General features: G+C 40.8%; 6 protein-coding genes across 17 annotated transcripts; all 6 read right to left on the bottom strand.

The window, feature by feature from the left end:
* Positions 1-6201: 6201 nt before the first annotated feature.
* Positions 6202-39208, bottom strand: nrg1 (neuregulin 1). Of its 5 annotated transcripts, none has more exons than XM_076163878.1 (8): positions 38720-39208; positions 37665-38553; positions 32569-32707; positions 29635-29702; positions 20526-20625; positions 18955-19081; positions 18360-18475; positions 6202-11406 (listed from the first exon to the last, which is right to left on the bottom strand). In XM_076163878.1, the coding sequence occupies exons 2-8, from the start codon at positions 38350-38352 to the stop codon at positions 10758-10760; spliced, it is 1887 nt and encodes a 628-aa protein (XP_076019993.1). In that variant the 5' UTR covers positions 38353-38553; positions 38720-39208; the 3' UTR covers positions 6202-10757. The 5 variants fall into 5 exon arrangements, with proteins under 5 accessions (XP_076019993.1, XP_076019994.1, XP_076019992.1 ...); XM_076163879.1 differs by lacking the exon at positions 29635-29702 and adding an exon at positions 27732-27790 and having other exon boundaries at positions 20526-20628; XM_076163877.1 differs by having other exon boundaries at positions 20526-20628; positions 37665-38611; positions 38720-39207.
* Positions 39209-42174: 2966 nt separating this feature from the next.
* Positions 42175-51933, bottom strand: slc38a9 (solute carrier family 38 member 9). The gene is made up of 15 exons (XM_076164172.1): positions 51702-51933; positions 50104-50259; positions 49225-49354; positions 48785-48900; positions 48620-48683; positions 48379-48472; positions 47396-47566; positions 47131-47190; positions 46271-46480; positions 45993-46100; positions 45488-45594; positions 45209-45322; positions 44601-44749; positions 43816-43905; positions 42175-43657 (listed from the first exon to the last, which is right to left on the bottom strand). The coding sequence occupies exons 2-15, from the start codon at positions 50199-50201 to the stop codon at positions 43492-43494; spliced, it is 1677 nt and encodes a 558-aa protein (XP_076020287.1). The 5' UTR covers positions 50202-50259; positions 51702-51933; the 3' UTR covers positions 42175-43491.
* A 9522-nt stretch (positions 51934-61455) lies between these two features.
* purg (purine-rich element binding protein G) lies at positions 61456-62743 on the bottom strand. Its single transcript, XM_076164159.1, has one exon. The coding sequence runs from the start codon at positions 62741-62743 to the stop codon at positions 61673-61675; it is 1071 nt and encodes a 356-aa protein (XP_076020274.1). The 3' UTR covers positions 61456-61672.
* A 2275-nt stretch (positions 62744-65018) lies between these two features.
* On the bottom strand, positions 65019-76677 carry il6st (interleukin 6 cytokine family signal transduce). Its single transcript, XM_076163784.1, has 16 exons — positions 76487-76677; positions 76144-76224; positions 74978-75277; positions 73306-73453; positions 73010-73170; positions 72418-72572; positions 71839-71995; positions 71300-71382; positions 70243-70489; positions 69069-69248; positions 68860-68961; positions 68082-68234; positions 67815-67955; positions 67529-67625; positions 67325-67406; positions 65019-66654 (listed from the first exon to the last, which is right to left on the bottom strand). Exons 2-16 carry the CDS (start codon positions 76214-76216, stop codon positions 66013-66015), a joined length of 2721 nt encoding a protein of 906 aa, XP_076019899.1. The 5' UTR covers positions 76217-76224; positions 76487-76677; the 3' UTR covers positions 65019-66012.
* A 2642-nt stretch (positions 76678-79319) lies between these two features.
* tpm2 (tropomyosin 2 (beta)) lies at positions 79320-95432 on the bottom strand. 6 transcript variants are annotated; one of them, XM_076164279.1, is made up of 9 exons: positions 95192-95430; positions 92432-92557; positions 88049-88182; positions 87723-87840; positions 87282-87352; positions 84490-84565; positions 84182-84244; positions 83924-83993; positions 79332-81096 (listed from the first exon to the last, which is right to left on the bottom strand). In XM_076164279.1, exons 1-9 carry the CDS (start codon positions 95303-95305, stop codon positions 81014-81016), a joined length of 855 nt encoding a protein of 284 aa, XP_076020394.1. In that variant the 5' UTR covers positions 95306-95430; the 3' UTR covers positions 79332-81013. The 6 variants fall into 6 exon arrangements, with proteins under 6 accessions (XP_076020399.1, XP_076020397.1, XP_076020396.1 ...); XM_076164278.1 differs by lacking the exon at positions 79332-81096 and adding an exon at positions 82469-82880 and having other exon boundaries at positions 95192-95432; XM_076164282.1 differs by lacking the exons at positions 84490-84565; positions 92432-92557; positions 95192-95430 and adding exons at positions 86528-86603; positions 89795-89926 and having other exon boundaries at positions 79321-81096.
* An 881-nt stretch (positions 95433-96313) lies between these two features.
* Positions 96314-143843, bottom strand: tln1 (talin 1). Of its 3 annotated transcripts, XM_076164275.1 has the most exons (58): positions 143697-143843; positions 132189-132241; positions 129600-129762; positions 127919-128016; positions 127171-127300; positions 126373-126525; positions 125684-125826; positions 125197-125324; positions 124800-124860; positions 124330-124434; positions 124034-124189; positions 123792-123893; positions 122835-122911; positions 122519-122699; positions 122177-122290; positions 121977-122085; positions 121653-121861; positions 121439-121537; positions 120868-120927; positions 120075-120242; positions 119684-119978; positions 119041-119207; positions 118712-118840; positions 118500-118613; positions 118306-118419; positions 117965-118099; positions 117543-117671; positions 117156-117258; positions 116789-116997; positions 116469-116588; positions 116148-116345; positions 115832-115971; positions 115488-115581; positions 115141-115230; positions 114831-114953; positions 114583-114726; positions 114299-114460; positions 114023-114163; positions 113269-113450; positions 112746-112878; positions 112501-112602; positions 112144-112314; positions 111533-111781; positions 111248-111367; positions 111008-111154; positions 110692-110858; positions 110365-110548; positions 109746-109871; positions 109502-109618; positions 108495-108680; positions 108153-108260; positions 103123-103228; positions 102020-102144; positions 101565-101690; positions 100574-100636; positions 100306-100488; positions 97898-98023; positions 96314-97794 (listed from the first exon to the last, which is right to left on the bottom strand). In XM_076164275.1, exons 3-58 carry the CDS (start codon positions 129727-129729, stop codon positions 97660-97662), a joined length of 7686 nt encoding a protein of 2561 aa, XP_076020390.1. In that variant the 5' UTR covers positions 129730-129762; positions 132189-132241; positions 143697-143843; the 3' UTR covers positions 96314-97659. The 3 variants fall into 3 exon arrangements, with proteins under 3 accessions (XP_076020390.1, XP_076020392.1, XP_076020391.1); XM_076164277.1 differs by lacking the exon at positions 120868-120927; XM_076164276.1 differs by lacking the exon at positions 132189-132241.
* Between the last annotated feature and the right edge of the window lie 336 nt (positions 143844-144179).

Below are 144179 nucleotides of genomic sequence, written 5' to 3'. Positions count from 1 at the left end.
GAAAGTTTGAATGTCATGGGATCCAATGGTGGCGTTTGTGGAAATTTTAATTATGGTCAAATTCTCCAAAAACGAGCAAATTGTTAACTCTTGTGAAAAGCCCATTTCCTGATCAAGGAAAGGGCTACAGCGCTAGAATTTCAAACATAGCATCTATATGGCACTGGGATCCAGTGGTGTAAGTTAAGGGAAAATTTAATTTTTGGTCTGATTTCCAAAAATGACAGTCTAACCATGGACCAAATTGTTCGTTTTTGTAAAAAGCCCATATCTTCAAAGATAATTTCAGTGTAAGAAAAGAACACATATCAACTGAAAAAGCTCAGTTGGGAGAGCATTAGAGTTAGATTTAAAGGCCCCTGGTTTGTTCCTGGGTTTCTGCAGAAATCACAACTGTCACAATAATGGCTGTGACCATGGTCCAAATTGTTTCTCTTTGTAAAAAGCACATATCTTGGACAAGGAAGGAGCTAGAGCGCTAGAATTTCAGACACAGCCTCTACAGTATATGGCACTGGGATCCAGTGGTGTAAGTTTGGGGAAAATTACATTTTTGGTCAGATTTCCCAAAATGACAGTGTACCCATTGCCCAAATGTTTGTCCAGATGGAGTGTTTTGTCACCGCGTGTGGACTGATTAAGAGATTTTCAATGTAAAAGCAAATTTGGGATTGTTCTGTTTAAATTTCTGGATTTTTTAAAAATTATGGACCAAATCGTTAATTTTTGTGAAAAGCCCATATCTTGGTTACTTTAAGAGCTAGAGGGCTAGAATTTCAAACACAGCATCTTTATGGCACTGGGATCCAGTGGTGTAAGTTTGGGGCAAATCTATTCCTGAATCTTTTCCTGAACGACAGTGTAACCATGAAAAATCGTTTTTAAAAAACCCATATCTTGGTCAATTTAAGGCATAGAGCTCTAAATTTTTCAAAATCCGCATCTACAGGACACGAGGATGGTTTTCTGCAAGTTTGGGGCAAATTTAATTTTTGGTCCAATTTTCCAAAGCCCACATCTTGGTCAATCTAAAAGCTAGAGATCTAGATTTTCAAAATCAGCATCTACAAGACACGAGGATCATTTTCTGTACGTTTGGGGCAAATTAAATTTTTGGTCCAATTTTCCCGAACGACAGTGTTACCATGGACCAAATCATTTGTTTTTAGAAAAAAGTCCAAATCTTGGTCAATTTAAGAGCAAGAGCTCTAAAATTTTTAAAATCAGCATCTACAGAACACGAGGATCTTTTTCTGTACGTTTGGGGCAAATTTAATTTTTGGTCCAATTTCCCAAAAACGACAGTGTATACATGGACCAAATCGTTTGTTTTTTTTCAAATGCCCATATTTTGGTGAATTCAAGAGCTAGAGCTCTAAAATTTTCAAAATCGGCATCTACAGGACACGGGGATCATTTTCTGTAAGTTTGGGGCAAATTTAATTTTTGGTCCAATTTTCCCGAACGACAGTGTAACCATGGACCAAATTGTTTTTTTTTTTTAAAAAAAGCCCAAATCTTGGTCAATTTAAGAGCAAGAGCTCTAAAAATTTTTAAATCAGCATCTACAGGACACGAGGATCATTGTCTGTAGGTTTGGGGCAAATTTAATTTTTGGTCCAATTTTCCCGAACGACAGTGTAACCATGGACCAAATCGTTTGTTTTTAAAAAAAAGCCCAAATCTTGATCAATTTAAGAGCAAGAGCTCTAAAATTTTTTAAATCGCATCTACAGGACACGAGGATAATTTTCTGTAGGTTTGGGGAAAAATTAAATTTTTGGTCCAATTTTCCCGAACGACAGTGTAACCATGGACCAAATCATTTGTTTTTAAAGAAAAGCCCATATCTTGGTCAATTTAAGAGCTAGGGCTCTAAAATTTTAAAATACAGCATCTACATGACCCCACTATTGCTTTCTGTAAGTTTGGGGCAAATTTAATTTTTGGTCCAATTTCCCAAAACGACAGTGTATACATGGACCAAATCGTTTGTTTTTTTTCAAATGCCCATATTTTGGTGAATTCAAGAGCTAGAGCTCTAAAATTTTCAAAATTGGCATCTACAGGACACGGAGATCATTTTCTGTAAGTTTGGGGCAAATTTAATTTTTGGTCCAATTTTCCCGAACGACAGTGTAACCATGGACCAAATTGTTTGTTTTTTTTAAAAAAAGCCCAAATCTTGGTCAATTTAAGAGCAAGAGCTCTAAAAAATTTTAAATCAGCATCTACAGGACACGAGGATCATTGTCTGTAGGTTTGGGGCAAATTTAATTTTTGGTCCAATTTTCCCCGAACGACAGTGTAACCATGGACCAAATCGTTTGTTTTTAAAAAAAAGCCCAAATCTTGATCAATTTAAGAGCAAGAGCTCTAAAATTTTTAAAATCGCATCTACAGGACACGAGGATCATTTTCTGTAGGTTTGGGGCAAATTTAATTTTTGGTCCAATTTTCCCGAACGACAGTGTAACCATGGACCAAATCATTTGTTTTTAAAGAAAAGCCCATATCTTGGTCAATTTAAGAGCTAGAGCTCTAAAATTTTAAAATACAGCATCTACATGACCCCACTATTGCTTTCTGTAAGTTTGGGGCAAATTTCATTTTTGGTCCAATTTCCCAAAACGACAGTGTATACATGGACCAAATCGTTTGTTTTTTTTCAAATGCCCATATTTTGGTGAATTCAAGAGCTAGAGCTCTAAAATTTTCAAAGGCGACATCTACATGACACGAGGATCATTTTCGGTGAGTTTGGGGCAAATTAAATTTTTGGTCCAATTTTCCTAAGCCCATATCTTGTCAATTTAAGAGCTAGAGCTCGAAAATTCAAAAATACAGCATCTACATGACCCCACTATTGCTTTCTGTGAGTTTGGGGCAAATTAAATTTTTGGTCCAATTTCCCAAAACGACAGTGTATACATGGACCAAATCGTTTGTTTTTTTTCAAATGCCCATATTTTGGTGAATTCAAGAGCTAGAGCTCTAACATTTTCAAAATCAGCATCTACAGGACACGAAGATCATTTTCTGTACGTTTGGGGCAAATTTAATTTTTGGTCCAATTTTCCCGAACGACAGTGTAACCATGGACCACATCGTTTGTTTTTAAAAAAAGCCCAAATCTTGGTCAATTTAATAGCAAGAGCTCTAAAATTTAAAAATCAGCATCTACAGGACACGAGGATAATTTTCTGTAGGTTTGGGGCAAATTTAATTTTTGATCCAATTTTCCCGAACGACAGTGTTACCATGGACCAAATGGTTTGTTTTTTAAAAAAAAGCCCATATCTTGGTCAAATTAAGAGCTAGAGCTCTAAAATTTTCAAAGGCGACATCTACATGACACGAGGATCATTTTCTGTGAGTTTGGGGCAAATTCAATTTTTGGTCCAATTTTCCAAAGCCCATATCTTGGTCAATTTAAGAGCTTGAGCTCTAAAATTTAAAAATACAGCATCTACACGACCCCACTATTGCTTTCTGTAAGTTTGGGGCAAATTTAATTTTTGGTCCAATTTCCCAAAACGACAGTGTATAGATGGACCAAATCGTTTCATTTTCTTGGATCATTTTCTGTGAGTTTGGGGCAAATTTAATTTTTGGTCCAATTTTCCGAAGCCCATATCTTGGTCAATTTCAGAGCTAGAGCTCTAAAATTGAAAAATACAGCATCTACATCACCCCACTATTGCTTTCCGTAAGTTTGGGGCAAATTTAATTTTTGGTCCAATTTTCCCAAAACGACAGTGTATACATGGACCAAATCGTTTGTTTTTTTCCAAATGCCCATATTTTGGTGAATTCAAGAGCTAGAGCTCTAAAATTTTCAAAATCAGCATCTACAGGACACGGAGATCATTTTCTGTAAGTTTGGGGCAAATTAAATTTTTGGTCCAATTTTCCCAAACGACAGTGTAACCATGGACCAAATCGTTTGGTTTTTTTAAAAAAAGCCCAAATCTTGGTCAATTAAGAGCAAGAGCTCTAAAATTTTTAAAATCAGCATCTACAGGACACGAGGATCATTTTCTGTGAGTTTGGGGCAAATTAAATGTTTGGTCCAATTTCCCAAAACGACAGTGTGACCATGGACCAAATCGTTTGTTTTTTTAAAAAGCCCATATCTTGGTCAATTTAAGAGCTAGAGCTCTAAAATTTTCAAAATCATCTAATCTACATGACACAAGGATCATTTTCTTTGGGGCAAATAAAATTTTCCCGAAGGACAGTGTAACCATGGACCAAATCGTTTCTATTTAATTTTTGGTCAGATTTCCCAAAATGACAGGGTCTCTCTGCTGACTTCCCTTAATCTGCTCTGGTGTTAATGGTTCGGCAAGTGTAGGTGAACCTGACGTGACCACCAAGGTCAGTGTGTCCATGTTAGATATCATTCGCCAGGCTGAGCATCTTTCAGGGCAGAGGAGCAGAAGCCAGAGAAGAGGACATTAGTCCAGTCTGGAAGTAACAAATGCATGAGCATTAGTTTCAGCCTCTGCCTTGTTAGAGAACAGTCTGATTCTGGTGATATTTCGAATATGGAAGTATGCAAACCTTGTAAGATTGTTAATGTGGCTGCTGAAGGATAGGCCCTCGCTGCATGTTACACCCAGATTCTTTGCGGTTGTGGAGCATCAGATTGGACCATCATCAAAGTTCAGGTCTGAGGTTTCCAGTTATCTGAAGCGGCTTAATTCTGACATTTGATATTTCTGCAAGAAACTCATCTCAGACTCACAGATCATCATAGACTTCTAGGTTTGGCGAGGTCTCGATTCATAATTTCAATTCTTCATAATTTCAATTCTAAATCTAAAGGGTTTTCTATCTTCATTTATAAAATAATTCATTCATTTGACTATTACTACAAATCTGTGGTACTTCTTATGAACATGGTGACAAAGAAAATTTACTGAAACGCCAGTTAAAACGTCAGTCCACCTCTCGTCTGATACCTCAAATTAATAATGAGACCAACTTTTACGGACCCTGTGGAAATAAATACCTCTTCCTCTTAAATTGATCTTCTCTTCTTTGGCCACTCGGTGCCGCCATTTCCTCCTGTCTAGTTTGATCTTTTCTGTTTCTCTTTTCATCTTCCCATTATACCAGTGGAAGCCTGTCCTGTAATGATGAAGACCCTGTCCTGCTTGAAACTAATCATTAGTCATACTTTTGTAAGACTATTATCGTTGTTGTTTCTGTGCCTCCCTGTGTGTCTGCCTCTCTGTCCTCTCTTTCTCTCTCAACCCAACGGTCAAGGCAGATGGCCATCCACAGATTTCTTCCCTACCTCTGTCGCCAAGTGCTTGCTCATGGGGGAATGTTGGCTCTCTTGAAATGCTGTGAATGAAAATGTATGAACTTTTAATACTCACTTAAGCATATTGGAAGGTTCATCCATTGTTTAGTGTCAAAATATTAACCTCACACTTCCAAGGGGGGTAAGAGTTGAATTCATTATTTGGTTAAATACATATGCTTGAGAATCCAACATGGTAGAAGAAGGAAATAATTTAAGGAGACGATTTATAACAGATGATTTTCAATGAACAAGATACATTAATGACACTGTAGACAAATCAAATCCAGCTTTATTTAAAGTGCATTCGACATAAAAGTCTCAGTACACTTTACAAAGAACACACACACACTTTATTATTATACCATTTGCAGCTGTGGTGTTAATCTTTGCTGTCATTATAGCTTTATATTCTTCCTACCCTTTGAATATTATACTGCATTTGCGCCTCTGACCTGAAATATGCGGGACATAACCGTTCCACCTTTCTCTGCTATAGGCTTGCAGACAATTGTTGCCACATTAAGAAAGCCTGTATTAATACAGTGTGTTGATTAGGGGTGACGTAATACCTATTAAGCCTGATTGCAGGTTTTCCGATTTTGTCAAGTCAGTTTATGCAAACAAGCTGTTGCTGCACATTGATGCTCCACCTATCAGTTGACATTCTGGTTTCTCGCTTCTGGAAGCATGTGACCACTAAAAGCCATCCCTCCATGTTCACACTGCCACAGCTGTAATCATTTGCCAATTCCCTCTGGGTATTAAGCCTTCACTTTCCAGTTTAACTTTGCCGGATTGCCAGTTATCCGCATGCATGCATGCCATTGCTCTGTGATATTCTATGTTGTTTTTTGACCTCTGCTTGGTTTTTGAGTACTGCCTAGTCCGTTTTTTATACTTTACTCAGAACCTATATTTGTTTATGGAAATATGATCACAGCCTCTTTTTTTTTGCCTGCCCTTGCCTGCTGACTATTGCTGCATGAAATTGCTTCTTGTTAAATCCTTTTCCCTGGATTGTTCATCTGCTTTTGAGTCCTCTGTCTAGTCTCTGATACACATGGTCATTACTGAAAACACAGGTAGCTGGTGGATCCCATATCCACCTCATTTTGATGACTATATTTATTGCATCAAAAAAGTTATTTTCCCACTGGATTTGCGTTTGTGACAAATAAGTGGATTCATGATAAGATCTGCCAGTGTACGCTCTGAGAGCTTATCACTTTCTGATGACTCTATTGATACTTAATGATCAGAAAGATAAGGTTTTCATAAATACAGGCTGTTGGTGATGAGTCATTCTGAAAATATATTCATCACATATTAATTAATTAAGTAGCATTCCATATATATGCTACTTTCAGAATAAACTGTATTCATACTGTGTATGTAGATATGTGCGCAGACCGAAAAACACGATTTAAAAAAAAAAAAACAAGGTCAAAGTCCGCGCTTTGTGCCCATGTGCCACTACCACATATGCCCCATAACTCCAAACATACTCCTAGCACCTAAACTCCATTAGGAGAAGAGGCTGCCTCTCTGATTGCTCACTGTTCATGTCTTTGCAATCACACAATGCCACTACAGCTCCAGTTGTATTACGGCGTGCAGCAGGGCTCAATACTTGGACCTCTGCTCTTCACCATCTGCCTTCTCCCTCTTGACTTGACTCCTTCCCCCGACCCAAGATAACACATTAACACTCATCGATGCCCTTTCACCTCCATAACTACTACTCATGGCTATAGGCAGCTAGAGGTCACCAAGGTCGAAACCTCTAATAATTTCTTTCTTTATAACTGTCATATGTAATATAATATATAAGTACGTACATCAGTCTACTTTGAGCCTCTGTCTGGCTGTGTGTGTGTGAGAGTAGTGAAGCATGCAGCGCACAGTCCATAGAATATTAACTTTACCACCCTAAACGGCAAAGACCTAGCAAAATAAACTTCAGTGTCTGGCTAATCTGGGACGGTCACCCTCCTGGCACACTCCACCTTCATTAGCCTGGCAAAAACTACCGCTGACAATGGATACCTCAATTATCAAAATAATATGGGAATAGGTTACATAGTAAGGTAGATATTTGTCTCTCCAAAACCAGCAAACCAGGACCGATCCTGCTGAACTAGTGAGCAGTGTTCAAAAGCAATGGAAAATGGAAAATGAACCACAACAAGGAATCTCAGGTGGTGGGATATGTGTGGCTACATATTTTGAAGATTAGTAATTAGTAAAATTAGTAAAAAGTTCCAATCAACACAGGTTCCTGTTAACACACAGAGAGCAAAATAAGAAAATAATGGGTTATTATAATAGATAATGGGTGTATGTGTAGTTTTAATGGGTTGTAAAGTTAATTGTTTGCAATGTACAGATTTATTTTGTACATTTTGTGTTATAAAAAACAAAACATCTTGATAAAGTCTAACTGGTTTTGGTTGCTGCTGCCATCATGACCACACCTGTCCTGTCCTGTACTCGGCTATTATTAGCCATAATGCCATTTGAAGCTGGTCTCAATATATAATCATTCAAAACAGAACACAAAATCTCTTCAACCTCACCTACACATAACCAATGGATAATTGTACAATGCAACATCACTTTTTGTAACCTTTCCGCCCTGTTTTATGCCCAACTTTCCTGTTGTCCAAATTGCTGTTAATTATTGTGTTTCCCTTTTATTTTTGTGGTACGTCCTACTTCTCCTGTGCACCAAATTTGTAAAAGTCCTTACGTTTTGTGACAGGCACATACAGTACCTACCAAATACATGTATCATAATTATCTATTATATTATTATCTATTATTATTGTTGATATTATTATTATTGCCTGTAATAATCAACAGCGTGGGAAACATTAACACTACATTACATTTAGTGTTGTAATTCTCTTCACTGTGAAGCACTCAATTTGTTAAGTACTTTTGTAATTCTCCACAACTATATAATAAACTGTCTTGATTACATGTCCACTGTATGAGCTTCATTTTTGAGGAAAATGGAATTCATCTGGCAAACGAGCTGAAAAATGCTTTGTTTGGGGCAAAAACACAACATTGATTTAATGTTAGAAACAAAAGAACCAAAGGTATTCATGGTGTATTTACAGACCTAAAAACAATGCATAGTGGGTTATGTTATATTAAGCACATATGGGATAGAATAGGTAATGTAACTGCTTTTTACTGTCATAACTGACATCCATGAGGCACACAGAGCTATATATAATTTACATTTTAAACTCCTGTTTGTTAAATTTTACCAAATGTATAAGACAGTAATTTTAGGTTTGTAGCAACAGTGAGATATACAAAGCAAAACACAATCTAAATGTTACATATGTTTCTATGTGGCCGTCATTAAAGCACTAATTCTGGGGCAACAAATCGTGTCATTATACTGACTGACGATTCTACGCACTCATTCTGAGAAACAACAAGATGTTTTTAGGGTTATTTGTTCGTTATGATATCGACTTCTTTTGAAGGTATTTGGCAAGTTTTCATAAACTGTCATTTAATTGATGTCAGTAAGTTTTTGGATATCAGACAAACTTGCTTGCATGTGAACTCAGGAAGTCATAGTTGACAAATTAATGGATACACACAAAACTTTAGATATACTAATAAGCTGAAGTTGGAAATGAAGAGATACTGAATTTAGTTATGACTCCAAAGACACAACTTAACAAATGAAAGCAGATAATGTTGCATTTATATACTGTATGGTGGCAATGGATGGTTCAGTCCCCAAAATGCATTATTCAGAATCACATGGAAGCCTTCATGATAGACAAAAATTAGCCACATATTACTTTCACTACAAACATTTGTAGGTTTTCCTCCATTTAAAGATGCAATCAGCAATATATTCCTGGTGCTAGAGTGTATAAATAACTTGATTGTTCAGCTGAAACCGACAGAGTTCATGCTCCTTCTGCAGCATCTTTGGTGGTACGTCAACTGAAGAGATGGATATGTACTAAAGCATGAATTAGGGCTGAAGGTTTTATTCTCACCTTTAACCTGTAACCCAAAATGCTGCGTGAGTCTGACTCGGCGCTATACAAACCATGTCTAAGAAATTCACAACTGATTCCAACCCGGGCTGACACACACAGCAGAGAGTTCTGTATTCAAACCTGACTGTACCTCGACAAAATCCTGTTGGACGGATCCAAACCTGGCCAACAGAAATTGGAGAACACTCAGCATTTGTACAACAGCGTCTGCTTCATTTATCAACAGTAAACAAAAATCAATATTTGGTCAGTGTGTTGTAGCAGCACTGATTTGCCTGTTCATTTCTCATCAGACTTCAATAGGTTCTTATAATGTTTGCACTGAACAAGCCCAGTAAGTAAGTAGTTTGCCGCATTGTATACTATGATGAACGCCTGCCATACATTCAATTTCACCATAAACTTGACTAATTTATTTATATATAGTTTGTATGATTTGAGTCGTTCCCTCACATCAATCACCTCCATTCTCTCACATGTCCGATGTGTAGACCATGATGCTTTTTCACGTAACTCATTTGTGAAATTTTGAACCCAACATGAACCCAATGTATATCTTAGAAATGTGCTGTTTCAGATATTTATTGGGTGATAGGAAATGTTTCTGTCAATTTTCAATTATGTTTTCTTTGCCCTGTAGTTCCCTACAGCTAATAGAGGACATCAATAAGCCATATGACTGATTGCACCTTCAACAAAGTATTATAATACTCAACTATCACCAGCAGGATAACTGGTTACATTCACCTATAATATTGTCCAGTGATGAATAAGACTTTTAAGCTCCGCGTCTCTTACCAGATGCAGGTCCAATCATTCACCGAGTCCCTTCAGTTCAGCTGTATGATCTGAAAAACTCAGTCAGTAAAGTAAAGTACAGAACAAAAGACACCTGATAGAGCTGTAAGGAGGCTGGAGAGAAAACCACGCAGACCATTCATTGTTTTCATCACAGCATTAAAGGTGATAACATGCACTTTGATATGATTTCATATCAAACAATGGTGTCAGTGTCATACTGGCCAGTTTAAACTGCAGAGCATTAAAGGCAGCCAGCACACGTTTCATGAAGATTGTTAACTGGAGCATTATGGTGGTGAATATATGGCCTTGTATGCAATGCTGCAGTTCCCTTAAGCATATCAAACAGAAAGGCACCATTGATATTTTTTCTGCACTGAAATATACTGTGAACCATTGCTACATACTAGTATATGGCACTTTACCTACATTACATCAACACATTTGTATGTATTTTAATTATAAAACTCTTTATTCACTACATCACTAAAATAAAAGTTTTGTTTTTCATCTATCTTTAAAAGTCTTTAACTGGCAAATAATTTATATAAAATAAAGGTTTAATCATGACTCATAAAGATTTCAAGCAATTTCATTTGACTTCACACAGCTAATGGGACTTGTTTGGTGGTGGCACTCGATGACCTGACTTGCAGATCGTCATCTGGTGATGCTGGGTTAGTCCTGCTGCTGTCTATTGCCCTGAGCAACAGGGCTGCAGAGCTATCTATAGACAGGAAGGGCACATCCTCCCGATGAGGCTCTTCTTCTTTTTCACTGTCACCCTTGGACTGCAGATTATGTGACACATGGCCATTGTTGACTCCTGATATTTTGGTGCGATAGTCATTGTTGTTGTTAGAATTGACAAGCTTCAGAGGAGAAGCCAAGACCACATAAGCATCAGCTGTGGTCATGTAGTCATGGTCCCCAGTCAGCTGATAGTCATCTTTCGCTTTAGTAAACTGTGGGCTAGGCGGTAAGCTGTGGACCTCAAGGCCGTGGTTGTAGTGTGCAGAGGTCCTCTTGTGGTCCTCCCGGCCTGATGACCTGTGTAGCTGACGCCTGACTGCCAAGAGCAGGGGACGCTCCTCTTCACCAGAGGGGCTTGCAACCACTGAAGGGACAGATATGGCCAGGCTGGACAGTGGGGCTGACATCTCTGATGGAGGAGACCCTGGGGTTGTGGCAGAAGCCCGAGATACTGGAGACAGCCGAGTTGGGGTCTTCAGAGGAGATACACACCTACACCTGGAAACACACAATGACTTTTAACACAGTGTGTTTGTGAGATCCATATTTACACGCAACACATTCTGTTTACCAGATGTGACAGTAATGGTGTTTATTATAGAGTTTCTTAACATGTGGATGCACAACAAGACTACAAAGTGGTATTGTGTATCCCATGGGTCTATATTGATTCATTCATTGTATTCTCCTGACCCTGACCTTTGTTAATGGTGACTGCGAAAACCAGCCTGACAAGGAACTGCTGCCTAATAAGGTCTAGGATCTCATGATCTCTGTTATAGTGCAGCTTCTTGCCAACAGTGACAGTCGCTGGAGGCAATTGTAGATATAGTTCAGGTTGCAACTCCGCACAAACGACAAACAACCACTAGCTCTTCAATGTTTTTTGCTGATCTGATGACTATTGATGATCAGAAAGAGAAGGTCTTCATAACCTTCAATATACTGTTTGTGGTTAGAGATACTGGTAAGAGTTACTCATCAATCTTTACTCTGTCTTTGTTGCATGAATGCCACATTCAGAATAAACTGCTTTCCTACTGTGTCAGCAAGCTCATTTTTAATAATTATAATGAAGCGTCTGAGGAAAAGAAAATCTTTCACCACATTTCACCGCTGAAAGGCTTCTTCAGTTCCAGTAGTCGAGAATGTACTTTTCCTTGGATACCAAGACCTGGATGACTGTGAAGCAATTCACTCTAAATCTAACTCTGCTTTCTCTCACATTTAAAGTTTGTGCCAAGACTAGAAACCAGCAAAATTCAAGCTCTTTCATAATATCTCTCTTCTCATAACAAATCACTCTTTGCTGATTTTTTGTGATAACTGGTCTCACACAGGGGTTTTGTCTAAGGGTTCGGTATCATCTATATTATTAATTATGCTACAAAAATCTCTTGTCTGCTCTTGCTGAGCCCACAGTAGTTTCAGATCTACTGCAAAAAACAACTGAAAGGTTATCCCATGGGACAATTTAACCCCCCTCCCTTCATTCCCTTTTAAATAAATCTGTTCGGCAAAGCAACTTGCAAATATTGGGGGAAGAAGAATATCCATTTTCAGCATGTCAGCTCCCCACAGTTGACCTTAAGCCAGTGTAAAGACGATCCTGCTAGAACCGTTGACTCTCCATTATGCCTCTGTAGAACGTGCTATCCCGCTGATTATGGCTGTGGCATTCAGTTGGTTTTGACTGACATCACTGTTGCAAGTAAAACAATGCTTCAGTGTAGAAGTACCTTTCATATTTTCAGTTGGGAGTCTTCTCAAGCTGTGCAGACTTGTCTTCCACCTGCTTAATGATTTTTAGCTGATTGATTTCTCTTCTACCGGATGCAGTTCTTACACTCCTAGCTGTGTTGATACTGTATATGTGTTTCAGGGGCACCTTTGGAATTTCTAAGTATCACACTAGATTCTGCACATCATTCCACAAGGTCACTCTTATATTTCTCACCATGGAACCCTTGGACATTCAGTTGAGCATCTGAACAATTCTGTATGAAGGCTGGGGAGCTGTAATTCTTTTTTTTATAATGACAAGACAGAAACATTGAAATGTCTGGATTTATGTTCTATGTTTCAGGGGTTAATTTCAAGGACTTTGGTTCACAGATAGATGGGGCAGCAAATTTCAGAATTTGCAGGATCACCTTGTCGACATCCCTGGCTACAGCTATGGAATGAAAATCAAAAGTGTATCCCAAAGCTCTACGTGGGAGAGGGTCGCTCCAATTCTCCTCTTATCATTTCACCACTGAGACGTTTGAATGTTACCAATTACAATTTCACTTTGCCTGCTGTTCATATCCCGGTTACTCCAACGTTATTGCTGCCTGTCATGCTTTCATTTTCAGGAGTTCTGACGCGTCTCTTCATTTGCCAGCAAGACTCCAGTTCTTTGTCCCCCAATGTCAGCTCTCATGCATTAAATCCCTCCTCATTACAGCCCCAGCATTTCATGAGGAAGGGTCTCACTGGTTCAACACTCAAAGCATCACTCTGCATGGTATCTGTTTTTGCATTTTTAGTTTTTCTCTTTTGCATGTATCGAATTTTCTTTTAATGGCTGTTCTTTAAAGCTCTCTTCTATTCACAAAATGGTGGCAGGCACTCAATTTCAGGTCAGGTGTCACGATCCAGATTACCTCAGTCATAGTGGCCATTGAAACTGTCTCAAAAAGACTTAGGGTACAGGAAAGAGGATGAGTCACCATGTCTGTGATCAAATTTAAGAATTCATTTAGGAATTTAGTGTAAGGAAAGGAAGAAAGGAACACAAGGAAAATTGTTTGCCAGCTTTTGAGGGTGCTGGGTTAAGAATTAATAGCTTGAAAGACGCGCCTGTGCTGTCGCATCTATTGGTGGCACGGTTGAAAGACGTGTTAAATATATATAATATATAATATAATCAGTTGACTTTCTACATGAACATAGTTTTTGTCAGGATTTAGAGCCCACCACAGCACAGAGACAGCAAAACCTCTTAAATGCATCAGACAAAGGACTCCTTTCTGTACATATCCTGTTAGATCTTAGTGCTACATTTGATACCACTGACCATCACATCCTATTCCAGAGACTGGAAAGTTTAATTGACATTATAGGAACTGCATTAAGCTGGTCCTATAATGTCCTATTTATCAGATTGATTTCAGTTTGCTCATGAATGATAAATCCTCCATGCACACGAGAGCTAGAAACAACTTTCTTCATGGCTCTGTGCTTGGACAAATACTATTCCCTTTTATCTGCTTCCTTTAGATAATATAATTCGGAAACACTCCATAGATTTTCATTGTTGTGCATTGGGCATTGTTATACCCAACAATATGGAGCTGGATGATTCCAGTCAGTTAAATAAATTCCAAGCATGCCTTAAAGACATGAAGACCTGGATAACCTATTATGTTCTTCTGCTTATATTAGACAAAACTGAAGTTATTGTGATTGGCCCCCAACACCTTAGAAATGCATTATCTAATGATGTAGCTATTGTGGATGACATTACCATGGCCTCCAGTGCCACCATAAGGATTGTAGGAGTTATCTGTGATCAGGACATGTCCTTTAATTCCCACAAAGGAAAAAGTTATTAAATAACTGCATATTTTCACCTACATAACATTGCAAATATCAGGTACCCCATGTCTCAAAATGGTGCAGAAAAACTAAACCACGCATTTGTTACCTCTTTACCTGATAATTGTAATTCATCATCACTAGGCTGCCCTAACAAGTCTCTAAAGACTCTCAAGCTGGTCCAGAATGTAGCTGCACATGTATTGACAAAAACTAGGAAAAGAGATCATATTACTCAGTTTAGCTTTGCTGCACCGGCTTCCTGTGAGATCCAGAATAGAATTTAAAATCCTTCTCTTCACGTTCAAAGCCCTTATGGTCATGCTCCATCATATCTTAAAGAGCTTGTAGTACTGTATTATCCTGTTAAAGGGGTGCATGAGTGCTTGCACATGGGGGAATGTTGGGTCTCTTTAAATGCTTTATGTGCAAAGTGCCTTGAGATAACATTTGTAGTGCTTTGGCACTATACAAATAAAGTTGAATTGAATTGAATTGAATCTAAGAAACAGTTTAAGACACACTCCTTTCCAAATCTCTAGCTATATCTTGTCCATGCTCTGCCTCTTGGCACCTACATCCTGTTCGTGGTCCTGGTCTCACCAGTACCCAATAGTAGGCTACCTAATTTTAAGCTCTTTTCATGCATCGACTCATAACAATCTATTGTCAGCCAGTCCTGACATCATTGGAGGCTTCCATTCCATCAAATGCTACATTTGGTGGTTGTTGGTTTGCAAGCAGTGCCTTTCCCCAGCTCTATCTATCCAGCAGGCCGACCTCCACTCTTCCCGTCTGCATTTTTTCATCTACACAATGTTAATCGTCTTCACTCATTGCTTGCACCTAACAGCACCGCCATTCCCGTTCACACCATCAACTACTGTAATGCTATCCTTTGGTCTTCCTCCCAAGCACCTTCATAAAATTAATTAAGTCCATAATTCAGCTGCCTGTATCATTACCAGAACTCCATCTATTCATCTATTACTGGCTCCCTGTAAAATTCTGCAATGATTTCAAGATTCGGCTTTTCAATTCTAGGACCCTGTATAAGGTTAATTTCCATTTCATTTAGACATATCCTTTACTAATGCTGAGTGCTCATATTGTTCATCACTGATTTTTTGTGTGCTACTTTTGAGTGTGTTCACAGCTTTAATTTGCACACTCCTGCATTACGTTGTGGGGTCTATGGTATTGTATTGTTTAATTATGCACTTTTAACTATTTGCCAGGTGTATTTAGTTTTGAATCAGTTGGTCTAACGACCTACATGCAATATAGCACAATGTAAATGACAAGAACGCTTATGTCATAATGTCATTACACAGATAACAGTTCTGGATACAAAATGTAAAATGTGATGTGACTTTTTTAGAGTTTTTAGTGTAGATGTTTAGTGTTGGAAGGCAGCAACAATTCGATCATGTTGAATATTTATTGTTAGTGTTATTGAGTAACTGTTTAAGGTTATTTCTGAGTATTTTCTGCTAATGCTACAGTACTGAATGTCTGCTTGTCTGCTGCTGGAGTTTTAATACGCTAACCTCCTAGTTAGTTTGTGACCCAAAATGAAAATAAATTAATCTAATCAATTACCTCTCATTTAAGTCCCTGTAGGAGTTTGGAGTGTCTCTGCAGTGTTCTTTGCGTGAGCACTTAGGTTTCTGGTGCCGCCAATGGCATTCAGACGACCCCGGCGACCCTGTGTGGCTGGCTGGCTACTCTCCGCCAATGACATCACCAAGACAGACTGACTGTCAGACAGTGCACTGTTGCTCCAGTCATTACTCCAGCTGCAGAGACAGGGATGGGTTTGTTTACATGGAGACAGGCAGGTTTCATACAGGTCACTAGACCATGACATTAATTTATTATTGCTCAGATTTGTGTGCAGTCTGTTGTTCTATTTGCTTTTGTACTTTTTAGTATTGATGGCATCGTCTTCTATCTGGATCTCCATCCATAAATGTTTATAATTTGTCAGAACCTTATTATTCTTCTGACTCAGCATCAGCTTAGCTACATGTTTCTGAACTGACTTGTTGATGAACATGGAAACCATTCTTGATCTGTATCCTGATCCAGATGTGACACAAAACTGAATAAATATTTCCTTGACCAAAGGCCTACCCATCTACAAAATCTCATCAAAATCTATCCATAAGTTCTTGAGATATTCTGCTGACACACACACAGTAAAAACAATTATATCCAGATCTTCCTAAAATCTAATGTCGGTCCAGAACAGATCAGTTTAACCCTGATGCTCACTGTCATCATATTTAGCTCAGTAAACATCACGTTTTAAGGGATAATATCAGGTCGCTTGAGCCTTGATGTCCTGATCAACCTTTCAGGATTTATTCCACAACAGTCATGTACTGGCAATAGGTTATCATTAATTTTGCAGCCAGTTAACAACATAATAAATACTTTAATAATACTCTGCATGATCAGTCTGTTGTCGAGTTCATTGGTCATTATAAAGAAAATTATTGATCGTGGAATTATTTTCCATACCTTAATCAGAATTACGCATCAAAAAGAGATGTGTAAGTAAATAATGTATGACCACAAATGTTCCATTAGCTATTTGTCTGTTCTGAGAAGACATTATGTTAAAGTCAATGGTACATAAAATACACAAAACATAAATAAGAGAGCCACAACTCACTAAAGTAAATGTGACAGTATATAAGTGACAGTTTGTCTCAATTTTAGAGATTTGTGAGCCTATTTTTTAATAAATGATATGAATGTTTTTAAGTTAATGTTTTATTTTTAAATGAATTTTAACTTAGCTACATTACTTGCCTATTCAGTTTTGGGTTGACATTAAGACGTTTACAGATTACTGTAACTTTGCATATGTTTCCACTTGATACACTTGTGGGTTCCTCCCAGATCTTGATTTGCAAAACACACATTTAATTAGGTATGGGCAGAGCATGTGATGTTGTGGTACTCAAGTAGCAGGACTTCACTCAAGTCAAAATCAGCCAGCATAATGCATGTACACATTCTATATCAGGCAGAGCTATAATGACATAGCAGGATGTCTTCCATCTCTCTCATGGAATAAGATGTCCTAGTATATGACCAACTAATCAGCTGTGTACCAAACAAAAACTCTTGTTGACTGAAACAGACGTAGGATCCAGGGTCAAACCATCCAGTAACTCTCATAAGCCCCTTGTTGCCCAGATGTGCAGATGATTGAAGCTGTACCATGTCCCTACATAATCAGCCCCTGTCCCGTTGTGACATTAAATTAAATTTCATGCTTTCACACAGTCTTCGGTCGGTGCAAACCAAATCCACTCATGCTCAGGTGTGCACAACACAACAATTTAACACAACAGACAGAATAAAAAGAAGCAGGTCAAAATCCACTTCAATGTAAACCCTGATGCAACCCTAACCTGAAACCCCTTACCCCCCCTTTTTTTTCTACAATGGTCCAGCCCAAAGTAATAACATTTAATCAATCAAAGGGAATATGTCATGGGATATGGGTACTGTAAACAGGAAATGTACAGTAGTTAATCTAACCACAATGAGCTGTGGGTGCACTTGAGGGACAAAGTGTCTGCTGTAAAATCCAGCTCAGACCAAACAGACTGTTCCGATCAATGATGGTTGGACTTATCTGATGAACACAAAAGCAGTTGTGGGTGTGGTCAGGGACACTGGTTTTGTTTTAAGGCTTAATAGTTACTTTAGGTAATGTTTCTTTTTCTTTTTCATATGGGGAATAACAGATAAAAAACACAGTCATTCCAACAGCACTGACAGTTCAACAGACTGAGTAAAATCAATGGAGAGTAAAATCAAAAGACTTTTGCTTTCGAGTATTTTCTTACCTTTGACTGGAGCTGTGATTGAGTGTTGTAGTATCGTGTGTAGATGAAGCATGTTTGCTTGTGGAGAGGGACGTTTCCTTCTCAGGTACACACTCCATACTCATTCCATTACACTGCTACAGAATAGAGAACAGACACAAACATCAAAGACATACATTTACTCAGGTTTGAAAAGTTTTTATGCCTCCTAAAACGTATCTTTTGACAAACACGATTAATCGCCTGATGGGGAAAGCAGCTTCCCTGATCTCATGTATAGTTCCTCTGACATGAAAAACATGTCACAACTGGAATTCATTTTAATTACGAAAAAGCTAACTTTTAAACCTTTACCAGCCATTTTCCAAACCTACAGGTAGAGGTAGAGGTACAGGTAAATAAAGGGTGCACACTCTAAGGGTGTTCCTCCAGGAGCACTCTTAAAGCAACAGGGGTGCTATTTGAAGTGTCAATATAAATAAAAAATGTAAACGTTTTGATTTATTGGAAACTGATTGAAAATTTGGCTGCAAAATTCAGGAAAACAGCAAAATGAGTTTTGATAGCAAAACATCCCCGCGGAAACTGTGATCGCACTAAGCTTGCTCAAACTTACATCAATAAGCTGTAAATCTTGAAGGGGAAGGTTAGAAATCTGAGGTGCAGCGGTCGCATTTGCAAGCTTCTTCCTCTTATTTCTCAGACTCTGCCTCAGACGATCATGGAGTTTCTGCCTTTGCTTCCTGTTTGTAAATAAACAAAACCGATTGTGAGGATGTCCACATCTCAAAGGCAATAAAGATCTAAGAGGAGAGATCCAAGAACTGGGATCTGTATCTGTAATAGGGACACTGATTTTACACATCAAATTCAGTTTAATGATCAGAGAGCTCTACTCAGCATGTGAAGACAACTGTAGAAAGGCTTTTGTAGCTGCAGAGGTCACTGTGCAAGGTCAGGGAAACTGACCCTAATGACATCACAAGGGTTACTTCTCGTTGGTTCTGAAGACCACACAACTAGACAACTCACTCCTACGATGTTGTGGGGTGGGGGTCGCCTTCGAAAACTGAGAATCTGATGCCCACACTTACATCTGGCAGTGATTGGTCAGATGTAGTGAGATGTGGAAGTAAGAAAGGTTTAAAATTGATTTCAAAAGCTTGTAACCCTGAACTACATCTTGGACACCTTTGAGAAGAAAAGTGAAAGTCAGTGTTACTTTTATTTATTTAAATGATTATCGAATTGAGATTACTTAGACACACACACCTATGAGTGTGGGAGGTAAAAACTTGGTTGGTTTGTGATGAAGCCTACGCAGGCTCTAGGGGTCAGTTTCCCTGATTTTACACATGGACTTATACAGCAACACAAGCTGTTATACAGTCGTTTTCACATGCTGGATAGTGCTCTACATGCGAGGCAGGATGAATGTTACAATGAATGTTCTTAATCCTGCACCCCTCCCCTGAAATTTGTCATATTTTGTCTCAGCATTTTATCAATTTGGTCCTGCTCCCGCCTACAAGGTATATGCTGCTAAAACAGAGAGTGACACGGGACATATTTCAATTGTTGAAATTGGTAATGCACAAGAAAGTTTTTTGTTTTGTTTTTTTATTCTATCCCTTAAGTGACATTGGTAAAAAAAAATCATATTCATTGAGTTTCTTCTTGTGGTTCACTTCAGAATAATATCACACAAGTAATAAACATTTTGGAAAATCTGCCATGTAAGGAGATTTGACTTTACAGGATTACATTAAACAATCCAGATGGACAGTGTTAATGGTCCAGCTGTTAACACCCTGTATACACCATTTTGTGTGTTTTTTATTTTGTAATGATTATTTACAAAATTAATAACTGTGATTGAAAGTTCGGTAGTTTGTCCAAAATGTGGGGCTTCCCTCAGATACCATAGCATCATACTGTCTGAGGGAATCTTATACAAATCATGGCCATTGTACATATAGTATCTTGTGCACCTCTCATTCCTAGACGCATGTGTCTCCCTGCACACTCCCGTATTCAACAATGAAAATTTGCCCCTCGCCGTCCTCTATTTCACAAAATCCTGTGGTAATGCAAGCCTATGCTCAACATGACCAATAACATGATTTGGATGTGTAGAATTGATACCTTTAAAATAACATAAAATTATAAAAATGTGACATGAATTACTTTGTTTTGCAGTAGGCAACCACACACATGATTCCAACCACTAGGAGTGCAATGCAGATTCCTGTTATTGTTAATACACGTTTCTGATACAGCTCCTCAGCTTCTGGAAAAGAGAACAGCCATTCATAAAACTTTATAACATACAGCTCTACAAGACACACACACACGCATACTAATTCCACTCCAGCCATAAACCCAAATGATAAGAAAATACTCACTAATGTGGAGAGATTTTATGTTAACAGAAATAGAATCAATATAATAAACTTTATATACTTTCATAGTTAAAATGTCTTACAGTTACTGTCTGATTCTAATCTTAATTTAACCTACTGAAGCATATACATGAGTGATAAATAGACATTGCAGATAAATTGCCCTGTTTACAGAGATTTGTCATGCACAATTCCCTTGACCTATCAATTCACGAAATTTAAAAAAGAATAACTTGTCTTGAGTCCAATTATGGGATTACATTTTATATACCAGATTAAACATCTACTGTTGTTACTGAAGTGAGTTCTGGGTTAACTCAAATTTCTTTCTGAATCAGCATTACCATTTTAAAGGAAACAAATCGCTGTGTAAACACTCCCATTGTTTACATCCAGCCTTGTGCCCTCTGCTGTGTATGAGTCCAAAGATGGTGTCCTTTAAGGGTGTGACCCATGAAAGGAGACGCAGCTTTAGACTCAACTTGGACTCCGGTCATAAATCTGCTGACTTGTGAGTCAATTTGACAGAAAGACTTACAACTTAATTTCCCAGTTATTTGTCATGTAACATTGACATGACCATGAGAAAGACTTGATACTGTACAAAGGTTGAAACACAAAGAAAAACACCCACATTACCCAAATTATTACACTGGTATTAAATTAGGTACAGAGCACACACAGTCTGTTACGACTGAAACTCAAAGTTTCAAACGTGTGACTTGAATTTGACTTGTCAGTTCTACCTTGTGATTTGTTTATCTTAAGATCTCATTTGGGACTTGCTAAGCCTTATTTGGGACTTACAAAACAATGCCTTGGTCCAACCTCTGCAAATAATTTAGTCTTTAATAAAGCTGTAAAATGAATCTCTGTGTTGTCACAGGTGCTTAAAACCACAGCTCAATCCAATGTATCTACCTGCAATCCAATAATTAAGATTTAAAAAATCCTCATTCCCCAGTATACTTGAAGGCAAACAGCACATTGCAAGGCTCAAGGCATTGTGGTTCAGTGTTCCTAATGCAAGGATAGCCTCTGTTGTTTCTACTTCTGCTACCTTGCTTTGATCATAATTGGTCCAAATATCACACAGCTGGTTTAGCCCACTGACTGACCCTCAACAGGTCCTGTGATATTTGCACCAATCACAGCCAGGGGGAGGTTCACTGCCCTGGCCCCATTTTGTCTCAGGTGTTTTAACGTACTGTACACCCTTAGTAGACCTAATGGTGAACATGACTATTATAACATGACAACTATTTTAGGACTTCTGACTTTGCTGCCTTGATGTGGAATTTAACTTAAGTATTGAGACTTAAGTGACAACAAAGGATGTTTGTTATTTTTGTCATCTACATGGTGTTGTGCTGATAGATGTTAACTCTTATGGTCTTGTTTAATGATTAAAGCCTTGTTCATCCTGTTCCAGAAAAAAAAAGTAAAATATGTGACAAAGAAAAACATTGTCCCTTTTGTGCCCCCGCCCCCACCCCAAAAACAAAAATCCTTGAAGCACAGACAACAGAGCTGAGCTGACATGAGGAAGATGCATTGTGAGTTGGAAACATACAGTACATATGGAGGAAGAGGAAACAGGAAGATAGATGGCAGGAGAATGGTGGAGTTAGTAGGGCAGTGACGCTGCTCTGTCTTAACATGCTGAGGAGAAGATGCAGGCAGGGGCCACTGAAGGGATCTGAACATACAGCGAAACTGCTCTACAGCCACTGTGTGCTCAGATAAATCAGCAGCTTTTGGAGGATTATATCAAAATGCATGTGACACTTTAGAGCAAAACCAATAGCTTGCAGATGCATCACAATTCTAATGTTATGTTTGTGTTGTTTTTTATTGCAATGTCTTATTTGTGCTGATTGCCAAAGCTCTTTGATTCCTTCATTTGACAATGGAATACTAGCTTTAGTAGAGGGTCAGGCTCAAGCTTATACATCTGCAAACTAGTAGGAAGGAACAATCCATACCCATATATTCAATCCCAAGATGTTCTGCCAGTGCAGAAAGGTGACAAAAAGAAAGAAAACATTTTTCAGACGGGTAATATTTAGAGCTATAGAATAAATGACATGTTTCTGAGAAAAAAATGAATGTGGTAACATTTTAGGTCATGGGCTAAAACCTATACACCTCCATATACGCAAGCCTTTACTGTTCATATATCAAATATTAAATCAAACTCCCTCTGTGTTTGTTTATGCAAATGTCTATCACAGCGGACCAACTGAGATTCTAACATTCAGTTTGTTCTTAAGTGTTTGTTTTAAATTAAACATTTAGCTGAATCATAACCTCATTTCCACTTTGCATTAAAATGTGATCTCTGTATCCAGTTACATTATCTGAATCATTCCATTTGTTAGACTTGAATTTATACCTTGCATCAAAAAGGTTCTTGTCATCTGGACTCTGCATTGGGATTAGATCTCAGAAGGTGGGTCTTGACGTAATTCTGGTCTGGTTTACTCCTTTGTGACTAATATTCAGTCACATTGTGAGAGAGGCCACATCTGAAGATGGTCTAGTCTGACAGCATAATGATCACAGTGTGTTCTGCACACACGCACACTTTGCATTACCGTGAAATATTTATCTGGATAGTGTATCTCGTAAGTGATCACAATTTAATGCAGGCTGTAAAAGGGCCATTATGATACATAATGTTAGTATGTATCCAACAGTGAAGCACGGCGACTGCAATGATCTGGCTTGATGCAGTGGCATGCACATCCTGCACATCACTGTGCTTTAGTTTCTTGATTAACAAGCGAAACAGTCTGTACACAGTTGGTCGACGGGATTAGGATACTACTCACTCAATGGTCAACACTGCAAAACATTAGCCCTCTAATATCATCATGCGCCCAGGATCATGCATCATTCTCAACACGTACTGTATCACATTATGTCTGTATCATTCAATAACTTTGTCAAACTTATCCCTTACTTTATAGTGTTTAGAAGAGTAAACATATTGTGTGTATGGTATTGTAAGATGCTGTCATACATATTGTCATTCTAAGCTGTGACTGTGCTCTATATACATTATAATGAGGATGGACTTGATACATTTTTTTTGATAAAGCAGAAAAACAAATCAGAGGCAAATCACTGCTCGCTCCAGTGAACAGCAATCATTAGGTGTGAATTATCCAGGTTGGTGCCCATTAAACACCAGGGAGATATCTAGGCAGCCAAATACATATGTTATATGGAAGAGGAGAGGTGAAACACAGTGTCAATACAAAGGACACATGGCCATGACTTAATAATGTGAGGGAATTGCAGAAATTTCGAAGCTGTTTCATAAATGTCCATGGTATTGAAGATGTCATTCCCTCACATTGATTACAATCAAACGTGATTGAAATGAAATTTCAGGCTTTATAATGCAGAACAATAAGAGGGACTCACATAATATAAGTGGTCTTTTAAGCATTTGTTCGAGAGCCCAGAACCACAAAATGGAAAATGTTTTGTTTTTCAGAGTGCTAACAGTCAAATACGACACTGTGTTAGCAATATGGAACAGGGATCGATTATGAGTGACAGAATAAAAAGACACAAACATCTACTGTCCAGTAAAATCCCGAAGAACAGCATAACAACACATCTCATTTCCTGGTTGTGCTATAGCAAGTCACTCCTCACCCATACTGGGACCGTCCACACTGCTACCACGACTACTCTACATGCTATTGGCCAGCAGCCAGGGGTTATAAGCATTATTATTTTCATTATAACAGGATGTCACCTCTCCTCCTCAGTACTTAACAGATCAAAACAACTTTTCATTATTTTCAGTCTGTTCAGCACATCAGTCATAGTGTGCGACTTTCAGAACCATGTCATGTGCTGCATTTCTGAGTTTGCTGATAAGTCATTCTTGTCATGTGCCATACTTCCTTAACAATCTGATTTTTCCCTGTTTTGTCACTTGCATTCTGCTCCCAACTCCTTGCCTGTGTTGCTGGCACGTTGAACCTATGGATTGTCTACTCTGAACTGCACTGTCGAGACTTTAGATCTGATAGAGATAGATACATATTTAACAGATCCTTTTTATAGCGCCCTTTAAGCACAAGGTGACATTTCTGGACATCACGAGCAACTGCTCACTGCATTAACCTTGAAGTGTGAAAAATCTGGCCACTCATTCATGCACCATGAGGGAAAGTCTACACAAGCTGGACTCGAGTGCTGCACCACACCGGAGACTTCCAGTTCCTGTGGCTGGCTTGACTTGGCTAAGATATGAAGTTGCAGCATGCGCTCGATTGAAAGGCGGGGCAGGCAGGGCGAGCGTAAGCACTAGCGCAGAGAAACAATTTGGCACACTGCTAGAAAAAGGTCAGGACACAGTAAACGCTTGTTCCAGAAAGTGCTCTCACGCACGGCAAGCATGTGGCTGAGACGTCTGCTCTATACTTTCTCCTTTTTAACCTCCACCTTGCACTTTGAGTTAAACACTTACATTACTCTTTTAACCCTGTGCTTCCAGCCTCCCTCCCCCTTTGTTCCAGGAAGAGGAGGTTGAGGCCAGTGTCCCATCTGTGCAAGCCGTTATCCGATGGTGCCAGTGTACTTTCAAGGGTTCAAGTTTCAATTGTCACTTGACAATTACGGCTAGTATGAAGGTGAGTGAAATTCTATAGCCCCATGCAGTTCTATCAGTGCTAAGTGTGGAGGGATGTAATGGCAGTAATGATTGCAAGCCACAATAGTCAGCACATTAGCATTAGATACTCCTGGTCACATACTCTTGTGACCGGGGTGCCTGGGGTCCTATGATATCCGCTTGGTGAGGCACAGCTTGGCGTATACGTCCTGAAGGGAGGGAAGCTCACCTGTGACACTGTGTTGGGATATCAGCACCACCCTTTGATGCACTCTACGATCCAGGGCGGTACAGATCTCATATCAGGCGCCAACCTGTCAGGATGCTCTCGACGGAGCTGTAAGATAATGTCCCGTGCAGGCTCACTCTGTATCTGTCCCTATCTTGTCTATATCTAGCTCACTCTGACACATGTGTCACGTGACTTGCGTCAGACTCACCCTTCAAGTCTTATTATAGCACCAATCATAGTGCTTGAATGCTGCATAGGGTGGCTCTTGACAAGAACTGCCTTGGGATGCAGAAGATGCTATTTATTTTTTAGACTTAGTGAGGCAAAATGTTCTTTTATGTTCTCTCTCTCTCGCACTCCCTCTGTCTCTCTGTCTCCTCTCTCTCTCTCTCTCTCTCACACACACACACACACACACACACACACACACGCACACACACACACACACACACACACACACGGATCCTTAGCAACAACATGGCCCTTGATTGAAGGACTGATTGTAATGTTATTGTTTGTTGTCTTCACTGCAAAGACATTGAAGCAGTGAAGACAATTTGTTCAGCATGTTCAACATTAAAATGAACTGTGCAGGAAGTTGCGTAACAGCTTGTTTTTGTTGTTAGCTAGGGTGGCTATGGACAGGACCAAATAAGATGAAAAGCCCACAATGTCAAATGAAAGTCAGGCGTGCTTGAAGAATGCCATTTAGTGGCATAATAAAAGCATTATACTTGCAATGTCATTTATGTTTATTCACACCTTAGACACAAGCCACGGAGAAATGGTGTGACCCTCCTGAAGGTGAGCCAAGGCAGGAGGCTTCACACTGAGAGGCCAATTTTCTGTCATACTCTTGCTTTCACTTCACTGCCCTTTGAAGGCTTCTATCTAGCAGCATAGAGCCACTGGAGCTGTGATTACTAGACTACATAATTACTATTCTTACATCTCACTTCCACATCTATCTACAGCCCTATATAATAAATAGAGCTTCATTACAGCCGTATAGGGTATAACGAAGCCTTTAAAGCCCTTTGAGACATTGTATGTGATATTGGGCTCTAGAAATAAAGTCGACATGACTTGCATTTGTGTGTCTTACTCCCACATCTGTTAAAATCTCACAGAACAATAAATATGAGTGTGCTCTCTCCACTCTTGTTACCTGTTCATCGAGTTGTATCTGCACCTCACAGGCTTGCAGGGGGATGTAGAGTAGAGTGGAATGGCTTTCTAGTTTTGCGGAAAAGCTGTAATTCATCCATTTTATTCTGGAGTGAGCGCAGATTGGTGGGGAATAGAGGTGAACAAGCGCTCCGGAGTTCTTACGTCAAGCTCCCTAGCATTGTACAACTTGGGATGGAACTGCTGCCCCTATGACTAAAATACTGTATATGTTAAATAGCAACCGGTGTGTTGAAAATTTGGTGGAATGTGCAAAGGGACTGAGAATCCAACTTCTAATTTAAGTGATTGTGTGAGGATTGCAAAGTACAGCAGAAAGCAAAAATAAACGCAAACCAGAGATTGGATGTCACAGAGTATTTGTGATTTTCTTTCAAGTTTAAAGTGTCCAACCAAATTCATGGTTGTTTATATAAAATTAACACACTGTGAGTCCTATTTGAGAAAACAATTTTCAGGAACAATAGTAAAGCAGGCAGTCACTCAGAACTAAGGCGAGATCATTGGCAGCCTTGGCAACCTGTTCATTGATATAGCAAACATTTGACCAAGCATTTGCTAGTGGAAGATGTTTTGATTGTGTGCCAATGTCATCAAGTCTGTCAGGAAGTGTGATAGTCCATGTCTGGAAACAGGGAAAGAGGGAGGGACATGCATGAATGCCCTCCTTTTAAAGCTCGGCTGTAAGCACATAAGCACTCTTCTTTAACAATGTAAGTGTGCAAATTTGTTATTTTTTTTGTTGATATTATACATAAAATGGAAATGGGAAAAAAATCTAGGGATTTCTACAATGTCACATTCAAAACAATGCAAAGAAACAAAATTTGAACATGCAGGATTGGATCTGTTCTAAGGAGAAGGAAGCAAAAAGGAAGTCGGGCTGTTCGAGCATGCGCCAGTCTAAGCACAGACAGAAGAGGAAATAGACATACTGTAAAAGCTGGCCATTACGTAGGTTTGACAGCGATCACCAGTAAATTCATTTGGACACCTGAGTGGGAAACAAAAGAGTCACGGAGAGAAGAGACAAGGACAGTTAGTTTACACCAGAGCTGAGAAAGACCCACGACTGTCATCACTGGTGTTGCACAAAGGGCCAGCAAGACCAATATATCACTAATTTGTGGGCTTCTATTCGGGCTTGATACACAATTGCATTTAATGATGATCTCCAGCTCCGAATGTAATAAGATAATAAATAGTTCTATTCAACAGAGGCTTCACCATTTATCAGGCTCTAGGATTAACAATTCTCCTCCTAATATCTTTCAATTATGCATCCATCCAACCCATTTATCCTTCTCAGGGTCACAGGTGTCGGGGCCTATCCCAGTTCGACCCAAGTCAAATTCAAACCCAGGAACCTTCTTGCTGTGAGGCAAGAATACTTGTACAAGGGATAAAATTGGGCTCAGTCGCAAAGCAAATCCGGATTCTTCTGTTTCAAATTCCTATTCCTCAGTCGTCAGTAACTGTGAACTAATTATGGAATTTGAAATCAGTTCAGCGCCTCACCTCAGACCTACTGTAGCCTGAACTACCAAGGAAACTCAACAGCCCTCAGCCTTGAATGTGTTATCTGGTTCGACAAAATCAAAAGCCCGCAATCGGTATCGCTTAATTGGTATAATGATGCTGCTAATCAAAAGACTTTAATATTGTCTTTCTTAATGCGGCAATCTGGGCGCTCCCATAAGAAGGGGTGGGTCTACAAAGATGAGCTTAAATGAACAACATGGAATGGTCACATGCAGATATGTAATTCACATCAGAGGAGCTTGTGTGTGTATTGTCCTATTTTGTGTAAATGCAATTTAAATCAAGCTGGATTTGGTTTAACTTCATTCACAAAATACAAGTCGTCTTCAGTGTCATTACTCAGTCTCAGTGAGAAGTAGTGTTGATAAAGAATGTCATCAGGGGGAAAAAAGCAGATTTTGCCTCTACCTCCTTTTGAAGGGGAGACCCCCTAAAGATACGTCAGCAGGATCCTGCATCAACGGTGACACGGTGCTTTATAGTTCTACCCGACTAAGCTCCAACATATGCTGCTCTGGACCGGGATTGCCGTGGAGCAGAAATGACTCTGGTGAGAGAGTGTGATCAGTCAACTGTGTGACATGGAAAATTGAGACTTCATCCTCAATTTAGCTGACTAACACCTGAATCTCACTTCATAGTACAGGCCTCTAGAAAACAGCAGCTCAGTCTAAAGTGCTTGGTTCACAGTGTATACTCACTCCTAAGAAAGAAAATCAATCCTACAAAGATCGATCAAGCCCAGAGTGCCAGTAGGGTTGGATCAATGGTGATCAAGGAAGAGAATATCCCGAATGTCCCTAAGCCAACTTCATGGCCAATACCCTTACCAGAGTTGTATGAAGAGGAAGAAACCTAGACATTTCTGACAAGGTTAGTCTATCACTGAACTGCTTGAGAGAACCCCCAGCTTCTGGTGCATGGAACAGCCCTCAGGAGAGTGTCCTCCTTTATCTCTGACCATGAGGTGGTGCAATGTTTTCAGATGAGATACACCACAGCAACCTGATGGAGATGGACGGAGAGCTATTGTTCTTTTTTCCTTTTTTTTGTCCTTGAAGACTTAGATTATCACACTCCATGACAGACGTAGATTTTAGTGACCACTCCTCTGGAGAGCAGTCAAGCCTTTGGACATCCTACGAGGCTCCACCTGCAGTTACACTCCATAACCATAGATTTGGCAAACGTTTCCAAGCCTATCATCATGTTGTTTTTACCTCAGAAGATGGAAACCTGGATTTGGTGTAACACCAGCAATGACATGTGGGATTGAATTCAGTTGTGTTCACATACGTTTTGGATTTGAGACTGTCTTAAGCACAGTTTCTTGACATCGATGCCCAGTATTTCCAGCCAAACACCTGGGGGATGGGTAGAAAGGAGACCAGATGAACAGCACTTAACATGGGACACTCAAGACATGAACACAAAACATAGAAACATTTGAATTACCTGTAATCTTCCAGTGTCCAGCAGTTATTTTGCTCAAAAAGTACAATCGCTAACATTGAGTTATTCCAGCAATAGTGAGCCGATGTTATACTTGTTATGCTGATAGATTCTCTTTTAAAGGCAGTGGTGAAATGCCCTCAATGTCACAGATTCAAGGTCATCAAATCTAATATCTCCTGTCACTTCAGACCCTGCCATGTTTCATCCCACCCACTAGGGCTCACTGTCACATCATCAGCTGCCTGTCTCACCTGTCCAGCTGCTTCCCATCTGCCACCACAGCAAGTACTTAGTCTCTTCAGTTTCCTCAGTCCTCTGCCAGATTCTTTAGTATACTGCTCTTTTGTAACATGAGTAAACTTTTAACTTGCCTCTGAATCTCTCTTTTGGGGTTCAGCTATTCAACATGGCTACAGTCAATTTAAGGTGGAGTTGATGATTTTGCCTGGTTTGTTGGCAGGATTACGCAAAAGGTTCTCAGTCGATTTTGATAACTTTGAGTTTGAGTTTGCGTCCTGGCCCTGAGAAGAAGCTATTCAATTTAAGAAAATAATGCACAGGGGCACATCCTAGAAATTATTTAGAATTATTCCTTTGGCTGGCTCAAATTCTTTTATCATTGTTTAAAAGTAATACACCAATTTCTGTAAAAAAGAATCAGTAACATTTATTTGATGATAGAGCAGATAAAAGTAACTGATCCTGGTCCTGATCTGATTTATGACAGAAGTAGAGGGGCACTGAGTCGAGCGCATACCCCAAAGCCCAACAGTCCTCCAATTATGTTTCCATGAAAACACCAATATATAGAATGAAACACTGATATACATACCGGACAAAAATATAAACTTGTCAATTTCGAGGATGTTATCCAGTTCAAAGATAAAAAAAAACATAAACAGTCAATTGAAATAGATTAATTAAGCACTTTCACTTTCACATCTGATGCGATTGTGGATACAGATACATATATGTCACAGGTTTCCCAAAAAAGAAGATACCATGAAATGAACATAGTACTGATCAGGTTCTTGTGTTGTCTCATGCAATGGATCACATCTCCTTTGCACTGAATTGATCAAATTGTTGATTGTAGTACTCCCACTCTTCTTCAGTAGCTGTACTAAGCTCAATGGGTGACATGTCTGGTGAGTATGCTGGCCATGGAGGAGCTGGGATATTTTCAGTTAAGAGGAATTGAGTACATATGCTTGCAGCTTGAGGCTGAAACATGAGGTGATGGAGGCGGATGAATGGCACAGCAATGGGCCTCAGGGTCCCATCAAGGTATTTCTGTGTCTGCATTCAAATTGCTTGATGAATTTTGAATTTAATTGATTAAGTTCTCTGCCAAAACAACTTCATTTCGCTGTGCGTTTCGCGATTACGGGACTGCAACTACAAACAATAATGAGGGGAATAACTTGCAGTCTGTAGTATTGATCACAGGTGATATTCGATTAACAAGATACAGAAATGACACTAAAAACAACTTGATATTTTGTGACTTAAGTAAAATCAAATCCAGCTTTATTTAAAGTGCATCTGATATAAAAGGCTCCGTTCACTTTACATAGACGCATACAAAATCGGACAATTCACGCACACAAGCTCCTCTGATATGAATTACCTATCTGTATGTGACCTTTCCATCTTGTTCCTATAGGCTCATGTTTGCACCCCCGTATCCTATCATGGGAGCATGCAGCTCAAAGCACGTCTGTGCTTCAAGATGGCCGTCATTAACAAATCCTGCTGATTAGCAGTGTCATGATACCAATTAAGCCTAATCGATTACGCAAACAAGGCAGAGATCTGTTGAGCTTTCTTTACAGTACAGGCCCCACAGGCACACTTTAGGGGTGCAACTCACAATCAACATTCTAGAAGCACAAATAAATTATTTCCTACATTGTGATGAGGTAGGTAATGAACTACAACCTTATTTTCCTCAGAACGATTATTCTCCCGGGCAAGGAAATTACATTGTTCTCTATAGTAACCAGAACGTGCAAAGAGTGCTTAGGGACCGTGGAAAAGATGCAGTGTTAATGACAATGTGATGGGGGTTTGGTATAGATTTCTCTCAGTCTGGGACAGAGCGCTGCTTTAGGGAAGTGGATGGAACCATTTGCAGAGAGAAGACTTGAGTTTCCACAAAGTATTGTTTGACCCTCAACAACATTGTTCCCAAGGATAATGACTGATCATGGTCCAGGCAATAACCTGTTTTCATAATTGAGAGACTGAGCTATAATTGGAGGACTGTTTTTTTGGCAGAGGTATGCACTTTACTTAATGCACTTAATTGAATGGAACATTTGGAATACTTTAAAGCCCACTGCAATGAAAAGCTTGGTTTTTCACTTTCTGTATTCAAGTAAGACACAAACAAGAAAACATCCAGTTCGTTTGGAACCTTACCTACCTTACAGCTGCTTTTCCCTGCCTCCATCTGTCTCTAATTAACTGATAAACAGATGCACAAGTTCATGGGCAAGACTCATCTTCAAAGAAATTTTAGATTTAATGAAGAAAGCAAGACCAACAACAGAGGTGTCTGCTTTGGTTCAGACCAAACCAATCCACATAAAAGACAGACAGGAATAGGTTATAGTTACTCGCAACTTTTGCCCTGTCAAAGAAGGCTTTGATTGTAATAAAGACTTATTATTGATTAAGTTCAAACCTTTGAAAGGGTTTTAGGAATCAGCACTTTACTGTTTGTTGTTGTAATATAAACCTTTTAAGTCATTCATGCTCTCCATGTCCTACCTGCAGAGGAACTTTGTGCTGCCTGGCATGACTTCAAGGGTAAAGCATTCCCCTCCATTCACACAGTAGTTCTTCTGGCTGTCACTGCAGCGTGTCACGTGACTGGAGGTCTTTGCTGTAGTGGTGGTGCTGGTGGCAGCTGCAGAAGACACCAGAAGGGCAATTGGTACAACAGGAAAGAACACAGGCAATTTTTGTTGTGCAAGTTAAGATGTTGGTGAAAAACCACTGAGGGTGATGTCTGCCATGTGAGGATTTAATCTTCAAAATTTGATCCAATCCTTTGGTCTGAGGGGGGATAAAAGGCTGTTTATTTGTCAATGATTGCTTACTCATTCTATGTTTACAAGAGGGCTGTCAATCTGCTAAGCGTAGCATTTTAGATAATAAAATAAGCACAAACCAAAGACTTAATACAAAAGAAAGGACTTCAAAGGTTTGACATGTTTACAGCAAGACCTCCAGGGCCAGATGGGATACCAGGCCAGGCCATGTCCTCAGAGCAAGTGCAGACCAGCTAGCTGAGGTATCAACCGGTCTGCAGTCCCAGACAGCTTCAAACGGGAGCATGCCTATGTTCCCTCAGCCCTATGTTCCCTCAGCCCTATGTTCCCACAGCCCTATGTTCCCTCAGCCCTATGTTCCCACAGCCCTATGTTCCCTCATTTCTAAGATCTTTTTCGAAATTAGGCCCTATGTTCACTCAGCCCTATGTTCCCTCATTTCTAAGATTATTTTCAAAATTAGGCCCTATGTTCCCTCCGCCCTGTGTTTCCTAACCCTAACCCTAACTCTAACCCTAACCCTAACCCTAACCCTTAGAAATGAGGGAACATAGGGCCTTATTTTGAAAACAGTCTTAGAAATGAGGGAACATAGGGCTGAGGGAACATTGGGCCTAATTTTGAAAAAAATCTTAGAAATGAGGGAACATAGGGCCTAATTTTGAAATAATCTTAGAAATGAGGGAACATAGGGCTGAGGGAACATAGGGCCTAATTTTGAAAAAAATCTTAGAAATGAGGGAACATAGGGCTGTGGAACCATTGGGCTGAGGGAACATAGGGCTGACCCCCTTCAAACAGACCACCATTGTCCCCATACCAAAGAAACTCCATTATCTGCCTGAACGACTTCTACCCTGACCTCTATCATCATGTAGTGCTTTTAATGGCTAGTCAGTTCCACCCTTCCTGACACCTAAGACCCTCTTCAACTCGTATACCTCCACAACAGAACTACGGACAACACCATCACCCTGATAATGCACACACACATCCTCTTCCACCTGGATAAAGGAAACACATACACCAGGGTGCAGTTGGTAGACTACAGCTCAGCATTCAACACAATTGTACCAGCTACACTCATCCCCAAGCTGAGGCTACATACTCAGTTGCATCCTGTACGCCCTATTCACAAATGCCTGCGTGGCCACATGCAAATCCAATGTTATCATCAAGTTTGCAGACGATACCACTATCCTGGGTCTCATCTGGGTCAATAGAGAGTCTCCTGCTTCAGTTTCCTTGTGTGTTCATTAACTGCTCAAAAGTGCCTTTACTTCCTACTCATCTATGTCAATATCAAAAACTTTCCACAATGTAAGGGTAAACTCTCCTGGATAGCTTATTACATGAATTCACGCTGATGATTACATGATTACCACTGCCACAGAGGTATGTTTTCACCTGTGTCTGTTTGTTTGTTGGCAGGATTAGTGAAAATGTTCTTAACCAATTCAATTCTTGCAATTTGGTCTGAATTGGAGTATAGGTTGAAACAACTATTGGAAATGATATTATATTATTAGAGCTGTTTTGTCTGTTTGAGGCAGCATGGTGGCACAGTAGTTGGCACTGTTGCCTGACAGTAAGAAGGTTATTAGTTCATTCTGTTGGTGGTCCTTTCAATACTTCAGTCAGGATGGAATGTACTTTCCCTTGTGGGTTATAAAAAAAACCTGAGAGTAATTTTACCTAAACTTGTTTGACCTTGACAGGGTTTAGCTGACAGTTGCAACCACAGGCTGACAGTTAGCAATGCTGTCTCACAGGGAATCCAGGGTGTTGGATAGATACTCAAAACAAGTTAGAACATGATTCCCCAGAACAATGGCATTTTCTTTTTTCCCGGTGGCAAGAACAAATTCCCAGTTTGGGATAAGTAAAGTATCTATCTATCTATCTATCTATCTATCTATCTGTAAAGAACATTGAAGTGACATTCTCTAGTTTTAAACTTATTTAACAAACAGGTCCCATTTTGTCTTCTTAAATGATATCAAATCACCTCTCTACTTTGTAAAGATTGGCATTCCACAGGGTTCTGTAATGGGTCCAATACTCTTTTCAATTTCAATGCTTCCACTTAGAGAACTAATTTGTAGCATAGATTTCTATTCTTGTGCTGACGACACTCAGCTGTATATATCCATAAATCCAAGCCATCATTCATGGCTCTCCACGCTCATCTCTGCGGATTAGACCGAAATTATTAAAGTATGGTTAAGTTAAGGTAACTGAAACTACATGGGCATGTTTGTGAAAGAACTTTACAACCAAACATGGTTGTAAAGATTTCAAGTGACTAAGTGACTCCACGTGACTAGTTCCTCATCAATACACATGTGTAAACAGATAGCTCATCTTTCTTGCCTCATCTAACTAATGATTATTATGTCGAAAGCTATAATAACATGCTGAGTCAAGCCTGACATCCCACACTAAAAATATGAATGAGCTATGTCTAGGCAAGCCTAGCAAAAAGAGCAGCGTTGTGAACCCTGATGTGCTGATTGTTGAGTTGCAGTTTATATATAACTCTATGAATGAGAAACAATGAAAAGCATTGAGTGAGTGGAGGTCACAGTTACCTTCAGGCAAATATGACAAAGGTGCACACATTTTTTCATACTTGATGCAAACCAGCACATGTGTCCAGCCTAATCTTAACACTGACAAACTATCCGCTTCTCCAGTTGCAGTCTGTAGTGGCTGAGCTACAAATAATTACAATATTTAGAAGACAATCACTCCTCCAGCATTACAAAGGACCCTGCTCACTGCATATTTCTTTGTTTCATCTTGGGTGTGCTCGGGTCCATCGACAGTTCATAGCCACTTCAATGAATTTGATTATAGTCATTAAACACTGTGACATGTTTCCTCCTGCTTTTCTCTCACAGTCCCAACACATGCAGGTTAGATGAACAGGAAACTCAAAATTACCTGAATGTGTGTATGAGTTTATGTGCCTGTGTGGACCACTTCCTGATATGTAGACACCCAAATAGGTTAGTGGACAACCTTGTGCTCATCTCCTATCCCCTGCTGTCCATATCCAAGACCTTTTGTATGTACAATTAAAACTTATCTGTCATCTAAGCTATTTAAGATACTACAAATGTATGAACCTGAAAGAAGAAGAAGTGTAGATTTTAGAATTGTCAACCATGTCTTGATTAAGAGCTGCTCATTGGATTGTCCAACAAAAGTCCTGGCCACTGTCTACTCACTCTCAACTGAACTAAACCCATGCATCCCATCCTACAATACAATTCAGAAGATGATATCACACAATTTCCGCCCAGTTTCAGACACTAGTTATAGATCTTGATGAAAAACTAATGGTGGGGGCCAGATCACTGCTCTGGCTCCTCACCAACCCTGGTTTAGTGTGAGCCGGTCGGTCTTTGGGCCATCCAAGATATCTCCCCACTTAAAGGAAATTAAACAATTAAGACCAAAACAAAGTCACTTTCACAAAAACACTTTCAAGCATCTATTTTAAATGGAAGTTGTTTTTAATGGGTTAGGGTTAGGGTAAAGTGAAGTATTCTTAATTATTTAGCTGTTCCAGTGTGAAGCACTTTGACTTTGACGTTTGTATTTGTTTTATTTCTGTACACTTCTAAAAAGTGAAAGCACTTTGAGCTGCATTCCTTGTATAAAAATAGTATTAAATTACAAATTAAACAATCTAACTATTCTTTGGTGATGTTGTTTGGTAGAATTGTTGTTGTAATATTTTTTAACACTACGATGGAAAGTAAAAGGTTGTAAAAGCCTGGTTGACTGTGTTTGTTGACTTTGACTGTGTGCTTGTGTTTGCAAGTTTTTGTTTTAGTAACTAGATTTTAAACCATTGTAAATTGACATGTGTCTATTGAGAACTGAAGTTATTCCATAGGGGTTAGGAGTTGTTGGGCTCCACATGAGATAGGATAACTCACCTATAATGTCATAATTCACACACTGCTGTGAGTACAAAATGAAGTCATGGTGGTGAGCAGCTAGCAGACAGACAGTATTACTGCGTTGCTTTTCCCTGCGGCGGGGATGGAAGAGGCATCAATTAGCCTCCAGCTGGATCTGACCTTGAAATGGAGCCCAGGCAGTGAACAGGAAGTCTCCCTGTACCACAGCCTGTAGTTTTAGTTTGTGTCATCCATCATTTATTGATTTTCTCTTTTTTTCATATGCCTGGAAATGAGCAGCTCGCATGAACGCATTTCAGGGATCTTCCACACGTATGTTGCCTCCCAACTCAACCTCAGGCTCATCCATGAACAAATAGGCTCTGTCACAATACACAACTAGATTAAGCATTTGTGCTATAATGCCTTGAGGAGGTAAACTGCACGACTAAACTAGGCCTGAATATAAACTGTTGTTTCCTGCACACCTTTGTCTGTGGCAATACTTCAGAGGCTTAGTCATGGGGCCAGTGCAAGTTACAACGTGTCTGCTTTCACGCAAAGTGCTGAAAGCAGCACACACTTACTGCCCCACTGCATTTCAGAAAATCACAAATCCAAACTACCTTTGGCTGCTTCAGGAGCTACATTTCATTCTTCAGCTTGTAATCCTGTCTATATGTACATCCTATAATGCCCTGACTATATATATGTGTTTATTACCCATCCATGCTACAGGAAAGGTGATGTCGTTCTATTCTATTCTGTTGATTTTCTCAAGATTTCTCTCATTTTTCGAAACTAGCGTGTCATCATTGAATGTTTCAGTAAAAAAAAACACATTCAGTACAAAAACAAAAAATCAATAACATTGATTGAAGAGGTTAAGTGTACTTACAGATTGTGGGGATGATAATGTCATTTAATTCCACTGTTGTCTGAGGATAGGGGGTCTGTTTCTGGATGGTGGGTTGGTCTGCATTGTATTTCAGTGTAACAGAAGGATTAAACTGAGTCACTCCAGCAGATTGTGGAACGAACGGCCCTCTCGTAGATTTCCCCTTCACAAAAACCTCAGGACGTCCCGTGGTAGTGTCAACGGGGGTGGTCAAAGGGGTAGAGGACGAAGATGGAGGAGGAAATGACACAGTTAGTCCCAGCGTGGGGTCAACTGATGTGTTAAATGGGTCTTGTCCGATGCGTTTGGCATCTAAGTGTGTGGGTGGTTCATACTCGAAGATCTTATCCACAAAGACCCATTTGAGGCCAGCTGTGCAGAGGGCTAGGCTGAGGAGACAGGCCAGGATGGGCAGGATGCAGATTTTCTCAGAGTGCAGGCAATGGTTAATCTGTTCTCTCTCTATGCACACGCAGCAGATCCCCGGCAAGGCCACAATTCCCAAAGTCCCTGAATGCTCCCCACCACCGCCACCATCTCCCTCAGCAACCCCCTCACCGCCCTCGCCACCTGTCACTGTCTCCTCTTGTTTCTCTTCGGGGGCTTGTCCAGTATCGACAGTGGAGCCAGTGGGGGAGGCAGGAGTGACATCCGGCCCTGCGGAGGAGTCCTCCATTCCCTCAGTCATCCTTCCGGGCCGCTGGATGAAGGCTCTGAAGACACCTAATCTACAAACTCAAAGCACCACTCAGTGGCTGTCGGCCACCAGTCTCATAAAGTGTGTTTTCCATCACGAAGCCACAGTCAGAGCGCTGATAGTCTGGACTGAGAACGTTCCTCAGCGTGAGTTTAACCTTGTTAATAGTCTCGGAGGGATGCAGACGGCCTTCTGTGCACAAGAGAGAGGAGTTCCTCGGTCATGGTTGTTCACTCAAAATACACTGAGTCTATAAATAGAATCACTAAATTTGCTGCAGGCAAAAAGACAGATTTTTATAGCATTCTTTAAAAGTAGGGCCCAGTGCTGAGCTACGGTAGACGAGCAGCTTACTCACCTGAGCGCATGGAGAGCAGAGGGAGTACAGACGTGTTGGGCCAGCTGCAGCTGCAGTAGCTGTAGTGCTAAGGACGGGACAGCCAGGCACTGCAGTGGCAGGAGGGACATACTGTCTTGTCTGTGGAGCTCCGAGTAGCTGAAAGCCTGAATCATCAGGGAGCGGCAGGTGCCCTTCCTCTCAGTGCGGCCACAGAAACAGATGAGTAAGGGAAAAGAGAGAGACTTAGAAAGAAAGGGTGGGGGGGGGGGCAGTTGCAGCACCACAGAAAGATAGAGGAGACAGGACACTCCCCCTTTTCCTCTTTCACCCTTCCTCTTTCTCCCTCTCTCAGACTCTCCTCCACTCATATGCAGGCGGAGGCAGTGGCCCTCTCTTTCTCTCTTTTTCTCCCTTTCTTCCTCTTCTCCCTCTCTTCCTCTCTTCCTGTCTGATGTGTCTGTGGTCTTTTCGCAGGCTGCTCCCAATCGGAGCACAAAGCATCCAGCTAAGCAAGTTCCTACTTGATCCAATTAGAGCGAATGTCAGCGAATCACCGGCAAGCAAACTGCTGTAGCCACCCCCTCCACCACCACTCCCCATTGATTATGCTGATACTAAAGGGTGTGTTTTTTGTCAAGGGGAAGGAGCCAAGGAAGCAGACATACGATCCGTCCCAAGAGGATGCAGCCACCGCGTCTTCTCAAATATCTCCCTTCATTTGTGTAATAATACGAATATGAACACCACAGATGAAGAGGATGATAATAAATGAGTGAATTATTCTTACTGTGTATTCCTACACTCTAATATACATTGGTTTTCTTTTGCATTCTCTTCTTTCATCATCATATTAACAGTTTCAATGGAATGAAACACAGTTCAGTCAATGTAAGAATAACGCAGACATGGATTTCCTCTCTTCGTCTAGAGGGAAATAAGCTTAGTTTTGAGGTTTATATAATGCAAACAATCAGGGTTAGCCAGCCTTGGAGTTTTTGGAATGAGTGTATATTTTCTATTTTTGATAGAAATGCTTCATGCTTTAATTACTTCCAGTTGTAATCAAAAAGGCGTCCTACACAGTGCACAATTTGTTAAAATCATATTACAATTTTTTTTATAAATTCTCTTTTGTATTGTATTATTTGATTGGTTAGCATTTTTTTATGGCACATCTTTATTCTATAGCTCTTAAAGCGTTCACAGTATTTTAGCGGTATTGGTGCTGCTGCAATGCTCTGCTGTTTCCTGCTCCTTTATGGATCAAACTAATTTCCTTGTACAGCCTGTTTATTGATCTGATTACTACATTTATCCTGGATTTCTCACATTTCTTCTTTTCCGCTTTTTAAAAAAATCAAACAAGCACACGTCTAATGTTCTTTTGTCCTCTGTGGAGTGAAAGATTATTCTCCTAACCAAGGTGGTGTTTAATGCATCTTCCCTCCCTCTGGCCCCTGACCTCACACTTGGCACTGGTCTATGGAAAAGCAATGTGTGTCATTGCTCTATCATCATGGAGCTTACAGGTGAGAGCAATGCTGACTTAACATTCGTATGAGATGGGATGTTTCAATAACTGTCATTGTTTAAAATCACACAAAGCAGTTGAGAACCTGTAGTTAAAGGCAGTCATGTGAGTGAAAGCAAATATTTGTGTTCTTTCAAGACAATTACAAGACATAAATACAGAATGGAGAAAAGATCCTAAATGGCTCTATATTCATACTTCACTTTGGAATCTTCTGTATTGCATGAGGCTTGACATTACATTTTAATGAGCAAACTAACGTGTATAAAAAGGATGACACAAGGCAGCTATAAATAGTACAGTGATGCCACACTTGCATGTCACTGTCTTCAGGCAAAGCTCACAGTGAAGCAAAGCCTCTTAGTGTTGATCTCTGCTTCAATCACTGCAAAACAGCCAGACAGGAGATTATTCATTAATGCTATTACTCTGTCTACTACCATTTTAACAGCTTTCTTACCTGTAGGTCACTTATGAAAGCAAACGATGTTAATGAAATGAACTAAATATTATAGAAATGTTTTTGTTTTTTTATCCTGATCAGTCACAAGATTTATGGGATTAACAATCATGAATGTGACAGAAAACACCCCCCTGCCTGCCCGCCCACACACAGACACACACACACACGTCAACCAGCTACTCCCCAACCCCCAACTTCACCCCACTAATAGGCTCCCGAGACGATCCAAAGGCTGCGTGAGTGGCTGAGGCTTAAACAAGATGAAGCAAGTCACTAAGGTCAGGTCACTGTCACCCTAAACATTGACACTGCTGTGACCCTTTTCAATCCTCAGACAGAAGTAATACCGGTAATGGTATCTGTGGGATGGAGCTTCCCATCATGGCCCTGAGTGAGGGACCTACATATTGATTAGGCTCTCAGCATTTTCACCTTATTTAAGGAAGACTTCAACTAAGAGGAGTCACTCACAGCAAGGACAGCCAAAGCCAGTCCACTAATGGCTTCCAGGCGTTTGAGTGAATGGATGAGGTGACACATATTTATATACTTACAGAATAGTTTCATGTTGTTCAGATTACGAAAAGACATTATTAATCACTTAGCCTTTCTATAACAGTTTTTTCAGTCCATATATGGGTTGAATAGATAGAGTTAATGTAAATAAAGACCGTTTCAACAGTCTTAAGGGCTTCATGAATTTCTTTGGATTATCTGATCAGCATTAAATGTGATCCACTCTTCAAATCACGTTCTATTTCTCAGTCAAGCCCCTTTCACACATAGATCATGGCACAATGCTGGGTTAACCCTTCACGTCCTGCTGGTGATTTTGGATAATCTCACTTTGTGCCTTTAGTTTTTTTTAAATATGCCACGGCCGTGCCAGGTTAGACAGGACAAGGGACGGTCCGGCAAATGGCGCTAATGTGGATGCCAAATGCCAAAATATCAACAGTAGAAGAAGAAATCTGACGGTGGAGCAGCTGATTTTGCCCAGTGCCATTGTTCTTGTTAATGTATTTTATCAATCATTTATTCCTTTAATCTTTAATCCCGATTTTATTCGTGATTTTAACTAATCACAAGATCTTTTTGTCTGCAAACTTTTTTTTTTATTAGTTCAGTCTTAATTTTTTAATCATTATTACTATTTTTATCCGTAATTATTTAATTATTTTGAAGAGAACTTAGTGTAAATGAAGGTAGTAACAAACAGGGCTGCACATAAGCAATGCACATGATTGCATTGGAACGTATTAACTGGATGTCAGAAGCATTTGGATGAGAATGTGTGTGTGCATTTACACATTAACATCATCATCCTTTTCTTGATAACATATCTGTATAGTGATCACATGTAAATGCACAGTGCACATGGGGTTAAAGGTTTTTCATCACTATTTAATCTTGGTTAAAAATCGATCAATCAAAGCAAACAGGAAAGCTAACTATAGGTCAATTAGGATAGATACATAATCAGATATGAAGTTTTATTTTAAGCAGCAAAATTATTATTTGTATCTTATAACTGATAAAATACAGCACTTTTGGCATTTTACAGAAAATACAGTCCGTCCATCAAAACATGTAAATAAACACTGCTCATAAAAATGAAAATGAAATAAAACAAAAGCTCAAAACACAAAATATCTTAAACAATAAAATCTCAACATTTTTTGTCAGCTAAACAGCTTAACTGCTTCATCAGAAAGCTTTTACAAAATCACAAAAGTTAGTAAAATGATGTGCTTTAGTCCAAAACACAAGTTTGTTTTCTTACAAATTTTATGTATGACCAAAAACAATAAAATTGTAGATAATGTTTGATTGAGCTTGTCACCCTCGCCCTCACAGCTGTGTGTGAACCGTCACTGAGTCAACAATGTGCACAATGCTGCTTCAGGTGGGCAAGTCCCAGTATCAATCACAAACATCACTACGGGAGAGTTTGATCATTCCAGACTGGATGGCCTGAAGCATATAAGATCAAACCAATATATTATATTCTCTTCCAAAATAGTAACCTATAGTAACTGTTTCACCCGATGGCTTACTCAATATTCCCTTTGATTGACAGTAACATTTATTCTAAGGTTAGAAAAGACACAGAAAGTCTCCCTTTGGATTTTCACATTCATTGCTACTCAAATGGGATCTGATCAACGCCAAAATAACACTAAGAGACACAATTTGCTGCATTTAGAGCATTTCCACATTCAGATGTGAGATAGAAGTGTTTCTTCTAAGCTCTGGAATTTGTTTTAGGGATCAAAGGTCACATGAACAGATGTTTGTTGAGAAGAACAGACTCTTGTCAGTAATTTGACTTTGGGTGTCTGTTTCAAAGAGCAGGGCTCCACTCAAACATCTCCAATCTCAATCTCATCTGACAGCTTTTAAAGAGTCCTTGACATGTAGCACCTTTTTTTGTTGGTCATTACTTCCAGAGGATTCCGTTTGTTATTAGGATTTTGACGAGGATCAGACCACAATCGATAAGTAATTCATACATATATCAAGCTTGTTCTTGTCCCTTTATGTTGTGATATCTAGTTTTCAATCCAAACCAAACCCTTTACCTCAAGCATTCACTGATCAGCTCCTCCTGTCTAACTGAAGGTGAAACCAGCAGCTGTGTTGTGTTTTAGTTGGATTGAAAGTCTACAGGGCCCATACAGTACCGTAGTTTGATATGTGACATTGCTCATTGTGAATTATCCTTCAAGAACAACATGGATTTTGGTCAGAGATAACCATCTGAGACATCCATGAATTTGGAATATGTGCATGCCTCTACATGAAGAACTGAGCAATCATATTGGCCAGGCCAAGCACAATCAGACTACTGTGAAAGACGGCCGATGGCCAGCGGAGCCTCCCCTGCCTCCTCAGGGAGATCATGTGGATCAAGCAAGGAAACAGAAACACTAAAGCCAAGCCACATGTTGCACCAGAAAACCTGTGGGGAAAAACAATACAGTCATTCAGCAGCAGCATCTTCAGTCAACGAACATCCCAAAAACAATAAGGCAGCAGAATCTGAAGGGTGGAATACTTCTAGCTTTCTCCAAATCATTGTTTAACAGCACAAATAAGTGGGATATCTCGGAAACATACCGAATGATAGATCCAATATTGGGATAGAACTTGGCCATCAGGACACCAGATCCAACAATAACAAGGTTCAGAGTTAGAACATGGACGGCACTAAAGAGAGAGAGAGAGAGAGAGAGAGAGAGAGAGAATAACAAAAAAAACAGTAAAAATGGAGTGATGATTTTAAAATTCAAAGCATTACAATGTCAGACGTAAAAGTCAGAGAGAAAACTAATACTGTATAGTAAATATGCATAATAGAATATATGAAATGTAAGCATGGGAGGCTAAGGCATTGTTCATATGCTTGTAATTATAACAGTAAATTTAAGTAATCACATTCTTATATTATGAACCCCTTTAACCTTGTTTTTATTTCCCCCGCTGTAGCGTGTTTGATGGGTTTATCAGCAGGTTCAGTCTACTGTTATAACCAGCACTGATTACATCAACGTTGGAGGGACACCAACAAGATCCTTAGTTCCCTCCTTTCCCAAAGTGCAGAACACTTTCCACAGAGCTTTACTGGACCAACATGCTGGTGACATGTTGATGACCCAGAATCATCGTTCAACACGCAGCACTAGATTGAACATGTCAGTCAGTGTTCTGTTGTTCATAAACACACCTTAGACACAATATTATAATAGCTCTAATATGAGAAATGACTAAACATTGGTGACACATCATCTTATCCAGACCACAAACACTCAGATTGGTCTGAATAAGCGCACAGGTTTAGCTGGAAAGCTCTTCCGTCCTCATTTGGTTCTCTCTGAGCCTTTTCTGAATGACAGCACAGTTACCTGGGGTAGTGACTGCCAAATATCTGGCCCATCATCTGGACTCGTACCAGGTACCCCAGCAGAGGGTAAACTGTGATCATCTGGAACAGCAGACATGTCCGGGCTATAAACACCGACACGTCGGTGTTTGGGAAGTTGTCTAAGAAGTTCTGCAGGGAGACAGAAACACAGACAGTTTTAAGAAGGCCAACCTGACAATTTGTTAGAGAAATGCATGAGGAAGATATAGATTCTGTAAATTCTTCAAAGCTTTTATAACCAAGTCCAGTTGCCTCAGAAATATCTGAAGGAAGTTCTTTCTTTCAGTAGTTACTATGTTCTCAGAGTTTGTGATGAATTCCCACATTCTTTCATCCTCTTTTAGTTCTTCTGACCAAAAAAAATCCCTTTACTCTATCAAAAATGAATGAGAGTTTGCACAGCATGAAATCCACACAGATACAGGGAGATCATGTTACCTCCACACAGAAATACACAGAGCTGACAATTACAGTATATCCAAAGCCATGACCTTCCTTCAGCGAGGCCACGGTCACTGTTCCATTACGTCACCGATGGACTGATTATTAGAGCTCACATGTCCTAACAAAACTTAAATTGTGACTTACCGGTTCAATGCACTCTTTGGACAGGGGTGGTGCAGGAAAGATAGCAAACATCATCACTCCTACATACAGATAGGTTAGCCCGACAAGAAGGTAGGCCACAGACAGGTCACGCACCTGGAAACAACATTTATATTCACAATGTTTAAATGGAGAATAGATAAAGTCATGGCTTGTCTGCTCTAAAGTTACATATTGTAGCTCTTAGATTCCATGATTAATTAAATACTTGAAGTTTGCAGCACGATTATTGGGAAGTGATAACAGCTAAGAAAGGCTCACGTTGTTTTCTGGGTTCCTGTTGCTCTTCATCAATGTGATGATGCAGTTGTGAATGAAGAAGGCAAGAGTCAGAACGCCGGCCAGCTGAGGGAAGAGCACTCTGAACTCTGGGAATAACACAGATGCAGACAAAGATTATTCACCATTCATTCATCAATCATCTTTCAGCGTGGATCTCACATCTCAACATATGTATTACACTAGGCATGTGTGTATGTATGAAAAAGATCAGTCTGCTGGAGTGCCCCTGCTGGACATGATGATCATTTGGATTATAACGCCTGGGGGACTAAACATTTGAAGTATGTCCTGCAGGTGGCAGCAGAGGAAAGATCATGCTGTCAATAAAATCTGAAATATTTATCTCCTTACAAGCAAACATTTACACAGCTCAACATTGCTATTAAGCTAAGCCAATAGCAATGTATCAGACTTGTGAAACGTCATGGAAACAGGCAAAGGTAAAAAGAAAGACCTGATAAGCTTGTTAAGTTCATTAGTTTACCTGGAACATAGAACTGAGTTGATTCAAACCAGTGGAACTCCAGGTGGAAGCCCTGACCGACAGCTTTGTACGTGACCAGGAAAATGAGGTAAGCCACAGAGATGGTTCCTGGGTGAAGATGAATGACAGAAGGAGATGAGAAGGATGCAACAGGCAGAATAAAAACACACTAATCAACACTTTGTTATTGATACTTTGGCAGATCGAGCAACTTGATCATTGAAGGTTTGTCAATCACTATAAATCAAGGTGAATTGTGTTCTTGTCATTGATCTTACCCAAGAAGGTGAACCTGGCAAAGAAGGAGGCTGAACGGAAGCAGAGCAGAGGCAGCAGCAGGATGATGAGGTAGAAGGGGATGGTGTTGTTCTTGCTCCACCAGAAATCAAAAGACTTAATATCAGAGGTGTCATTTCCGCTGACACCGAGGGAGAGCGGCCCGGCGCTGTAGTTGCCTCCGGGGTTGGTACTGGGGTACGGACAGATAACTGGAAAACAAGACAAAGTGTTCACATCCAGACAGACTGGCAAAGTCAAAATGTAAATACAACTGCTGTGATGAAGAACTGTACAGTCCACAACAAACATACAAGAGAATATTTAGCTCCGTTATCTTGTAATTCTTTACCATTTCTCTTATAAATCTTTAGTTCAACACATTTGCAGAAGTCAACCTCTGTCAATCTTTGCTTAATACAGTGGTGCAAGAATGTTTGCAAAACCGAAATATTGCAACAAATAATACTACATTATCCATGTTAATTTATTCATTGTGTCATGTGTGTGTCATGTGTGTGTCATGTCACTGTTGAAGGAGATTTCAGAGGACAATTTGAAAATGGGTCATGTAGCAAGACAAAGACCCCTGGCTGAACAAATTTCCCATATTGGAATTAGTCAGTCCTGACCTTAATCCAATAGAAATGCTGCAGAAGTTCAGAGAGAGGTTCATTTGAGGAAACCAACCCGAATCAAAGCGGCTTTGTAAAGAGGAATGGTGGTCTAAGACTGATACAAAGTTGTTGGAAACATTTGGTGGATGATGATTGCTGTACACGGAGAAAATGTTCATAAACTTTCTAGCACCACTGTACAATCAAGGACCTCTGCTGGTAGAAGATGGATGGGCAGGTCTTACCTCTATTTGAGCCATTAGTCCCATAATCTGAATCTGACTCGTTCAGATGGTGAGCATAGTCTGTAGAGACACATTTCAATTCAACAATAAGCAATTCATATTTCTGTCATTAGAATTCTTTTATATGTATTTATATGTTTTATATTGTGTATTTTAGGAGCAAAACAGTAACAAAACATCAGGCAAACATATTACATCTTAATTTAAAGCAAAAGTCAATCATACAACACCTCCTTTGTGATGCAGACAGAGCTGAGCAACTTACTGTAGATAAATTGTCCAGTGTTGTAGAGGAAGTTGGACATGAGGACCCAGTAAACCACCATGGCTCCAATAAGCGACACCATGGAGAAGAGTAGGCTGGACCATTTGCCAATCCTGCCAAAGTAGTGCTTACACACATCAGGGAACTCCCAGTCTGATGTGTCTTTATAGGCTGAAGACAGAAGCGAGAGAGAGAGGTGAGGGATACAAAGAAGGAATGTCTCTTCTCTTGTTATTACAACTTTGCCCCAAATTATGATCATTATTCAATTACCAAGTATTCAGTACGTCACTGAATTATTGTATTATACTGAAAATAAAAGAATTGAATCTATGTGTGGTGGACCCCACATTAGTCACATCCTGTTGTGTTCTTAAAACCACTTTAGTAGTGAAACACAGCTCACACGTGACTCTGTGTGTGTGTGTGTGTGTGTGTGTGTGTGTGTGTGTGTGTGTGTGTGTGTCTTATCAAACTGCTGTGAGGTGTGAATGCTGGCAGATACTTGTTAGAGGAGCCTCTCCTCTTTGGAAACTCATCATAACATACCTGCAGAATATGGCAGCTCACTAGTTCAGTACAACAATATCAACCTTTTTTTCTCATTATTGCTTAGGACTCAGGAGATTTGTTTGCGGTCACTAATTTGGTGATGGCTCAAAGGGGGAACTAAATAGTTTAAAGTATTTCATATTCATATCACATGTTCATCATTGCACTCAAGCTCCTGGCAGACTCTGATTCTGCTCAGTTCATTACGACACAAACCAATTTGTTTTCTGGAGTGCAAACCTTTGTGGAGGACATCTAAATAAGAAATGGTTTTTCTGTCTTGTTTGGATTTGAAATTCTTTCGTGGAAATGGATGAAAGAAAGGGTTGGATGAAACTGCAGACTTTTCTAAATAATTGTGGCATTGGCTGAATTGTTCTGCAATCACATAATCAAACAGTAAAGTAAAGAAAAGGATTTACTGGACTTACGTATGGATTTTGTTGATTTGAGGACAATATAACAACAGTAAAGCATCAGCAGGCCAACGGAGATGAGAATGATTATCCCCAGAGTAAAACCAGCCTGATGGGACAAAGATCATTCAGTGATTATTCAGGGCTCAGTTTTTATCCTGTTAAACAAACTTCAAACCACGGAGCATTTCAAAATACCTGAGGTCAAGAGAAAAACAGTTTGTTATTGTTCATAGAGGTACGTAGAATAAATCACCTGTTTTATACCCCAAGGTATACTGAGTATGGATGTGCCCATCATTGTGTTCCATATGGCAAATCTGTAAGGAGGGTAAAACAAGGTCAAGCACATTCCTTTACTGGAGGATTTGATGTTGGTTTAGCTCAGTTTGACACACTGACTAATGTTACTGTGTCTTACATGGTGACGAAGCTGGGGTTTTTAGGGTCATCACTGCCCGGCAACTTGAAAGCCGTCCCGAGGGGGCTGTAAACGTAAATCTCTTCAGGACAGGGGATCACATGGTTGGGCGGACTCTGAGGGGGGAAAACAACAGTAAAAGTTAAGCCTGACTGAAAAATATGTAATGGAACCACTCAAATTTAGAAAAGTAATCAAAAGCCTACAAACATCACACAAAAGTTTGAACGATCAAGTCAATAAATAAGATTCTGATGGAGGTCTACAGCAAACAGCACAAAACACGGTCCTCTTCATCAAGTGCTCTGCTGGATTGCCCCCCCCCCCCCCCCCCCCCGAGTGTGTCTCTCTGCAGCACCAGGCTACTCTCATCTTCATTTTATGGAATCACTACCATTTCAAAATTGAGCCCTGCAGTGATTTAGGTGTGGTTAACATACCAGAAGTCTGTCAGAAGAGCCTGTTAGTCTGCCGTAATAATGGACTCTGCTGTTTAGAATGGCAGCCTCAGCAGACACCCTCTCCTGGGGAACAGCCTCCACTATGTTCCTGTGCTCCACGTGGAAAGGCCTGGAACAACCAGAGAGAAAGACGACATGAGGGAATGTTTGCCGTTGTGTCGTCATTTCTAGCACCATGATATCAAGTGACCAAGCAACATGACTGGGAACAATATAATATAAGATTACATAATATGTGTCCGGTATAGATCACAGAAAATAATAATAATAAAGATGTTCCATTTCTTCTTTTCTTATTCATATACAGTTTTCCCTATAATAACAACTGTAACATAACATTTAGATTGCTCTGACAGCAAGCTTGTTAGTCATTGTGAAATACCTAACTGGATTAAAATTCACACGAACTGGGAACACAGTTAGGAATGATAGGAGGGAACACACGCACGCACGCACACACACACACACACACACACACACACACACACACACACACACACACACACACACACACACACACACACACACACACACACACACACACACACACACACACACACACACACACACACACACACACACACACACACACACACACACACACACACACAGGCCTTGGTACATGCTTGTCAAATGAATTCTAGGAAAGCCAACTACTAGAAAGCACCGTATTTGTTTCGCAATAAACTGTATTGGAGAGAGACGTGCGGTTCAGCCTGCTGACCAAAAGCATAGCAAGCACAGCAACACGGCTCATAAACAAGATTATAACTCCGGTTGCCTAACAAAGATCTATAGGTACAGGTAGAGAGGCAGAGCACAGACTGTATTATGCAGTTGTGTTTCAGAGGGACTCACCTTTTATACTTGATGTCCAGAGAGTCTGTGGAGCCTGTGTGAGAGTAACTCCCTACTGTGTGAGCCGAGCCCAGCAGTGGCTTGCACTCGTCCTCCATGATCTTTTTCGTTTCTTTCTTTCTTTCAATTAAAGCCGCTCAAGTTCCCGTCACCTGACTGGGAGGAAGCATATCATAAAATATGAACACACTGACCAAAGGCTGACTAACAGAAGCATAAAACATCACTCGTGCATGTTTCTTCAAGAACAGATGATGTTAACAAAAGCTGAAATTAAAATGAAAACACAAACTTGCATTGATGAAAAGAAAAAACTGAAGTGAGAGATAAAAACTAAACAGAAATTAAAATGATATCAATTGTTTCTATTACATGTATTAAATAGGCTAATCCATGCAAAATGTCACTCGGGGTCAGAGAGACTCCTGTAACTTTATAATTCAGTGAAAATTCACATCAATGTGACCCTATAATACATTATATTGCAGTCTTTTGGTTGGGGATATAAACACTTCTTACAGAGACAAAAGGCTGAAGTCCATTTGAAGACACAGGTCAGTTGCGTCAAAGTCAAGTAACAAGTCCTTTCTGATTATATTTCGTCGAGTTTGCCAATTTGTGAGTTCAAAAAAGTCAAGCCAAAACTCAACAAAATCTAAATTTAATAACTTAATTTAAATAACATTTATGTCACATAAACAGACAGACACAGCCTAACTGGCTTTAGCTCCTTTATCAGCAACAAAACCTCTACCAAAGTTCCTTGATGCTATTGATCTGTATTTTAGACAATACCTCCAACAAAGCTGGTTTTAACATTAACATGTCTGGACTCATGACACATCTATGTTGGCCTAAGGTCCAGATTCTGATTTGATGATTCAGAAAACAACATGTCCTCTCTCTATTTCTCCCTCTTAACCATTCTGTTGAATTAGTTCATTGACTTCTGCATCATGTTACACTTAATAAGCACCAGATGAGAAATCATGACTCGGACATTCTACTGTAAAGGATTTGATACAGTTTGGAATTGTTTGCTCGGTGATTATACTGTGTCCAAACCCTGAGGCAGTGAGCCCATAATGCTCCCTCTACCATGAAGTAACGGCTTAGTCTCGGGTAATTTGCCACAATAACTCAACCCTAATCAGTCTGATCTCGATGTTGCAACGCAGACACTCTTGTTTTCCGGAAATTCAGAGTAAGCGTGCAAGGCTACACGAGCAAACTCGCTTTCCGGAATAGCTCTTGGAACTTAATTATATCGTAATTTAGAATAGCACGCGAGCATGTGACCTGATGTGCAACATCCGTGTAACTAACTGTAAAACTTTAACATAGAAATAAATGTTAATGTCAATGTTTAACGGTGAGACTGAGAGGAGGAACTGATACAAAAATGTTAGATTAGTCGGCAAATTCCAAGTGCTGAGTAGGCAGTACAGGTTCAGCTACCTAAGCAATATATACGTCTCCTACGCTATCAAGCATACAGTTTAACCTAGTTTAAGTACAACAGGCCTATTAAATGATATGTCGACACGTTGTCAGTGTAAACATTACAGAGCAGGATAGTCTAAATAAAACATTCTTACCGCGGCATGCAGTGAAGCGGCTCTTCCTTGTGTCCTCAGTTAGGTCTGCTCTGCTTTGTCATCAAACATCACAGCTGCCAGGAGGAAATCAGTCCAAATGATGAACTTTCGTTCCCAAACGCGTCTAGATAAGGAAACGGAGTTGATGAGATTAGGGCGAACCTGAGGGCAGTGACAAAGAGGGATGACGTCACTCACGTTTGTTGTGTTTTCTAGTTGTTGTCGTTTTTCTTCCTCGTTGGTTTTTGTGTTTGTTCTTCTTCTTGTATTGTTTGGCGATTGGCGAACAACGTTATGGCGCATTACTGACATCTACCGGACTGGTGTGGAGTGGGTCATCTTTCGATGCTTATATAATTTAATTTGAATGCTTTTTAAATGAATTATGTTGTGCGAGTTGTCCTTGATACTGAGGACGTTAATCAAAAATCAATCTAAAAAGGCTTCGATCAACTGAATAGCTACACGCCTTTATTTGAGTCAGACAACGCCCCCTTTTATTTAACTAATCCTTTCATGTGTAGTGCCCTGTAGAGTGGAAACAAACAAAACATGATTCTATTTAGATGTTTACGTACGTGTTTCAGTTAACTCCACTTTCCTGCCATATTATTTTGCTCTACTTTGTGAAGCTTTCAGCCCCAGCTTTGATTAACTTTATGTCAACCGTTTGGGTTTTAAGTACATCAAACCACAGACTTCTGCTGACAGACTTGAGTGAGTCACTAAAGCAGAACATGAATCTGAGCATAGTGCTGTTTTCCTTGGTCTCACTTCCTCTTCCTTATTGTAATGGTAATGCAGTTAAGTTAAGTACCAGATAATCATGTGCAGCCCACTGAAGGGTCGTCACATGTGGTAACACATTTGATTGAGTACTCATCTACAATGATTAGATAGGTTGATTAGTTGCTCATTTCCACTTTGTAGGCTGTGTTACCTTCATTATGAGGCTCAACTGTATGTAGATGTAATACTGTAGACACATTTTTTTTATGATAAAGGTTGCTGACCCTTGCCCAAGATGCATTTAGGGGCTTGAGTATTGGAAATGAATGAAAATCAATACAATGTTTTAAATGATAATAGCGGTTTTGCTTATCTGTTTATATCTTACGTTTAGAAATAAACATGAACCATTACACGACAGATTTATTGATACAGTTAAAATGAATGTATCCACAGTTATGATCCATACACACAAAATCCCTCTTGCACACACTTGTGCAAAAACACTGTTGAAGAATAAATTCCTTTATTTCTGTTATCTAATAGATGAAGGGCAATTTTATTTATGTACTGGGGGATACTTTTATTTATTACAACCATGACAGGCATCAACTTGTTGTTTTTTTGGGTAAGGGTTAATGTTCATAGATGTCGAGAACTCCAATAAATGTACAAATAAAGGTTTCTTAAGGATCTGGCACTAACTAAAAACTGTACTGTATGTTATTGATTGAATCTTTTCGTTTCTTCACTTAACATCCATGCCATCTGTGAGTTATCAATTTTATGTACGTTTCCCTTTCTTGTTATTCAAAATACACCTCTATAAATACCAATTGAGCTGCACAAGAAATTGCACTGTTACTGATTTAGGGTTACTGTTGCCTCTTCTATTTCCTAAGAAGAATTTAAAACTGTAAATGTTAAATGTGTTTCTTTGATGTCAATCAATCATCAATGAGTGGGATGTTCAGGATCAGGATTGTAGAGAAGTCAGCGGACAGAGCAGCCGTCTGCTTCATAGAGAGCCTGTGGAAGTGTTCTTGTGCAAGACACTGAACCCTAACTGCTTCAAATGCAGAAAAGTGCAAGATACTCCAAGTACAGTCGACATACCACCTCTGAATAAACCATCCAACAATCCCACCTCACCAACACGCCTCCAAATCAAAGAGAAATCACAGAAAACTTGAAGCATATCCTGTTAGAATGCCAGTTAATTTCCTAGAAATTTCTAAGATGGATCAAAATAGTTGTAAAATGTGTTTTTAATCCAAATTAAACAGATTTCTCTTTAGTTAGTATTGTCCTTTTAATTACTAAGTTAATTAATCAAAGGAAATAATGAATTTGCAATAGGATTTGTTTATCAACTCTCAGTGCGTGAGAGCACGTCAAGAGGCGTCAGATGAAAAGACAAAAGGTAAAGCCGTTGATCATGTCTCAGTACACAGCAGGCAGTTCACTCCTTCTAAGGTGTCTTTGCTCCTTCATTGACTCCATCACTGATGATTAAGACAATCATCTGACTAACAGCAAAGTGAGAGATAAGGACATCAGCCCATCACAGGGTCAACAGGAACAAACACACACACACACACACACACACACACACACACACACACACACACACACACACACACACACACACTCACACACAAACACCACTCATACTGAATCCATACACAAATGTGGATAAGTGGATAAACGACAGCCGGACCAATCTTGTGTCAGATACACACATTTCACAGCCAGTAAACAATGCCAGCTACGGAAAAATTACTCGCCAAACAAATGTCCACTATGTCCACTATTGATTGTTAGTGGTTGTGCTGAAGGCTGTAACGTTAGTGGGGAAGACCTATTTAATCTATTTGGCTGCCTTCAACCTTTGTTTTTCCTTAGTTTCCTTTGTTTATCCTTTGTTTTACCATGCACACAAAGCAGACATTCCTATGATGTCATTCTATGAAGTGGAGGTCAGAGTTCAAAAGACATAGATGTGTTTTATTGAACACTGAATTAGGTTAAATCTGAGTCAAAGTATCTGTGGAGCCATTATTTTTATGATTGAACTGTTCTGTGACATGCAGACATTAATATCAGAAACACAAATAAAAAGAGGCTGAGTCATTTCTTTCTTTCTTCACGTGTTAAGATAAAGAACAAATGCAACAATTTGTAATCCTGTAAAACTTTTAATGAATAACAACATAAAACAAAGAGATGATCGATACAACCAATAAACACACATCTTCTTTTTCTGTTCCGGAAACAATCAGCACAGTTTTACTAACTCATATATTTTAAAACCTTTCAAAGATTACATATCCATGTTTGATCTCCTGTTACTCTGCTACGTGAAAGGTTATTCAAAGACATAAACATCTGAAGGATTAAGAATAAAAAATAATGTTATTAGATTGTCTAAAGATCTTTTCAACCCCTTGTCACATCGGCAGTGTAACTGTAAATAGGCTTGACTGATTCATGAGGAAAGTGTTTTTCTTATGTTTGGCAGATTATTGAGTCACTTGCCTGCATGATAATGACTGATTCCCTTATTAAACATGCTTACTTACAGCCTCACATAGCCTTCAGCCAGCTCTGCTCCTGCAGGCCTGTGCACTTTTTCTGAATACATATTACTGTATGTATAGGCTTATAATATTTACAGTTACACTTCACCAGTTGTGATCTGGTGTTCTGCCACCTAACCCCACATTACATTTATACTCTGACGTTTAATCTGAAATTGGAATTTCCCAGCAGGCTGTAATTATAATCTCAATAATAATGTGTTGCAGTGAGGGGAGCAATGTGAACAACCCGAGCTAAATTACTACTTCCCAAACGAAACCTACTGTGACGGTGTGTTTTTACAGCAGTAAAGTTTCTGTGCTCGTGCTGTCAGAAAAGTAATGTCTGAATCTTTCTTTGGATTCCAATTTGAAGGGCCATTCCACTGTATTTATCCTCATAGGAAGTTGGAGTTTCTGACTTTCAGACATCTTTGGGAAGCAGCATTATTTCTGAACAGCAGTAGAACATTGATATTCTTTCCCCCCCACCCCCCCTTCCTCTGATAGTACCTCTTTGCATGCATTCAGCTGGTGTCCTTTGAAGCACCTTTATATATCATAACATAGCACCATTTTTTCATATAGTTTTCCTATTATATAGGGACCCAACTGTTGGCATGCATACACTCTAAAGACCTTGTTTTCTTGGTTACCATTGCTAAATGTAGCATCATTTCAAACATTACAAGGCAAGTAATGAATATTCATACAGTACTATACATGTAGAACATGAACTAATACAGTACACGTGTTAAAGAAAGTGCCAGAGTACAAAACAATTGCTTCCTTGTTTTTGAATATTTTTCTACAGGACTATAGGAAACATCAATGTATTACGTAACATTTATCTAAGTGTACACCTTTTCACATTGTAATTTCATTTTAAAATTATTACCAAACATTTATATCTCTTAATTTCCAACTCCAAAAAGTCGTGTAAAGACATTGCAAAGAAAACAGCAAACAATCTTCTTTCAATAAGCACACATTCACAGCACTCTACCTGCACAACCATAGATAAGAAAGACATATTGTCTAGGTGAGTTCCACTTCTCTACTTTGGATGTTAGTGGAGCTTTATAAACTCAAACTGCTAGTATTCCTTTGTTTGAGATGATATCTGATGACTATGTCACCCACACTTTGATTAGTGGACATTTGTAGCAACAGCCTGATTTGTGAGAACTTTGTGGTCTCTTTTTAATTAATATCTGCCACAAGAAAGCACATGAATAAAAACACATCTAAAGTGTAATGGTGCTTTAAGGCTTAAGGACTGGAAACATTACATATATAATAACAGTCCTCATCACTTCCCTTCACATTGTCCATTGAGGAACATCACATATATATATATCATATAACTCACAAACCATAAAGGACCAAACCAGCAGTTTTCTATGTTTTAGCACATTAACCTCACAATGCCGATTTTGTTATATTATTGCTGAACCCTTAACAAACCAACAGTTTTTAGACTGATTTCCAAACTTCAAGGCAGCCATTGGCTTCATGTCAACACACTTCTTCTTTTTTCTTTTTTTTTACCATGACAGTAATCAACATGCTACACGTATTTTCAGTTTTGCCAGCAGTCTTGTAAATTACATGATTTGTAGGTAATGAGCTAAAACACGCAAAGCACCAGTATGTCTTAAGGGAAATAAAAGCAAATCAGTTATGAATATGTCAAATGCCCACTTTTATATTGTGTAAATAACTAACATTATCATGAATAACACAAAGCATTTTAAAATACTTGACAAAGAAATACTAATATTTTTATAATTATTATTATGGTGGGTAAATTCCTCTTTTAGATGTTTTATTTATCTATTTATTTATTTGCTATTCAATCTTTAAAAAGAATTTTCAGCAACATGAGGGAGGAGAAATCTGAATATCTGAAGTAAAACATTGGAGTTCTTCAAGGATCCATCACTGAGACCCTGAAATTCATCAACTATAAACACAAACACACAAAATCAGAAAGAATTAAGTTGTGAATCTCATGAAACTCAGTGAATTAAGCCCAAATCAACGTCTGAAGAAGTAACAGATGTCAAACTCCAGTGAATTTGTACATAATACGAAGAAAAGCCAATCACGCAAGAGTATCATTGGAAAGGGTCAAACACTGAGACAAATATATTGTTTACCATGGCCAGTGTCATCTTTAACTGCAGCTCCTCTGATTATATAACCAAGGATGTGTGATTGTCACTTTACACCAAAGGCATGAATATCAATGGTCCCTCCACATTGGCTGATTATGAAGCAGCAGAATGAAAGTGCAGGTTTTAAGTAAAGTGCTATTTAGGGCGATTGCACCATTAAGGAATTCATACTCAAAATATAGTAGGTTTATTTATTGACTTAGATAAAATTTAATTATTTAGATTGACCAATAAGGGACAAAAAGAATTGTATTGCATGTATTTTCCTCATAATCTTAACAAAAATAGTGCTTAAAATGATGCTTCTGCTTTATAGATACTGGTATTCATCATAACAAGAATCGTTTAAGTTCATGCCAGACACGATAACAAGTACAATAAAAAACTCAAATCCTCCTAACACTGATTTTTCTTAACTAGTCAACTCACTTAGCTCTTTCTTTTCTATCACAACCAATTCTTTAATTCATCATAACTCATAACTTGAACATTTCAGTGTATCATTACGTGATGCTGAGCTGTAGGGCCTGATTCAGATGGTCTGAGTTGTTGCTGTTAGGATGGCGGGTTCACTAGGCTGTTATTTCAGTTATGACAAGGACAAATACATTAGCTTTTAAGATTACATAGCTAGAAGTGTGGCACCATTTGGATAAAGAGTAGTAACGCACAAGGAGGAATCGGAATGCTTACAACATGAGACCAAAATAAATAATAAATATTGTGAAATCTTCCCTTGGCTGGTGTTACGATCAGGACTGACTTTGAAAGTAAAACATGTATGGTGATTAAAGCACGCAGCATGATAGAGGATGTGAAATCTATCCATTTCATAATTTATTTAGTTTCTGAGCATTATTCTTTGTTTGTTTGGTTCAGCTCAGTTGTTGCTATAATTAGAGTTGGTTCACTTATTTAGAACCCACACCTGAATAAGAGGTTTGAGATCATTAAGTCAATATGTTTACCTGCCAGCCGATCAAATTCAATAATTCTGTGTGGTCACAGTGTAATGTTGCAGTGCAAAGCCTGTGTGACATCTGGACTTGTACAGTAGTTGAACTGTAGACTGAACGACATTTCTGTGGACACCTCACAACCAGTCTATTTTCCTTGGCCACATTACACAGATGGTGTCTGTCATGTTTGGAGGTGTCCAGGATGTAATTTTGCCCTGGATGTGTACAGTATTTGAGGAGCATGTTTTCCTAAATCTTAATTTAAGAACTGCAGTAGTCAACAGCTAAGTGAGATCATGTTTTCGCTGTGTCAGCGAGCTCTGCATGATGACAAAGGTGCACAGCCACTATAATCTCACTTACTGCTCAAACTATTAGCTGATTAGTCAATGAACTGGCAGACAGAAAATAGACTGATGTTAAATGTTAGTGTATCGTGCCGTAAATTATGTCAACAATCTCTACACCTTAACATACAGTACATGCTTGGCCACATAAGCAATCGAACTAACTTTTGATTTTTTTGTGATTACATTTTTGTGAAGTTGAGAATTGAAAAATGGACAAACTAAACATTCAATTAAAAAAGATAAATAGAGAGAAAAGGAGGTGACATCTTAACTAGATGGAAAGCAACTGCAAGATGTCAGTGAATGACACAAATTTCTTTTAAAAAATCAGCAATCTTCATCATTAAATTTTCATTCTGACAGTAAATTATAACCAAATAAAATCCAGGTGATGTTTTTGGTTTGCAGGTATTAATGTATAATACATCTGCTAACCAAGCCCTCTCAGTTGATTAATCAGTTTATTTAAATAAAATATTGATCTGATCTCTTCTTCTTCATAAAATTATCTTCACCTCTCTGCTCTGTGTCACTCTGTTATACAAACTATAGCCACACGCCATGCTTTATGTTTTATCCCTGTATGTGTAGGATGATGTTAGCCCTTGGTATTTCATATCCTGGGGTTGGTTTGCCCCAGTGTGTAAAAAAGCCTTATAGGTGTGGGCACACGTTGATATAACTGAATATTCATCACCTCGTTGTCTTTAATAGAATCAAATAGAACCTTGTCTCACCATACTCACTCCAGAATTTGGAATCTGCAGAGCACAATAACTTACTCATAGTCTGAATCGGGCCCTTTGTCTTACAGCAACCAGTCCAATAAACTCTTATGGAAAAGAAGCATGATGGATTTTTGGGCTTCTTACCCTTGAATTCATGGCCAAAAAAGAGGACACATTAAAGAGACACTTTTAAGACAATAGATACCAGGAAAGGTAAAATACAAGATTCTGCAGAAACAGAGCAAATTGGTAACATACACATAACTGCTGAAGCCCTGTTTGAGCAGGATGTTGAGCCCTTTCTGTGCTACCATGGATCATTGATCGCAGAGGTTTTCATAGACATAAATGTACTATAACCTCTCTTTGAGATTAGGCATTCCATTCTATCTTGACTACTATGTTTGTGGCTGCCATTTTGAAGACATCAAAGAGACGTATATGTATGTATGTATATAAGCTGTCCTGCATTGGGAAACAACACATTTCTATGACAAATAGAAAAAATGTATATAGCACCACAGATTGTCAAAAATGATTTTGAAATTAAATGAATCAATTAAGGGAATTATAGAGCTATTTGTCTCATTTGTATTAGTAAATAAAGAACTTGTTTGATGTCCTATCTTTGTGTAAAGGTCGAATAGCAATAGTTATAAAATATATGTCAATGTTTCAAGTGTCCACAACATTGTAAAGGCATCACTATGTTCACTGTGTTTGTGTCTTTAAGAGCAGCTTTTGAAAATAAGGCGATACTACAATTACATGAACATCTCTTAAGTGCTCAGTAGAACATGTTAAATACCTTTCCTTCATCAATGAGTTTTTAATCGGAGCTGTTTATAATTTCTCTTTTCTGTCTTAACCATTTATCCATGGCACAAGACATCTTATCTTCTCATATCTATTCTTTTTCTTTAGTTAAAGATATTACAAGTTATACGTTACTGAGTCAGCCACAAATGCTAAACCATATGGTACCAATACTTGCATGGATTGAATGAAACCAAATTGAATGAATGAAATGAATCCGAATTGTAATTATGACAGTCATGTGCTCATGACTCAAGTCAAAGCAGGATAGTGGCTTTCTGGAAGGCTGATTGAGGCTTTCACACTAATAACAGAACAAGATCTACTCGGTACAAAGAGCTGTGTTGGTATGGGCATGTTTCTATAGGATACGGGTTAAAAAAAAAAAAAAAAATAGAGGCAGGTCCAGTCTGAAGGCTTACCCAATGAGAGCTGTCTATGTCCTTGTACATAGAGACGAATTGTACAGCATCATCAAGTTCATCAGGGCAGCAAGTGCGTTATTCTCCATCTTCCAGGCTGGACTCTACCTGTTCTTGTGTGCTTGCTCATACTATACAGCCAATGATGACGATGCATTGCACATAAAACAAATCGCCACACTACATTAATTTCATCTCTCATCTTCTTCCTTGTGTCTTTGCCTTCCATAATGGATATGGCCTTGAGATGTCAAGCAATTGCCTTAAGAAGAAAACTTGTTCAAAAAAAGAAAGAAAAGAAGAAGTATTGAATTGATTGAATTGAATTTTTCACGTTTCCATCTTCCTTCCCCTTCTCAGCAGGACGAGCTGTGCAATGATGTCACAGGAATGGACGAGGAAACCTGCATCTTATGTTGCAGTGTCACTCATGCGGCTGTGTCGTAGCAGCAGCTTCTGCACAGCTACATTAACAGTATAGTGTATGTGTGTGTGTGAGTATGTGTGTGCATGTGTGAATGCTTCAAAATGCGCTCTTTTGAATATGAATGATAAAGTTTTATATCAGGTATCATGGTAAATCGATGTATTGGACCATAGTTTAAAGCCACAGCTGACCTTATCAGCTGTTTAGGGTTCCATTACCAGCAGGGGGCCCCACCAATGAGAACGTCATAACTGTCCTCTCAGACAATTTTGTCATAATTTAATCATTTATCACAGTAAAAACTATTTTCTGAGTTATTGTTATATTTCTGGACGTATCTTGCAAGTCAGAAGGAAAAATAGCTGAACTTGTGATTTTTTTCTTCAATATTAAGCACATTTCAATTAATTTCCTTTTTTAAAAATTGCTTTATAATGTGTGTTTGTTGTGTCACCATTGTCACGATTGTTAAAATGTTTTAAAAAATTTCTCTTTTGGGGGGGGGGGGGGGGGGGGGGCAATTTTTTGGGGGGGCCGGCCCTAAATTCGAGAGCACAAAAATTAAAAGAGTAAGATTTTCCCACTTAAACAAATCGAGGCCATAAGCTATGAATTACTTCTTGGCAAGTTCATATTTGAGTCAACCAGCCCTTGGCAGGTGAGTCACAATGCCCCCATTTCCTGTCAGCACGTTAATGAAGGACAGTATGTCTGCTTACTGTCACCTTTGACCTTTGATTTGGATTCACACACAGCATCTCACATCTCCAGCTGCCCAAGGTCAGTCCTCCTGCTCCTCGCTGTCCTGGCGAGCCTCTGTCCTCTTCTCTTTGTGACAGGTGAATATCCGCCGCATCTCTTCTTCGTACCGGATGAAATTCTCTCCGAATCTCGCCCAGGCTTTGAGGGGAACCGTGATGGTGTTTCTGTACGGCTGTCGCACTTCGCTAATTTTTAAAAACACGCCATACCGGTTAGAACCCACGTCAAAGTAAAACCTCTTGTTGTCCACCCGGAAAGATGCTGCCTCCGGAAGCTCGGGGTTCTCCTCCTGGTTCCTGGATCCAGATCGTCCGCGCTCGTCGTTCTCTTCGTCCCCGTAGTCTTCAATCAGCTGTGACAGCGCGTCTCTGAACTCGATGAGCCCCTGGGCAGGCAGCACGATGGTCTGCTCGATGCCCTGGCCGTAGTAGCCCATGGTGCCGTGTCCTTTACTGACAGTCTGCCTAATGCGCAGGAACCTTCCTCTCTGGTTCTCTTTCAGATCCAGGTAGTACTTTCGGTTGTCCCTCTCGATGAAGTCGCTCTTCAGGACGCGGTGGGCATGATCCTCGGATACCGCAGAGCCGGTGGGAGACAGAGCTGCGTGCTGCTGCTGCTGCTGCTGCTCCTGCGCTCTCCTGCGGGAGTCATGCGGGCGGCCCTGGCCGTTGCTGCTGTGCTCTGCCTCGGCTTGCAGCGGCGCCATGCCCCCCCTCAGCCCGATACGAGCGTAATAATCTATGAAGTCTCCCAAACAGTAGCGGAGAGCCGGAGCCATTGACATAGACAGAGTCAGCTTGCTCTTCCTGATGTTATCATGACGACCTCTCCCGATCCACACCTCGGCTATTTTAAGGAAGCGTCCCCGTACGCTCTGCTTGACATCCAGATAGAAGCGTTTCTTCTGGATGTCAACACGTTTGGAGGCTAGCTCTTGGATGTCATTGCCCTGCTGCTGCTGTTGTTGCTGCTGCTGTTGCTGTGAGCCCGTCTGGACATACTGCTGAGCATAAGTGGGTCTCGGCATAGAATCTGATGCAAGCTTACCCCTGCCTCTTTCCATCCCTCTGCAACATCCATCAGCCATCATGATTTATATTCCACAGCCACACAGCACAGGACAAAGCGATTCCCCCATCCCAATAGGCGACTAATAGATGGAAAAGTAAGATTATTCATGCAGCACCTGGCATGGAACAGCACAAGTTAGCAAGATGCCTCGAATGACCTGAAAATGGCAGCTTGGTTTTTTTTTTGAGTCATCAGCTGATCGAGTTTCTGTGTCCCGATTAAAGGTCAAGCTCGATTGTTGGCTGCTATATCCACCGCTAACTTGCACGACATTCTATCCATCACCTATTTGCCTCACAGACACCGCAAATTTTGCCACGGCAGCCAGAGAAGAAGGCAACCTGAAATGGGAGGAGGCGTCCAATACTATACGAACCCGATGAACCCATCCACCCCCCTCCCCCCCTCCCGTCCTGAGAATACCTCAGTTAAAGAGACACGTTAACTGTGGTGCCTGTGGGTTTCACACACACAGACACACAGCATCATGGCACTGCAATGTAAGCTCAGTCACTCACAGCTACTCTGAAAAAACACAACATGCTATTTGTTATTTTCTCACTGCAGTCGTCGATTTCATTCCAGTTTAGACAATCAGCTCATTTAAGTGCACTGTGTGTGTTTCCCTCTGCACTGCAACGGAGGCAAACATGTATGGAGCCTTGCTGGGTACCGAAAGAGGAAACCTGCATGGATGAGACTTAACTCACGACTTCCTTTACACGTTTTGCTTATTTTGTGCACACAAGATTGTTTATTTTAAGATGTTCCAATGAATTCCCTGGATTTATTAAATGGAACATTACCTAGATTTGTATCAATCTCTCCAAACGGTGCAGTTGGTTAATTTCACAGTCAGTGTCTTCTACAGTGTTTCCTTATTGTGTTCAACCTCAGAATCCCTTTGAAATGATGCTACAGTGCCCTCATATCTCTCATCTAACCCTAAATAAAGCCTCATAAACAGGCCTGTAGAAAACACGTGGCACTTACTTGTGTCTTGATTATAATATGAATAAGAGTTGAAGCGATTGTGCTGACAAATTAAACTAAACAAGGGAACGAATTATAAATCATGGGAAACGGATGAACTGTTTCCTGCGTAGGAATTATGAATTGGAATTTTTATATCCTCCCCATCTGCCCTGCCAAGCTCTATAAAAATGCAAGACATATCCTAGGAATTAATAGGATTCTCCGAAATTACACATCGCTATTAATCATACCAGGAGTCGACAAGGTGAAGAAGTACATGTAGTGTTAATCTGTCTAGCTCTTACATACGTGAACAGTTTGATTTGAGAATTACATCATCTAGGTCTGCACACACACTAGAACTTGATGCGTATCGAATTAGGGAGAAGGTTTCTTTAAAAATGTCATCATATTTAACATCACACTGAGATTGAAACCCTCTTAAATCAACATGGAATGAAGATCTACATTAGATTACTCAGCATACCTCCACATGCATTTACGTATTAAGTGGGCCGTTTATTCCCATTTTAATATATGTATGGATAGCTGCAATCATATTTATTCGGTTAATGTACACAGTTTATTGTTAATTTGATTTTAATTGCAGTATACATACAAAACCAACAGTATAGTGAGTGTGCGTGTGAGCAAATTGAATGTTAACACATGTGAATGAGCCTGATAGAAGCCGGTGTCATTCATGTAATAATCTACAATTCTCTTGTTGGTCTAAATACTGATGATCATATCTCATATTTTATAATTATCTTATAGTTAAAGAATGCGATGGATGCAGTTAATACAAAAAAACAAAACATGACAATAAAAAAAAAAATCATTCCTCCTTTTGGTGTATTATATCATAATGGTAAAGTAGTATTGACTTGTTTTTAATGGTTCGCTGTTTGGTGTTTGCTAGTTACCATAGCGACCATATGGTATCATAGTCACCATGGTAAACACTGACTATGGCATAGTTGTTTGAATGGCTTTGTAAAGTACACCTCTGTGCTGCTGGGTGCACCCCTGGGGCAGGAACTAGGCCCACTGTCACACCTACCTTGTTGGGTGTACACATCAACCAAACAAGGTGCGGTACATTTGAAGCTTCCCAAAAACTGCTCTCGAGTCACAATACTAGTTGAAACATTTATTGCATCATACATTTCTTTTCCTTATTATCTCCCCCCCCCTTTTTTTGAATTCTTTACAGGTCATGCAACACAGAGGAATCCCTACACTTTGCATGCACGTAGTGAAAATACTGGACGTCTTCCACACTGAAATTAGTGTTAAAACAAAAGGTAACGAAACACTCCTTTTCATTCTACATTCACTATCCCTGGACCGCACGAGGCCATCAGTCTGCAGCCTCATTTGTCAACATGAAATCAAAAGGAAAAAAAGGTTAAACCACAAACAAGCCTACAGTTGAACCAATGCAGCGCTTTCAGCATCGCCATGTCTGTGTGAACATCAGGATACACAACTCTCTGCAACTAGGGGGCGACAGCCAAACATGGCGACGAGGGATGCGGCTTGTCTCAATAAACAATAAACATAAAGTGAAGGACCGTATTTTTACAAAGGCATATTTTCATACATCATGTACATACTGTTGGGTTGCAAATCTTAAGGTCCACACTGCATTTCCTGCAAAGGCTTCAAAGTAAAAGCCTTCTAGCAGCGCCAACAACTTCGACAGACGAAAGGGCAGCGAAACATTACTTAATCAAAGAAAGTGACAGTCAGTATTGAAGTTGACGTCGTATGTTCATGTCAGCATGTCATGTGCAATGCTCAGTATGTAGGTATGTTAAAGCCAAAACATACTCTACATTTGCATAATACCTGGGTTATGAACTCCTATGTTATAACGATTTGGACCATACACACAAAGCAGAGAGGGCAGATTCATCCCGCTGCACACACACTAATGCCACATACACACATAATATACAGTAAGTGACACATTTAAAAAAAAAAAGAAATCTAATTTGGCCTTGCTAATCTCGAAGACTTCACATTCATGTTGTTACTCTTGGTATGTTTGTACACAGCACAATAATATTAATGTATGCACAATGGCTACTTAGTTCGCCCATTTAATTACAAGCTAGCAAAGCTGTGGCTACAAGCTCTGAATCCCGTTGCGCATTAAAAGCAAGTGTGTAAGCCTTTCAAAACGTTTGGTTAAGTGCAGAACAGATTTGAGTTGTCTTACCTGTTTTGGAATACGTGAAATGAATAGTTGACATTACAAAAAGGCACAAAAGGATTAACATCAATTGAAAAGTCCCTTCTCATTTCTCACTGCTGTCTGTAGCCGCCCAGCTGAGGCATGTAGCTGGAGATGGCGGCCTCTTGCAGCCAATGAAGCGACTGGTCCTCTGTGGGCGGAGTCTGCTGAGAGTCCTCTTCCAGGGGGCAGAAGCTCCCAGACTCTTGCCCCTTCTGCTCCACAATCTCCACCTGATCGAAGTCTGCGGAGTTGGGGCCGTCTTCGTTCCCCGCCGAGTCTCTGAAGCAGGGGTTTCGGGGGAAACGCTGAGACTGTCTGCTGCCTTCCTGCCCCGACGACTCCGGGTTCTCCTCAGAGTCCAGCAGGGGCTGTGTCGACTCGGAGCGGGAGAAGGTGGCCTGTTGGCGCTGGGGGGGCGGGCAGATCGGGGTCTGACCCTTGTAGCCGCTGGAGGCGACCACTGAGGAGTACTGAACCGTGCTGGCCGTGGTTTCACCAATGTCCCCGCCCTCGTCGCTGTCGGAGACACTCTGGCGAGGAGAGGACATGCAAGAGGAGCCTCCGATGCCGCTGCTGTGCTCCTCAGACAGGTATTTATCCTTCTTCAGAGGCGAGTTGGCTTTATCCTCCTCAAAGACAGACTTATCATCAAACACATCCACTTCAACCACACTAACACCAGCCGGGGTGTTTTCCTTAGGTGTGTGTGCCTGTGAAAGACAGCAAATGGAAGACAGAATAAGAGTCGCACCTCAGGCAAATAACACAGGAAAGTGCTTTCATATACCAGATGAAGAATCCTTTGGCACAAACATGCAAGTCAGTACCCACATTTGTCATATTAACGTCTTCTTGCTGAGGCTTGTCATTATTTACAGCACACACTGTTCACACTGACCTCTGTAAGCATCGGTACAACATGCTTCAATTGAATTCAGTTGATTCTCATTAACAGTTTAGGTCCCCTTGTTGTTAACATTATCTGGGATGCGTTGACATATGGAGCGGCCTTCACCCGTCTGTCTCACCGCTACTTCTGCCTGCTCTCATCTTCATTTCCTCACTTAGTTCATTTACATGCACTTTCAATTATACAGTGATTAAGTCAATACATCATCATCATGTGTACACCTTCATGTGACTGAAGTAGGCACCGGCTGGGGTTTACAGAGGAACAGATTTAGATTATGCAATTGTAAATACATTCATTCAGGCATGTAGACTTTGAAGAATGACCTCTCTGCATGCATTTGCTTGATGGTAGGAGCTATGGCCAGGAGAAATAGAAAAGGAGTTGTATAGCGAATTGTTGCCCATAAATCTTTATCACTGTCAAACATCAAACTGTTTGTTATAAATGATGACATTATTACTCCGTACCTTTGAGGGGTAATCGGGAGACCAAGCACCGATGCTGCTGTTTCCAGGGTTTGGGATCTGGGGCCAAAAGTTCTTCTTGATCCTGTAAATGATATCAGATGAATGATTCCTGCCACATATGAAGCATCACCTCAGAAAGCACAGATGAGGATGTAACACCTGCGTATCCTGAGACTGACAATCATTCAGATTAATGTCACTTACGAATCTCGTTTGCAGATGCAGAGAATCACAGCCAGCAGGACGATAAACAGGAAACCGAAGCAAACTCCCACCACGTTGGCTTCGATCTCTCCAGGCGCTGAAGGCAAAAACACAAATGACATTTCAGGAGCTTTCAGGACGTACCTGTCTGAATCCCGTCTCAGCTTAACACAAAATGTCATTGCCCTGAACTCTAGGCGATGTCTGAAGCTGCAGCTGACTCACATGCATTTTTGATCAGGGGATACAGCCCCGGATTGACTTTAATACAAAGCGGCTCACTCACCGTATTTCAGCGTGCTGAAGGTGTGGTTGTTGCCACTGGCTGAGCCTTTGACCGTTGAGGCCCTGATCCACGTGTCATACTTGGTGTCGCTAGACAACGACTTCAGGAGGTACGATGAGGTGTTAGCCGGCACTGTTATGGCTGGAAATCACACAAAGACAGAAACCGTCTGTTAAGATGAGCTTTCCTCAAACTCGCAGGACAATGACTGATGCAATCCAACACACAAAAGGTGAAAACATATTGAGGACATGTGATGGTACGTACGATGCAAGTGCAAGTCGCCCCCACTTGAAATGAATATGGTGTAGTTTTTGATGAAGCCTCTTCGTTTGTCCTGGGGAATCTCCTCCCACACCAGCAGAGCCTCGTTGCGCCCTGGTTTCCCATCTACTCTCACAGAGGGGCCTTCCAATGGGGCTGCAGGATTATTGAAAGTAGACATTGATCAGGACACATCTTGCTTTAGGGGCACTGCAACACATTTTCTTCCCTCTGAGAGAGACGCGATTACAGGACGACCAATCAGCCTTTGTAACTATCCAAAAGACGTGCAAACAGTTTGAAGATCACATGGAGAGCTCACCAAATATCTGGTGTGCATGAGCCAGTGAGGCTAATTCAGAAAGGAATCACAGTCACATCATAACACTTTGCTAAGTATATCATTTCAGTCATTTCAGCTCATTCATAAAGCCTTGTGTTAAATAGAGCACCGGGGTAACATTACCAAAACCTTCCTTCAAGGGTTGTGCTGGATGAAAGCCATGCTTATGAGCTGTTGCTCTTTCAGGTAATAAACAAAAATGGAGGAATAGTGGAAAAACAAGGTTGGTGTGAGGCAATTTCTCCTCAAGTACTCACTAAATGTGGCTTTATGAATGAAACACAGACCAATCCTTTCCTCATCATCACAGCTTTACATTCAGCCAGACATCTCAGAATCTGACGTGCATCAAACTCGGCATAATACAGTCTGACACAGATACAGAGATACACATCTTAAACGCTGTAGCAGATCAGTGTGATCACAGTCACGTCTTACCTCCTTCTTCCAGAAAGGCTTTTACAGTAGCTGGCTTCCCAATTCTTCCAGAGTATATTGGGTATACAGATATGTTGTAGCACTTATACCTCTCAAGGTTGCCTAGTTTGGAAACAGAGTATTACAAGAATGTTTGCATTAAACTTGGATGAATAAACCAATTACTTTGAATCTGTGTTTTCTGTTATCATCTTGAAGTTTTAACTTACCTTTAATAGCAGAGTGTGTGACATTCCCATGTTCCCTCTGCCAGTCCATCTGCACGGCACTGGCCCACTCCACCACATACTCTGTTGCACTTGTTCGTGCTGGGATGTTGGGGGGTCTCCATGACAGCTGCAGTTGCCCACTCTGGGTCCACACCGTCAGGTTTTCCACTGGAGGAAACTCTGTGACACAAACAAATAATTAGATGTCATGCTTGTGTGTTCAGAATTCACATTACTGAAGGAATTCCCACTTGAATTCTTCACTGGGGTTTCTACACAAAGACACTACAGAGTCTGACTCATATATAGCCTTGCAGAAAATAATGTTCCGTATATTCACTAAATTATTCATAAATCTCATTCATTTAGAGTTACCTCGCTAAAAACCTTCAATGTAAAAAACACTGTATTCTCAAATTCCAAAAGGCGAAGATTTGACTTTAATAGTTGGGCTCCGTCGTGCAAAAAACACATATCTACATCTATCCATAATTTATCAGTCCCTCCAGCTTTTCACAATTCTGTCATCGCAGAGTTTTATGCAAATTCAACAACACGCTACAATTTCTGCTGTGATGCTGCATGCTTTTCCCATTTCACCAAAACCGTGTGAGTGGAAGCTGAGAGACTCATTCCTCACGGAGCAGACTGGCACATTCGCGGCTGCTCCTTAAGTGCATTCAGTGATTGAAGTCACCCCCACAGCACCTTCGCCAGACTCTGGGCATTAAAATCTAATGGTGCAATGTTTAAATCTGTCTGGCTTTCGTAAACATCGCCATGCCGACAGAGCTCGTCAGATTTGTTTGTCTGAACTAGCTCACATTAACGTTAGATGATGATTTGAATGTTAATTACGTGTCAGAATGTGTAATGCTGATTGACAAGAAAATTGTTGTTCCATAGATATTATTTGTGTTTGTTTGCCATTTAGACGTATTTAAACTTTAATTAATGGATCCAAATAAAAATAGTAAAAGCTGTAAATAATGGAAAAAGTAAAATTTGCAACAAAATTCAGGATCACAACGGAATTATGAAATCCTGGAGGGACTGAGTGATAGATAAGAACCTGTGACCATGAGAGCAAACTGCAATACAACATGTCACCCAATGGTAGCTTGTAGTAATATGTTCATCACGTCTTTTAGATTCTGGCTCAGTGGTCACCTACCGTCTGATCTTCTTGGGATCATTAACAAAGCCTTGGGGGACGCCCCCTCGGAATTGTAGGCGATGACTTCGACCCTAACAGCTTCCTTGTCAGGCAGGTTGATCTGTTTGAGGCTTGTGATCTTCTTATGACCCATGTCGTCATCCGTCTCCAAGCTGTTGACGGAGACATTCTCGTGCACTTCTCTCCCGCTCCACTGAATCTCGACATGAAACTGCGTTATCTTTCCATTGGAGAGCACAGGATCCTGAAAGGGCAGAGTCACTTTAAGAATTGAAATTGACGATGCACACGTGATCTAACTGCTTGTTCTTCTAGTAGCAGCATGAACATAGTAGTAGTTGTGGCAGCTCAGGTGTGTCCTGAAGAATAACCACATAGATATGAGCAAATACATGACTGAATGTAGTCATGGTAAGTGATGCCAGTTGAACAGGTGGCCTAAGAGATCTTCTAAGCTAAGACTACACAACTAAAACAATCCCAAATTCTTCAAACTTTGCTGCTCTAATGACACAATCATCTTTGTAATCTTATCTAGAAGAAGAAATTATCAACATCTGAAACCATGCCTGTCTGGGAGGCTCTGAGAGCAGGACTTAACAACTTAAAGTGTTGCTTACAGACACAACAAGTGATTTGACTTCTACCTTGACGGAAAACACGCATTAATTAAAATGCTGGTGCGTTCTCAAAGTACTCTAAAATACTTTGCATTTTGAGATATATGAGGAACAGTCTTCTAAAGAAAAAGTGGTTCCACTTAGATGAGACCTTCACTGGCCTCCATAAATGTAAAATGATTTGTTTTGATTGACTTTGACCCGATCCTCAACAGTGCTGGAGAAAACATATTTTGACTTTCACTCAAATATTGTACTTTCACTAACAGGACACTGCATCCCTACAGTTGGGGTCACACAGAGCAGCAATCTGGGCTGAGCCTGACATTAAATTCTGAGCCAATGTGTATCCTGCAAATGATGTCGGAATCCGTGCCACGCAGATTGAAATGTCAAGCTCTATTGTGTGTGTGTGTGTGTATCAGGGAATTTACCTTGGAAATAAGTTCCATTTGAGGTTTGTTATTGCCGTCAGCTGCAGTGATGATTCTCCATAAATCCGGTTTAGTTCCTGGCTCTAAGCAAGGGAGAAGAACAAATGCTTTTAAGTTTTAAGTAAGAATTCACCGTCACCACATCATATGAGGGGGGAAAAATAAACATCTTGAATATGGAAAGTCTTTGCTACAAGTGTGGGACTCAGACACAGACATTACATAGAAATGTCTTATACTCTGTAGTGGACAGCTTGTGTGTTCTCCTGAGTAACACACAATGACACAAAATGTGCCAGGTAATTGGCAACAATGCATACGTATTTAGATCTCAACTGAGTGCCAGACGCAGACATATTGCCCACATTATTCCAAGAAGGGACTCCAAGTAAGACGACCTGTCTATGTTTATATGCACACCATACTGCAATGATCTGTCTTTAAATGGTGAAGGGACTGTACTTGTACAGCTTATATAGTTTTCTCCAACATTCTTTACAAAGACCTCATACTGACTCATTCATACACTGAATACTTACTGTCCTCTGGTGTTCTGACTGTAGCGTTGACACTCCAGTCACTCCAGTGGCCCCTCTCAATGTGTTTGCAGCGCAGCTGAGAGACATAGAGGGTGTCTGGATGAAGGTATTGGATTCTGAAGGACTGTATGTCCTTAGAGGTATCCACAAGCGGAACCTGAAGGAGACATAATACACATATAAATAATACTGCATCACAACACCTCAAATTAGGGATTAGGCCTTACACAGTCCTACAATTACTTATAAATCTCAGTTATATCTCAATATTTTATGTAGTCTTCATGTGACATTTAGAAAAGTAAATTAAGTAGTTTTTGCATTAAATCCCCTCACTGTTTGGCTAGTGATACTTCTTTGCCTATGTTAATTTAGGATAAATAGTATTACTGATAAAACAGTGATTACAGTGATGGCTGCATTCCATTAATTGTCAGGGTACTGGGATTGTACACGCTTAGCTCACTGACACCACACCTACAGGATATAAAGTCATTCTCAGGAGGATTTCCTGCTACTACAACTCCAAAAGTCAACTGTGGGGAATTGTATGAGCTGTTAAGTAAAACATATACTTACATCAATCCACGTCTGTGATCCACGGGCGCAGTATCTGATTTGATATATTAATTCCACATATTCTTTGGCAATAGGACGGCCCCAGTTTATCAGAAGGGAGGTGGGAAAAAGCTTTTCTGAAATGACTTTCACATTTTTTGGAGGGTTTGTTTTCACTGTAACAAAAAGGCAGAACAGACATAAACACTCATCATTACTGCAAAAACACACAGCACTTTCAATGCAGCTGTGACACAGTACATTTTTTAAAAACTAGATAACTACAAGTAGACAAAGGCCCATTTGCAGCTTGCACCAGAACGTGATCTCTATGGGCCTGATTGAGTTTTCGCCTAAAATGGGGCATGTAAGTGGGACTGCTTAAGTCAAACCATCTGCAGGGAAAGTTATTCATGTTCACAGTTGAGATGCAAGGCTCAACACTATCTGGATTATGTCTGGACATTCTGATGATGGGACAGACATTGCATGAGAAATCATCCTTGTAATCTGGATATTACATATAATGTCCATAAAATTTGAAGTTAACGCCTTCTTTCCAACATGGCACTAACAGATCACATGTACTTGTTGTGGCGCTGCATTAACTTACCAAACCAGTTCGCGTCTTCTATCAAATGATCCGATTCAACCGTTCCCAGCTCGTTCTCTGCCTTTACCCAAATATCCAAGTCCATGTGATGGGGAAAGATTTCCAGCACTACAAGGCCAGTGTTGTTCCGTTTCGTCGTCTCAGTAACGGTGTCACTCGCGCTGTTGAGGAAAGAATAACATAACTTAGCACATTGTCGAGGCCATAGTGTGTTTAGTTTCAATATTTTTCAAAACTGCCTTAGTAATAAAACCCACACAAAAATGTTACATTGTAAAGTGTGGCGGTACACTCACAGCTTCTTTTTGACACTCAGTGTGTATTTTGTCGGCAACTCTTTGCTTTCGAGTGTTCCAGGTTCCCATTTGCAGCTGATGTTTGGAGAGATGAGCGGCCCCTTCTGGGTTGCCGTACAGGACAGGTTTTCTGGCTTTTGGGGCCGATCTGTCACCAAGGGCAAACATCAACACACATTAACTATACAGGACAGGAATCACAAAACATTGAAGTTACAGAAGAAGTACTGTGTTTATTGCATGTGGCAAGTTTAAGGGTCCAATGTTTTGTTTTAGTTAAACATCTACCATTTCCCTGTCTTTACGCCTCTTTCCTCATGTTTTTGCTCATTATAATTTAGCAGAAAAAAGTTTTGTTATAGTTATCAGATTACTTAATCCCTAATTTCTTTAAGATTGAACTCTTGGAGAAGCTCAGAGGCACCGCCATGAAGAAGCAGGAAAAGATGGGGAAACTCATGTACGGCTACGGAGCTGAAAGACTTGGAGCGGTAGAAAGGAGGAGAAAGACATCGACCATCCTCAAATAATCCAGGAGGAAGAAGGAAATCAAGCACCAAGTCAGAGAGAGAGAGAGAGTGCTGCTGAAGAAGCAAAAAAGGAAGGTCACAGTGAAGGAAGGCAGTGTTCCAAACAGGCTGTAAAAATGCACCACACGTCCTGCGTTTCCTCTAAAGGCTCATGAAAGTGGGATGGCATGAGCAGGAGCTAGCTCCTTTTTGGCAGAGGGCAGGAGGCATCCTGATGCCAAAAGAAAGTGACTCATCTAAAATTGGCCAATACTAACAGATCAGTCTCGATAAAGTTGAGAGAATTTCTTTTTCTTGAGTGCGGTGGCTCACAGGCTGTCAGGATTCCTGGAAAGAAACCATATCAATCCAAAAAGAAGGGATCCCAGGCTTCCCCTACTGTCTGGAACATGCCAGTATCATCTGGCATCTGGTCCAGGCGGCAAAAACAGAGAGAGAAAAGAGCTCCATGTTGTATCTCTGGACCTCCCAAATGCATTTCCCAGTCCCTTACTAACTCCTCTGGAAAATTGTTGTTCCAAATAATATCCATAGATAAAATAATATCTATGGAACAACAATTTTTGACTTCTTCAGGGTGCAAGTGGCCCTCACAAGTATTACCAAGTCTTAGCTCAAGGACGCGCAGCAAGAGGAGGCTACACAGCAGCTTCGCAACATCTGGAAATGAAAATGCTGGCAAATCTCCCTATGTGGGGCAAGTTCAGCAGGGGACGAATGGCTGGGCCTTGGAAGCATCAAGTTGTGCAAAGGCCGTGGCCCAGGAAAGGCAGAGGAAATGGATGAGATGGGAGGGAGAAGAGAAGATAACCCAGAGGAAGCTAAGTTTTTCTCGATACTGTGAAGCAGGATAATGGATGGACTACACTACATACCCTTTGGTACAGTCAACTTAATTTTAAATTTAGTGGAGAATTTCTGTTTTTACACTGATAAACACTGCTGAATTGTTTTTGGGAAATGGTGCATAAAATGTTTGATATTGGCACAAATTAGTGTTTGTGGACTGAATATGTTATTTACTGTAGGCATCATATAGTTCAATTAAAGTCCTGAAATTAGTGGATACAGAACAGAAAAGAGCAAGAACAGTCGACAAATATACAGGAATTTAGGTGGGGAAATGTCTGAGAAGAACTTACAGCCTTTCCTCATGCGGATCCCGTGCATGAATTTGCCCGGATAAATGGTTACGAAGGGCGAGGACGGTTTCTTGCATTTACAGATCAACCACTCTGGGGTTGTACTGGTGATGCTGATGGTGACACTCAGAGCCGAGTCGTTGATCCTGGTGTATTGTTCTTTGGGCACAGACATGTTGTCCCAGTAGAGATCGTCTGCTGTAGCTTCACTCGTGTTGATGAGGACGCATGTAGCAGTGAAGTTTGTCCCGATTTCCAGCATGGCATCTTGCGGCGTAGTCACCACGAATCTCTCATACCCTAGAGTCCAGCAAAACAAAAGAAAAAAGAAGAAAGTCACACACAAATTCTGCCGACTTGACCTCGCTCATAACAAAAGTGGAATTTGGTTTTCAGAGATGCTGCAAAGATGTAGGTTCAGTTACTTATTATAAATATTATAGTTATTACTGGACTACACACGTTCATAAAATATATTATAGGGTTGATTTTCTTCAGTCCACAGTCCAGTCTTGCTGTACTTCCTCCTATATGTCTCTCCTAAACTCCTCTCTTCCAACCAAGACCTCAGAGTCAAACGGAAATCCTGTTGTGCTCAATACTTTGGTACCAATTTATAATATTATGGTTTCCTCTACATGTGACCATTACCTATTATCATTCCTTCCTTTTCTTATCTATGTTTAAAATAAATCTGAAATCTATTACCACATGTGAAACAAAACAAACCAAAAATCTATTGAAAAAGTTCAAACTGACAATTTCAGAAAATGGCATCCTCCAATCTTTAATCCACATTTCACAGAATTGACACTGTTGGAACACAACTGTTGCAATGAAACATGTCATTTTAAACAACAAATAAAATAGAAAAATGACTTCCTTTAGAAAATGCTGAAGTAAACCTAAAAGGGGCATTTCATCAATTTAAGAGCTGATTATCTGAACATTTCCCTGAAGCCTGTTCTTTGATCTAACTTCCTTTACTCACTTCTTCATTTTCTTTGCCTCTGCACTACAGTATATATATATATATATATATATATATATATATATATATATAAAGATAGTATAGTCTTTAGCATTATTAACAGAAGGTCCATTGACCTGCAGTAATGACAGTAAATTGAGTGATATGAAGTATAAACAGAGCAGTGTATACTGACCCCCGGCAGCACGCAGAGCGGAGGTGAGCCATGTTAACAGCAGCAGCTGAAGGAACGCTCTCCCTCGCACCATGATGATGCCTGGAAATACGATAACATAAAAGTGTCTTCGTGTAAATTTAAACAGCAATGTCAACGTTTCACAAACCTAGCGTTAGGGTGGTTAATATGTGTTAAATTAAACAAAGTGCTAATCAGTTGTCTCAAAAAGCACAGTCGGTAAATTGGCTTATAGCTGGCAATATGACTTATCAGACAATTGCGAATTAATTAGAGCGCCGTTAGCCCGGATGCTAAGGTAACGCCATATTGTCGCTTGCGAACAAACGTGCTGTCCACTTACCAAACTGAAGGAAATGTGTTTGTACTGCCTGTGCTAGATCAATAACATCTTTACTGGGTGGCTTAAGCACCACAAAAGCCACAACTACCTAAATAATCTTTATCGTTCCCTCCTGTCTTGCTCTATCTGCTCTACAACCTGACTTCCCGTCTGTTACGCAATCTGTCGCAATACTTTGCTGCGTCGGTTTCACACGATATGACACGAAAGAGATCGGCTGGGGCTCGTTGTAGTGATAGTGTTGCTCTGGCACTAGTATTATACAGATCTGCGGAAATTGCACTACACAAGCTACTCCTTCGTGATTCGTTGGAAAAACTATCTGTCAAACATTTGGGACCAATCCGGATGTTCTCTTTCAGGGGCGTTTTCTTATCGGTAGTGCACGGCTGTTTTCCAGTATGTCTCCGCCCCTCTTGTTTTGGTGCCTATTTCCGGGCAACGACATTGCCAGACGAAAATGTGACGCACATGGGTTTCCTTAGAAAAATGCCTTTAACTGAAGCGTTGACATTATATGGGTCAAGAAGGAAGGTGAAAACGGCTGCAAGTTAAGCATAGCGCCACCACCACACACTTACACCACAGAGTAAATGAAGGAACTGTGCATGAACTGCACTTGTACAAATGGCAGTTAAGTCTCTCTTGACCAAATGCCTTTTACCATTTTACTTCAGAATCAGAGGTATGTAAGCAATGATTGTTCACAAATGCAGTGCAGTTAAAAAAAAAAAGTTCAGCCACCAAACTATCATATCAGGTGTACAGTCTTTCAAATTAAGTCACTGGTCAGAAATTCACAGATTTTGAGAAAAAATAAATATATACCTGTATTTTTTATTCACTGATAAATTCAAATATTAATATTCATGGAGCCAAAGAGGCACCGATGCCTCCTGTAATACAGAATCTTGACAGGCCCAAAGGAAGGCAAGCTGTCTACACAGACACATTGTTGCTACCCTGGACCTGAGAGATGCTTGCTTTCCCTGTCTGGAATGAATGTTAAGAGGGCACTTCCTCATGTTGGCTCCCAGAGCAGGATACACTGTGTTTTGTGTCCTTCCATGTACTTACCCCCTCTAACCTTCACTCGGTGCATGGATCACACACCCATGAGAAAAGGTCTTAAGGGTTTTCGACTCCAGGACATTTGGCTCATATCTGACTTCAGCTTAGAGAGAGAGAGTGCTGCCATGCCTGAATCTGGACAGAGCAAAGTCAAAACCCTCTCAGGTCGGAAGGTTTCTGCACGTGGGACTGAACGATAGAACCTCCACATGCCACTGCCTCTACTAATGGCAACAAAGTACCAGGTTGTGTGATGCAGAAGGCTGGGGAGTCATACACAAAGATCATGGCATCAAGACAGACAGACATAACCTGCCTGTCCATCTTTCAAAAGATCGATTGGCTGTCTAATTGTATTTGGAGTTTGACTTTTATTCTGGCAGGTCGTTGTGCGCACTGCAGTTGTTTTATGTAAACATAAGCAGATTTTGGACCTGCTTTTGTTGCTGCTAGAGTTATCTCTCCCCAATGGAGCAATCAGAGCACGTTTAAGTTGGTGAGCATGTGTAAGTTTGTGTAGCTGGATCAAAATTGTGTTTGGGGAAATCCTAAGACTACATTCTGATAATAGTGTAATGACTCAGCTGCACACTTTTATCTGTGTGGCTTGCGCATTGACAGCTGTAAGATGCTTCACTCAAGGGTAGAGTTTTGGTGTGAGTTGTGTGCGAGCTTGGCAGAAAATCATTCATTTTGAAATACAATCTTGCTCATTTATTTCCTCACCCTTCTGTTAAGCTTTTCTTTTGATTCCTGATTTTGTAACACTCCTACTCTTCTTCCGTTACTACCCAAAATTGCTCAAATCTAACCTTACAGCTGGTGTCAGAGTCAGATTTCCCAAATCTACCACCATTTGTTCACAAAATGTACCTTGTAAGCACATACTTAAGCACATACTTATGAGTCAACATTCCCAGCAATGAACCCTATAAAGAGGACATGCTGACATAAACATTCTGAATGACTCATGAGGATTGCGACTACAACGACAAAGACAGAAAGGTAGCATGTTTGATTATCATGCATAGACTCTACACACAAGTGGATCCTATCACACACTACACCTGTCATCAGTCATGATCTGGAACGCCTGTGGATCATAATGTGCAATTCCATGTGAGACCTTGATTGCTGTGTTAATCTCAAGTCTTAAGCCGTGTTGATATTAGTAGTTAGTAGTGTGTTGTTTTCAGTGTCAGCTTGCAGTTAGACGTGACATTTGATCATGAAAAGACCATCCAGCTCTAACATCCCATCATCATCATAATCATCATCATCACAACAACTGTGTCCGTCCAGTGCAGCTCCCTTTGAAGAACATACACACTCACCCTTATTTGTCAGTTTCAAGTGCGTTGGCAAGTCTACCTCAAAATCAAAGTTGTCTCACTTCAGAGGGTGCCTACCAGCTACCCAGTATGGTTGACGGCTAATTTGAGGAAGTGTTGCGTTGGAGTGCCACGTTGATAGGATGTCTTTGTAAACCCCCGTAGTGCTGGCTTAGCTACGATCATCTGTCGCACTGGAATTGTTTCCCTTCGTCCTTGTCATCCTTCTCCTCCGACTCCTTAGTTATCTCCTATCTCCTCTCTAGGACAGAGGAGGACAAAGAGGAGGAGGAGTTTTTCTTTTTCGTGAGCATAATTAAAGAAAATTGACTATTCTGTCTATAGTAAGAGTAAGAGTCTATAGTTTGACAAATAAAAGCTTCAGCAGCCCAACAGAAAGACCAAGAGCAGAACTTACATTTCTCTCTCTCTCCTTGTCTTTGGCTTCAAACGTCTGCCATACTTTCTGTAACACATCTAATCAACCTTGAAGCATTATACAATTACTGTAAACAGGCATACAGTCGTGGCAGTTTGAATGCAACTGCACTGTTCTGGAGGATTTAGACAAACAGTTTCTCTTCACAGCCCCTATTAATGCTGAAGCATGGCACACATACAGTACAGCAGTAGAACACCAGAGAGAGCACCACCTCAGAGAGCACCTTCTCTACCTTGTTTACAAGTTTCACAATCACTATGACACTGCCTCAAGGAAGTTGTCCCTCATCATAGGCAGGCAGGTCAACACGTCTTAGTAACACTTCTCACTGTTCATATAGTCATGGTGAATCAAGAACACAAAGTCTCATGGAAAGTCTCAGAACAAGTAGAAACAGTTGAATAGCACAAAATAGTAACTGTTTTAGTCAAGAAAGCATCAACATTCATCTCCTACTCTCCCACGGATTACTGCCTCGTATCACTCCTTTTGTCCATGCAAGGTTACAGACATGTAGTTTCTCATTTTCATGCTTCATAAAACATCTCATATTACAATTTTGTTGACACATACCCACCTCGTCATCATGAATCTTTGTAAATCACTGAGATGCAGTTTATTTCTACAAAGAACTTTACCGACACAGTGATAACAAAATCATGTTGTTAAAATCAATGTTGTGTTTATTCTTTTATTGATGTTAGTCAAAAAGGTTCCATGGTTCATTTTGTAGCAATACATGGGTAATATGAGTGAAATATGCAATCATCTTCAGCTTGTTCAGGAAAAAATGACGTTGTAATTTTCATTAGAACAGAAATTCACACAAACCATCAATCTATCAATCTATCTATCTATCTATCTATCTATCTATCTATCTATCTATCTATCTATCTATCTATCTATCTATCTATCTATCTATCATGTAGCCATCTTTCTATTATCTATTATTGCAAAAATCACCCAAAAACATCCTGACTTCCTGGGGGGACTGTCATATGTATGATTTTGTTTAGTTAGAAAATATTGCTATTACAGCTCCCAGTAGTTCATCCACTTTGACTTTAAAAATGGAAAATCAATCTTATGTGTTTTCATTGGTAATGAATAATAAATGATTTGTGAATAACTTCCATTCAATTTAAGTTATCCAATAAATGATGATTATAATAAATATCTTGATTTGATAATATCAAAATAGTTTTCTCTTTGACTATTCTATTATATCTACTCACATGCTTACATCTTGAGTGTTTTACAATATAATAATCTGAATTGATATTTGACAACATGTTAATTATCAATTATGGAAATCTATATACTATGAATTAATTATGATTAAATGTACGTCTTCTGAAAAGACATTAGTAAAGTTTCTTCTGCAAACTAAAGAACTTGGACTTGTCAGTTTTGATTTGTGACTTGATTGTCTTTACAAAAGACTCGGCTTGGATCTTACTTGTGAGTTGAAGAAAATGGCCCGGTCTCACCTATGCCAGAGCCTGTGTGCAGGGGATTCCTACAAATGACCAATTGACCAATGACTTTCTGGTGATTTGAGTCAGGATTGCATTTGGAAGCATGTACTGCATGTACTGGAAGCTTTGGGTATGAAGGGTTAGTGCTGGAAGCTTGTTTGGTATTGCTGGGTGTCTGCACCATCACCAGGCTTTGTCCAGGTCTCTATAGATTGTTGAGCTCCTGGAGGGTTTGGTCCAACACCTGGTGCATGTCCAGGTTTTCTTCTTTAGCTTGGGCCAGTTTCTCTGGAGGGAATGAGAAAATCACAGATGAGCTTGCAAACACATCACCTGTCAAGACTTGTTACAGAAAATTCAAGTGTACTGCACAAGGTAATGTGTTTCCTGCTGGCACGTTCTTTGTTGTTCTGGTGATATGATTTCCCCCCATTCTTGCTTGATATAAGACTTCAGCTGCTCAACAGTCCAGTGTATCACTGTCCACTGTCGTATTTTCCAGGCCAGTCTAGCATTCGCACTCTTTTACAATGAAGCCAGGCAGTTGTTACACCTGCAGAATGTGGCTTGACATTGTCTTCCTAAAATAAGCAGTGATGTCTCTGATGGTCGCATCACGTTACCTATCAAACTGTTTATATCAGTTCCTAGTCTTACATTTCCCCTGTGCCAACTGTTCAGGAACGTGTTGCAGGCATCAAATTTAGAATGAGTGTGAATTTACAAAAAATGTTAAATAAAATTGATAAATTTTAAACATATTCTATTTGCGTTTTACACACTGTCTCAACTTTTTTGGAACTGGGGCTTGTACAACTTCTGGACCTCTTGCAGGCTGGTAATTTGAGAGAATGGTCACCATTGACGTAGAGGTAGACTGATGTAGATTTAGGTACCATGTGCATAAGAGTGATTATCCAGTCCTGTATCTGTCCAAGTGGCAGCATGTTGATATTACGATGGGCCCCAACACAGACCCTTGCGAAACACCTCACGTATTGCTTCAATTGTTAACTTAATACTATGGTATACATTTAAATTCTTATGCAAACGTTACTCAACTACCAAGGTCACGTGTTTTTATCACTGCAAAACAGCCATTATTAGACTCAGCATTGCAGATAATGACTATATTGCATGTAACTGTCTGGGTCCTCTTACTGTTATAACGCTTTACTAGTTGTCCCCTTTCGGCCCACTTGTCATTCACATCTTTCTCACTGGCGGCCGTAGCTGTGTCCAAAAATTCAGCATACGATATGGCATCTGGATCAGATGATCTCCTGGCCAGGCTCCTAGCAGGTTCCTCAGAGCCCTAACAGATCCCACAATCCCGTGCTGCCATACCACCCCGGTCTACAATGACTTGCACTCCACCCCCTCCTCTCTCTGGACTGTTATGACTCTTCTGGGACTCCAATCATTGTCTGTGGACTCTCGTTTTCTCTCCCTCTTTCTCAGTCCAACCCCCACCCCCATCCCCACCCTCATATTACACAAGGAACCATTTGTTGTGTGGGGCTGTAAAGTGCTTCAAACCATTGATTGTGTGTGATATTGGGTACAGCCCAAATAAACCTGACTTGAAAAAGCTCAAAAAGAAAGGGAAATCATAGTGGCGAAAAAAGAAAAGCAAGACAGAAATGAAAGGAACAGGAAAGGTTTTCATAAATTTATTATAGAGGGAGAAGGGCAACAGATAAGAAGTTGTACATCAGTGAATGTAGGTCTCAGTAATGAACCAACAAACACACAGTCGTGGCTGGTTGTGTAAAAAGACTGGTGTGAGGTAAGACAGATTAAGGTCAGCAGAACAGGTTGCAAGGGAGGGAGAATTCAGCAATAATCTTCTGTTACATTTCTATGATCTCCTAGAAAATGATGCTATTGTGGAATGAAACAAAACATGGGAAAGCAGGTAAAGATACTTCTCAGAAAAGGAGGAGGAGGAGGAGGAGGAGGAGGAGCAGAATGGCAGTGAGAGAGCGTCTACAATGTAGTCATGTCGTTGAGAGCCAGGTCAAGCTCCTCGCTGAGAGCTTTGCCCTTCAGCTTCTGAGCATACACTTCATCTGGAGGGGGACATACAGATACGCAGAGAGACAGACACGCATACAGACAGACAGACAAGAGATGGACCAGACAACATGGAGACCAAACAGCAGACAGGAGAGTTCAGCAAATGAAACAAAGGAAATATAGAATATGACTTGAAAATATTATAAAAATTGACAACTCTTCAAACAGCCAAGGGAATGATATCACAGCACTTCATGCAAATGCTTCTGATCTAGATTTAGAGACGCCTATTTTAGAAATCTCTCTGGTATATATTCTGACAAAAACCTTTCTGGAAGCCTTGTCAGAGGTCCAGCCTTACCACAAACAGCTCAAAGAGGGGAATTAGAGTTTCCAATGCACTTAACCACCAGCATCACCTGCAGGAAACTCACACAGACAGGGGGGAGGGCATGCAAACTCCACAACAAAAGGCCCAATCTGTCTCAAACTCCGGACCTTGCAGAAGGCGCACAGGTTCAGATTCTAGATTTAAAGAGTCTATTATCTAGCTATTATCCATTTTCCACTAGAATCAATTTAAAAACACATGGAGTTATGGTATAGCATCATTGAGAGAAATTTAAAGTTATCTACATGAATTTAGCTTAGTTTTGATGACTACATGAATTTAGCTTAGTTTTGATGACTACATGAATTTAGCTTAGTTTTGATGACTACATGAATTTAGCTTAGTTTTGCTGACTACATGAATTTAGCTTAGTTATAGCCACAACACTGCAGGGGTGTATGTTAGGACAGAGGTTATGTCCAATGCCCGTTGCCCACACAAAATAATTCTGAGGGAATAGAGGGCATATATCAGTGTTGTGTTACAGGTCAGTCACACAAAACAAAACAACACCACCAGAAAAACTGCTGATCAAATACAGTCTGGTTGACCAAATATCTGTCAGCTTCAGCACTAGGATTTTGATTAGCTAAGCTCATGTAAGTGTATTACTGCAACACTCATGCCAAGGAGATTCAGCAGAATTGTCAAGGCTGTCAGTATATGAGTAGGAAGCTGAGATACGAGAAAAAACGTGTTTATTACCTTCCAGATCATCTATGGTCTTCTCCAGCTTGGCCACAGACCTCTCAGCAAACTCTGCACGGGTCTCAGCCTGAGAGAAGCAGAACATGTGCGTAAGTATGCTGTCATTGATTGGCTTCTGGTTCTCTGCTGATTGCTTTGTTGGTGCTTGTGTATCATCGATCAGCTCCTTTCTTGTGTTTACCTATCTTCTATATAGCATTGGATGAAAGAATGAAGTGTAAATGTAATGGACTAAAGGGTATTGGGAAGTCTCACCTCTTTGAGTTTGTCGGTAAGAACTTTTATTTCTTCTTCATATTTGTCCTCCTTTTGTGAATACTGCAATCGAAACATGAGGCAATTCAAAAACAATTCAAAACAGCTTTAAAACTCATGTGTGGATGCAGTATAAGTGAAAAAGAGAGAAAACTGGGAACGTTTCAAATTGTTGAATCAAAAGAAAGAAGAACTTAAAGTCATAGAATAAGTATGGACAAACTATACATTATGTATCTGGGCTCGCCAAGGGCTGAGAGGAGAAGCCGCCTCCACAGCTCCTCCTGCTCCTCCAGCTCCTACAGTACCTTTTCAGCCTGGGCCTCCAGAGACTTCAAGTTGTTGGTGACATTTTTCAACTCTTCCTCAAGGTCACCTGATTTACTGGACAACACAAGAAAAAGGAAAGGCAAGAAAAGAAAGAGGAGAAATTTGAGAAGCAGGACAGCAGAGGGGATCAAAGCATGACATTGGTATAGCAGTGGTTCTCAAACTGTGTGATATGATCACTGCCCTGGATGTAGAGTCTGTGCATACCTTTGGCTAAAGCATGCAGCGTAACTCTAAGCCTGCATTTTACACCTTGCATGAACATGAAACCTGTATCCAAATATGGTATTAGGACAATAAAAACGGTGTAAATGCTTTAAGAACACATTGCAATCAGAACGCTATCCTATCTGCCAGACCGCATGTGGACGGGGCTCACACTGTGATCAGATCAATGCTGCAGTCATCCTGGTTGTAAATACAATCCGCACAGCAGATCCTAATTCACGGCAAGACACATCTCCCACTCAAATAACTTTGATGAATGAGAGCGAGTGGGGCGAGCAAAAGGAGGCGAGGTGTTGCTTACAACTCATGGCTGGATTCCATGTATGCAACACTTACACCTGGTTACTAGTGACAGAGATCCAATCACAAAGAGAGACAGGCAGATCAGATATGAGATCTGACCAATATTTGTTCTGCAAGCACTGTGTCGTATTAACGTGTAACCTTATTATCTAGATAACGTTTTCGGATATCTAGGACAGATAACGCAAAGTGTAATACCCTCTATGTTGGGACAGACTCCTTATCAGCTCTGATCATGTGGTGTGTAACAATCACCACAGGAGGAAATGTGTTTACGCACATTTCTTAGCATCTTTGATTGAATTGAAGTGGGAGAATCGGCTTTTTTTCCACAAGACAGACACCGATAGAACATCCAAAAAACACAACTGGCTCCTTTTCTTACTTGTTTGAGAACCACTGACTCAAAGAAATGCTCCAGAATTTGTTTGCCATCTTACCCAGAGTCACATGAAAGGATGAGAATACAGTATCTACAAATACTGTATATCTTCGCAATACATAGTATTGTGTGAAACAGACGAGGCTAAAGGGTTTAGTACCATAACCATTTTCTCTTGAATAAGTTGAAACTAGGTCAGATCAAGATTGGTTATGTCATCATAACTGGCTGTGCTTTGTCACTGTTACTTTTTCCCCTTAAATCACGTGTGTATCACATTTTTGTAGTCTCATTATTGTTTTCTCTGTTTTTGTTTTCCTTTTCTTTTTTCTTCCCCTCTCTGTGTACACAAAAAGGCCAGAAAGAAATATCCACACAGACAGAATTAAGCAGTCCGTCATTGGCCAAATATACATAATCATTATCGGTAGAGAGTCTGCAAAGTGAGAAAATGAATGTGGAGCGGTCTAACCACAATTCTAAGGTTTAGACGTCTGAATAAATCAATCCACAATCACGTAATCAGTCTGATACTCCTTCCACTGATCATGCTGCTTTCAACCCAACTATGGTGTCGATTTTATGATGAAATTAATAGATGTATTCATTTGACTAATCACATAATGATCAAGGTTTTAATGTGTGTGTGTAATTGTATCAACTGCTACCATCAGTAGTTCAGGAAATAGCTCTGAAGGTAAATGTTCTTAAAACCAAGTGCCATATTGCTTCCATCTATAAAAAATACACAAAGAAGAAAAGCTTTAAATCATTGGAAGGTGCATTTTTCCTGTTTATGCCAAGCTTAACTAGACATATCCTGGACCTGGACTCAGTTGACTCTGGGTAAGACAACAAATAAAGTCAGTTTTCTTTAAAGAAAGAAAGCAGATAGGAGGGTAAAATGAAGCCCATTAACCGACTCAATCGACGCGAAATAAGAAAATAAATAAGATTGGGACTGAATGAGTATGCAACAACTGAAGTACATGGTGCCAGTGCAAGTCAGACAGACAATAGTGTTAGAGGTTAAGGGCCAGAAGAAGGAAGGTCAGCAGGCCAGATCGTTAGCAAAGCTAGACCATGGTCCAGTCCATAAGTACCTCATCCTCTCCAGACATCATGGACTTCACATTCTGATCCATTAGTCCGAGCTCCGCCTCCAGCTCCCTGACACGACTGGTTAGTCCACAGCCAGGAGGTCAGGGGGTGAGGGGTGAGGGGTGAGGGGAGAATGAGCAGGGCAGCCATACAACAGTGCAAGTCCCCAGTTGGGAACAGGCGGTGGTGTCAGACATGCATTACATAAAAATACAAACTGAGAGAGCAAATAACACACACATCCAGGCACAACAGTTTGATTAGTTCAGCCTGTGGTTTGTTTCACTCTTTTACATCGTGGGCAATTATAGCTACATTACACATTCACATTCAAGGCCTTAATGCTCAGTTACCTTTATTTAAGTCAGATCTGATTGTGTTGATAGTTTACATTCCTGTTAGTAAGTGTTCTATACCTGACACCAGTGTGAACACAGCTCTGCTCTTAAAGGCCACACGTGTGCACGTTTCACAAAATGTCAGATCCGCATGCGCAAAAAGAACAACCACAAAAACCATCATTCATGCAGTCAAGTATTAAAAAATGAAAACTTGCTCGGCTACTTCTTGAACTAAATTTCTTGGAAAGCTGCTGGGTTGTGATTCGTTCCCTCCAGTTTAGCTTGAAGCTTCCCATATTCAGTATATATGTGATATATATACCACTAAACAGAACTAGTCCCACTACAAAAACATGAATAATGTACAGCGGGTCTTGTGTGAGTGTGAGTATGCATTATGTAGGCATTGACTTACGCCTCAGCCACCTCAGCGCGCTCCTCTGAACGCTCCAGATCACCCTCAAGGATCACCAGTTTACGTGCAACCTGCAAATATACAACACACACTTAACCTGTCTCCTTTCAGAACGTGTTGCATATTCACTGAGAATGTCTACAGAGGACAATGGATTGCAGGTTTAATGTAGTTTGCTGAAGCTTTTCTCAAGTGTTCTGGTTTTGCTCATCTGTATTTGATTCCTCACCTGAGCTCGTTGAGCACTGTTGGCTTCTGCCTGAACTGATTGGGTTACAGACAGTACGCCTGTCTTGGACTACTGTTTGCTGACCCAAAACCTTGGACTTCTCCTCACTCAACTACTTGTGTGTATCTGTAATTAAGTCCGAGCCCTGTAGCCGCACTGTGACGTACACAATGGTTTACAATAGAAGCTGTAGTTTAGAAACAAAGACTGACCTCTTCATATTTGCGGTCAGCCTCCTCAGCGATGTGTTTGGCCTCTTTCAGCTGCATCTCCTGGATTTCCATTTTCTCCTCATCTTTTGATGCTCTGTTCTCTATGACCTTCATTCCTCTGCGGAACAGAGAACAATCAGCAGTCCCTCACAAACGTGACATATGTAATGTACTATGTATTCACTATGGAAGCCTGCCTGTGGAACAGATCCCAAATTAATGACTGCACTTTCCCAACAGTTTCTGATAAAAACAAGAGAAAATGGAAAATGCTGTTTCTCTGATGGACTGGAGGTGAACGCAGGAGAATAGCGACGGCTCCGCACCTCTCACTCTCATCTGCAGCCTTCTCTGCCTCCTCCAGTTTCTGCAGAGCTGTGGCCAGTCTCTCCTGAGCTCGGTCCAACTCCTCCTCAACCAGCTGGATACGCCTGTTTAGAGAAGCAACCTCCGCCTCAGCCTGCAAAACACAGTCACAGCATGCTGTCCATCAAAGCTTGAAGACAGTTCATGTCACAATGAAGTATAAGGTTTGGATATACGATAAAGACACAATCAAGAACAAATATTTTGCAAACAACATAGAATATCACAAAGAACAAGGTATTCAATCTAATGTAGGGTTACACCCAGTGTCTCTTTCTGGGTTTTACAAATGAACTGAAACTTCTTCACTCTCAAGTCCATTTTTGTATGTTGAATCAAACTACAGCTGAATGTACAATCAGTTATAATTTGATTCTATGCTTCAGGCTTTCAGAAAGAATGGCCATAGAAAGAAGTCGTGGGTGAGGTAACAAGTGTACTCAGTACTTTTATGTAACTCCTCCCCCAATCTAAGATGGAAGTGTAGATGCTCTCAGCTGCAGGTTATAACAGCATTATTTGGTTATCATTAATCAATCACATCAATGCAAATCAGCGTTGATGGCTAAGCAATGAGACACTCCCAGACATTTAAACACACATGCACTGCACACCATGCAAGCTTACACAATGCTTGAAATAATACATCTAGGTGTGGTTTAGTGAAGTGTGATGTGTAATGACTTTGTTGTTTGCAGATGTGTTTTTTCATGTTGTTAGTTTTAACTCACTATCCAAACTTACCACAGCCAAACCACAGAACCAACAACCAGTCTGTATTTCTGTGTGAAGAAGTCTGGCCAGAAGTGTTTTTGCCTATCGAGCATCCTTTGTTTGAGTTTCTTTTGAAATTGAATTATTTTGTATCTATTATCTATTTCGTTTTACTTTTCAAGCCACAGTCTACTGTAAATATTACTGCACTACATCAAATTCCACAGTGAAAATGTCTACATAACTGGTTGTCTATTCAAGCCTGGAAGCATCCACTGCCTACTTTCCTCCTCGGGTCATTGCATTCTAACAGACACCTTGGTCGTCACAGAAATGATCTGAGTGAGAGGAGTTGGGATTATGGATCATAAAGAGATGGATGGAGAGATGCCTATAGGGAAGTGTTACTTTGGAGTTTGCAGCTGGTTTAAAAGGGCATTCACACCCATCTACTTTAGTTTTTCTAGAGTTCACCACCTTAAGTGCGACACTGCCTCCTGCTGGCCTGAACGGCGAATTACTCTAAACACCTGATTTAAAATTCCTTAATCACATTAATTCGCTGTCTCACCTTCCGTGTCAACGCATCAGGTGAGCACGCTTTGATTTTTATAAATTAAACAATCTGCATGGGAAACATTTCACGTGTCTGTGAAAGGATTATAAAGGAGGCCGGGTGGACTTTTTAACTAACATGACCTGGGCCAATTGAGCAGAGCCATCCATGTGTTATTTGAACCGATTGCGACAAGGTTCAGGTATTAGAAGTAGAACAGACAAAGGTTCTCCACGGAGCCTTGCAAGACGTTTAGCCATGAAAGTTGCTCATAAAAAATAAAATATGATTTATTGAGCAAACGAAAGGGAGACTTAGGACGGAACTGCTGAGCCATAATCAACAATTTAACCATCTTTTGGTGTGTGTGTGTGTGTGTGTGTGTGTGTGTGTGTGTGTGCGTGAGAGTGAGTGTGTGTGTGTGTGCGTGTGTCACCCCTTCTCTGGCCTGTCTCTCCATGTCCGCCTCCCCCTGCAGCATCCCGGCTCGGTCCTCCGCCTCGTACGCCACATGCTGCAGCGTCTGAATCTTTTTTCTAACCGCTTCTATCGAGGAGAAAGTCGCCATACTGTGCCGGCTGTCAGACTTGTTTTCGCAGTGTAACCACGGCAACGCTCTTCCCAAGCGACACGGCGGAACCACTTATCGTTTCAAAATAAAGCTTTGAGGAATGTTTTGACCCAAATATCAAATCCACGGGGATGCTTTCATAGAATATTAAACGTAGCAAAGTCTTCTTGAATGCAGCGAATGTAATCCATTTACGAATTGGTATAACTTTTAAATTTGAGTTCCAGAGTTCGCACTTTTATTTTAAGACCGGAAATGGGACCTTTGGGCTCTTATTTCCCTCATAGAAATGCAGTTTTCATCCACTTCCTGTGTACCTATTTTGTTTCTTTGAAGTCACGATTGATTTTAAAAAATGTTGCCCAGTATGCATAGTACCAGTTGCAGTTCCCCACAAAGCCAATTAGTGGCGCACTGTACATATTCTGATATACAGTAGCAAGCCAACCAACCACTCACTACACCCTTTGCAGAACCCTTGGAATAGATAGCATTGGCTGTAAGGTGTTGACAAGGTTTATGATATGTTAGTAGAATCTGATATTGCACATGACAGATTGAATAATTTTTGCTGCAACAGCTGTCAGTGGTAATACTACTCACCACCAGGTTTACACCAGTATTGATGATGTAAGGTTGGCATAGGGAGATGTGGCTTAAGCATGGATTGTATCCTGAAGGTCAGTTTTAAAATTAAATATTTCTATATTTCAAATATAGATATATATACAGTATATAATAAAATCTTTTTGGACAGAGGACAAAGTGCACATGTGAAAATTTGACTGACAGCAACAAAATGTTCTGTACATATTTAAAACAGGGGATTAAGCCTGCGGGTTTCCTACATCCCCCTGTGCTGTAGGCAAGATCACAGGACTCATACCAAACTGATATCTGACGCCATGTGGGTTTAAGAGAGCAAGCAAGAGAGCGAGAGAGCATACATGTACCTATCCCAATCATCTTAACTTGAGCAGGAAGGAGAGAAACAGCCCTTGTTTGTGCCTAGAGCAGAGCAGTCCCACCTCACTAAAAATGTGTTCAGCATCACAGCATAATTGATAATTATTCATAGAGGGAGAAAAGGCTTTGTAAAGAGCTTTATGTGTTTAGGTGTGTGTGTGTGTGTGTGTGTGTGTGTGTGTGTGTGTGTGTGTGTGTGTGTGTGTGTGTGTGTGTGTGTGTGTGTGTGTGTGTGTGTGTGTCCAAAATGCATAACTCAGAAACAGCTGATCAGACTGGCTTATAAAGTTTACAGTAGAGGGTGAATGTCCTTGGCTCAGTCCTCATGGGCGATGATGCAGACGAGATTCCTGGCTGTATTAAGACACTTCACCATTATGTTGTGAGATAAGGACATTTCTGCCATTTTTCCTTATAACAATATTTAATTGACCCAGTGTGAGTGTATGAACATTGGGTTTCCATCAGAGCCTGGATAGCTCGTCAATAAAACTAGAAAATCAAATTATTCATTCTACTTCAGTAAATCAAGTTCGCTAGCTTGTGTATTATTATTATTATTATTATTCTTATTATTAAATCTAAGTTATTATGTTTACATGGAAAGACGAAATGAAGACGTGATCAGTCATCTCTGATTGCTGTTGTTGATATTAGAGAGTTGTATACCTTTGAGTGTACATACAGGTGGACTACAGGCCTATAGGAACAAAACGGAACGGTCACGTGTTTGTTGTCCTTTATTTTATACATTCATGTCAAATCGGTTTAAATAAAGTTGGATTTGATCTGACTTCATTCGTAAATTTCAAGTTGTCTTCAGTGTCATTACCGTATCTTGGTGATCGAATATCACCTGTGATCAATACCTTAGATTAAGCATTATTTTCATCATTGTTGTTTTAGTTGCAATCGTGGCAGCGTAAACACAAAAGAGCAAGTAAGCGTCCATATCGTTAGTAAAAGCGTATCTTCAGGGAATTTAAATGTATTTTGCTCCTATCTAAATATCCTCTCGCAGCTTTGTATGGGGAAACCCCCTAAAGATATCAATGGGATCCTGCAGGTACCGTGATGCTATTTTTCAAAACGAGGTGATTGGTCAAGAGGCGAAGCTTTACACAGTCCAAGTTAGCTCCAACAAATCCTGCTCTGGTCCAGGATTGCTGTGGAGTATAAATTACTATGGCGACAGAGTGAGAGCAGAAGTGAGTCAGCTTTGTGATATGGAAAAGTCCGACTTGAGCTTCAACAAAGTCGATTAAGCCTTTCATCACGCTTCGTAGTACAGGCTGTAATACACAACCATGTGTGCGTCCTTCATTGTTGCCTAAACCTCAATATGTATCTGATAACCATATGGAAATGTGCAATGACAACAGTAATTAATTGTGATGGATGCAGGGTTAGATTTTCAGAATGCCACCACCGCAAACATCCTGATACTTACTGTGAGAGATAAATATAAGCAGACTTATTATAGATTACAATAGGTCCAAACTACGTGCAGTAATATGATCGGTATCATTGGCTCACATCTGTTGCCTTCTTCTCCGCCTGCTCCAGCTTCTCCTGGGCATCCTTGAGAGACTCAGAGTATTTGTCCAGCTCATCTTCGACTCCTTTCAGCTTCTTCTGCAGTCCCAGGAGCTCTTCTTCCAGCTACATCAGCCAAAGACACACATACAAACCATGTTGTCGATAAGTAAGATGGCTCATCTGTCATACATGCAACCACAAAAGTTTTGCGAATCCTACATCAGAACAGATTGAACTGTTGTGAATCTAATAAAGTCTATTCTATTCTATGATTTCTATAAAATCTAAGAATTATTCAGAGCGAGAATTAGAATCAAACTTGTCAGACAGAAGCTGCATTGTTGTCGTTTGTCCTTAATTCATACGGTTTGCTGAATATGATATATCTGATTATATCTGAAACCTTTTATACTTGTAGGATGGTAAATATTGCTCATTCACACTGGCTATGGATATCCACATCAGAGTCAATTCAACTTTATTTTTATAGCCCAATACCACATAGACTGTCCCAAAGGACTTAACAGGCTCACATTATCATTCCCCAGAGGATAAATCTTAAAGTCAGTCACCTCCTGACCCTTTGTCTGGTGCATAAGAGCAACTTTCCCATGTGTACCAAGATGTTTCTCCAGAGGATAAGCCGTTTTCAGACAACTCTCTCATCATTTAATAGTGAGACTGCCCGAAAATGTACGGAGCACATTATGCTCCAAATAGACTTGAAGCCATTGGAATTTCATATTGTATGTTTTTTTAATTTACAAACACTCTTGGGACAAATTTTCCAGTTGAGAACCAAAATTTTCCAGTTGAGAACCAAAATGTCAGAAGTTAACGAGCACATTTCCAGCAAGGTTACTGAGTATAATCACGCTCCCGATGGGATGAACCCTCTCTATGTTGAGCATTTAGCTGTTGATATCCTGTGACTCATTTCAATAGATTGTCCCAGCAAGTCGTTGTTTGCAACAACAGCTCCGTGGCCTATAAAAAGAAATTGCAAATGACAGTGATGTGGCCAGAACACAATGTGCCTAAGACAAATGTCATTTCTATATTACATCTGACGGTCTCCGCCAGCCTGCAGCCATGTAAGGCTTCTCAGTCACAAATAGCCTGGGACAGTCCTGATCCCAAAGCCCTGATCCCAGAGCTGGCATTACCAGCTCCCAATGCAACAGCTTTAACCAGCTTTCACTGCTGAGCAACAATTCAAAGAAGGTGAGGGTCTTCAGAGGGAACACAAATATAGACATGCCAACATTTGATGCTCCCGGGCAAACGCAAGTGATTGTGCTGGCATTGTGATAGCTATGAGCTGCGTTCCCCTAGGGACTGATGCACTATTCATAGAGTGCTACCTGACCTCGTCGGTTTCACTGGGGAGCAACGGGAAACAGACAGCGGGTCATCCACAAAAGAATATCAATTTGGTTTTTGGAAAGAGCTGAAACGTGAAGCGTCGTTGCCCCTATGAGCCAGTTTACCACACACACTGAGAGGGAGTAATGGAGACAGGCTGATGATGGTGTTTTGATTTCAGTACCTTTGATAATAGGTGTTACACATATGGGGCTTTAGGGGATTCTGCTTCGGTAGCTACAAGGGAAAGTCACAGCAAGCTCTTTGTCCCTATAGTTTGCTGTCTACAATTTATGGAAGAGACGGCAAAACTTTGAATTGGTTTGTTGGTAATACTGTGTGCAATACATTGGCCCTGATATTTCGGAGATGTGTGATCGATATTGAGGACCCAGGATCTGGCTAGTGCAGAATCTCCCCTCCCCAAATTGACCTTGCTTAACTAATGGCCTGGATATTTGATACAGATATCCATAATCAATAAATGTGTTCTAATGTTTAAATGTAACTGATTTTTACTGATATACATACATATATATACTGAGCTCCTACATGCTCCCCAGAAAACCCTCCCATTTTGGACATGAGCCACATATGAGCCTTCCTCTAGCGCCATCCTGTGGCCAAAACACCAAAAGCAAAGAAGATACTGTACATTGTAATATAACATAAAAAACCCAATTGACATTAACTTGGCCCTCTTATACGTGTAGAGGTGTCATACCCATGTTATTTCCTCTAACATTACCCTCAGGACAACATCTACATTTTTTTGCCCCACAGCTGGTAAGGCTCCAAGAATGGCAAGTCATCCGTGTATTGTGGCATGTAAAGAACACTGCAGACTCTAGCGGATTAAGAGGCCCTACATACATGTAGTCTGATCTCTGACATTCCATCCCAACATGAAGTTTGATATATTTCACTTTAACTGTTAGTTATTGACTTGTGGCAACCTAATATTGCCAAATAAATGACTTAGACATGTCAGTGACTCTTCTCAAGGGTAAGGGCTCAAAGTTGGAGACAAGAGGATGAACTGGACTTGTCCCTGACTGACATTAGAGACTGCTTTAATGAAGGACTGACCAATTAATATTCAAATCTAACCAAAATGTGATTCGTCAGCATTTCCATCAATTTGATAGGCAATAAAGTTACACCGAATCAGCATGATGGGGTTTATCACTGTTATTGAACTAGCCAACTCAATGTTTAAGAACCTTCATTTGACAGTAAGTGAGTGAATGGGTGAAACTAAGATGGATAAGTATCTTTTTAACAAAATGACATCACTCTTTGAACCCTGTCTAACATTTTTCCACAGTTGTTTTGCCTCGCGCGTGACCTGTCCACAGTCTCAGGTGAGGCAGTACCGTGTCGGTCTCCTACCAGTTTGCACTTGTCCTCCGCTCCTTTCTTGTCCCCCTCCGCCTGCTCCGCTCGGTCTATGGCGTTCTCCTTATCCAACTTCAGCATCTGCATCTTCTTCTTGATAGCCTCCATGTTTCCTCCGGGTTGTTTCCAAACAGTGGCAGAGAGAGACGAGTGATGTGCGGTCCGACTGGCGGTGCCGGTGTGAGTGAGAGCTGGGCCGGAGGTGAAGCGCGCGGATGAAACGGGGGGACAGACACTACACTGCACGCGCCCATCAGCGCGCGGGGACGCTTTCCATATTTGGCCTGCTGGTGCTGCTCTCAGTCGGAGCGGTGACGTCAGTATTAATGAAAATATTGGATAGATTGTTTCGAGTCAACAGGCGTGTCCGAGTCACACATTACCCACAAAGGCAAAAGCCCGAGTCAGAATGTAAATATCAAGTCTCTGCACACCAAAGACGCATTCCTATACTTTGGATTTCAAGTTTTAAACAAGGAATAATTAACTTTGCATATTTCAATTGTTACTGTAACTTTCCCGATAAAATTCCTTTAAAACGTTGAAAGGGGAAGGGGAAATCAGTTGTGAAAAAAAGTCCAGCTGCAAGACTTTTTTCGATTATGTCTCAGACAAATCGAGTCCACAGCCCTGACTCACCCAATACACCGTGTGTGATTAAAGAGCTGGGCTACAAATCTGTCTGTCTGTCGGTTTTTTCAATCGATTTAAGAGACACAGACAGACAGATTTTTTTCAGAAACTTTCAGAAACAATGCTGTTTGTATCGGACTTTTATTGGAATTGAGAAAATAAACATCAAATAATTTTATTTTTTTCAGTTTAGAAGCCGTGTTCTGAAAGTTGATGGCTTTCAGAACACGGAGGTGGACAGGAGGGGACTTCCGGGCACAGACTGACCAAGGCAGCGTTCACACTGCGTTAAAAGTTTGATCTGTATCACATCTGGATACATTGTCCAGACAAGTTTGTGCCATTTATTTTGGCTGTATATTATTATGTATTGTCACTTTGTACTTATTTTATTCAATTGACCATTTTCTTACCGAGGGTTTGTAGCTGGAAACATGAGTATTTTTCATAACAGTTGAGAAATAATACAATAAGAAATTGTAATCGAGGAAAAACCATCTTTATTGACCATAAATCTCTTTTTCAGTGCCCATGACCTGGTAGAATCAAACCACCTCATGAAGCTATTATTACATCACGTTAAAGGTAAAAATGTGAAATAAGAAAACACTTTTATATGACAACACACAGTCACTTTTATATCAGATATATTGGTCAAGCTGTGCCATATTTTCCAAAATATGCAACGGCAAAAAATAGTTGTGTAGAAAAGTGGATTTAAATGATGTTCTGTTTAAATTAAAGAGTGATTAGGTGAACTTAAGGTGGATAAATGGTAAGTTAAATATACTAGAGAAATACATTAGGAAGACACTTTTTATGCACTTATAAGCTGGGAAAACTGTTTAAGTGAGACCTTGGCAATGTCAAATGAGACTTTTTATGTGTGTAATACTTGGCAAACTATCATCTGGGGTTGAGACCATAGGACTGTAGAAGTATAAAATATTCCTTCTGAGTTATATGGCACAGTTAAAAACTAGAAAAACTGAACCAACGAACATCAAACACCAAAAAGAATTCTCTCAAGATTCAACCTGTACTGTATTTATGATAAATATATGGCTTCAGATAAATCATGTCATCCTGTTTAAGCCTAAAAAGCTGCTTAAGTCCAAAACCTAGTTTTAATAAAAAAAGAAATTTAATGGAAGACACCATTTTAATACATTTCATAGCTCTCAGTCTTTAGAAAAATAATGCTTTCTGCTTTGATTGGTTTCATCACAAAATAAATCATTGCAACTCAAAACTCCAAGTTCCCAAAAAAAAATGCATTTCATTGTCAATTAATCCAGATTAAAACTGTATGACAATTACATCATCGTCCCCTGATCAGAGCCTCCTGCCTCACGCTCAGTATCACATACACATTTACAAGCTGTTTGCCCATAAACAGGCTCACAAAAACATTTGCATAATGCTTTAATTGTGCTTGCCGTCAAGTTCTCAGTTCGCATAAATCCTATATACTAACAGTTAAGGTGAGTTTACACAGCATGTACACAATGAAGACATGCAATCCATATGAAAGAGTGATAACGAAAGATCCAGATATGATACTGAAAGACATTAACCATAGAATCAAAAGCTTGGACACCTTCTAAAAGGACAAAAGGTGTATTACGGAATTTCAGAATCATTGGTATTAATATGCTCTTGGAATTATATAAACAGAATTAAAATAACCATTATGATTTTTCATTCTTATACCTCTTGCAATTTCAATCAATATGCTAAATGTACTTTCTGTATTAAAGCATAAGGCCTCTTCTTTGCTCTGGGTTAAAGTATCTGGAGTGACGTCCTGAGTGCTTCTCTCTGTGCTCTCACTGCTCCTCTCCGTCCTCCCGCAGCTCCGTGGGCAGGAACTTGTACTGCTGCTGTCGAATCGTGGCCAGCCTCTTCCTGGCCTCTTCCAGTTCCCTTTCTTTCCGCAGCATCTCCTCCTGTGCGGCGATGATCTAACGATATAACACGGGGGGTTAATGTGACTGCAGCTTCAAACGTGTACACACATCGACACGATCCAAGTCCGGTCTGGTTTGTTGAGCGCGTCTTACTCACCTGAGCGATACCGCCCACCATCTTATTCTTGACCACAACGGCCTGGTCATCCTGAGCATCGAAGGCTGCTTTCTGTGCTGCTTTCACGAGGTTATCAGACGCTCTCTTCACAGCGTTTCCAGCAGCCTGTGGGAATGCAACACGTACAGAGTCAGGACGGAACATGGATACATTTTCACAGGCCGTCTTTTGTTGCACCATGATGTCGAAACCAAAAGACACACAAGACAACACAATCTGTCAAATTCCTATCTATGATTTTCGATATCCATTTCTAGTTTGAACGTGGGCAGCATGTTGTCCTGAAGTTCAGCTCATCACAGAGCAGAGAGAGTGGGGAGCAGAGAGAGAAACATGGAGATGAGTGTGTTTGCCTATGCAAGACATACACAACTAGAACTGTCTGAGAATAAAGAACAACAAGATCATCAGTTTTAAGGTGGACTTGACTTCCTGCAATGTAAGAGGAATCTCCAGTTTGGCAGCTGTTGAAACCCTTAAATGTATCATTGACTGATTAAGTGTGATTAGGGGTATAGATATGGAGAAAACATCTTATTTGATAGATAAGTGAAGGATGGAGACAGCAGTTTCCCTCCCCCCTCCCCCGCAGAAGCAGACACACCCCCTGCGGTGACTGTGTGTAGCAACTCCTGGAAAGGGAATGTTCACTTCTATCTGAGCTCAAGGATGAAACCATAACAATCTTTTTTTTTCCTGCTCGGTGTCTGAGCACAGCTGTAAAAGGTAATGAAGAGCCGCTCACGCAAATCCTCTCAAAGCAAAACATTGACCTCATCGGTTGTTCCTGACAAACTCAAGAGCCCAGTTTTCTCCTTTTGCGGCTATGTGGAATTTGACACTGAGCTGGTAGCCTCTTGTGATTTACTTCTGACTGGAATGTTTCTGTTACTCTACCATGACATACAATCAAACATATTCACAAGCAGAAGCTGTAGACTAAGGGCTGCTTCGTCACAGACTGCCGGACACCGCCCATCCCACTAGGTCAGAGAACAGGGCGGAAGCTACTGTAAATGTGTTCATATGTTTCCAGAATACCCACAACAGAAGTTGGAGTCAAGAATGTCAAGGCCATTAATCTGATAAATGAAAACGGTACAAACGTCCACTTTAAGAGAGGGGAGGGCTCCCGAGGGGAATCGACTGGAGTTGGGTGATTCCAAATCAGTGTAATGGAGTAGGGGTTGAGACCCATGCTATTGCCTTAAGGGCCACCCTCTTGGTCTCATGTCAGACACATGAAGCCAACACGGCTACCACCAGCTGAACAGGAGGTCAACTTTTGTATCAAACTGCAATCGAGCAGAGGAGCTTCATCTTTACAGGCATTTCTCTGCAGGCAAGACCCATACCTGAACATACTGTACATATGCACAAGAACAACGCATTAACAGGACAACCCTGCTTACATAAGACTCAGCCAGCTGGGCGTTGGGACATCCATCAATCCTCGGCTTAATTTCAAGTTGATAATTTCGCACACGGCTCTAGAAGGCGTTGCCTTTTATGGATTTTTGTGGGCGTTTCCTTAAGCCGATCACCAATTGGCTAGAGCACTCGCTCAGATTAAGATCTGATAGGGATTCATCGACAAATCTGCCAGGGTCCGATCACATTGGCTCTCATACACACATTGATGAATGAGGTCTATAGTGAGTGGACCTCCACCACAAATATCTGGGTGTAAACACAATGCACACAGCTGGCACACATTCCTAAACATGTCCCCCCCCCACCTCGTCTTCAGGCTCCATCATGTTAATAAAGCCATTTTCCAAGGAATGTGGACAATGGCAGTCCATGCAAACAAGTTATCCACACATTTAGCAGCAGCTTCATGTAAGGAAAGTGAGTGGAGGTTACTCAGCACACAGAGATATTACAGCCTTAAATGTAATACTGCAGAGTAAGTGAGCGAATGCTGCAGGTGGTGATCATAGTTGAGGGATAATGTTCCCCGCTGGAGGTGCCACTGGTGGACTGATGGATCGTCTCCAGAGATATTGTAGATCTAAATGTATGGGAATCACTCTAGTGGCAGCTGCAGGCCCATAAGTGGAGGAGATAAGCCACTGCTGATTGGATCACAGAATATGAGAGGGCCTAGTTTCATCAGTGTGAAAACAGCTCACATACGTCTCTGGAATTAAGGCATCAGTTACACATAAAGGTCAAATTGGCCCAAAGAGCTTTTTTGGAGGCTGATTTCCATCAGTCAACCAGTCTTACAGTGGGATTTGCTCCTTTCTACCATCCATTTATTTTAAGGGTGAGCCCCAAAAAAAATCTGGATCAGAAACTTAACTAAAACACAATATAATCAACTTTCGGCTTTCGGAAGTGAAACTATGTGTAAAACTTGAACTTGAACATGCACAGCTGACCTGTAGCCTCTTCATGGTCTGGGAGTCCTGGTCAGCCTTGACCTTGCAGGCCACCAGGAGCTGAGCAGTGGAAGCTGCCACCTGCTTGGCTGAAGAGATGAGCTTCTCTTCACTGGCATGGCCCTGCACTGCAGAATTGGCTGCCTCGCATAGGTTGCTCGTTGCTGCAGCAACCATTCGGGCCTGAAAATTCATCAACAGAAGGAGGTTTCACTTTTAAGTTCCGAAAACGTACACATTTCTTTCTTTCCTCTGAAAAGACACTTACGGCTGAAATGAGCCCCTGAGACCACTGTCCATCATCCACTGCATTGGCTTGGATGGCACCGACCTGGAAACAAAGGAAAACTTCACTCAGGATCACATTGGCTTTATTTTCACAACAATTAAAACATGTTTGCTATTACACAACATTATTTCAATGTCAATGTCCATCACATGTTGAAAAGGAAAAAGTTTACATAAATTAATTGAATAGTTCATCTATTGTTGGAAGCGTAATAGTTTTAATGTACAGTCGAGTTTTATTTACTAAGAGGGTCAACATCTTACCAAAAAGTACAAGAGTGGGGACAAGAGCAGAAAAGCTGACATAAACCTTCATTTGTCAGAGTGAGCAGTTTATATTATCTTCCTTTTTAAACCTTTGTAAATTTGAAAATTCTCATTTCTTTGACGTATCAGTAATCGGACATTTAAAAGCCAGGCTCCAAATATCGTTCTATTTGAGTTCTGATATGACAGTATTCCAATAACGCTAAACAAATGATGTCGTACAGAGCCCGTAGTCCTGTGAAGACACAAAAACGTATTGGAAATAATCTTTGCTGGAGCTTAGACTTCCCTGATTGTCTTAAAGTGGGAGGCCTTTACCCACTTCTCTCCTAGTTGTATTCACTTTGCAATTTTGCCATCTGAACTTCCATAGTGGAACTGGTGATTTGCGTGGTGTAGCTCCTCCTCCTCCACATTAACACCAGTAAAGTTTTCTGTTCCATTTTGGGTTTTATGATCACCCTCAGACCAACAGTCCAGGAACGATGACCGTGAATAACCAAACCAAATAGAAACTACTTAAATATTCAATTCTTACTATTATGAATTTAAGTTTAATCCTTGTCTTAAACTGAGTAATGTTTGTGCAACAGGCCCGTAATGTGCATATAGGAGAACTGTATGTTTCACCATAGGGATACACAGTATGTTGTCAGAGGCACATTTTGGTGATTTTGTGTGATTTGAACAGGGCTCAGACGTACCTTCCCTTGAGCAACAAGCTCCCTCTGTGCAGCCGAAGCAGCTTTAACCAGAGCACTGGTGGCAGCTGCAATGGACTTGGCTGCCTCCAGAATCTGCTCCTCAAAGTTCAAGCTCTCATCTGCTTCCTGGTTATAAGGGTAAGAAACGAAAAGTTAACAAACGCTCAGTGTTCTATGGCTGTGATTGTGGATGATTTATGTATCCGCCAGTAACAGAACAGAATCGGGAATGATGATATCAATAATAACTTGACTTATGTGTATAAAAAGCTGACGGGGTAACGACTTTAGGATGTCACTCATGGTGTGAGGACTTGATAGCCCAAATACAGATGCAATCCACCCGGGTGATGATCTACAGCCAGGGAGGATAATATATCTGACACTGAGCAGGAGGGTAACGGAGTGAGCATGAATGGTGGGAGCACAGACGCTGCTGGAAAAAGTGCTGTGACCTTGGGTTTTGTCCTTGGCCTCAGCTGCTCCAGTTTCTTGGCAGCTGCTTCAATCGCTGCCGCTGCTCCCAACAGCTCATTCTCTGCAATGACGGTGGGATCCTCAGGGTCCACCCACTCAGTGCCTGCAACACACATACACAATAGTCACAACACAAACTGACTTGACTCTTCCCTGACAACAATACTTTTTTGATTTACTCTTCCCTGATGTTGGCATTTATTGGATATTAAAAACAGTTTTATTTTCATAACCATGTTGGAGAGGATTATCACAAGTGCACCTGCCACAGATTGAGGGTCAATAGATTCTCTAAATATAGGTTTGCCATTGTCTTTTTTCAAACCTTGTGAAGCATACTGGAGAAGGAAAGCAATGGTTTTCCCAAAGTTTTTGTTTTGACAATGTTCCGGCTTGTGTTCCAGACTTCTATTATACAGTATTACCATGTCAACATGATGCCCTATTTAAGATGGGACCACCGGGTTGTAGCCCTGGCCTATTGTTACATGCAGTAGCCATGCATAAGCAAGTCAGGGGTGGTGAGGTGTGAAAGTGGATAGGTTTTCCCCAGCTTTTTTTTTTTTTTTTAGGTCTTAGGTCGTTCAGTGGGGAGGGGACACTGTGCATGGTGACCAAAACTATGCATTTCACAGTTGTGTGATAGTTCAAATTTGCTGCACAACTCAAGCAATTTAGATCGGAAAAATGACTTAATCGAGATTGTGAAATCATGGGGGGACAGGCTAATGTCATGTTTCCTGTTATGAGCAATTACAATTGGTTAAATGAGGTATATTGTTCAGGTGTATTGTGTATTACACTGTACATTTTGTATTAAAGATGCTGACTTTATTAGGCTCTTGGCAACACATAACAAGCAATTCTGTTGTAGCTCTGCACTTAAAATGAGCGATCTATAAACTTTCATTGGATTTATTGATCATAATATTTGTATTCCCTTTCTGTTCAGTCATCAAATGCATAAACACACTTCTGTTGACAAGATCAGCTTATTGTAGCAATGGTTAAAAATAAATTAATCAAGGGTGGATACTGTTAAATGTACATAAAGACACAAAGAGCCAAAGTGTGAAGGTACCTTTCATGGCCTCAGCAGCCTGGATGAGTTCAGTGACTGAGCCTGCCACACGCTTTGAGTAGTTTGACAATTGCTGCTTCAAGTCATGAGACGGTTTCTGGATGATCTGCAGGTGAAAAAACAAACAAGACTGCAGTGAGAATCTATCTAAACAGGCTTTGTGATCATTCGTCCGCTGTACACTGATTTTGTCTGTACAGCGATTATGGCAAAAAGGCAGTTATGAGTAAGATGTAAACAAGCATGGAATTAATATGATTCAATATCATATCATTCACATTCCAGGCCTAAATGCCCGATTCCAACTTTGAAGTCAGATCCGACCCTTAAAAGAACACATACACACGCATACAACAAAAACATGATGAGCATGCGTTCATCATCAACAACAAACATGACAAATATGTCAGTCGATGAAACTGTAAATGGAACCTTGACATTTCTTGTGAAATATCTTCAATAACTGCTGGTAGTTACTATATGTTGCCTCTAGGTGACATCTGCTGGAAGCTTCTGCATACATGATGTAGCTGACAAATTTACGACCTCCACATCTCTCCCCTGATAGCTCCCATTGTTGTCGATGTTCTCCATGTTTATTTTTACTGGCTGTGAGGTGTATATAAGCAAATAAAACCAACAAATGACTTTCAACCTTAGCATTCTTCAGCTCAGCTATTAAGTTTGACTCAGATTTGATTTGTTCACACAGCTCAGAAAAGAAGTCGAAGTCGCCGTAATTAATTCCAGATAAGGAAATAGGAGTGTAGCTTTACGAACCAATTGTATCTCTTCAGCTGTAAACACTTTTGTGAATGTGTGGGTGTTTTCAACCCATATAATAATGATATGATAAAAAGCGAATTACTTTCATGCTCAAATGAATGACGCAGTTTTTCTTTAAGCTGCTGTATCTAAAAGTGGTGTCCTCAGACTGTCCTAATGGACAGACAGTATTTGGGTTGGAGCAGAGCAGACAGGTGCAGGGCATTAACAGGGCTCAAAGGTCTATACCCAGCTCAAGTTTATTCAGATGTGTTGTCATGAAAAGATAGAGGCATGGACGTAGTTGCACAGGAATGCATGCAATGAGCCAAACTAATGCCGCAGCTAAAGACAAACACATGGATGGGCATACTACATATACGGTGCCAACACACACACGCGCACATATGCACACTATGGGACACACATGCTGAGAGCACCGTGTTACCTGAGCTCTCCATGAATGACCTCCTCTATTAGCCGCAGGGATACAGGACATATTTGTGGCAAGATACAAGCAACGTGCAACAATTCTGGATGAGGTGAATAAATCTGTAATAATGAGGTAAGACGTCTCAAGGTGTTCATTTGTTGATGAGATAAAAAAGTTTACCACGCCACTAAACGCTAGACGCAAGACGACACTTTGCACGCTCCTCTCTGGAATGTCCACTTTAGTAACATGATCAACAGCTAACAAGGAATAACTAAGAATATTTCCTTGTTATGAAAGTAAACAGTCGGTAAACACTCAGCCAATCCTGTAGCCTGACGTGGCTCTGCAATCAGCCATCAACAGCCAAATCAAAATTTAGCAGCTCCTCCAGTTCTTAGAAATTAAATTCCAGGAATAACTGAAACATGAAAACATAACTCTATTATACACATGCACACACTGTGATGCAGGACTTTATTTCACTTTCATTTGTTTTACTCTACATCTAACGATTATCAGCAAGTTCTCTTTTTTTTTAACACTGACTCAACATATTTAAACTTTACTGCACTTTGTAACAAAATATACATGTTTATATATGTGAAAAGGCTGCTCTGTGAATTGTTGTGGTTTTGGCATCTCCTGCATACTGGAGCTGTAATGTGACCCCAAAGACTGACAAAGGAAGGCCTAACTCGGTTCACAATTAATCAGTTTGTTTATTACTTCAGACTAAATGTGAATTAAGAATACTTTCATTGATTGATTGATTCCTGATCTGCAATAGGAGAGGAGGAGAAGTGAGGTGCTCCAACTCCAAGGATGTCAAATAAAGGAAAATGATGGATGTAAGGTAAAATTGTAAACTGGCATGTCTGCATAGTTTCTTCATTGGGACAATTGAGGCCAGAGTTCACGACTGTCCATGGCACTATCAGGAGAACTGCCTATGTTTCCACCATACTCCTACATTAGTCAGCTTTCCTACACAGACGGGCTCCTGTACACTCTCCATGTGTCAAGGGGGAAACTTAAATCAGTCATAGAATAAAATTGTGCACAGGCATGAGGAACAGAGGTCATGGGCCCCGTTAACACTGTCACAAGATCAGCATCCGCAAGCACAAGCACCTGCCCATCTTCTTAACAACGTATGAGTTTGGAAGAAGATCACCGCGATGAGCACTGTGATGCAGAACAAACCTGATCTGCACTCTTCTATGATTGCAACTTTGCTTTCACATCCAGCACCACAGTCGTCTGATAAAAGCCAAAGAACAGGAATGTCATCATCATGAGTACATCACATTCATAGTCACATGGTTGCACAAGTCAGTGCTTGAAAAGACAATAGCTGTACACCACCAACATCATTGTTATCAACTACATCTACCGCCTGTCTAATGTGGAGTGAGCTGCACCCTTACTAGAGGGCAAACAAGAGGACCTACAGGAATCTCTGGCTCTCGGTCTTAAGCCCCACAGTTAATGCAAGGTGGCAGAAGAGAAGAAGATTCTGTTCAACAACAAATGGAGTAAGAGAGTGAGCACACTGTAGTAGGTAGATGACAGCATTGTCCACGCCCCCATGAGGCTGCTAGGCAAATTGTAGAGGGTCAAGAGAAGGTTTCACCTGTGGTCCCTGGTGAGCCAAGACCCGAATCCCCAGTAGGTAACTTGTCTGAAGTCATTGGGGTCAGATGGGGTGGTATTCTTAGGAACCAAGCAGTATTTTTCCACTGCACTGGTATCCTTTCAGACTAAGATTGAGGAGGTGTTGGACGATACCAGACAGCTGGCTAGCACAGGACTCCAGGACCCTGGGGCTGTGCCTTCTTCACATTCAAACACATTACCGTATATTGATATCATTGTAGCTGTTGTGTTCTCCTGCCTTAGGTTAAAAAGGACTGTGCACTTCTGTAAGAGGATGTTTTTTCGTCCATTTAAAGATAGCTGTAAAACCCCAAAAAATACTTTCCTCCACACTCTGAAACACCAATCAAGATGAAGGTCATTCCCTATGTCATCCCAGAATTAAGGGTAAAATAATTTGGTATAGAGACTTTCAGGGAATAATGGCATGGTATTCGCAGATGAAGTCATCAAATATAAACAGATTGGAGAGTAGCGCAAAGAGAGAGAGAGAGAGACCCTTAGCAAAGTCTACACAGAACTGTGACACCTTGAGATACTCTTCATGAATCAAGAGCTTTGGTTGGTTGGGAACCACCGATATGTAGACCTGTAAATCCCTTTGAGTCAGTGTATTTGATATAGGGCTAGACACATAATTGCCTCTACTTGCTTATGAGCTTTAGTTTGGCTTGAGTTCAAGGTCATTGGTAGTTCTATTTTGAAGTCTTTTGTTCAGCTTATGTTATTTGATCATGTTTGGAAGAAACATGCAAACACCACACAAAGAGGGGACCAGAGGATTCAACCCAGGGCTTCGTGCTTTAACAGTGCTACTACTGCACTACTAAGTTTGATGCATATTATTCCTTGATTATTCCTGATAACATGTTAACTCACCGAAACAATGAAATGTTAATACAGGTGATACGTAAACAACAACAAAAAAGGCGTGCTTTGCCTGTTCAAATTTATATTAGTCACCTTGTGTGTTTTTATGTGACTTTTTTTTAAGTTTTGATTTAATTTTAACGTCTTCCATAAAGTGAGCTGGTCTAGGATCTGATGGATTATTATGGTGTAAAGATTCAACCAAGGCAGCTCCACACATGCATGTCTCAGGTCTACTCACCGGCTTGCACAGTCATCAGTGCGCCACAACAGTAAAGACACATTGACAGTGCATTAGGAAAATGAACGAAATACTTGATAAAACACATTACAAACACAAACACACAGCTTTAACAAGTCACATGCAGCTGAGGTATTTGTAGGCATGCCTACAAACAAGTTTTTTCCTATTGGTGTCAGCTGACACAGCATTTTCATCCTGCTTTAGTTACTTAGCGTTTTATTCCATTATAATAGTTTAATAGTTTTGATGTCCTAACGATTCAACCACAAAACAAGAAGAAAAGAAATCCATAAGGAACTCATCATTTCCATTTGATACCAGGACTAGCAGGATACTTTTAGAAGAGGAAATGACTGAGCAGTGATTTTATACTGGGCCAAACATAACAGCTTATCTAATCTTTAATAGAAGCTTATCTAAATCGGACTGACTACTATAATTGGTGTTCGCACCTGCATGCAGGTGTTTGCTTGGAGATTAAATGTACTGATGTGTATCTCGCTGGCATTTCTGTTCGAGGCCTTTCTCGTACTGTGGCCAGTGAAGACAAAAGCATAACCAAGCCTTAAACCAAACGTGTAAACGTGACTTTTCCGGGAGAAAATGTCATTGTTTTCAGTTCATTTACGTCCAAACTAGGTTTCTGACATTGTTGGGTGTTCACTTGACAGGTCCATAGGCCTCAGCATCCATGCCATTTCTTCAAAAGTATAAAGAAAAGTTATATACACACTTTGCCAGTGTATCCCTTTACCAGTCAGTCATAAAACACAGATTCACATAAAGTAAGTCCTGACTGCTTCAAGAGCTAACGTTAACATTGGTTTGCTTTTTGTTTGATACTTGTTCACTGATACTTGCATCAAGTATGTTCAATCTGTTCAAGTAAGTTCAGTCTCTGCAAGTGCCACTAACTTTCTTGTTCTCCTAAAACCAACCGTCATGCAGATTTTACAATTTCAACTGCCTTAGTTATTTATCAAACCTTATCCTTATTGGGTTGAACTGCACAGCGCGTAACCTGTTGAATGTGAGTTTGTGTGTGGAAGTATCACTTACCACCAGCACGTGCTCCAGCAGTCCCAGATATCCAGTGGCACATTCATTGCCATAACGCAGCGCCCTCACCTGGACCTCCTTGCCCACCTCTGGGTGATAAGCCGCTTCCTAATGAGAAAGAAATAACATCTGAACCACGACCATGTAAGCCTTGGACATTGTTCATATTAAAACACTCAAAACACTTTTTCTCTTTGGATATTACTGAATGATAAATGTTTGTCACTACAAGCTCTTTTCACATTTGTCTTGAGAATTCATTAAATCGCGGTATGTATAACTGTGTGTTCCACTTGGTCGCAGGGAAGAACAACATTAAATTACATGGATGCTGTTCCTTACCTTACAAGAGTGCAACATATCAGCGATGGCCCTTCGGCTAAGGTTAGCCGTAGCAATGATGTCCTCCTGGCGACATGAGTTCCCAGCCGCAACTGCCTTTGCTGTCGCCATAGTGATTCCTTTAGTCGTGCGAATAAACTCCTCTGGTGTTGTTGTTTTTGGTGGTGGTTCAGCACTGCTGAAAACCTGTGTGGCGAAACAGTGGCAGGGTCAGTCAGACACCATCAATATGCTGTATGCATGGAGAGAGACACACACACAGAGGCACGGCCACAACACCGATAGTATAATGTAAATATGACTAATGATATTAATTCAAATAGAATGCATGGGTTCCTAGCAGGACAGGGTCTTCCTCTCTACAGGACAGGCTTACACAAGAACCTAGGGGCTGGTCCAAGGCAAGCCTGGCCGGCCCTAACTATAAGCTTTGTCAAAAAGGAACTACTCTTAAACGTAGAGAGGGTGTCTGTCCCCCGGACCGAATCTGGAAGATGGTTCCACAAGAGGAGCCTGATAACTGAAGGCTCTGCCTCCCGTCCTACTTTTGGAGATACTAGGAACCACAAGTGAGCCTGCATTCTGAGAGTGCAGTGATCTAGGGGGGTTATACAGTATTATGACCTTTTTAAGGTTGGATGGAGCCTGACCATTAAGAGCTTTGAAAGTGAGCAGGAGGATTTTAAATTCTATTCTGGACTTTACATGAAGCCATGGCAGCAAAGCTAAAATGGGAGTAATATGGGAGCTGCTCACTTAAATTTAGCTACAGCTCTATCAGACAGACATCTAGTGAACCCATTTTCCAATAGTGTGATAGGAAGTAATGATCCAATAAAATAGGGTTTTGTTGAAAAACTATTAAATGATCTTTTTCAATGCCATAATATAGAACAAGGATCTGGTCAAGTATTGGTACACATATTACATTTGCAGTGGGTTTAGTATGTACACCAAGTTTACTCAACCCCGTACTTGTATAAGCATTTTTAGATAACGTGACTCACAGTCAGTTCCTGTTTGATGTGTTCAATTGTAGCCTCCAAAGCCCTTGTCCCCTTAGTCGCTTCATCCTCCACAGCCTTCACCGTCTTCAGCAGTGATGTAACATTGGTCACCATCACCTACAGCAAGCAAGTCAGATGATCAGCAATGATTACAATCATGGTATGTCAAAATTGTTGTTATGTCAAAATTAAATAAGAAGCAGAAACCTAAATGTCTCAAATGAACGTATCTATTCAATGTTACCTTTGCAGAGTTCTTCAGCTGGAGCATGCTGGAATCATCATGGGGTTTTCCGGCAGCTGCCTTGGTGGTGCTGATGAGGTTACCCAGGGCTTTGGCCACGTCTTTCACTGCATTGATTAGGACCACCTATTGGGGGAAGTACATAATACCATCCATTAGTAAGGATGCATTTACTACAATGGTATTTGTGATTTCAAATAGGCACACATTAATAGCAGATTCCAAATTCTCTCCTACACCTTGAGCCTGCAGGTGTGCTGAGTGGACTGAACCACATAATCTAATGATAACATCAGAATGGTTCCCAATCGGTCAAAAATAAATGAAGGTGTGTATGGATCTTTGTAAGAATGGGACAGAAGTTTCATTGTCTGTGTTTATGCAGTATTCCTCAGCTTGTTGCAGCTAAATTTGGAATACACATAAGAGGTACCATTGAACACACAAATGGAGTGCATGTGGTTATGTGCCCTCCTTCACTTATACTCTGTGTTTCCGCAAGTATTTTGCCCAAAGAACTGCACAGTGATCAAGTACATTCCTGTGTACATTAACAGAAAATGGAATAACACCATTGGAAAGTAATTCCTTTTTGAGACACTTCTCTGGCCGTCTGTACCTGTGTCTCTGGGTCTTCAGAACCCAGGCTGGCAGCTCCCAACTTCACCACTTCAGCGAGTTTGGTGATGGTGCCGACAGAGGACGAAGCAGCTTGGGCCAATTTCTCCTGGCTAGATGCAGCACCAGACACCAGCAGTTTGGTGTCCTCCACCAGTGCCTTTGCTGTTTTCAGGATGTATTCCCTGGACACATGGAGGGGACAAAGTCACCACCCATTAGTGAGGCTGTCGTAAAACCTCAGCAACAAGAACTAACGCGGAGGTTGAGCGGTTGGGGAACCACAGCCTTAGGATATGGTGGAATGTGCCTCTGAAGTGATGTTTACCTGTGATCAGCGAAGGTCTCTGCATTCTCTCTGTTAAGAGTTCCAGCAGTGGCAAACATGATGGTGGTGTCAAGATCAGCAATGATGCCAGACACGGCACTGGCTGCTGTGATGCAGGCCTGGGTGCCCCGGTTACCGGCCTGAAGCGATGCCAACACATGGGATACCTGCAAGGAGCAGAATTTGATTTATTTGCGAGTGGCACGACAGGGTTGTGAACTTTTATAACAGGGCATAGATGTGAATCATCAATCTCACGATGCTTACATTGCAGTTATAACATTCACACAAAAAAAGTGGTTAGTTGTAGTCTCACCTTCTCAGAGACTTTACGGGCACTTTCAATCAGCTCCTTCTTTGTGAAAGAGTCGTTGGGGCTGCACTGCAGAGCTCCAGCTTTGGTCACCAAGCCAGTGCAACTGAAACCCAGCTCACTGACCTGCTTCTTAATGTGAGAACCAATCTGAAAACAAATACACGTGTTCGATTAGCAGCTAAAACAGCAAATGACATGCTGATGTAGTGTCACACAGTGGGGAGATGCTGAGATATTTACTTCTTCATTCTCTGCGGTGATAGCAGCATATTTGGCCTCATCTGCCAGATTTCCAAACTCATTGGTCATTTGGTTGGCCAAACCTCCGAGGTCATCAGGGTTACTGTTAGACTTAGTCACCTGAAGGAGAGCAAACATATTTGAGCTCGAACAGCCAGCAAGTGTATCTGGCAAGTTTCCACCAGGTTGATTATAGTTCACAAACAGCAATCAGAGCGAAAATGTATCTGGAGGTCTTACTGATGAAACACAGCTACAAAAAAATATAAATAGCTGATTAATTACCATCTCCTGCACAGTGACAGCGATAGCTTTAGCCGTCTTAACCATGGTGGTCTGGTAGTCAACAAAGGTGCCTTCGGGTTCAAATCCAGGTGTGTCCTCCATTTTATTGATGGAGTCATTAATTGAGTCAACCATGCCTCCCACAGCACCTGCTGCACTGGCTGCCTCTGTCAGGGTGGCACCCAGGTCGTCCACTGCTTCTTTCATCATCTGCACTGACTCCTCCAGGGCCTCCTGCATGTGTGCTGCCTGGGGGGCAGGAACAAAGATAAAACTGAAATAACCAGCCTGACGCAAAGCAAGAAAATACTGAGGGCACAGGCCATAGCACAAGAAACCATCATGTCATCATAGTGTTGCATTTTTATACTTTATGCTTTTCAACATTTTGTTACAGTGGAACTCTTGAGCAAAATTATTATTCTGTTTATTCTATTCTGTGGACAAACTAGCTTGACCTACAATGCACCTAAATGAATGTATATGTAATAAATATTGTGTAACTGGGCCTTGATAATGCACAAGTTATTGTCATATATCCTCACTGGTGCATGGTGGTGTTTTCATTTTGATAAGCTGCTTCCTTTTTATACGTGTGCCAGGTACACTACCTTGGGGTTCCCTCCAGCCTCTTTGGCAGTGTAGAGCATCTGCAGTGCAGACTCTGTCAGGGTTTTTGTCTGGTCTAACACAGCCATCTGCTGTTGGCTGCTGAGGATCTTGGATGCTGTGCCAATAGCTGCCATGATCAGGGGCTCAAAGTAACTTGCCATTTGAGACACCTGTTCAAGGTTGCAGGGAGGTAAAGAAAGAAAGAGAAGTGTAAATCTACGCTGTGCAAACACAAAGACAATTTTTAAAAAAGCACTGACATAAGGAACATGACATAATCCCAAGTCACTGGAACTATAATCCTCCTTCAGTTGTTTTAGGGTATCAGCTCTGTTGTAGTGTGTCCTGTGTTTTACCTTGTGGCCGAGATGGGAGGCCTCAGACCGAGCAGCAACAGCTACAGGCTCAATCAAATTACTGATCTCATGGACTGACATAGCCATCTGCTCGTGGAGAGCCTGCAAAATAAACAAAATACATACTCAAGCATAGAATTTCCTTCTCTTAGTTGCAATACAGAAATGTGAAGAATCTCACTGTCTCACCAATCCAAATGGTATGCATGCACGCACACGTGTGAAAGTATGAGCATGTACAGTACCTCCATGGAAATGTCATCTCGAGGTGTTAGCTGCTGGCTTATGGCAGCCAGGGATGCCTGGTCGACCTCGCGGATGCAGCCGTTCAACACCTCAATTGCTTCATCGCATTCTCTCTGACCAGGAGCCTTTTCTCTGCAAAAATGAAGGATATATAATGTGTGAGTGATTACAAAATGAGTAATACTGTTTTAGTATATGATATGGGTTAGGTATGGTGACGGTGTTTGCTATTGTGCGTGCAAGACGTTTGTGCAGCACTGGTTAGGGTTAGGGTTAGGGTTAGGGTTAGAATTAGAGTTAGAGTTATCGGCAATGTGGAGAAACACAGTCACACCATGGCTCCGTGTCTCTTTTTACAATCACTTCAAGATAGCCAAAAGTCACTATCATGGTATGTGACAGTTGGCTCAGGCTTTAAACTTTAACTGATGCAACACAACTGCATGTCTTGGGTTAGGGCTAGGGTTATAATGCTTTGTGAATGGTAAGGCTCATGGTTGCAGACTGTCTAACCAAGTATACCTCATGTTGGTGATCAGTTTCTTGATGGAGTCGGACACAGTCCTGGAGTGTCCTGCCAGCACTGACCACTTAGGGGGGTCTTTGGGATTGACTGCCAGGGAACGGGCAGTCTGGATTAGGCCGGTTGAGCTCATCAGCATTGTCTTTGCTGCGGCCACAATGGGCTCCATTGCTGCATGACCCTGAGGAAGGTGAAGGGTGAGAATGGGTCAGGATGAAATTGACGGTTTACAAAGAAAGATAGATGCAGTTACAAATACTATGTCACAGTCAGATAGTAATTAAAAAAGAGAATAACATGTTTCATGTGCCTCATAGCAAGAAGGTCCTTTCTGAGTGGAATTTACATCTGTGTTTCTCCCACCTCCAAAAACATTCAGCTAAGGTGAATTGGAAACTCTGTTCTTCTGTTTCTTCTGTTTTCCAACTAGGTGTGAACAGGCATTTAAACTCTCAACCAGTCTCAAGGAAGTGTGTAAATGCAATGCCCATAAACCAACACAATGACATGGACTTGACTACTTGTAAACAGAGTAATAGTAGCTCATGTAAACATCTTGGATGGGTCTAGTGTCTTAAAACAGACTACAGACCTTGTGCCTGTAAATAAAGGTATTTTTGAATATGATAGACATGCATGGGGCTCCTTCCTCATTCATGTAGTCATCTTAGTCAGACCAGTACCAAACAATTTCTGTGCATGTAAATGTAATTACTGATACCAAAGTGTTTGAAGTGGGGGAAGAAATTGTACCTCGGGGCTGATCTGAGCAGGAATGCTGGCAAACTCTGGGTTGGATGCGAAGGCTGTCAGGTTGTCCACGGCTTCTATCAAAGGACCAGTGGCAGCCTTGCACTTCTCTCTGTTGTCCTGGTTAAATGCTCCATCTAAAGCCTGCACGGGGTAACATTATTGTTAGTACTTAAACAAGAAACAAACCCTTAAATCCGACAGTCGCTTTGATGTGACTTAGATAAAAAAAAAACATTATTGAGAGCTATCTTTTGTGAACGATATCCTGCCACAAACCTTTATGGACTTCACCAAGTTGGCTGTGGTGTTGGCCACCTCTTTGGCTGATTGGACGAACTGCCTCTTTGCAACAGGGTTGGGAGTTTTTGAGGAGGCCAAGCGGCAAGCATTACACAATGCAGATGTGTGTTTGGCTACAATGGTGGCAGCAGAGAGCACCTGGACAAAGGAATTGGTAGACAAAGGATGATTAAATGAGACTGTATTCAACTCTATCATGGACCACGATGAAGTAGATTATGAAAGTAATCGTTCTTGAGATGTATTGAGGATTCATGTACCTGAGACTGAGTACAGGCTGGGTCCACCAGGTTTTGGCATGCCATCTGAATAGATTGGTTAGCCCGGGCAAACTGTGAGGGGTCAACCAGGCCCTTCTGACCTGCTGAACTGTTGGGGTCTGATACTCCCACCAGATAGGCAGCCTAAAAGTGTAAACGCATCCCTGATTAGTTTAAAACAATCAACACAGATGTGCTACAGAGCAAATCAGGTGGAGTTCTCCATTTGTCTCTCTCTTTGCTTTTACCTGTGCAGCTGCTTCAGTCAGGCCACACAGAGCTTTGGAGCCAGCACTGACCGAATCACCAAACTCAGGTAGGTTGGAGTTCTTGGCATTTTGGGATATCCCGGCCATAGACTCACCAAGTACCTATGAACAAACGACACAAAACATCCACAGCGATCAGATAACGCAGGACTGCACTGGTTTTACAGAAAGAGGAGGAGGAGTTTTGAGTTCTTTGTATTGGGAAAAGTAGACAAACTCAGGTGAGATGGGAAGCAAACATGAGACAGTCAGAGATCAACGCATACAGAAGCAGAGATGTTTGTTCTACCTTGGAGTTCTCCATGACACTGTCGATACAGTCAAAGTACGAAAGGTCATTGGTGGCCTCAGTCGGGTTCTCCAGCATTCCTCTCACCGACTGCAGAGAGAACACATATTGACAAACCACACTCTACAACCAGAACAACCACGCTACAAAATGTTCCTTGAGCAAGGACTATGAGGGGCAAAACTGAAACAATGTGACTTTCTTGAACTAAACAGAATTGTACTTTGACCCTGACACTTCTGAAATCTTAAAGGTGCTTTGACCCATCCTGCATTCTTTGTCAAGCTGAGCTAATTCTGTCGCTCACATGTTGGTAAAGAATTGATAAATGAATAAGGTTTCTCTACCTCCAGCTCTCTGAGAGCATTGTCACACTCCTTCTGACCTGGAGCCTGCTGAGTGCACATTGTGATGAGCTGGTTAATACTGTCTGTAACTGCCCTGTGGACACAAAGAAAGAGAGATAGGGACACAGAGGATGACTAACATTGATCATTATGTTTTGCTGTGTTTTTTCATTAATCCGTGTTCTTGATAAGAAAATTACCACAGTATTATTACAATAATTAAGTTACAGGTTTAACAAAATGTGTGAAAGCTTTGCTGTAATGCTAGTGAGTGAATCAGATGATACTGAACCCTGAAGAACATCTTTATTCCGTCAATGAATACTGGTTGTGTTGTGTGTTACCGGGCAGCAGCTGCCAGCTGGTTTTTGAGGTTGGGGGAGCTTGGGTCAGTTGTAAGGGCCTTGGCTGCCAGCAGCAGTTTGCTTGAGGACATGGAGATGGTCTTCAGGTTGAACACCACCTGTGTCTGGTCCTCTTTAGACTGACGAGAGGAAGAACAACAGAGTTCATGCCAGCAACTTTGATCTACATAAAACTGTCATTGATAAGTAAAATCATTTGACAATTAGATGAAAACAACTGCAAATATGTAACATAGCATGAACTTTTATTAAACCTATGTTAGATGGACTGCTAAATGAAGCTCATCGTCCTGACCTGTGATGTTCCAGCCATGTCAACACCAGCTTCCAAAAAGTTGCTGAAGTCATGTCCAAATTTGCTGGTGGACCTAGCCAAGTCCTGAGTGGTCCCTCTGGATGCCTGGACCACCTCATTGGCTGACTGGTTCAGATTAGCTGCCACATCATTAAGTTGAGCCTGAACTTCTTGGAAGCTCCTTCCACTGGATGGGAACTAGAGAGATGAGAAGGGAACAATTAGGCTGAGTAAATCTATTTTTCAGCATAGACAAAAAAGAAAGACATTACTATGAAGCGGCTGAGCAATGTTCACTGTACAAAGAGGTTGTGTACTAACTGAATCAGCCAGCAGGCTCTTGCTGGATTCTCCCACAGTGCGGAGGGCGTTATCAACATCCCTCTGTCCCGGAAGGCAGTTCACTGATCGGTTTAGGGCTTGAGAGACTGCCTTAGCCACCTACACATACACCCACGCACAAAGAGATACACCCAGGAACACGCACACAAGGAAATTGGTCACCTGAGTTTCATACCTCTGTGCACAGATTTCCACGATGTACTGAAATGATTCCATACTTAACATCACAAACCCTCACATTCATGTAAAGGGCAATTGACTCAATCTCATACAGTTCTCTCTATCATCCTCTATCTGACCTGGGCCAGCCTCTGCTGATTCTCAGCATCTCCTGGTTTTGCGATGGCCCTCTTCGTTTCCTCAATCAGGTTGGCTGATTTGTCCATGACATCAGCAGCACAGTCCAGCATGGCACTGCGGGCCACCGGCTCATCTGTGGTGGCAGCGACCCCTCTAGCAGCTGAGGACAGGGACTTAAGGGCCTGGGCAACATCTCTGGCTGCCATGCCTGCAAGGGAGAGCATGAGGTCAGAGGAGAGGTGCAGCCATCACAATAAAACTATGGAATATATCTGGGCTTTGTTTTAATTCAGACATTTTGACGAGTCAATGCACAAACACATTAGAAATCGCAGGCTTTTTGAGATTGCTTCTGTTTAAACCCACCTGTATAGTTTTCATTGCCTTGTGTGGCCTCACTCAGCAGTTGGGCAATGGCAGAGCTTACAGCTTTGGTGTTGGTACCCAGATCCTGAGAGCATTTCTCCAGCTGAAACATGACACACAAAATGTTACACACAACTCTACTGCACTTATATAATGATGATATGACTAAAAAACTGACAGCATGAAGCTCCTCACTTTACACTTATCCATTCTGCCTCTATTTAACAGAAAACTGGGCATATAATGTATTATATTCGGGGTTGCATATAAGCAATACACAGGTTCTCATGTACACCCTCAAACATGAAAGGGTTAGAGTGCAGGAGTGCGTGAGTGTGCCTTGTTTTCTTGTTCTTGTCACAGATTTGTAATAGTATAAAGATTCACCGTCTCTCCAGGCAGCGGTCTGAGTTTGCCCGCCTCAGCTGAAGCTTTGGCCTCCTGCATGTCCTTCTCCAGACCCCTCACCATCAAAAGAGCGTTGTCTATCTCCAGTGGACCACATGCTTCCTGAGCCTGTACAAGCATGCATACACAACCAAAACTGTAAATGTGATTGTTGGACACGGCATATGTTCAGTAAGATATTCCTTTCTCCAGATATTACTTCCCAATTCATAGTACAGAGTATACAAATTATATTAATAATGCAAAAAATGTTATGGTGTCCAAGAGATGTAAAGTCACGTTAGATCACATCCAGAGCTGCAGAATTATTCAAATAATTTACAGTTGAGTCAGTTTGATGAATCCACATTATATGGATGATGACAGTGCTGTTGAAGATTTTAAATATATATAAAAAGGACCTTTTGTGAGGCAGTGCGGAGTTCAGCCAAGGCACTGGCCAGGTTCTTAGCACACTGGCTGAGCTGCATGGCTGAGGACTGGTCACCGATGGTGGGAACCGTGGCCTTGGAAGCTGTGACCATCCTAGCACCAGGCTGACAAATGAGGACAAAACAGGTTATTCAATATAAACATTTTGAAGTGATCTGCATTTTGACAAATCCTGTTAACAGTTCAAATAGACACTCACCAAAAAATAATATATTCATTTAAAAGTATTCATTCTGTGGCAAGTGGGAATGAATATCCCTCTTTAACATTAGCATTACTGATGGTTGGTGTGTGAGCTTTCATGTCTGACCTGGAGGAAGTTCTGGCTGGCACTGATGAGGGCGAGCTGAGCACTTGGACTGTCAGGCTGAGACTGACTTCCTCTGACACCCTGGACCAACTGAGGGATCTGCTCAGCCACAACCTGATTACAAAGACACTTCATTGTACATCTGTGATCTGACGTGACGTGACGTGACGTGATATGAAGTGAGACACAGTTACCTTGCAGCTTTGGACGAGCTGCTGCTGAGCAGCCAGGTTCTTGTTGGATGAGGCTGCATGCTGGGCAGCAGCGATAGTCTGAGTGGCTGCTGCCGCTGCTTGTTTGGCTGCATTCTGAAAGGTAACACAAAGTGAGATATATAGATATCTGAACCAGTGCATATAAGACTAAGAGGTTATAATTGCCATAACATCCAAATCTATCTTTATACCTCCAGTTTGTTGACCAGTCGTTTCTTTATGGCATTCTGGGCGGCAGCATTTGTTGCCATTCGGAGACCTTCGGCAGCCTCCCGCAACTTCTGCTGCTGTTCTTCACTGTCAGGGTTTGCAGCTGCACCCTAGCGTGAAATGTATACTGAATTATTAAAGTTCTGTTTTGACAATTGCCCCTGCATAATAGCTCATCAACCCAGAGCCGTCATATATTGCAGATCACAGACATGCAAGTTTTGTGCTACTGTTAAATTGACATTATAATAAAAAATAATAATAATCTGATAAGACGCATGGCAAATTGTCAGGGGAGCACAATACAAACCTTTGCAGCCTCCACCATCTTGGCAGTGGCATCAGCCAACAGCTTGGCAGCGGAAAGCAGTTTGCGCGAGTTCTCCAGGTCCGATTCCCCCTCTGCATCCATCTTGATGGCATTGACCAGATCAGAGGTGGCCTGAGCAAGGATACGTGCTTGACGAACCATCTCACCTGTATGATACAACAAAGAAAGATGAGTTATAATGTGTTAACTCTCATATTCAGTCATATTATGCATTTGTGATCTTCAAAGTTGATCATTCAAATGACAGGAGTTCAAGAGAGGAAAGGTCACATAAAGACCAAAATGAAGACACACAATCCTGGACCTTGATTACCAAAGCACTGCATATTGTCCATTTCTCTTTCCTTTAACCAAACCAGATTATCTAAATCAGATGCCTTCACTTGAGCAAGAGTTGGTGCCTCCTTGAGGTTGATTGCTTAACAGTAGAATGAGTGAATGCTGCTATGTGATATTAAGACCAAGATACAGTACCTAGGGTGAGGTATCAGAAGTAAAAAGAAAAAGACAAATCTTTCCTTGGGAGCCCGTAGAAACACCCTTGATTTGCAACAGCTGTAATGTGTCTTTTGTGGAAGTTTGCAAGACGTATACTGAGTAGTTTCGGAGCCCCAGCACCTACCAGCATCTCCCATTGAGCTGAAGATGTTCTCGGTGACATCTAGGATGCGGTCTGTAGCTTCTCCATGGCGTCCAATAGGCTGGCCTCCACTTGCATATTGTTTGATGTGATGAAGTAACTCATTGAGGGCCTGAGTGACACCTGTGGCAGCCACGCCCACCTGTTTCAGGAGGCCCTCATCATTGGTGGCACCTTGTGAAGCATCCACACAGCCTTCTACAGACTTGGCTACCAGTTTGCCTGCTTCAATCAGCTGCTCCTGGCACACGGGCGAGCTAATGGTCGGAGCCACCACCTGGAGATGGGAGAACATGAAGTGTAAGAATGCAAAAGAGCCAATGCTGAAATCATATTTCAATATTCAATATCACATTGAAGTGCTCTCACTCACCCTTGTGCATGCTACCAGTTGAGATGTGGACAGAGCACACTGAGTGGCTGCAGCAATGACCCGGTTCTGTTGTGCAGAGTCCTCCGTCTTCTGGGCTACGTTCTTTGCTTTCAGCACTAGAGCTGCTGCAGCATTAGCCACAGCCTTAGCCAGATGCATCAGCATGTCCTGCCAATGCCAAAGAGACACGCACACACACACAAGTACAGTATTTATAACTGCCTGCTAAATTGAAAACGGATGAGGGAGATTATGGTCAGTTATGTTCTTCAAAATTGGAATGCTTTAAATTAAATTTTCAATCATGAAATTATTTAGACAGATGAAAAGAATAAAAGGAATTAAATTAAACCCAGTGATATGGTTAAAAAAGAAGTTAAGGAAAACAGAAACTGACTCAGTATGCTGTGTTTGGTTCAGGCAGATGATTTCTCCTTCACAAACCTACAGCCAGTAAAATCTAAAGAGTGATTGATGAAGTCCCACATTGACAGCGATGGTGTTAGTTTTTCACAACACCCTCAGTTTTGGTGACAGTACTGTGAGCCAATGCGTCGCCCAGTACAAATTCAACAGATATGAGCTTTTGTTCTGCATTAATTTGCACATTTACATGCTCATAGAAACCAGCCACCAAAACTGTTAAAGGTCATGTGACAACAGTTAGAAAGGACTCCAATCCAGTAGAGTTGTAAATTTCTTCCATTCCTTCCATTATCATCTTATGTACTTAAATGATTGTTTTGATTGGCCATTTAAAGTGACACATTTATCTCAGAGACACATTTGTTACCAGTAATTGACCATTACAGTGGATTCTCCTTGCACCCCTGAAAGATCCTTTACCTAGAAACTGTTAAATGTGAACATAAAAAAGAGGGGATATACACTCAATGGCCACTTTATCAGATGCAAGTGTACAATCCAATTCAACAGCCTTGCAATAAGTCCTACCTTTGACAGAGGTGTTAATTCAACTCAGTGGTAACTCTTGTGGAATTAACGTAAACTATAGGTGGTTGCCCAGACGTTGAACTGTTACCTGTGAGGATTTTCCATTTCATTTGCCCAGGGATTTCTCACATGTGAATGTAACTGTTTTTGGATTCTCTTCTCTTCTTTAAGTGGTTTGATAGTAAGTTAAAACTACTTTGGTAGGGTTAAGAAAAAGTCATGCAGGTGTAAGTGCACTCAAGCACAAATTCAGAGAATCAGTGACTCAATAGCTTAAAGTACATATATTGCCGAACAATATTTCCTGTGAAGGTTCATTATTTGTGGTGGTATACAAAGATACCATACTATACTACATGTACTCAACTGCTATGCTACCTAAATCATACTACAAATATGATGGGACTGACCTGGAAGTGTGGATCAGCGTCCGTCTCTCCGATGTGGGAAAGCAACTCGCCGCTGGCTTGGCCCACATTTCCTGCAGCCTGCAACAGGATCTGACGAGGCTGCAATCCAAAGGTATATCAGCGTCAGGCCACAACTAGTATAAAACTACCAACATTTCAAGTGCATCTAATGCTTTAAAAGTATCAATATATACAGAATGTTTTGAGCCTGTACCTCCGTGTTGGCAGGCTGTGCAGTTTTTAGCATGTCGGAGACGGCACAGGCCAGGTTCTTGGCAGCACCCAACAGTTGCTGTCCATTTGCTCCTTCATCCTCCATGAGCGCTGCTAGCAGTTTAACACCCTTTGACATCTCTGTCAGGTTGGAGGATATTGTCGTAACAGCACAGCCAACAGCTGTGTAGTCCGTCTCTGCTGGGTCACCTGGAGACATGTACATGGACTTTATTGAAACAGACAATGCAATGCAAAACAATGCAATTACGTGCCATAGCATGCCAAACACTAATAATTTCAATATTATAGGGCCAAAATGTACCTGCAGTGAGGTTGACCATTGAGGCAGTGCCCGCTGTGATTGCATCCACTTGGGAGTGGATCTCGTGTTTAGACTCATCCATCTTGTTTTTGCGCCAGGCTTGAGAGGCCTTGAACAAACAGAAAAATACAATAAGGTAAGAAACACTCTACACAGACCTCAAATGACTGAATTCAGCACTAAGGAAAGTTAGTTCTCACGGCATCTGTCCCAAGAGGTGGCAGGGTGTCAAAGTCATCCAGAGAGGCCTGAGCAGCCTGGACCGCCTGCATACTGGAGTTGATGGTTCCTGTCAGTGCTTGTTGGGCTGATGTCTGTGGAAGGAAGTATTGTCAATCTTGTGAAAAATGTTGAGAAAATGATTGTGCTGTTATGGTTAATGGACTATACTTGTATGGTGCTTTTCTACCAAAGCAGTTTACAGTGACATTCACCCATTCATACACTGAGGGCAGGAAATGCACGCAAGGCACCAACCCGCACATCATTTAAAAATGTACTTTGCTTTATTCATTATTTTCAGGCTTTTAGGTCTGTTTTACCAATGGAGGCATGTGTCCTCTGTGCATCTGTCCACTGGTGATATGCTGCTTGGCCTGAGGCATGGAACCCATGTGGAAGCTTTCAGGACCTCCAGCTCCTGAGCGCATGATGGCTGGCAGGGCCACAGAGCCCGTCTCCACCTTCCCCACCTTGTTAAACTGCTGCTGCAGCACTGTGGACCTGCAAGAGTTAATGTTACGCGAAACAGTAAGAAGAGGTTGGTATAATAATGCAACAAAATTCCATCACACACACACTATTGTATGTATAAAGTGTTCTTTAATTCCTAAAAATAGACAGACGGATGACACTCACTTCTTGGGTGACACAGAGTCTTCAAGCATCGTTGATTCTTCATCTCCCTCCAGGCCAAAGTGGTCTTTGCTCTTTTTCTGCAGGAAGTCAAGTGTCGTCAGCATTCATTACGACATTTACATTTAACTGCAACGATGTATTTCCCATGCAAAAATCTCTTCCATGTTTGCTTTTAATAGCAAATTGATTGCTATTAGTCACGATATATGATTGGAACCTCCCATCAGGAACGATCCAGGGCAATAGGTGGTCAGTAATCATTTATAATCATTTTACCTGCCTTTCCTATCGTACAGATTCTGGCATGATTAGTGGCAGGTCCTTGTTTTAAGGAGAGAGACTGTTCAGCTTTCTGGGAATGAGATTTTTGTCTCCAGACAGCGATCCTGGCAACCACAGAGGTGTGTAGTAGAAACGGTTGATCTTAATAATCTGAATGTGCCACACAGAAATGGTGTTAGGCACCCCCGCTCAACTCAACTCTGAGCACAAATAACATTCCACACATTTCTTTTGACTTAAGCAATCTAACTTAAGCGGCCCATTTACTATAAGTCACCATCGATGAATTGAGCCATAAAAGGTCCCAATATACTGCAGGAGAAAAATAACTCTCTGGGGTGAAAACATCTTGCAAGGTAAGAGTTGTGGTGATTCAAGGGCTCCCCAAGGATCCTTGTGGGGGTCTAAGGGGGCCCCACACAAGGAACATCAAAAAAGTAAGAATCACCGTTTCTTGAGCCCTGAACAACACCTTTTGCCCTGAAAGTTCATATTGGACATACTGATGGCTTCCAGTTCTACCAATTACAGCCAGGAGGAGGCATAAGAAGTAGCATGGACGAGCGACATGAGACACTTCTGAAGGACTATACTGTATGGGCTGTTCTGAGACATTTGTTTGTATTACATTTTAGCATTATAGTGTCATTTTGCTCACAAAATAACAGCCCTTACCTTCTTTAGGATGATATCAATGTAGCCAGCAATTAGCTGAGCTATCTGCTCTCCCTCAGTGGTCTGCACAGAGTAGTAGCCATCCTGGTAATCGCCAAAGTCCTAGTAGCAAAAGAGACATAAAGTTTAAAGAGATTAAAGAGCACAGCATATAGAAGTTTATCTGACCTGTACAGCGCGAACACAGTGTCAAGCAACAAGTGCATTTTCAAGATTGTAAGAAACAGATGTAAGAAACTAACCAGGGTGAAGCTCTTGGGTGAAGCAGCCCAGCGTTTGATGTTGGTCAGGTTCCACTCCTGGATCACCTCCTTGGTCTTCTCATCCACTCGCATTACACTCTCCTTGGTGATGCCCAGCAGACGAGGCACAAGTTTGTTCTTGCCCTTCATTTTCTCCTGCAGGATTTTTGATATGTCATCAGTTGGAATGTTTTCACAATAATTCAAACAGGGATGTTGCAATCAGGTGTTTGGTCCCTAATCTTTTGTTATCGGCAATGCAAGTGGTCAAGAAGAAGAAGACTCTTGGCACTCACCTTTACAAGGAAGAATGACACTCCATATGTTTTGAGGGACCTGGCGAGCTTGACATAACTCACTTTGGCCTCAATCTCTGTCATGTTCTGGCAGTTTTTATGTGCCTGCAGACAGAAACAACACATCCATTAATGCACACATATGGACATTAAAATGAAGTGTATCAAATCATTGACATGGCAATTACATCTGCCATGTCAATTACATGGCAGATTTAAGATGACCGTTCTCAATACGGCCCATAATCCTGGAGTAGACAACCATCAATTTTCAAAGCTTCCTCTCAGCTGTTTGTTGACGTGGTAGTTTTAGTGACGACTTTTGAACACTGTTACCATTTGAAACCATTTTTTTTTTTTTTTTTAAACACACGCTTCTTAATTCACTGAACAGGAATCAATTAACCAATCTCTGATAAACAGGATTGTAACTTTTTGATGTCTGTACCTTTACACTGTACATTTCTTACCTGGAAGATCCTTTTCTCCCCTCTGTGCTTGATGTACTCTTTGGGGAGGAACTCCTTTAAACTGAGGGAAAAGGTGAAGTGGATTTAGATTGTACAGGACTACCCCAACATGACAAAAACACCAAGTTCATTGTTCATTCTTCTAAATCAGTGTGCAAGACATATCAGATTGCAACGAATCATAGCAATAACAAGGATCCTGATAGTTACAAGTTAAGTTTATCAGGTGAATCAAACCTAACAACCAAACTTAAAAATTACACAACGATCTGGACAGTTTGTGTTGTTGCTGACAGTTGCTGAGTGTAATTATCTTATAAATAATATAAGAAAATATAATATAACCCCTTGTGGTGGCAGGTATTCAAAAACAAAAGGACTAAAACACAGTACTCACTCTAAGAATCCAGGCTTGTGTTTAGTCTCGTTGTGATCTCCAAACTGGATCTGACACTGAAAACCAGCAAAATCACAAGCCTTGTCGAAGGAGACTGGGTGAGAGCCATTCAGAATATCATCACGGGCCTACACACACACACACACAAACACACCGGGGAAAAAAGTTTAATTTAGTGGTATATAGTTTTAAGATCACTCTACTATTTCAAGAGGTTGCTCTTTTGTGCCATTGTGAACCCGACTACTCCCAGCAGCCTGTAGCTCTACAATCTGAAACAGGTTGTAGATCTATAGAGGTTATGGGGTCAGCCAAGTTCACACATACACAAAAGAGCAGAAATTCATTTACTGATCACATCCCTGATAACATCCCTACTGCAAAGCATTTTCAAGTAACAACTCACAAACCAGTAAAGAATTGCTTAACAGCGGGACAGGAGACTCTGATGTGAAAAGATGAAAGATGATTTGGTAGGTAGGTGTACCTGGACATAGAGCAGGTTGAGCTGGACGGGATCTCTGGAGTCCACATTTTGATCCGAGTAGAAGAACTTCCTCCTCAACAGCAACATCTCTGTCTCTTCCACACCCTGTTCCCTCAATGTCCTGCCATGGTCCAACCAGTTCACTGAAGGAAAAGACGGAACACAAACGACTTAAGCCATGCCTATTTAAGACAAATATATGTATATGTCCAGAACGCGTCTTTTCTGGTAACCAAGTTAATTAGCTTGAAGGCAATGCACAGCTGTCTCTCTCTCGTGCCCCCCTGCAGATTTCAAAGTTGGCTTTTGAGAGGAAGTACACTTTGTTTTGCTAGTCGCTGCAATTTTCTGCGCTGAGGTCATATTATAATTTGGGCCTTTACGACCCCTTCTGTTTGAGCCAGCTTGGGCACCTGATCACAAAGCCCAGTACTGCCAGATCCACAGGATGTTGGTCGCTATAGATTGTAAATAAAGAGTAGTTAGTTAGTAGGAAATCTGTGAGATCGGATCAATATCTCACAGAATAACAATCTGGTATAATGACAATCATACCGATTGGCTGGTGATCAATAATAACCTCTGTTTCCCTCAGGCTGGCAAAGATCAATAGGTATAAACTGGGATGAAATGACCACATGTAAAGTGCCTTTGCCGAAGAAGTGTGTGTGCGTGTGTTTGTGTCATACATTCGTCATCTGTATGGAGTTTCTGTTTTAGTTTCTCCATCTTCTTGTCGTCTCTCAGCAGAGTCTTGTCCCTCTTCAGGGTGCCAGTGGTCTCCTCCTTCTTCTCCTCACCGATGTCTCGCACCAGTGAGTACTCGTCATAGTTTGTAATGCCTGACATAGAAAACATTGACATTAAAGCAAAACATAAGGAAAACGCTTAAATGAATCATGTTAACGGCAGGTTTATGAAGATGAAGGGTCCTAGATTCACTGCTCCAAATACATTAAACAGTAGCTTACAAGTTTGACTTCATAACTGTTTATATACCCCATTACTTCCACATGTACAGCCACTCAGAATTGCAACACCAGCCCAGTTGCTCAGTGAGGAGCAGAGCACTGATCTCACACTAACACCAACAAACTATACATCATCAATAGGCACCATTAGCTACAACCATTTTCCATTGCTCTTGTGTAAACAGTAGCAAGTTACCAGATAAAAGTATGTTTTTTATTGTGGATGTATGGTGGCGTAAAACTGAAAATGTACACAAATGTAAATATTCATCTACAGATAATTCCCTGAAAGTCCTTATGTAGTGTAAACAAATATTTGCTATTTGTTACTTTACATTACTATTTGTTTGTTTACTTTCTCATTCTGGAGAATGACATGCCGTTTCCAACGGTGGGCAGTGTGGGGCATGAATCCTAAAAAGTCCCTGATCAGCACTGGAACACATTCAAAGCCATTTCCCACTACAGAGTAAACTATATGTAGCAGGGGAAGTGTGTGTCAAACTCAGAACTGACCTATTCTAGCACAGATGGTCATCAGCATGTCACTAACTATCTTGGAGTCGTCCACCATGACGGTCTTGACTGTGCCGTCCAGCATGCGGATCTTCAGAGGCCTCTGCTTCTTCTTGTACTCCAGAGTGTCCTGATAGACAGAAGACACTCAATACAGTGGCAATGATTGTGCTAATCTCATTTTACAACTTTATTTCTATACCACACACAAAATGTAGAGAATGTACGGTATGTGAACTTGTTTTTTTGGCTGGTCCATCAACACAACCTCCTCCGACTGTTGCTTTCCAGTCAGTACTGAGAGGAAGAAGAATGGCAAAGACTAATATACTGGTTCTGTTAAAGGTTTGCTGTGGTCAGGACCTGCCTTCTCTGGCCAAAACAGCAGTGGCAGTTGCAGCTGCTAGTGTCCTGATTATGCATGAGCTTATCTAAACTTGATAAGGACTAACTTGGACAGGTTTATATACAATTCTGTCATACAGAATACTTTGGAGTCCATAGCATCTTTAAAACAAAGATCTAATTGATGCGCCAATTGCAATCATTGCATGGAAAAAACAGCTAGTGAATTGTCTAACGTTTAGAAATGAAAGAAAGCCTTAGTCGTGGCAAAATTCTCCCTTTATGTGATGTTAAAGCCGGCAGCATCTTTTATGATTATGACCAATTGTTGTTAGATGTGTCAAAGGAATAATTCAGTGAAAATAAGCATGTTAATTTTTCAGTAGGTGTGAGAGTGACTCACCCCGTTCCTTAACATGTAGTAGTCCAGGGCCTTCCCGGCCTCCAACCAGATGCCTTTCTTAGGATCTTCATCAGACAGGAACAGGCCATAGTCATTGGCTATAAAAGGAACCAGAATTAGTCACTTTAAGGGTGTGTTCGGGTGTGTGTGTGTGTGTGTGAGAGACAACAACTCTTCAGTATAATTTTTTTATGTAGTGTAGTCATTCAGTTTTATTATATTTTGCCAAAAAAAGAAGAATGACCGACTCAAACATGGAAAAGCAGCTGCATAGCAGCATCATCATCATCATCACTCCCAGCTGCCATCAGGCATCTTGCTAAAGAGAAACACTCCCAGCTATGATCCCAGAGATGTGTTTGATGAATTTACATTGATTCATTTGTATGGCCTGTAAAGTGTTATGAATAGTCAACTGGCCCTTGATAGAAAAAGGTTTCCCAACTTCTGCCATATAGTAAAGACAACACAAACTGGAGTTATTCTGGACACTCAGCCTTCGTCTTTCGTTCAAACTAAGATACAAGTTGAGGCAAGCAAGCCAGAAAATTGCTGTCGAAGCAACTTACATAACTACAAAGCAATCATTAGGCATGCATACCTCTGACAAGCCCGCACAACAACAGTTAGTTCTTTTTATCAAAACAGAAATGTTCACACACACAGTGCACATATTAACAGATAATCATTCTGAGGGTGTTGATGGTGGCTGCCGGTCTGGGAATACAGTTTAGTGCAATGTTTGAATTGGACTAATCTGTACCAAAACTAAACTTCCTAAAGGTGTATTACTTTGAGTAAGCCTATGCTGATTTATGCTGATCTAGATTTAACTGTGGTGTTTACATGACCCATAAAAAATGTAATCATTACGGTTGATCAAAGCTTTAACATGCAGGTCAACATGGAAAGTGACCCAGAAGTCTCCTCCAGTTCCAGAGCTTCATTCTCAGTTCAGGTTCTGTTTATCTGAGCCAGTAATCAACATGAGAACGACAACAGCTCCACATGTCATCATCATGTTTGGCATTCTTTTCTGCATTCCACCACACACTGCCTCAGGCTGATCTCAACATATCCTATTCCAATGAATTACATTAATTCTGTCACACACAATTTTGAACAGGATAGGTTTTTCTCTCTTATTAGAATGTATTGTCTTTAGCCCATTAGGTTACACTCACAGCTGGTGCACTGTTGTATAGCCACACCTCCTCATCCTCACCTCAACACACTAGCAGAAGAATAACAACAAAACTACAACTTTGGAAAAAGGTAAATGTCCCTCAGCTTGTTTCCTAGAACAAATTACAGTCATAAGTAGTACTGATAACTGTTAAGTAATGATCAGCTCAATAAATAAAAAATATTTATTGATTACAGCAGGAATAGTTGCTTGTTTTCCTGTTTCATATACGTTTTGTGAAAACCTTAGCCCAGAGGTAAATGAGGAAATACCATAGCAAAGCCTCTTTGACCCCCAAACACTAAAACAGGCTGGTAACAAGTTGCTATTTGTCCTAAGCGATATGTTAACATCTGGTGCTGTGTTTTATGAATTCCCTGCATTATGTTGTGCTCTAGTGACCCATCAGGGGAGTTTTTAGGAGTTGAAACGGGGACAAAAAGAGAAAGAGAGAAAGAGAGAAAAAGAGACAGTGAAACAGACGGACAGACTCACGCTGGCCGAGCTGTGCCTCAGGAACTCTTTCCCTGATGATGCGGCAGGCGTCGTACACCATGGTGGAGGGCTCAAACTGCATGGTCTTCACCACATTCCCAACCCCGATCTTTAATGACAGGGCCACCATGATTGCTGCTCTACTCCTCCACCAAACTTACACCTGGATGGTGCACAACAAACAAGAGGAAGGCAATTAGAACACACCAAAATAATAATACAAAGACAACTGCTTTATCCTTAAGCAATAACTTTTCATTGTTTCAGAGATGCTGAAAAGAAATTCACTTATTTCGGAACGTGCTGGGACAGCTTGAACTCAACTCGGTGCAAAAATGTCGAGTCTCATGTGGCATGAGGGTTTAATATGCAGGACAATATCCATGTTACATTCACAAGTGTAACATGATAATACCTGTCTTTGTGCGCGCTTGTACTGGTGTGTGTGAGAGGTTGCAATATTGTCACGGAAGAGGCGGGGCCAAGTGGCGTAATAAATGTGATATCATTTATAATGCAAGGAGACTTTGGGCCGGTGCTACGAAGCGTGATTAAGGGCTTAGTCGGCTCTGTTAAAGTTCAAGTCGGACTTCACCGTATCATGAAGCTGACTCGCTTTTGATTCTCCTTCTGTTGCCATGGCAACCACGCTCACAGTTGTCAGGAACACATTAAGTTATAAATGTATGAGTTTATTTATGATTTTTTTTTTTAGACAGCTTAAATGTGTGTCCCAAGCCCTGCCTCTTCCGTGACAAAATTAGTACCTCTCACACACACACACACACACACACACACACACCGGCACGAGCATACACATTGACGGGTATAACAACATACACATTACACTTGGCATTAGAACAAGTAAGATCGCACACACAAACAGCTATTATCACGCATACACAACACAATAACTGCGCATTTAAACATGTATGAGCGCACACAGGAATGCCAGGAATGTTGACCTCAACAATTCATTCTTCAGACAACAGGCTGTTCAACTTATATTAAATTATAACTTTTCCATAACTACCTACCAAATGTCCAGTTTGAAGGAGTGACTTGAAATAAGATGCTATCCAGACAGGATTAGTTGTGAACAGCGCAAATTCAAAGAATAATATAAATCAGTACCTTAAAGTGCCGACCTAAGTTCTGTGAAAAGCAATTGTTGGCGGATACTAATTATGTGTTTTTAGCAGCCTCCATACTTGAATTAGCAACACTAGCTGATGGTGAGGTGAAATAGTTATTCCATTCTATGTTCTAGCCTAGATTGTCACATTTGTTTTTGTTTGTATATGATTTATCTATGTGTATATGATGTTATAACCAACAGTTGATAATGGCTTCCCTCAGGGGGCGCTATGCTCATTAGGTGTTGGCATCTGTCAGCACACAGGGAAGAGGGGCTTGTGCACACTCTGGAAATCAAGATCTAGAAAAAAACGTATCAGATCAATTTACGCAACAGTGAGTGTCCACCTTCTTTACACTGTGCAGCAGGGGGACACACACATTTAGGTCTGATTTTTTTAAATTTACTGTTGCCACATCAATCTTTAGGAATTGTATTTGATTGGGTGATTCAAATCCAACTTCGACATACTCACAAACCGGCTAATCTGCATTACACGTTGATACCGCTTACTCTCCATTATCTCTACAAAGTGCCATTATGTGCAAACTAGTTTATGTTCTCAGTTTCACAGTCCAGTGCACCCGAGTCTTTTCAATGCACACTCAATTTCAAGTTGATTGTGATAAAGGGGAAATTGTGTGGGGACATGCATGTGCACAGTTTTATGAGGGAGACCCTTGGTTGTAAACTGCAGCAGATGCAGGCAGGAGTAAGGAGGCCATTGTCTTTTTCTGTGTGTGTTTGCTGTTGGGCGTTGACAAATTCAGCCCAGCAGCTCTGTGACAGCATGGAGAGCAGAGCAGCGTGTCATGTGTTGGCATCGGAGCGGAGAGGTATTCAATGTCAAAACACAGACGCCCTGCTTTTTTTAGCTACCTCCTTGATGACAAGCGGATGTAGACTGATGTTCTGTAGCAGGGAAGCAGTCAGGACACCCAGTATATCGTAACACTCAGTATTGCACTAAAATGTAGGGAACTTCTAAAGGAAGAACTTCTAGTATTAGGAAAAAGAGAGGCTCCAAAAATAATTGACCAATTCCAACAAACAAATCAATCATTTAATTTTCAAAACTACAACTTAAAGGATGCTGGATTATCGTAGATAATGATGAATGAAGCTGCTTAAGTGGAAGTTTAAGGATCTTTTTCGATGTAAGGCAGATATTGATTTTGTTTACCAAATGAGATGAAACAGATGCTGTTGTAAGAATGTTGAGTAAGTCTGACAATTCTTTTTCAGGTAACATTGGGGTTCGGATCCTAACTCTCTGCTCTGTGTGGGAATGGGACTAACTTGGACACAAACTCATCGGGTCTAGACTCAAAACATACTACAGTAGTATTCTTGAGTTACGAAGGCCCGAATACACACTCTACTGTGAAGAGGACCTTCTCTTGAAATTCAGAAACATATAGAAAGTTTAAATCAGCCAGAGTTGGAATTACCTGAAATAAACCTTGTGTCCAGTCAGAATTGATTCCAGCGTTCTTCCACCTGCCTGTAAAAAGAAAGATACTGTCACACCTTCAACAACAACCATTTTTATCAGAAAACACACTTTCCACTGAAATATGATTTGGCTCTGAAGATGCTCTGACATGTTAACATTTTTTTTCCAGTTATTTGGCTATGAAATGAGGAGGAAGGCAGAAATATCCTCAAGGTAGCTGTGGATCTCAAAGCGTGAGCTGTGGAATGCGTGTGCTACTAGGGACGCAAGCCACGGCTTGATCCACCCTGCCAGAAGATCAACATTGCAACTAACACTTTGATCCAGATCGATATGGCCTTTCCATTTCCTTGGTCCTGATCTCATTGTTACTGGTTACCCCCTGACCTTTTACACGCCTCACATTACCAACATGTCAAAATGTTCAATTTTCCACAAAAGCAAAATCTTGTTACAAGTTACATGAAATTTAGTACAATCCTTTTCTGAAACTGTACCGTATGAACTATGTACTATGTATGGGTTAGGGTGAGAAAAAGAGCCACATCAGCAGTGTGTTAACCTATATTTATGCCATGTACTGTATGTATACTTTTATTTATGCAAGGATCTGTTTGTTTTCTTCAATGTCTTGCTCAATCACAAGCTTGCCTAATGTCATTCTGAGAACAACGCATTCCTGTCATTTTTTAAGAATATTTCCAGTTTGACGTGATGCTGTTATTCAATCGTACATTTCATTCAAAGAACACAGAAAAGGTACAGAAGCTTCTATTTTCTCTCTCTCTCTCTCAGGCCGTCAGTAACTATTTCCAAAGAAAACTGAAACGGCATCTGCCCTGGAATGAGTAGTTGTTGTGAGATCCCGCTCAGATGTCATGATGTCATTTCCTGTTTTAAAAAGCCCTCCGATGCCATAAAAGGGCATTTCAGCCATCTGCAGACTCACAGACTCTGCTTCAGCTGAGGGCAGAACATCCTGCCTGTAGTGACTGTGAGGACACTGTGAGAAATATTACACATCTAAACACGACTCGTGGGTTTTGTGCATCAAGTAGTACTTAATAATGACTGCGCTTCCATGTTTGCCCACAAAACCACATTAAAGAAAATATAGTACAAAGATTACACTCAAAATGTTTTGGGCCTGACTGGTTTAAAAGCTCTTTCTATATCGTTCAGTTTGACTGTGATAAAATAATATGTTTCCTTCTGCTTTAATATGTAAACTGCTCGTGTCTCCTACCCCCCAGACTGGAAAGAGGAAGTGCAGTCAAAGAAGCAATTACTGCAGTTAGTGAGAAATGTGGAAGCGCCTTCACAGGAAACTGTTCCAACAATACACACATGCTTACATGTGGGAAACAACTAAGACATTCACACAAGTAAGGTAGTGGTTTGTCATCTGATATAGGGGAATTTAAGTGATAGTAGCTGAGTGTGCAGTATATTTTTGCATTTCAGGGGCTTATATGTCTTCAGTACAGACAGTGTCAGCACAGTGAATAATCATCTTCTGGAGACCATGAATGTCCTGCCTTTTGTTGTACATCACTCAAACTACGCAACTCAGACTGTCCACACACACATATGATGAAGTGCTAGAACTGTAATCATACCCATGCAGCTTGGCACTTGCAAGGTAGTATGGTAGCTGGCTGCAAGTTGTTCGGTATCTTGTTTGATAGAAAGCTACCTTTTAAGCAAACTACTGCAGCAAAAGTTCAATTTGACTTGAGGTCAACATGTGAAAAACCACATGTTCCCATGATGTGAAGCCGACGTGTTGGGGCCCCTCCTCCCCATCATGTCAAAGCAGGTGTCAATGTTTACAATTTATGATTAGAGTGAATTGTGGGAGCAGCAATCAAGCAAACTTGTGTTTGTTGATATCAGCAAATAAAAGTAACATAAAAGCCCGATAAGGTCGTCTCACACCAGACAATCAGATCAATAACACAATTTACGTACTGCTCTGCAAGCAATTTGGTACCAATGAAGACAGGAGCATTTGGAGCACAAACACATTGTTTTTAGGGCCAAATATGACTCCTGTGGAAGGTGTCCATGTAAGCTTGCTCTAGAATGACTCCTTTACCAAGTTAGGCTGCATCTCTCTCATGTCTGCCTTGCTAACCCAGCTGGGCAGTGCATCTCTTGGTCTGTCTGTCTGCAAACTGTGTTCTGTGACTTTGTGCCTGACATAAGTGGGAGTGTGTGTGAGAATGAACTGCACCTCGGAAAACATGCGTTCATAGGGGCGCGTGTGAAATGAAACTAGCGCTTTCCAGCAGAAGCTTCTGTGCGGACCAGCCAAGACAATACAATATACGGGTGTGATGGCTCTCCTCAACATTTTACCTCAAGACAATGATTATCTTGTCTCTCAGTCAAGATTTAGTTTCAATCCTGGAGTAATGTAAGATGGAAAGCAATGGACTGACATTCAAAGTTCGGGACAGGATGTCATCGAGGGATTGGAAGGTTCCTGGTCCGCGTCCGGGCCTTTTGAAGACAAGACACTTATAAATGATATAAACTTTATTACTTTACTCTTGCAGGTGACGGGAAATTCTTTTTCTATGCCTTTTCCATATGGGCATGCAGTGGGAACCAAAGTTAATCACAGAGCTACATTGGTTTAATTTTACTACTTCAAGACATACAGCTGTATCCGTAGCCTGTAGCGTTATGTTTACATTGTATAGCCAAAGCTAATTGTGAGGAATGGACTAATTAGCAGACAGCAGAGCCAAAGGTGTAGAGACATTCTAAGCCAAACATGCTGTTTTAATTATCTAGTATAAAAGTAAAATAGGAGTGCTACAGAACAGATTTTAAACCCCGTCGTAGTTCTTTTCAAAGTCAAATGTAGCAGTGTTCGTGTATGAGGTTTTACATAATACTTTATTCATACAGACTACATTCCGACAAAGGGTCACTGAGTGTAAGAATAAAACTTTACAGCAGCTTAACACATCAGACACTTCTCTGTCTGACTTCCGGTGTCAGCCCGCTGCCAAAGACGTTCCCTGTGAGTGACAGTAGCCTTGTCAAGTGACATCCTGAATACTTTATCTCCAACATTCAGCTACATGTCCTTTGTGACAACGGGAACATCTATCAAATGTCCTTAAGGCGTATCTACTCGCTGTTTTATAAATGTAACTGTTGACCAAGATCCAAATGAATATTAACATTTATCTCATTGTGCCAGAAGAAAAACAATGGTTATTGTCACTGCTGTGGTGCAGGGTTGATATGGGCAACATGCAGTTATCATGTCTGCAAAATCATCACCAAAAGCCCAACTTTCTGATACATGGAATACTCTAGTATATAATATGAATGATGTACAAAAATGTACAGTATACCATTGTCCATTTTGTAGGTTTTCTGTTAGTTTAATAGTGTTTTCTATTTTTGTACACGTGTCTTCCTTCTTGACAGTTGATCACTTAGGTCACACCACATTATCATGCCTTCACATGACAATGCAGAATTTACTGGCGCTTGTCTTAAATGGCAAAATCCTATCCACATCAAATTGAGCAATTTATGATATATTGAAATTTTTCTTATTTGGTATTTTGGAATTGGCAGTTTCTCTGATGGACACAACCCAATTAACAATAAATCATATAATGGTTGAGCTAAAAAAAGCCTAGGGACGAGATAAGAGAGACGGGGTTGGTATGCCCTTTCACTTGAAGAGAGGAGGGATTAGCAGGAATTCTTCTCTCTGTATTAGTATTCTCATGTAACAGCACATTCAGTTTCACTTCCTCAGAGAATGGACAGTTTTGGAGAAAAGAACTGTCTGAGAAGGAAATGTAGCCCCGCTTAAACTTTCACACCTCCCCATGTGCAACCAATTGCTGCATGAATTGGTGGTGGAGTGGCAATTGTTGGAAATGGTTTCCACTTTGATTCGACTCTCTCTCCACATGTTTGGATGGTGTGTACCGCTGCCTTAAACTGACCCTGTCCACTGTGGGAGCGGCATTCCTGATGTGGGCATGTCATGAATGCTGTGAATGTTTGAGTGCAGGCTTGACTAGTCACAGCAAGAATATGCTTGAATATAAAACATAAATTCAAATATCTTGTGTTTCCTAAACTCTATCAATCCATATTTACATAGGCTAGTTCAGAAATATCACACAGGTGTTTAGATAGCAGGTGAAGCCTCAGATGGATAAAGGAACCAAAATCATGTGAAGTAGTCCACATGTGCCATTTTCCATCCAGACCCACTGTATCAGAATTAAGACCGGCAGAATATTTTTGCTGTTGGTCACCTGTTGAATGACACGCTGTTCAAGAGCCAGACATGTTTCCTTATTTTACAAACATCAGCAGTGTTTCCCTGGAGATTTATTTTCAGCAGCAGTCAGAGGTTCTGACAGATGTCACTTAATCCATCTGTAGCCTGCTGGATCTCACCCTGGATCAGGTAAAGTTCATAATTCACAGTTCTGATGACAGGATAACTACTCCCTATATATAAAAAACACATATGAATAGAATAGAAAATAGAAAAGATGATTAACAGCCTTCATTCCAAATATATCAGCAGTGCTTTTCTATTAACCTGCATCAGCGTATCCCTGCTCTCTTAAATGATACTTGATACCCATGATGACCCATGACTTCAAACAATAAACTAACAGACCACACATGGCTGGTTGAGCTCTACCCACTGGTCTCTAACTCCCTCCCTCCCTCGCAAACAGACAGACAGAAACCCCATTCACACATGCAGAATAAGCCAGTTTATAGCTGGGTCGTTTCTAACAGGGGTCAAGTGTTAATGGGCGCACCACTGATAACCTGACGCAGCTTTAATCAAGACCAAGTAACAAAGCCTTGTTTAAGATGGCTTGGGTCTGTTGTGAACGAATGAAGGAAATGAGCCGGCTCGGTTACTCCCCTCTGACGTAAGACGCTTGGCGCAATCACAAGTCTCCGCTGATGATGTATTCGAAGCGGTGACTGGATGCCTTGCTTTGGGTGGAAAATTAGGAGTTGTTATGGTGCGGAGTGGTTGTTTTTAGTTTTAATTTCAAGAATGGCTGTAAAATGTGCAAATTGCAGAAATAAGGGATCTTCTCTCAGTACTAAGGACTCCAGCTGACTAGAAGCTGGGGCGGAGATGAGCTTGTATACAGTGACAGTACACTTTTGATGCCCTTTTTAATGTTTCCAATGTGGTGTTCTGATTTAATTAGATTGATTGATATTGATTAATTAGATCACAGATTTGTCTCAAGAACGACGACACCGGAGAAAAACTCTAAACTGCTCCTCCACTATAATGTTTCTTCTTCTTCTATTTTGCTGGTTGGCATCCATACTGTTGCATTACCACCATCTGCTGGACTGTCTCTTGCCCATGTTCTGGGCAAAAGCGCTCGACGGCTTAAACCCAGCTCGGTTTTGCATGTCTGAATACTGAAAAATGGCCAGCGGTGCCTGAATGGTTAACCCAGCTTTAAGCAATATCCTATGTGTGAAATGGGCTAGACCAACTTATAGACAGAGGGACATTCACTATGGGGATTCTGCAAAATGTCTATTTGCCCTGAAAGCTTCTACTTTGTAAACAGAATTCAAGAGTCCTTCGCTCACACATACATTCCTATTTTCATATTCTTATGCTCGTTCTATCTCCATCCTTTAACTGAAGTACATATTTAGCAGGGCAACATGAGCCACAGACAATATAGTTGCTCTGCTGCCTCCAGCCCTGCAGAGGAATTCAACTCTGCATTCCTCTGGAGAACCAGCATCAAAATATAGAGAGACACACAGAGAGAAAATAAAGAGGGGAGGTTTGATTCAGCCTTATGTCCCGAGTAGCATGCACAGGAACTAAATGCATCAAATCCCAGCGGAATACAAGAATGTAAAGCAAGAGAAGGCAAAAAAAAAAAAAAAATCAGTGGCAGAGGAAAGATAGCATCTAATCTGCAATTTGAGGCTCATTTTTTTACCAAAGTCTAAGCTGTTTTTGCATATCTAGAGTATAGGTAGTGCTTGCCAAGAAAGCAGTCCTCAAAACTATTGTTGACTTTCTTGAGAGCTCCACTGCATGAAACTCTGGAGCTTTTTCAAACTGTAAATTATAATCTTCAACCTACACACAGTGAGCTTATAGAAACAGTCTTGTCTAAATTTAGACTTTTTGTTGCTACAGCCTGGCTTACGTTGGATTTCTAACACTGTGAGATACAGTACAATAATGTTACAAAATAAAGGTCATTGATAGGTAAGGAAATCGTATTCTAGGTTGGTAGGGCACAGAGAGAAATCTCCCAGCAGGCCTTGCAGTAACAGACTTAACATTTCAGCAGGTGTAACATTGATCCTGCACATTTCATGTTCTTGTTAAGTTCCCTAGTGTTCATGTATGTTTCTCCAGTGGCAAGTTGTACAATGAAATCTTGTTGTGGTTATTGTCGAATCCTGTAATTTACTGTGATTAACTAAATTATGACAGGATGCTTTTTTTTTTTTTTTTTACAGTGCATCATCTCCAGAGAATCTTTGCTGAACTCGCGAGGCATTCAGAGCAGCCAGGGAATTTGCTGAAGTCTAAAACAACGTATTTTGTGTGCAGGGTAACAGCAGCACATGTTGACTTGACCAAATATGGCTGACTGAAAACACTACAGTCCTACAGTCCCTCCTGCACCCTGGAATGGAAAGCAGGTCTCCTTAACTGGTGTGAGAGTCGGCTATGACACAATGTGCTGACAAGCATCCAACAAAGCTTATTTTTCCCCTACAGGCCAGATCTGTTTGGCTCGAGCGCCCAAGCACACTGGATCAGGAGTATATGACTTACTCATCAGAGGCTGAACTGAAACTCATTTGCTGAAGAACTTTGCAGGATTTGGGGGAAGTTAATTAGGGAGCATTTCAGAAAACTAAAATGAAAACTGACTTGGCAACTCAGTGATTACACAAGACGTGTGTCAAGTTGGGAGATTTTATGTGATTTTTACAGATCCCTGGCTGTTTTTGCTAACAGAATCAACAACAAAATTCAGTCAGCATACAAATAGTTTGACCTGTGGGTGGTGGTATTCAGAGAACATAGGGTTAATAAAATCAAACAGCTTATTTTAGGGTGTTTTCAGACATGTTTGTTTTTGGTCTGACTCAGGTACTAAATTGTTGCAATACTGCCTTTACAAAGTGATTCAGTTTGGTTTCGCACAGGAGGAAAAAACTTTAAGAGAGGCTAAATTTATCAAAATCATGTGAAAACAATCTTGCAGAAATGTAGGGAACAGGAGCAAGAAAATCAAAACTGAACAAAGTTTGCCATGCTGGGGTTGGGGCTGTGTCTGTACGAGGGGGCATTTTAAGGTTGTGTGAGGTCATAGATGCTCGATATATACATTATCATAACATTTGGTTCCATTTGTGTTGTATTTTCAAGAGAGTGAAGTGGAGAGCAGCAGCACCATCACTGCAGCCGGGTGTTAAGGGTGTGCGTTTGTTTCTGGGAGCACTCTTAGAGTAACAAGGTGCACACACAGAAGTGTGATCATGGGGGTTTCCTCCCTGTTGAATAAGCTCATTATCCAGCTGGCGTCTGTAAACATTGCCTTACCATTAGAATTTCTTCATCGCAACTGTCTAACGTTAACATTAGATGACGATTGCAATGTTGATGATGTGTCGAATTGTAATGCCGAGTAAAACAAGAAAATAAAGGTCAGAGGACGTCAATCTGTACTTTGAAACAATAAAAGCTTCAACATCCTGACAGAAAGTACAAGACTGGGGACAAGAGCAGAGGTGGTGACATAAGATGGCACTTAGGTAGTAGCTGACTCTTAAAATGTGATCACTTCTTTACACTTTTAGCCTCAAATCATCTTTCAGTTGAGATGTGATATGACATCATTTCAATATGAAACAGTTACACAGGCTACCTCCTTCTTTTTTTTTTGGACAAAAAAACTAAAACAAGTCTGGCATGAGGTTATGCGGTGACTATGCAAGAACATCTATGACACTGGAATGTCCAATTTGCTTCCTTCAGTTAGAGCTGGTATTCTGCCCTCTGTCAGGCACACTGCCACTGTACAGTATCTTATCTTATCCTTCTTATAATTATATGAACACTTTCACATAGCTGCCTCTCTTTCCCCTGGAGAAGACTGTGTAGCCATGAGCGAACGCAGGATGAGGAAGGTGCCAACTCACTCATTCTCTTGACCCTGACCCTGATGTTCCTACTGTCATAAACAACAACTGGTGCAACAGCAGGAAGCATTGTGTCTCTTACAAGCTCCTGTACGCCCAACCTGGAGATCCTGGAAGATTCTATCTTCCTGGGAGTTCCCCTCTCCTGGAATATTCGTCACGGATACTGCCAGAACAACTATCAGGTCTTTGGGAAGATGCAGGAGGGGAACTACCATACCCTCAGGATTAATGAGGCCCCAGTTCAGAAGGTGGACAGCTTCACCCCGGTGTCTGCAATAAAGAGGACTTACACCATGGTCCTCTCATGTCGACACCTTGGTGATGAAAGGCCACCTCAATGGGATGCCTAAGGGACTTCCCCTTAGGCATCCCATGTAGGCGCTTCAGTCTTTCTACATCTGCACCATAGAAAAAACAGCAGAAGGCCCAGGTCACCATGCAGTGCAGAAGTGCCATTGAACAGGTTGATTCACATTCCTCAGTTGATACGGGACAGGTACCCCTGCAGTCTGTGGAGGGGATGTGGCTTCCTCAGGTGGCCTTGCAGCCAACATCGGGCATGGCCAGAACCCTTACAATAGAGTTACAAGTCATCCACTCTGACCATAACCAGGTCACCAATTTTCATGACCATAACCCTTTGGCCCGCTCTTACCATTCAGACATTCACTGGCAGAGGATGTTGCAGGTGAGAATTACAGGCTCAGTTCTTAGCCAGCAGCTGTCCAGTTATTGCATCACTCAGACTGCTAAAGAACAGCAAGCTCCTCTCTGAGCCTGTTTGGGCAGGAAAAGAAGGGAACCACGCCTGGGCTGCTATGTAGAACGACGCTCAAAGTGAAAATTAAGTCTTAAATTGCAAGACTTAAGGTGTTTTCGCACCTCTAACAAACATTAGTCAAGTGGAGCTACGCGAAGTAATAGTGAATCAAGTTCTTGCTAGACAACAATTGATTATGTTCTTTATTTAAGTGGTTGCTGACTTTTGTAAAATCTTGTATTTCATATTAATCCAAACGGAAAACTCGAATTCCTTGACTTTTCCAGGATTTCCATGACTTCAGAAAAGGTGAGTGTAATCAGCTAATGCTCATATAATCACAACACACACTGCAGAGGTTGATTGAAAGCAGAGCTACATTCCAACGCTACTGGCCATCATCCAATGAACACTGACATGGAAATCACACTCGCACACAAAAATGAATTATATGGTGGTTCTTGTAATAATGTACCAAAACAAGGATACAGATACAGATGTATAATGGATTTCATTCCGTTCATGTTTATGACTACACAGCAGCCACCATATCTGTACAAGCCAACACTTGCTAAAAGATGTTGCAACTGGTATCAGAATTACACATCAGGCACGGTTAAAAGTGCATGAGTGTGCATTTTAACTTAATGTTTATCACGTCTTTTGTAAGTTATTCTTTTAATTAACAAATTGGGCATTAAAAGTGTTCTAATGTTCAATCAGCTCTCTTTTTATATCTTAGGGGTTTTGGCAAGATTACAGGCAGGTGCTGGTTTTAAAGGGAGAGACTGGAGACATTGAAACATCTCATTCCCTGAAAACAGAACACCCAGACATTCTGGCAACCTCAGAGGTGTAGACTGGACACGCTGATTTTAATCATTCCCCCCAGGATTTTCATTTTTCTGCGATCAATATCACTGATTTTGCTGCAGGAATTTCCTGAACTTTGCTCTTGCTTTTGCGCTCCTTTGCCTTTATCATATTTCATCTACATTGATTGTACAAATATTTATGTTAACAACTTTCAAATGAAACTAAACATCACGATTTCTTCTTCTCTGTTTTTCGCTCCGCAATAAACACTATACATATCATTATTTCCACATTACTTAGATTTTAATGTCTAAAGTTAGTGTAGGTAGCTTGGGGTGACTTGAAGCTCAGAATGCAATCCAGGAGCAGCTGTTGCATTTTGTTGAATTTGCATTGAATTCTGTAATCACAAAAAGCTGGAGGGACTGTTTCATAATCAGAATGTGACGCCGAGAAACTAACTAACTGAACTGTGACTATACATCACTTCCCTCATGGTTCTTTGGCTTCAGCAACCCACTTCAGTCACCAACTCTGAATTTGGTGCTGGAAAATGAACCAATAACAGATATGGACAATTTCAATCATACTTACAACAAATCTAAATGGTACTTAGGTCAACCCATTAAACAAATCATGACAGTAATGGTCTTGATGACTAAAACAGTGCGGTGATTTGTAATATATCTGGACAATTCGTTTTAGAAGAAACAAAAGCATACAACACTATAAATGTCCAAAAAAAGCACCTGTAGTCCTTTAACTTCACACTGATGCTGCAACTAAGTGATCGTTTTGCAAGTCACAACTATAAGAAGTCCTAAACAGGTCATAATGCTATTCTGTACAATAATCAATGCCAGAGTGATAAATAGTTAAGTCAATACAAACAAACTATCGAATAAAAATCTGAATTATTATCTTAAGAAGGTAAATAAAACAGAAATATTCAAATGCACATCATTTTACTATACAAACGTAACATTTGTATAATTCCTATGATTAATCTGACATTAGGAGGAAGTCTCGATTGTTTCAGTCAAAAAGGTTCAAGTTTAACTGAAGTCACCAGTCAGCAGTTCCAGTGACTTGTCTTAGTCTTACACGCTCATGTCAAGTCAAGTGTCAAGTCGGAGAGTTTGCCAAATACCGAGCTGTGATTGAAACCGTGAGGCATGTTAAAGTAAACCTGTCTCCTCCTTCACACAGCAGCACAAAGGTGAGACATTTTACACCCTCGGGCTACAGGTTCTGTGCTTGTCTAACAGCAGCAGCAGCACAACAAGATCCTCTATCACTCCTTCAAAACACGGAACTTTAACAAAGCGACATGACTTCACAATTCCGATGTAATAAAAGCAGCAGTTTGTTAGAATGTCAAACAGCCGTGCATGTTTGAGCACAGAGGGTATATACAGTAAGCTAGCCGTGTCAGAAAACACTGTCTGCTCATTTTGGTGGCCTATGTGGCGGTTGTTGCCAAAGAGCACGTCGGTGCTAAACACTGACCGGTTGAAGTTTGACCTCGGCACACCTCAATGACGTTAGGTGAAGTTTAGCGGCGCATTATCAGGCTTGTTGTCGCAGCTTTACTTCCAACTTTTTAAGTTTTCCCTACTTTCCACATCGACCCCCTGGTGACGTCAGAGCTGTGGTGATAGAGAAGGAAAGTTTGTGAAGTTTCAAACATCATTTTCTCACCTGGTTTTGTCCTCTTCCTGCGACACTCGGTGGCACTTTTCACTCCAAAAACGTTGATGGTCTTTCAATTAATCCCCGATAAGGGCAGATAGCGACTTTTTTCTCACTTCCCCTCCCTATCCGCTCCGCTCTGAGACTCCACCCAGCGTGGCCGTGGGGCGGTGTCTGTCTGCCCGCCCGCCCGCCTGCGTGTGTGTCTGCCCGCCCGCCCGCCTGCGTGTCTGTCTGCCTGCCTGCCTGCCCGCTCGCCTGCCTGCCTGCCTGCCTGCCATTGTGTTGCCAAGTCCGCATATTTTAAGCGACATGGGCCTTGTTTTGTTTCACTAAGTCATTTATAAATACTACTTGTTTGGTTGCGGTTTCTCTGTTTACACAATAAAGTTGCCGTGGAAACAGTGGTGGAGAGAAGAGTGAACAGTGAGCATCCACCCCCCCACCACCACTATCTACTGATGATGTAACCACTACCCTGTAACCCTGTCA

Source organism: Genypterus blacodes, unplaced genomic scaffold (assembly GCF_046128005.1).
Source record: "Genypterus blacodes isolate CSIRO-AG114 ecotype Tasmania unplaced genomic scaffold, CSIRO-AGI_Gbla_v1 ptg000133l_1, whole genome shotgun sequence".
Taxonomy (NCBI): domain Eukaryota; kingdom Metazoa; phylum Chordata; class Actinopteri; order Ophidiiformes; family Ophidiidae; genus Genypterus; species Genypterus blacodes.
The sequence above is the reverse complement of the archived record's forward strand: the minus strand, read 5'-3'. Positions and strand labels throughout refer to the sequence as shown.

Excerpts from the sequence above, each read along its gene's own strand:
- tpm2 (XM_076164278.1), bottom strand. The coding sequence starts at position 95,305 with ATGGAGGCTATCAAGAAGAAGATGCAGATGCTGAAGTTGGATAAGGAG. Across the intron at positions 92,558-95,191 it reads CGGAGGACAAGTGCAAACTG|CTGGAAGAAGAGCTCCTGGG; the intron begins GTAGGAGACCGA and ends TGGCTGATGTAG. Across the intron at positions 88,183-92,431 it reads CGGAGAAGAAGGCAACAGAT|GCTGAGGCGGAGGTTGCTTC; the intron begins GTGAGCCAATGA and ends TGTGTTTTGCAG.
- tln1 (XM_076164275.1), bottom strand. The coding sequence starts at position 129,729 with ATGGTGGCCCTGTCATTAAAGATCGGGGTTGGGAATGTGGTGAAGACC. Across the intron at positions 120,243-120,867 it reads ACTGTAATGGTCAATTACTG|GACATGCTGATGCATCTGGC; the intron begins GTAACAAATGTG and ends TGGCATTGGCAG. Across the intron at positions 116,998-117,155 it reads AGGCAATGAAAACTATACAG|GCATGGCAGCCAGAGATGTT; the intron begins GTGGGTTTAAAC and ends TCTCCCTTGCAG.
- il6st (XM_076163784.1), bottom strand. The coding sequence starts at position 76,216 with ATGGTGCGAGGGAGAGCGTTCCTTCAGCTGCTGCTGTTAACATGGCTC. Across the intron at positions 71,996-72,417 it reads GATCACAGACGTGGATTGAT|GTTCCGCTTGTGGATACCTC; the intron begins GTAAGTATATGT and ends TGTCTCCTTCAG. Across the intron at positions 68,962-69,068 it reads CACACACTCTGCTATTAAAG|GCAACCTTGAGAGGTATAAG; the intron begins GTAAGTTAAAAC and ends TTTCCAAACTAG.
- purg (XM_076164159.1), bottom strand. The coding sequence starts at position 62,743 with ATGATGGCTGATGGATGTTGCAGAGGGATGGAAAGAGGCAGGGGTAAG.
- slc38a9 (XM_076164172.1), bottom strand. The coding sequence starts at position 50,201 with ATGGAGGACGAGTGCAAGCCACTGCTGGGCTCGGCTCACACAGTAGGG. Across the intron at positions 48,473-48,619 it reads TACCTTGGGGTATAAAACAG|GCTGGTTTTACTCTGGGGAT; the intron begins GTGATTTATTCT and ends TTGTCCCATCAG. Across the intron at positions 47,567-48,378 it reads CAAATCAACAAAATCCATAC|CCTATAAAGACACATCAGAC; the intron begins GTAAGTCCAGTA and ends TTCTGTCTTCAG.
- nrg1 (XM_076163877.1), bottom strand. The coding sequence starts at position 38,352 with ATGACTGAGGGAATGGAGGACTCCTCCGCAGGGCCGGATGTCACTCCT. Across the intron at positions 18,476-18,954 it reads AAGATTTACAGCTTATTGAT|CAGTGTAATGGAATGAGTAT; the intron begins GTAAGTTTGAGC and ends TCTATTCTGTAG. Across the intron at positions 11,407-18,359 it reads AATCACAGCTCCAGTCAAAG|GTGTAGGTGTGTATCTCCTC; the intron begins GTAAGAAAATAC and ends GTGTGTTTCCAG.